Source organism: Talpa europaea (assembly GCF_964194135.1).
Source record: "Talpa europaea genome assembly, chromosome: 9".
NCBI lineage: Eukaryota > Metazoa > Chordata > Mammalia > Eulipotyphla > Talpidae > Talpa > Talpa europaea.
In genome coordinates this window covers 26514790-26656691 of record NC_140076.1, presented here as the reverse complement: position 1 = coordinate 26656691, position 141902 = coordinate 26514790, and the positions used below count along the sequence as shown (strand labels likewise).

The window sequence follows — 141902 nt, the reverse complement described above, 5'->3', positions numbered from 1 at the left end:
TTCCATTTCTCAGATGATAAATGATGTTGAGCTTTAACATCTCTTCTTTATCCGTTTACCTACCAATGGGTACTTATTGTTTCCAAGTCTTGGCTCTTGTAAATAACTCTCTCTCTCTCTGTGTGTGTGTGTGGGTGTGTTGCATCTATTTCCTGAGTGTTTTTGTATTATTTGGGTAAACGTCCAGCGGTGGGATAACTGAATGGCGTGGAATTACAATTTCTGACTTTTTGAGCAACCTCCATACTGTTTTCCATGGTGGCTGCCATCAATTTACATTCTCACCAAGAGAAGGACTTCCGGGCCTCCCTGGTGGTGCAGGGGTTAAAGACAGTGCTATCAAGCTATCGCCAGCCACTGCAGCATGAGTTCGAACTCTGGCTGGCCAGGGAGCTACCCACATGGCACAGCAGACCTCTCCTGTCTCGTCTGCTGCTCCCCTCAGCAGTGTATTTCAGTAGATCTGCCTGTTCTGCTCCCCACTCTGTCTCTGGTGAATCCTCTCACCCCCCCTGCACCTCTGGTTTACACCTCAGTTCTTGTATGCATAAATAAATCTTAAAAGAAAGAGAGAGAGAGAGAAGGATTCCCTTCTTCCCAGGGCCTCGCCAACACTTGTTGTTTCTTGTCTTTTGGATCCTAGCCGTCTCACAAGTGTGAGGTGCTAGCTCATTATGCTTTTGATTTGCATTTCACTAGTAATAAGAGATGATAAGCACCTTTTCATGTGCCTGTTGATCATCTCTATGTCTTGAAGAGTGTATTCAGATTCTCTGCCTATTTTTTAACCAGGTTGTTTGTTTTGTTGTTGCCTTGTATGAGTTCTTTATATATTTTAGATATTAACCCCTTGTCAGACACATAATTTGCAAATATTTCTCCCAGTCAGTAGGATGCCTTTCCATTTGGATGATGATTCCTTTCACTGAGAGAGCATTTTCTTGATGGGTCTTGATGGAAAACTCCCAGGGAAGAGTCAGGTTGGCCCAGTTTTAGTCACATGCCCATCCCTGGACTAATCACCATGGCTACAGAAATGGAATGATCTGCAGTCTGTGTCACAAAATCACCTTTGGGCTCAGGGGTGGGACTGAATGGGGATCAGTGCCATCTAAATCACACAAACGAAGGAAAGATGGTTCCCTAAAGGAAAGGATGCCAGGCAGACAAACATCCTTAGTCTATGACAAAAGGATGCCAGGCAGACAAACATCCTTAGTCTATGACAAAAGGATGGAAGGTGGTGTTATGTTAGGTCAACAGGGATAAGAAAAGTGTGATATCTGCTCATCAGAGTCCATTTGAGAGTGAGACCCAGCACCCCATTAACACACTAGAGTTTTTAATGCTCTGGTGGATTATCAGAATGCATTTAAGAAATACAAGCGTGGGGCACTGTTGCAGGTGTGGGCTGGACTGCCTCACTTGCCAGCAGTGAACTTGACATTAACAGCATGCTGGAGGAAGCGCCAGTGACTCCAGCATTGTTCTCATCTGTGCTGAAGGCACAGCAGCTATGTAACAAAGATCACATCCTCGGGTCACTGAGACCATCTTTAATGAGGGAGTGCAGGCCATGAGGAATGGCAAAGGGTCTGAAACAGAGCTTGAATGACAGCCTAGAGCAACCCTCTCACCTTTGAATTACAGGACCCAATCTACCTCCCACTCCTATAGAGGTGGGGCATTGGCAAAGCGCTTAACCAGGAAATATACTGTGGTTGTTGGAGGAGGGGGAGAAGTAGACACTTCTAGGCTTGGACTTGATGCTCTGAGATGACAGAGATATCCTGATCACGGGAACTGTACAAGGTCGTGTGGGCATTGTATATGGGCTGTGGCAGCAGTTGGTAGGCTGCCCTCAGCACTGAGGTCCACACATGATGATCTCAAGCCTTGGGGAGGGAACAGATGCTGAGGATAATTAGGACACAGTTCCTCTGACCCACGATGCAGAGGACATCCAATAAAATGGGGCACCTGCACCCAGTGCATTGCGTGGACAGCACTGCTCCCCAACCAGCCTCTCCGGAGGGTGGCACACCTTAGAAATGGTGTGGCTTGATTGTTGTCTTCTGAAACCAGACAGTCAAAGATGGGATGGCACGGTGCCCTCTGCCTGTGCGGGAGGCGTGGCCAGCCCCCGAGGGATCAGGAAGCATCCACGATGGCATGGATGTGGGAGAGGTACCCAGTTGGAGGGTTCCTGTTTTCACACATCCTGCCCAAGCGTTCATGAGAAGTAGAGGATTATTTCACTAACAGAATTATAATTGGCAAGACTGGGACCACTCCCCAAAGGACCCCCAACCCAAGGAACTTCACAGAACTTTATTAAATGTGTGTGAAATGCAGGAATGACGTTTCTCGCTGTCCCCCGCCCCCTCTTTTGTTACATGGGGATCATGGCCATGTATTGATCTCATTTTAGACTTGCCAAGGGGACCCACAGGGACAGTCTCTCTCCGAATGCCACCAGGCTGAAGGATAAACTGCAGGTGGCTCAGGCATGTGTCTGCATCAGCTCTGTGTGGCAACACACAGAAAACAAGCGCAGAACCTGCAGAGCAGACGTCTGTTGTTCTGGCTTGTTTGAAGCCATATCCTTTGCCTGGTGACCGCACCCTGGTGCTCACTCGGGGAGCCACACCCGAGCCTCTCTCTGGCTAGGCAGTTTAGGTACAGGCTCAGGGGAGCTCACCACAACCTTCAGCAGGAGATCAAGGTGGACTCATGACCATACTATTCAAGCCAGGGCTGGCTGAGGTTTGCTATGCAGGACCAGGGATAATTATTTTCAGCTTTGTTGAAACAGCAGTCTCTGTTGCAATCGCTCAACTCTGTGGTTGTAGAGTGAAAGCAGCAGAGACAATATGTAAACATGGTGACGTGCCAGTGGAAAGTTATTTATGAAACAGGTGGCAGGCTAGATTTGGCTCAGAGGCTGTAGTTGAGCAATGCTTTGTTTATGCACCTGGATCTAGCTGAGCCTGAAGCTAACTTCTCTCAGGACTTTTCAACTAGCCAACCCATTTTCACTTAAAACAATCGAGTTGGTGTTCTTGTCAAAACAATGGAGCGGTTTCTTACTCATTTATCCAGGTACAGAGCCACGGTTGCAGACTAGAGACTGGGTTTCACAATGGATTTGGTGACCCCAGGCAGGCAGGAGACAGCTTAACACTAAAGGAAACCCCCTGATTGATAGGAGACTGGCAGGATTCCTGACAGTTTATAACATGCAGCCAGAGGCCAGGGCTGTTGAGAAATATAGTTTTCCACCTGAGGGATACCGGAAGGGGTGGGAAGACACTCACCTTCACTTCTATGACCACCTGAATAGGAAGTGCCCGATGAGGTCAAGGTGAAGCCAGTCCTCTCTCCTGATGGTGAGTGGTGGGAAATGGACAGTGAGGAAGAGCACAGAGAGGTGGTGCCTGGTGACCTTTTGGAGTGGGAGCCCAGTAGTGCAAGTTCACTGGTTAGGATGAAGTGGGTGGCCTGGATGGCCATCTGGATGGCCACTTCCTTCTCCGTGGGGTTGCTGGGAGTTCTCTACATAATGTTTAACCACAGACGGCAGAGGATGAGGGAGAAGAGTATCATCCCAGGAGGGAGGGTGGGTGAAGAACCTGGAGCAGAAGGGCACATTTCAGCACCCTTGGGTTCAGGACATCTACCTGTCACTCAGTTGACAGGTTAGAGGGGGGTTTTGCCCAAGGTGAACACCATCATTCCTCTAGAGATCTAGAGGCTCCCTGCCCTTTGGGGCTGGTGCTGTGCCCGAGGGGCCTTTCATGTAGAAAGGATTTATACCCTGCCTTCTGTGAGGAAATAGGAAACTCCAACCTCAACAAACTTACCATTCCTTAAGAAGTTGGCTTGTCCTGGAGGAGAGGCGCTTGGAGATGTAACTGGACTGCTGTGGGGCCCAGGCCTTCTTTACCTGCTGGCTGAACAGATGGTAGGCCATGGAGTGACAAGGCACTCTGTTCCCAGAGGGGAGATGACTGAGTGGAGGCTAGAACACGCCAGAGAAGTGAGACGTGGTAGGCCTGACACTGAGTTTGCATTAAGAAGCAGTAGCTGAACTGGCAGTTCTTTGCCCATTGTCCCCTGGAGTGTTGGTTTTTGCACAGCAGCTCGTGGGGGTCTATTGCACCCAACAACCTTCACACCATCTTAGAGATTGAGCTCAGGTAAAGACTTGGAATGGATGTGTGGCCCGGGCAGCTCTCACTGGTGTTAAGGGTTCCCTGCTCCCAGGTCAGGACAAGCCTGTATGTGGCCTGCACCACCCTCAAAACCCTCTTGTGGGGTGGAGTCAGCTACCCTCCAAGGGACTTTATTCAATATTCCATTCTTAAGCAGCTCCTGGAAGGTCTGGAAGAAGAATTGAGGGCCTCTACTGAAGCCCCTTTCTCCCCTTCCCCCACTGCTTTCCTGGGGACTCTTAAATCCGCCTGCATGTAAGTCCTTTCAGGGTTCTCTTCTGGGGAGGCAACACAAGTCAGAGTCGCAGCTGCCCAAGCCGTCACCTCTGCAGCTGTGTGAGCAGATGGCTCTGCCAGCGCAGAGCAAGGAGCCAGGCACCCAGTTCCAGCATTGAGCTGGTAACCCCAGATTGCCAGGAGTGGAAGGACAGCCTGTGTGCATGGCTCCAGAAACATTTGGGGTGAGCTGTTTGACAAGGTACACAAGCACATCTTTGAGAATTAGAAGCGACTGAAGCCACTCGGTGTGGGAACTATTTAGCCAGGTTTTCCTGAACAATCTCAGACCCTCTAGAATCTGGATGGCCACTTGCATTCCAGATCTTAGTGAGGGGGCAGGGGAGGAATGGGAGGTTGGGATCGGGGCCGGGATCAGAGGGGAAAAGGCAGGGCAGTGCAGGTGATGTAGCTCAAGTTCTCGGCAGATGGGGCCTCAGGTGGACCCCTCGATAGCCCTGGATCTGTTTGGTGCCACACCCTTGTTTGTCTTTGGGATGATCTATTGGGATTACTGGGTTTCTTGGCACCCCATAGGCCTCAGCAAAGGCCAGACAGCCTCAGGGACAAGTTATGAGGCCCACCACCCCCTCTGCCCTGAGTGTAAGGTTTGTGAAAATGCAGGCACCTTGTAGCAGACAGGCCCAGGAGAAAAGAGCTTGGCAGGTGCCCTCCTGGGGTGCGAGGACTGAAGTGGGCAGAACAGCTGCCTAGGCTCCTCTTTTTGGAGTGAGGGAGTGAGAAACATGGAGTGGTGGGCCGAGGAGAATGGGTACTAGGAGGCCCGGCAGGAAGTCCAGCTGGCTGGCTCAGTTCCCAGTGAATGCCAGGACCTGTGGGTTTCCTCCATGTGAGTCACTCATTCCTTAACTCCAGGGCATCTCCAATGGCTTTGGTGACCACTGAGGGCCCTGTGCGGGCCAGCCTGGGCCTGAGGAGGGGCCCTGGGGCGAGAGTAGCTGAAGAGCCAGGTTGGGGCTGGCAGTCACATCCCCTGGGCTTCAGAGATAAAGACAAGGATGGGGGGCAGTGGGCTGGAGTGGAGCCAGAACAGAAGACACGCCAGGACACAAGCAAATAGCACACTCTGTCTCTTTGCTAAGACCAGAAGCATTTCCCCAGCAGGAGAGTGTGGAGGGATGAGCCACGCCCCCAGGGGATGCTGGGTGAACAGCCGGGGGCCTCTGGTTGAGGACGCTGGGGTTTTTACACGCTGATTTCAAGAGTGTAGAGAGGAGGTTGGAGCCACATGGGAATGAGAGACTGGGAGAAAAGTGGGAGAGGGGAGGGGTGCTGTGGGCAGAAGGACTTGGGGAAGGAACTTGTGGGGAACATTATGACTATCGCCATAATGCTCTTCAGAAAATCCATCTTATCCATTGCCACTTTACAGCTGGAATTCTGTTTATCTAGGATGCAGGAACATGTGGGGTCTGACAAGGTTGTCCGAGGGAGAGCCTCTGTGTGGCCCCCTCACACGCAGGCTACATGATAAGCCAGCAAAATCCAGAGAAGGTTCAAGTGGAGGCGTGAAAGAGGCCCCTGTGCTCAGAATCCAAATGAAGCCCTCCTGTTTCTGCTCCTCCATTTTCCAAGACAAACACGACTCCATGCAGCCCAAGAGAGAGCAGTGAGTGGAAGAATGGCTTCCGGACTCCGAGGAGGCGCCCTGTGCACCCCTCCTCTGGCAGGATGGAGAGGGAAGGTTTGGTGACTCTGCAGACCAGCTGCAGACCAGCTGCAGCCGGTCAGCAGTCAGTGATCTGGCCTGGGGTATTTCAGGGGACACATACCTGGGGAGATGGTGAGGGGCCCACAGTGGCTGCCTTGAATTTGATCCTAGGCCCATGAAGCGTGAGTCCCTCAGAACTACAGGGGCTTCCTGGGAAAACTGAGGTCTTGGTGAGAGCCTAGGAATAACAGTCAGCCTGAGTGACAGGCCATTGTGGAGAGAGATGGGCCCTCTCTCCAAGCCTGTGTGAGGGGTCACTGCTGGCCATCTCTGTCACTGTCACTCCCTATATCCAGGGCTGGGCATAAGGGGAGCTGGTGGACAAGTCTGAGTTACAGCTGCTCTGAAGACCCAGTAGTATGAAAGGCTGGTAAGCCTGGGGAAAGAGAGGTTATATAGATCCTTTACTATGGGTCTGTCATTAAGGAAAATAAGATAGTTCTGATCAGAAAATGACTCCTTCTTGTTAACATCTGCAAATCTTCCTGACCTGTCATTCTGAACTCCATTACACCCAACACATATTTATAATGATTATTTTTGTAGCATCTCTTTTACTCTTCTGAAATAAATGCACAGGTAATATTATCTACCCTCTACAGTTTCAAATGTCCAAAATGCTCACATAAAGCCCCAACAGCAGCATAAAGGAGAGATCAAGGAAGGATGCTGCAGGATGCGTTGTTGGTGGTTCAGGATGTGAGGGCTGGGGGCAGGGCTGCGCGCCGGCTGCTTGTATGTGAACATGGTATCGCTGTGCATGACACAGGCACTGTGTTGGGCATGAGGAGACCCGGAGGCACTTGCTGTCAGTGTTTTTTCAAAATGGAGAGCAGTTTTTGGAAAAGTTCTCTGCAAAACAAGTCAAACTTCCCTCCTGCTCTGGGGTTGCTGCCCTCCGGGAGGGGTTCCCTGTGAGGGTAGGGAGTCACTCAGGAGGCTGGTAGAACTTGGGGATGTAGGGAGCAGGCAAGCCATGAATCAAGTCTTCAAAAGAGGAGGAACATGTGGAAAGTCACCAAAGAGGTGTTTAGAAAATCAGGGGGCACTGTTTGATTGCACTAGTGACCAAGGGGTATCCTTGGCATTTAGTGGTCAGGGACTTAGGATGCTGAATGTGTTGAGAATTCTGGATAGTCCCACATGGAGAAAATTGTTCTATACCACTGGATGGTAGTGCCAGGTATAACTGATTTACAATGATCTGAACTCAGGCCCTAACTCTGTCATGACAAGAAGGCATGCGTGCTCGACCAATGGTGTGTCCCTGTGAGTTGTAGGCTCTAAACTTTTGCAGCAAATGCTCAGGGATGTGCACATGCACAAAGGGGAACTTAGTTCTGGGTCTGGTCCTTGAACTTGGCCATGGAGCTAAACTTCTAGGCAGCCTGACCATAAATGAATATCAAGCTCCCCAGCACATGCAATCAGACTGGGACTTCTCTTAATCTGGTCTTCAGAACTGGTCTGCAGAGGTGCAAAATGATTTGGCTAAGGTCATGTGGCACTTCTCCAATAAAACATTACAATGGAGCTACCCAAAGTACAAGAGAGCCATCTGAAGTCACTGTCCTCAAAAGGCAGTTTGGTGCACAGAAGACACAAGGTTCCCTAGACATCTCCATCACCTACCTTGACATGAGGCCAACATCTTCAGGATATAGCTGATGACAAGCCAAAAGGAACAGGATGAGAGGGATATAGAAAGCACTGGCTGCAGAAAGTAGAGAATTCTAGAAAAACCTAACCTCCAATAATGAGACAATCATTGTAGTTAGGCAAGGTCTTCTTTTCCTGTTAGAGACACCTGTTATTCCTTTGGGGAATACTTCCCAAGCTCAGATATTCTGGTATGAAGGGAATAGTGTCCTATCCACCTGACTGCCCCCAGCCCCTTGGAGAGAGGCATCTAGCCAGTCCTGGCTGTCAGAATGCCCTTTCTCTTGGATGCAGTGATGGGTCTGGGGGCCCTTGTGATCTCAGCTGGACCAGTCAGCAGTTGTCTGCACCCTGCAAACATACAGATGCTGAGAGAAACAAATGCTTTTTCTCCTGGTGTTGCTAGGCTGAGAAGATGTGAATTTGCCCATCTCCCCTGGCAACATGGAGGAAATCCATCTAGAGCTGAGAGGATAAGATCAGAACGCGGTGGTGAGCAGAGGGAACCTTGTTGGCAGCAAGCAAGATTCTGGACCCAGCTGTTCACAGAGCTGGAGTTGCTCGTGGACTTCTCATTGGAGTGAGTGCACACCCCTGCCCTGTCTTTTATTGCTGTAGCTGGTTTGAGGTGGATTGTGACCGAAGAGTCCCGATTACTACAGATAGCATTCATCCATGAAGCAAACACGTATTGTCTATGCTATGCCAGCCAACGCTTGGAATTGCAAGAATAAACAAGTGGATCTGAGCCCTGCCCTCAGGGAATAAAAACAACTCCACAGTCACTTATATGATCATTCTAGAAGGATCGCCTTATAGCATTAGGCTTCACGAGGGCAGGGGTCTTTGTCTCTTTTGTTTACACATGTGCCTGCTCTAGAATAGTATCTGGGGCCTCCCCGGTGGCGCAGCGGTTGAGCGCTGGGTTGCGAAACTGCGCGCGGCCTCTGCGGCGCCGGTTCGATCCCCGGCTGCTCCCCGGCCACCAGAGGAGGGTCCCACATGGCGTGCAGACCTCTCCTGCCGCCCGCTGCTCCCCTCAGCAGTGTACTTCGGACCTTCTGCCTGCTCTGCTCCCCGCTCTGGCTCTGGTGAATTCTCTCACCCTCCCGCGCTTCTGACTGTACCCAGTGCATGTAAAAACAAACAAACAAACAAACCAGCAAACAAATAAATAAAAAAAGCATGCCTCTATAAAAAAAAAAAAAAAATAGAATAGTATCTGGCACGTAATGGATGCTCAAGAAATACTTATGGGGCCTCTCTGGTGGTGCAGGAGGTTGAGCGCTGTGCTGTGAAGCTGTTCACAGCCTCTGCGGTGCGGGTTTGATCCCGGCTGGCCAGTGAGGGTCCCACATGGCGAGGCAGACCTCTCCTGTCTCGCCCGCTGCTCCCCTCAGCAGTGTATTTCATCAGTCTGCCTGTTCTGTTCCCCGCTCTGTCTCTGGTGGGTCCTCTCGCCCTCCCGCACATCTGGCCTGTACCCCGGTTTTTGTATACATGAATAAGTCTTTAAATAAAAAAAAAATACTTATAGAAAAAAAAAAGAATGAACAGAAGACAAAGTTCAGATATAACAAAATGGGGATAAGAAAATTCGGGAGAGTTTCTCTAAAGAAGCAAAATAAAAGCTAAGATCTAAAGAACATGGAGTTTGGCCAGGCCACGGGTAGAGGGGAAGGAAAGTGTGAAGGTAGGTTGGAGAAGCAGACAGAGCCAGTGTGGCTGGAGCACTCGGAGCGAGGGGGTGTGTCCTGGGAGAGGAGGAAGGGTTGAGGAGCACTCCCAGGGTGTTGGCCACACTTAGGACTCAGGTGGTATTAGGAGAGCAGCAAGGTGCTGGTGTCCACAGCAGTGAGCAAAGCCGGCAGGGTCCTCTTCTCATGCTGAAAGGTGGCAAATGGAAGTAGAAAATGGTAAGGAAATAGGGGCTGAGTGAAAGCAGAGAGACTTGTTTGACAGTTGTTGTATCCACCCTGGTGAGAGATGATGGAGAGGAGGGCAGAGCCAAGAGACATTTATAATCATTACCATCAAATGAATGGAAGTAATATCCACATACCCAATAGAAAATGACTTCCTGAACTGAAAAATGATTAGATAAATAAATCAATGAGTTCCAGGGAAAGTTAATAAAGAATTATATACCAGAACATATCATGGCAATGAAAAAATAACCTTTTTTTCCTAAGGTGAAAGAAAATTATTACATGGTTATATACATTAAATCGCATTACAAAGAGGCACATTTAGGCTAGTCCTAGGCATGCCCTCCGCATTTCTAAATGCTAAAAGATAGGGAGAAATGGTTATAGTTTTGAGTGAAAAAGATTGTGACACAAGCACTCTGTACCCAGCAAATTATCATTCATGTGTGAAAACAACAGAAATATATTCCACATTTACAAAGAAGGATGTAGAAAATGCACCACTCATGTGGTCTCCTAAGTAAACAACCTGAAGACGTACTCAGCTGTTCGACAGATGAATTAAAATGAAGACCTTGAAAATGGGAACATTATAATATAAAAGATTTGGTTGCAAACATTAAAACCAACTAAATATGTCATAAGAATTGAGCAAAAAAATCTATTCTCAAATAAAAAGATATATATGGTTGAAATACAAGTTGGATTTATTTATTTATTTATGCATACAGGAGCTGGGGTGTAGGCCAGAGGTGTGAGGGGTGAGAGGATTCACCACAGACAGAGTGGGGAGCAAAACAGGCAGATTGACAGTAATACACTGCTGAGGGGAGCAGCAGGTGAGTCAGGAGAGGTCTGTTGTGCCATGTGCCATGTGCCATGGGTGCTCCCTGTCTGGGGATTGAACTCATGCAGCAGTAGCTGCAGATAGCTTCATATTGCTGAGACTTAACCCCTTGTGCCACCAGGGAGGCCCACAAGTTGGATTTATGAACCCACCTGGGAGTAAGGGAGGTGAGTGCAAGCCAGGTTAAAGCACACTAAAATCTTCATTTGATATAAAGTAAGGAAGTTAGGAAATATTGATTGTTCCTAACTTTCCTAATCAGATAAAATAGAGGTTTAAGAATATATTTGGTAAATATAAAAGTCGATCACTAGTAAAATTAAAAACAGGATTACTACCTTTTAAATCATGGGAGGTGACAAAAGAAAACAGAACAGATGATAAAATAAAAAGCAAAAAGGAAAGAATTCCTAAGTAACAGCGATGCTATGTGAAAAAAGATGAAAAAAATCTGGTACTAAGATTTCAAATGACTTCAATAAGACGAGGACACGAGGGATGAAGAGAATATTAATGATCACCTAGGTATATTAATGATCTTATCTTGTTGGGGTAGAAGTTATTAATGATTTGATTCTTGATGTTGATAGAAACATTTGTTTTCAGATTTAACAAATATGCAAGGACAACCACTATATGTGTGGAGACAGAATGCAAAACTTCTAGACCACAAAAGAAAGAAAGAAATGCTGTCAAACCTCAAAAGGCAGGAAGGGGAAAAGGAAATTCAAAAGCATGATCAATAGAAAACATAGACTGAAAATACAGAGCTAAGTCCAAATACAGCAGTCATCACAATAAAACATTATTTGCAATGGCCAACAGGCATATGAAAAAATGTTCAACATCACTTGTCATCAGGGAAATGCAAATCAAAACTACCATGAGATACCATCTTACACCAGTGAGAATGGCACATATTAAAAAAACTAGCAACAACAAATGTTGGCGAGGGTGTGGAGAAAAAGGAACTCTTCTGCACTGTTGGTGGGAGTGCAAACTGGTCCAACCACTGCGGAAAGCTGTATGGAGATTTCTGGACCTACTAAACATAGAGCTTCCATATGATCCAGCAATTCCACTCCTAGGTATTTACCCAAAGGACACAGAAACATCAATTCCAAAGAACACCTGCACCCCTATGTTTATAGCAGCACTGTTTACAATAGCTAAGCTTTGGAAACAACCCAAATGCCCAAAAATAGATGACTGGATCAAGAAGATGTGGTACATATATACCATGGAATATTACTCAGCATTCAAAAAAGATAAACACATGCAATTTGCAGCAACATGGATGGCGCTGGAAGGGATCATGCTCAGCGAAATAAGCCAAAAAGAAAAAGAAAAATACCGGATGGTCTCACTCATAGCAGGAATCTAGAAAACTTAAATAAGGGACCAGGAAAATGAATAACTATAAGAAAGTGAAAATCAAAATCAACAAAAAACTATGAACCAGAGACACTTTTAGGGGGGCGGGGGTGGGAGGGGAGGGATTGGGGTCAGAATGGGGGGGCTGCAATTGTATGGGGAATATAACAATAAAATTTATTTAAAAAAAAAACAAAAAAACATTATTTGCAAATGATATGATGTTCTCCCTAGGAAAGAAATGACAATTGACTGTAAAACTGTTAAAATAAAGAAATGTTCAACAGGGATGCCAGAGATAAGGCCAATGTATCAAAATCAATAGCTTTTCTATTCATTTGTAGTAATCAATTAACAACAAATACTTAGGAATAAACTTAAAACAGTGTGTGCAAGATAAGGAAATGACAAACTATCCAATAGAAAAGTAATCAAAGGTTATGAACACACAGTTCACAAAGGACAATGGAAAATTAGCATAAGAACATGTTCAACCTCATTAGTAATCAGATGTGGAAATCAAAACAACATTAATATCGAAAGTGAAAAAGTGATTCTTAATATATAATGGTGGTGATGGAATGGGGAAACGCACATTCCCATAGGAATAAAAATCGATAAAGCATTTTTGTAGGGCACTTTGGAAATGTTTTAAATTTAAATGCCTATGTCTTTTGACCCAGCAATTCTGCTTTCAAGAATCTATGATACAGAAATAGCTGTACTCATGCCAAGATATGCTGCAAAATTATCTGTAATAATATAAAAGGGAGGAAACAAATATCCCAAAGTAGAGGAATGATCTATTAAATTACAATATACCCACGTGGAAGAGAATGCCAGGCAGTTGCCTCTTTCTCTGTGTAAGTACATTTAATATTTCACCTTGAAACAAACCTCCATTCACAGAGGGTAACTTTACTGGTGCTCATCACTCACGGCAGTATATGTAATATAGGCAGTGCTGCCCTTGAGAGTGGCAATATGGCCTATTCCGTGGCTTCATCAAAGCAGGGTTCTTACATGGGCCCTTGGCATGTGGAGACTTGGTCTCTGAGAAGGTAAACTGACTTGCATTAGAAGATCCTCATCCTTCTTGTCTGATATTTGCCATTAGGAAGACCTGGTCAGGTAGCACCAAAGTCCTGGTTTCCAGTGGAGAAAAGGATGCAAAGGAAGGTGGAATCTGGGCTTGAAACAAGTGTCTATGAGATCCTAGGGAAAGTTGTGCTTTAAGGCTAGAGCACCTCAACATGGTATTGCTTTGGGGAAACTACAGCTGAGTTGCAGCTCTACTAAGAAAGACCCAGGCCAGCAATTCCATCACTAGACAAGAAAAGCATTCCTTGGATTGCAGGGACCAGGTTCCTATTGTAATAGGAACACCACATGGTATTAACTGAAGAAAAAAAAATAGTAGTGACGCAAGGGGATCAAACTGACCCTTTTCTGTAGAATGCCATATAGAAATAGATAACTATAGTGATCCACAAGGCTTACCTGACCCTCAAATGATCTGACTCCATTTCTTATTATCATCCTCTCCCTTTTCTTCAGATGTTCTTTATTGTTCCCAGAACATGCTAACATGTTCCCGTGAAGTCTTTGTTCTTATTCTGCCTAGAAAGTTCTTTCCTCATATTGCCTTACTTCCCACAAGCCTGCTCAAACATCACTTATGAGTGAGGCCTTCCTCATTCATCATTTGATATTGCAAACCTCTTCCCTCTCCCCACAAATAGTCAGCACTTTGTATTGCTGTATTTCTCCACAGCACTTAACATTTTCATTTTATTATTTGTTTCCAATCCATCTTCTGCCACCCTCAGCAGAATGTAACCCCCTACGAAGGCAAGTTTTTTGTATCATGGGTTCAATGATTTGTCCCCAGTACCCAAAACAGTGCTTGATATGTAACAAGTACTTTATGACTGTTTGATGAGAGAATATGTACTCTCAGAAAAACTCTAAAATACATAGTAAGTGGGAAAAAAAAGATTGCCAAATAACATGTGCAGTATCATACCACTTATGTAAAAATAACACGTATGTGTTTGTGTGAGTTTATGGAGAGGGGAGGGGAATGGGGTGATTAAAGTGGTTTAATTTAAATGTATTTATATTTTAATTACTTTAATTTTTCTTTATATACTTATATATATTTGGCATTTTTTTAAAAGATTTATTTATTCATTTACACAAGAACCGGGGTACAGGCCAGATGTGCGGAGGGTGAGAGGATTCACCAGAGACAGAGCAGGGAACAGAACAGGCAGACTAACAAAATACACTGCTGAGGGGAGCCGCGGGCGCAACAGGAGAGGTCTGCCTCGCCATGTGGGCCCTCGCTGGCTGGCCAGGATCGAACCGGTGCTACAGAGACTGTGGACAGCTTTACAGCGCTGTGCTCAACTGTCTGCACCACCAGGGAGGTCCTATTTGGCATTTTTTACATGAGAATTTATTTTACAAAAAAAGATAATGAATACGTTTATAACTAATGTTTAGAGGTACAGTTCTGGTCCTGACTTTTGGGATTGGCACAGTAGCTTATATCAGATTAGTCCTCTTACAGATAAAAATTATAAAATTCCAAATATTAAAATAAATGACTTGAAGTTACTAAAGAATGTCAAAATGTAGGCAGAAACTTGAGGGCATTTCATTCTTGAAAGAAGAGAACCATAGTGGGTGAGATCCATATTTTATATGCTTTTTCCCAGTTCTTGCAGAACTTGTGGATGGAGAACAAAGAAAGATGCAGCTCAAAGAGTCAGAGGAAGGAGTTTGGGACTGTCTAAACTGCAGGAAATTGAGGAGGGAAAATGAGAAAGGAGAGAGCAAAAGAAGGTGGGAGCACCAAATCTATGTATACATTTTTCTCAAATCTTTGAACGACCCTTAAACTATATGAGTGGTGAGACTCTGAAGGGTTTAGGGGGAAATAACAGCTAGAAGTCTGAAAGAGATGAGCAAAGACTTCAGTAGCTGTCTACTTCAAAGGAAAATACTGGAATTTGAGGGTTATCAAGTTAGGGAATTTATAAACACCTCAATTTTCCTTTGAAATTCTAGACAAACCATGCCCACTATCAAGGAATTCTTATTAGGAATAAAGACAAAATTAAATGCATTCTAATAAATCACTAAGCTAGGTTGTAAACAAGATCAAGGTATTCTACCAGTAATTTAATTGTCTTCTAGAACAAAACTCAACCCTCTTCAGAAGAAGATAACAGAATTTAGAATCTCTACAAAGTTATATCTGTAATGTCCGGTATATAATAAAGCATTATTAGACAGTCAAAGAAACAGGAAAATGTGACTCTTAGCTAAGGAAAAACAGATAATCAGATAATCTAATGTTGGAATTAGCTGACAATATAACTGGCAAATATGTTAAAGAACTTACAAGAAAAGATAAAAATAATATGCTATGAGATGAGGAATTTTAGTAGCAATATAAAAACTGTAAAAAAGAGCTACAACTCTGTGATTATATTATTACTTTGTGAATGTAAATTAAATTGTATGTTTTAACTGGGTAAATTATATGTTATACGAATTATATTCGAATAAAATTGTTACATATATTTTAAACACCCAATGAAGATCTTTGAACTGAAAAATATACTAACTCAAATAAAAAAAAAAATGCACTGAATAGGGTTAAAAGCAGACTGGGGAAATGGCAGAGGAAGATCCTCCAAAAATTCACTCCTTCGTAAGAGCAACAACAACAAAAAAAAGGGCAAAAATTTGGGACTTCCCTGGTGGCACAAGGGTTAAGACACAGCCTATGATGTTATCTGCAGCCACTGCAACATGAGTTTGATCCCCGGCCAGGGAGCTACCCACATGGAGCAGCAGACCTCTCCTGACTCACCCGCTGCTCCCCTCAGCAGTGTATTTCAGTCAATCTGCCTGTTCTGCTCCCTGCTCTGTCTCTGGTGAATCCTCTCACCCCCCATACCTCTGACCTGTACCCCAGTTTGTGTATGTGTAAATAAATAAATCTTTTTTTAAAAAGGGAAAAATTGATAGTATTAATTTTGCATAGATCTGAATATTAACCAAAAGTTTGTAAAAACCTAGGGAGTGTATATTCAAGGAAAAAAAGTAGCTGAAGTTCAGAAAGAATAGCAGCATTTGTGACAGTATAACTGCCTTCGTCAACTCCCACTATCCAGTTCATCAGTAGCCTTAAAAAAGAACAGTTCACATTTCCTCTTGGGAAGCCTTGGTAGTCACTGGAGGGAGCAAAATGGAGTGGAGTTCATCCAAAGTCTTGTTTCCAAACAAATGTCATTGCTTTGTCTGTCTGGTGGTACCCTGAAAAACTGCAATAAAAAAAGGCTGGCTTAAAGGTAGCCCAGTATGAATAGCTTCCTCCTTAGAGAAAGAGAGGTGTTTATTGAAAACAATCACAGGCAAGTGTTTTAACTTCATGGTTACTTGAGGCAATGGATAACAATTGTTGCAGAAAAGTAGACTCACCGAAAAGCTTAAGAGGAAAAATTGGAGAATGAGATATCTTGGGGCCTTCAAAAGTTCTCTTTTTTGTGGGAATCTATAAGGCTGTACATATGTACAATTTGACCTAATTGACATTTATGAAACACTGATCCAATAATTTCAGAACATACTTTCTTTTCAAATGCACAAGGAACACTTACTTAGGTAGACCACATGCTGGACAGTAAGACAAATCTCAATTAATTTCAAAGGATTGAAACCATATCATCTGTGTTCTAATGTGTTCTGCTCTAATCTAATAATGTGTTCTAATCACCACAGAATTAAATTAGAGAGAAACAAAAATTAATTTTTAAAAGAAGAAAATCCCCCACAATTTGAATATCAAATAATCTGTGGATCAACAAGAAATTATCAGGAACATTAAAAAAATTTCTAAACTGAGTGAAATTATATCAAAATTTGGGAGATGTGGCTAAAGTGATACTTTGCAGGAAATTTATAGGTTTAAATGTTAATATTAGAAAAGAGAAATCTTTAAAATAATGATCTAAGCTTCCACCCTAAAATGCTAGAAAAATAACAGCAAATTAAACTCAAAGCAAGGAGGATAAAGGAAATGCTAAAGAGTAAACACAAATGAAAATCAGACAAATACAGAAAAACCAACAAAACCAAAATAAAGAAAACTATTGGCGCATGTGATAACATGGATTGAATGTTAAAAGCATATGAAATGAAAGAAGCCAGACCAAAAGAGGACATATCTTGTGATTCCATTTATATGGTGTTCTAGATCTTGGTCCATTGGTCAAATCTAGTCCCTTGTTTTCGTGTGACCTTGAGTTAGGATGTTGTAAAGGAGGAGAGGAAGGAGTAGGCAAGTGACAGAAATTCCATGTGGCCCGCAAAGTAAAATATTTACTGTTTGTCCCTTTATAGAAAAGTTTCCAGTATGTCTCCAGTAAGTAGAGACAATACTAAACTACAGCAATAGAGTATAGTGTCCCCTCTGGGGGTAAGTTGGGGGCATGACTGGAATAGAGCATGAAGGAACTTGTATAATGGAAATGTTTAATTTTTTGTTGTGGTGAATACTTGGATGTAAATTCTTGTCACAACTCATTAAAACATGAGCATTTTATGTATATAAAATTTTTACTTAACAAAAGAACCAGGAGGTCTTTTTTTTTTCATGAGTTATATTCACTGATAAAAATTTTAAAAATCTTAAAAAAAATGCTTATCTTATCTTTCTTCTAAGTAGGGTTGATATTTTGAATAAGGAGCTTTGTTCTAGATGTCTTCTTTGATATTTTTAGCTTGATTGAAAGCTAATCAAATAAAAAACAGTGTTTATAGGGCTTTGGAAATTATTGTTTCCTTGGGATTCTGCTTCCTAAGTGACAATTTAACATGATTGAAAATACAAATTTATGTTGTGAAAACTGCAACAGATGTTTTCTTTCTAATGTTTGTCTGTCTATATGTGAATGGGGCTGAGCTGTGTATTTGTTCCACTTACATTAAAATTTATGAAAAACACACGGTAAATTGTTTTGCGACACATCCTGTTTTTCATCCATTGGTATAAATTTGGCTGATTGAAAGTTGACTTGGTTTTGATATTACTCTCTGCTCCAGTATAATTTTTAGTTTTGAAAATCTAAAGTTATGAATTTTCCTTCTTTCAAAGTTATGAATTTTTAATGCAAAATGCTGTTGACCTGTGTTTTCTCATCTGCATGTCAGGAAAACACCTACCTCCTTTCCCTCTGATCAAATGATAAAATTGGATTGTTAGAAAAAAATTTTGTTATATAGATTTTGAGACATTTTTGATTTATTCATAAAGCAATACACAGGAGCAGAAAACCCAGAGCCATCATGGGAGCCTGTAGTGTAGTTTTTATTTTAGGGATATTTCACTGAAAAGTAGGTTTCTATGACTCTTTTAGATATACAGTTGGCAATGAGATATACAGAAGATAGGTGGTGGGGCGGGGGGAATGTTGTTCTAAAAGTTGATCTAAAGATTCCACTTTGAGGGAAAAGGAGGAATGGTTAACATGGTGGCAGGGCTCTTAGACCACTGCCTCACACCGTATATAAAAATAAATTCCAGATGGGTAAAAAATATAAATAGTCTATCTCCAGCATTAGCTGTCTGGAGAAACCCTCCCAGGATAGAGCACTTAAAATGCTGGATGAAATACAAAAAGCATCTTTCTTTTTAAAGGCACGGCAAAAATGTTGTCAGAAAGGGAAGAGAAATAATCAGAAACCAGAAGACAGCTACACCCCAGAAAAGTTCCAGATGGAGTGGGTGTTTGCCTGGGAATATCTGCCAGTCTCTCACAGCCAGTCAAGTGCAGAGGGCAGGAATTGAAGCTTGAGGCCCCGGGCACAGGGAGGTTTGGAAATCTCAGAAGCTGGGATTCCCTGAGGGTGAACTAGAAAAATGATTGAACTGGAAAAGTGCCACCAGTAGAAAAAGACAATGAGACAACCCCCTCTAAACCCTGGGGCTATGCTCACTTGAAAGCTGTACCTCATTACTTCCCCCAAGCCCTTCAAACCTAAAACTTAGTGTAGCGATGCCATACCTGTAGTGCCCCCAAGTACTTGGCAAAAGCAAACGTGGAAGGTTTTTCCATGGAAGTACACGTTTTCACCCAGGCCCAAGTCCCATAGATAAATTTGCAAAGAACATGAGTTTGCACACATTTGAAAAAAAAAAAAGCCAAACATAGGAGGTAATAAGATACTGTATGTGTGAATCAGTATTAATGACACACAGAAGAACCAGACCTGCACCTATGATAGCTATTAGAATGACCCAATACAGAATATGAACTATGTATTTATTATGTTTAGATAAACACAAAGTTTTGACAAGAAGCAACAGACCATCAAGAGGGACTAGGCAGAGATCACAAGAAGCCAAATAGGACTTGTGGAAATTAAATATAAAATAGAAAAAAATAGAAGGCTTAATGGATCGATTATACACAGGAGGAAAGAGTAGCTTAATCTAGGAAATTTGATTTAACCTAGAAAGCTTTAAGAAGAGACACAGATTGTGAGAATCTGAAAGGTTAAGGGATGAGAATGAATGAGATCTAACAGACATAACAGGAGTCCTAGAAGGAAGAGCAGCTGCAACATGCAGAGATTGTGCCTGAGAATTGCCAAAACAGATGAGAGATGTCAATTACACAAGTATGAGACTCAAAAAGACAAACAGTTCCCAAACAGGACAAATTAAAACAAATGCACATCTGTATGAGCTGAAGAAAGAGAAAAGCAGATCATCACGGGAGGACAGAATTAGACAGAAAGTTGTCTTTTCAGAAGCCACAATGGGAATAAAAGATGGGAAATATTTGCAAAGTGCTGGGAGAAATCACATGTTGTTTAATTATATGCTCAGCCATATTTTAAAATGAAGGCAAAATAGAGGTATTTCTGGACAAATGAAACAGAGTAATTTATTTTCAATTGACTAAAGAAATTGCTAAAAATAAGCACACAAAATGCTCATCTTTAGTAGTTTTTAGAGAAATGAAAATTAAAGCGATAGTGACACTGACTGGAAGGGCTAAAACTTAAAAAGACTGACCATATTAAGTGTTGGTGAGAATATGGAGACACTGACTCTCTCTGCAGTATGTAAAATGTAAATTTGTGTAACCACCTGAGAGTTTCTTAAAAAGTTAAACACACACCTACCATATAGCCCAGTCATTCCTCTCCTTGGCATTTACATAGAAGAAAACATATGTCCTTACAAAGACTTGTGCTAGTGTTTATGGCAGTTTTGATTGAAATAGCAAAAAACTGGAAATAATTCAAAGATCAAATAGTTGAATGGATAGATAATGGTGGATAGCCACATAAGGGAATACTATTTATCAATGAAAAAGAATGAACTATTGATGTACACAGGATGGAGTGCACAAAATTATTGAGATGAAAGTAACCAGACTCAAGAATACATACTTTCAGCGACAGGAAACAGATCAGTTGTTGCCTGGGGATGGTGGAGGGGGGGCAGGGAGGAACAGGAAGGAGTGATTTTTCAAGGAACATGAGGAAACTTTTGTGGGTGATGGACATGTTCATTATCTTGATTGTGATAATGATATCAGCACCTGTTAAATTGCACATTTTAAATATATATGGTTTATTGCATATCAGTTATACCTCAATAAAGCTAAAAAAATATAAAAAACCCTGAATTCAGGGGTATCCTAAACTTGTAAGATTTGACTGTCTCTTCTCACATCCACATTCAGAGAAGCTATACTGGTAGCATGGAGTATGCCATGGTGAGAATATATTTATGTCAAAAAAATTGACTACAGATGAGGGTCTCTGCACCCCCAGTCAGTTTACTGCTCACCACTGGACCTACTGGATATCCATCAGGTAGAAGGAAATTGATCCCAGAAGAAGCTTTTTAAATGCAAGAAAAAAAATGTGAAGAAAAGGAGAAATGCAAATAAATTTAAAAATAAACATTGTCAAAGTTTATTCATCTCTGGGAGGAGGGCGGTTTGAAGATGACAAGGGAGATCTAACAAACAGGACAATAGCACATACATAGGTCTGATGAGATTGGACTTCAAATGTCCCAAGATCTATGAATTAATTGGGAAGATGATACAGATAATAACAACTTTTTTAGGATAAATAAAATATTTAAAGTAACACTAAAAACATAGAAAGCAAGTGTGTACTTTCAAAACTAGTTGGGGAAAAAGTAATGAGGGAAAACCCTTAATTAATTCCAAAAGATGATAAGAAATGCTGTGCTGAAGTCCTCTTCTCCTGGAAGCTAATTGTCAAATTTTCAGGGATTCGGGCCTCCCTGGTGGCTCAAGGGGGTAAGCACAGCACTGTGAAGCTATCGCAGCCTCTGCAGCATGAGGATCCCGGGCAGGCCAGGGATCTACCCACATGGTGTAGCAGACCTCTCCTGTCTCGCCCGCTGTTCCCCTCAGCAGTATATTTCAGTCAGTCTGCCTGTTCTGCTCCTCAGTCCATCTCTAGTGAATCCGCTCACCTCCTGTACCTCTGGCCTATACCCAGTTCTTGTATGCATAAATAAATAAATCTTTAAAAAAATTTTTCAGGAATTCTGTGAACCAGTTGCTAAACATAGCCATCATTAGGTTACTCACAAACACATGAAGCATATTGAAAATAAAGGTAATCAATATTCAAAATTCTTCACTTTATTTCATAATTACTTTGCTATTATCTGTGCTCTTGAGATTATTTTCATCTATTCTATCCATCTGGTAGAAAGACTACATAAGGGTGTGCTACTGCCATTTCTTCTAAACTTCTGTGTTCAGTGATATCACATTGGTAGCTTTGAATGTGGCACATTAGGAGTAATTACACCTGGAAATTGGGAAATAATACAAATCAGAACTTGACTGTTTTGTTGATTATCTAGACTTAAAGTGATAGAGAAAAATGTTGATGCAGCAGGTTAAGCTTAGAAGTATGCTGTGTCCATAGTCACTATGTTGTGACTTGCACAAAAATATTGAGGAAATATCCTTCCCGTATTTGAAACAACTATGTAGTTCAGCAAAGAAGATGTTCTCCTTAATGTAATGAAAATATTAACAACCAACATTTGTGGCTGAACTATGCTTAGAAAGCTGGTAGTTGAATTTTAACCAGCACACCAAGGTAAGAAGAGGTGTGTGTGGGGCCTCCCCAGTGGCGCTGTGGTTGAGCGCGGGGTTGCGAGGTTGCCCGCAGCCTCTGCAATGCAAGTTTGATCCCCGGCCACCAGAGGAGGGTCCCACATGGTGCGCAGACCTCTTCTGCTGCCCGCTGCTCCCCTCAGCAGTGTATTTCGTTGGTCTGCCTGTTCTGCCTCTGGTGAATTCTCTCCCCTTCCCGTGCTTCTGACTGTACCCAGTACTTGTATAAATAAATAAATAAATCTTTAAAAAAAAAAAAAAAGAAGAAGAAGAGGGGTGTGTGTGTGTGTATGAAAAGTGAAAGTACAAGATCAGTAGAAATTATTTCAAACATTTCTGTCATCCCAATAAAAGTAAATGATTACACGATCTATATTAAGAAACAAACAAAACCCAATAAAACTCAGTTACACGCTGTTCATAAGAGACACACCTAAAACATAAGGACAAAAAGAGGCTGGAAGTTAGATGGAAAAACACATAACAAACACTAATGAAAAGAAGCTGATATAGCTAGATTAATATCAGACACAACAGACCTTAAGGCAAAAAAACATGCTAAGGATAAATACGATCAAATAAAGATAATGAAAGGTTAAAGTCACCAGAGAGAGAACTTCTCTAAATACACATGAATTTAATAACGTAACTTTAAGTTATATTAGGAAAAAATTGATAAAACTACAAGGAAGAATTGATAAATTCATGGCTGTTGTGGAGGAAAAATTTTGAAAAACATACTTTTTTTAAGAATAGTTTTAGATTCACAGAATACTTGAGAAGATAGTGTAGATTTCCCAAACACCCCCACTCAGTTTTTCCAATTATTAACATCTTATATTAGCATGATATACTTGTTGTAACTGATGACTCAATATCAATTATTTATTTTTTGTGTAGAAGATCTGGGGTATAGGCCAGAGGTGTGGGGGGTGGGGGTGAGAGGATTCACCAGAGACAGAGTGGGGAGCAGAACAGGTGGATTTACTAAAACACTGCTGAGGGGAGCAGCAGGCGAGACAGGAGAGGTCTGCTATGCTATGTGGGTAGCTCCCTGACCTGGGATCAAACTGAAGCCAAAGCAGTGATAGTGCTGAGACTTAGGCCCTAGGCCAACAGGGAGGCCCCAATACCAATTATTATAATTTTTTCCCAATACTGATTATTATTAAGTAAAGCCTATACCTCATTCAGATTTTCTTAGTTTAAAGTACTTTTTCTGTTCTGGGACCTTGTCCAGGATAGCACATTACAGTTAGCTGTGCTGTTTCTTTAGGTTCCTAGTGACTGTGAGACAGTTTCTCAGACTTTCCTTGTTTTTGATGACCTTGACAGTTTTTTTTTTTTTTAGATTTATTTATTTATACAAGCACTGGGTACAGTCAGAAGCACGGGAGGGTGAGAGAATTCACCAGAGCCAGAGGGGAGAGCAGAGCAGGCAGACTGATGAAGTACACTGCTGAGGGGAGCAGCGGGCGCAGCAGGAGAGGTCTGCACGCCATGTGGGACCCTCACCCGGTGGCTAGGGATCAAACTGGTGCTGCAGAGTCTGCGGGCAGCTTCGCAACCCAGTGCTCAACCACTGCGTCACCCCGGGAGGCCCGACCTTGATAGTTTAAAGCAGACTGATCAAGTACTTAATAGGTTGCTCCTCTTTTGGAATCTGGCTAATGTTTCCTTATGATTAGACTGGTAAGGAAGAGGGCAGAGGTGAAGTGCCATCCCCATCACATCAGGGTGTATACTACTATCATGATTTACTGTTGACCTTGATGACCTTGTTGACTTTGATCATTGAGCTGAGGTAGTGTCTTTGGGTTTCTTCACAGTAAAATTATTCTTTTCCCCTTCTTTTTATACTATAGTGTTTGGAAGGAAGTCACTTTGCACAGTCTAAGTTTAAGGACTAGGGAATTATGCTTCCCTTTCTTGAGGGGAAATTATCTGCATAAATTATTTAGAATTTGGCAAGGGAGGTTTCTCTATTCTATCCTATTTAGTCAATCACTTATTTATATCAAAGAATAAATACATATTTATTCTTTGGACTGCATAATAAAATACTACTGCATTTTGTTGTTCTCGTGAAAGATTTTTAACATGATGTTTTGAGATTTTCAAAACTGAGTAGTCAGAAAGTCAGTAAGGATATAGAAAATTTAAATCTAATAAAACTAATAGTTGGATCTTATGGACACAATTAGAATAATGCACCCAACAACTGGAAGATAAAAATGTATAAATTATTTTGAAGCATACATGTATAAAACTGGTTGATCATGTGACAAATTATAAATTAAGTCTCAATGAATTTCAGAGAATTAATACCATTCAAATCACATTCTTTGATCATAATTCAATTATACCACCAAAATATAAAAGCCCATAAACTTGCAAATTTAATGCATGTTTCTACATAATTCTTGAGCCAGAGAAGAAGTTAAAAAGTGAATAAAGAAATTCTGAGATTAAAAACAAGCAAGCAAGCAAAAAAGCACAACACCAAAACTTATGGGATGCTGCGAAAGAGAAACTGGAAGAAACATTTATAGCTTGTATAAAAAAAGAAAGAAAACTAAGAACAAATGAGCTAACCATATAACTTAGAAATTAGAAAAAGAACAACATAGGGCCTCCCCGGTGGCGCAGCGGTTGAGCGCTGGGTTGCGAAACTGCGCGCGGCCTCTGCGGCGCCGGTTCGATCCCCGGCTGCTCCCCGGCCACCGGAGGAGGGTCCCACATGGCGCGCAGACCTCTCCTGCCGCCCGCTGCTCCCCTCAGCAGTGTACTTCGGTCCTTCTGCCTGCTCTGCTCCCTGCTCTGGCTCTGGTGAATTCTCTCACCTCCCGCGCTTCTGTCTGTACCCAGTGCATGTATAAACAAAACAAACAAACAAACAAATAAATGAATAAAACATGCCTCTATTAAAAAAAATAATAATAAAAAAAAATAAAAAAAATAAAACTTAATACAAAGCTACTATAATCAAGATAGGTTAGTAGGATAAAAAAAATAGGCATATAAATCAATGGAACAGGATAGATTCTGGAAATTGACCTGCACATGTGTTCAAATTATTTTGTATAAAGATACAAATAAAAATTTGGAGAAAGGATTCTCTTTTCAATAAATAGTGCTGGAACTATTGGCAATTCTCATGTAAAAAATGAATTGACATATACCTAACATTTTACACAAAAATTATCTCAAAGTGAGCCACAGACTAAATATAAAACCTAAGGCTATAAAACTTCTTGAAGAAAACATAAAAGAAAATCATTGTCCATTGAGTAGGCACAGACATTTTATATATCATATCAAAAACATGATTTATTATTAAAAAAGATAAATTAGATTTTATCAAAATTAACATTTTCTGCTCTGAGAAATACATTACTGGAGAATGAAAACAGACAGGGATAAACATGTCTGACAAACGATATTTTTAAAAGACTCTCAAAACTCTCAAAAGTCAGTAATAAGAAAGCCCAATTTTAAAATAGGCAAACATATCTGATAGATACTTCATCCAAAAAACAGTTGAATAGGAAATAAGCACATGAAAAGATGCTCACACTGTTAAATGGTAGAGATGTACAGATTAAAATTACAATGTGACATCATTACACAGTGATTGGAATGGTCAAGCAAACAAGAACTGACAACACGAAGTGTTGATGAGGATTTGGAGCAATTGGAACTCTCCTACATGGATGGGGAGGCAAAAATGGAACAATCACTTTGGGAAATAGTTTTTCAGTTTACTATAAAGTTAAACATACACTTAAAATATGGATCCAGAAATCATACTCCTATTTACCCAAGGAAAATGAAATTTATGTTTGCACTAAAACCTATACAAATGTTTACAACAACTTCACTTGTAATTGCATAAAATTGGAAACCCAAATATCCATCTGTTGGTGAATAAACAACAGGCAATACATAATACAGTAATGAAAATGAACTAGCAACACCCATTAACAAAAATGAATCTCAAATATTAATGTTGAGAACAGAAAACAAATCACAAAAGAAAACACATATCATTTCACTTATATTAGGGTAAAACACAGGACTCACCAAACAATATATAGCATGCATGTACATGATAAAGCTAAAAGGAAAAGCAATGAAATAAACACCAACTTGGGATAGTGGTCACCCCTGGGTTCAGGGAGGAGGATGTATTTACATTTGAAGAGAGGCACATCACTTTGAAAGTTCTGTTATTCTATGATAACCTCACTATTATATTTTATTATGTATTTAAGTTGTTAAAATATTTTCCATTATTCTTAAAAAATACATATATATATTTAGGGCCTTCCTGGTGGCACAGGGGTTAAAACAGAGCCTGTGAAGCTATCCACAGCTACTGCAGCAAGAGTTCGATTCCTGGCCAGGGAGCAACACACATGGCACAGCAGACCTCTCCTGACTTGCCAGCTGCTCCCCTCAGCAGTGTATTTCAGTACATCTGCCTGTTCTGTTCCCCACTCTGTTTCTGGTGAATCCTGTCTCTGTGAATCCCCACACCTCTGGCTTGTACCCCAGTTCTTGTATGTATAAATAAATAAATCTTTAAAAAATACATATATATTTAGATACTCTTTTGAATGTATTAGCTATTCCATAATTTAACAAAGAAGAACATCTAAATGTATTACAAGGCAATGAACAGAGGGTGATTGTATTGAACTAGCTTGCCTCCTGAAAACAACTATAAAAATTGGGCAGAATATATAAAACAGCTGTTTGGCAGCATTGGAGTGCAACAAACACAGGCCCAGACTACAATCCTTGAGAAAGGGAAGCACATGAAGTTTGACCCATGTTGGGCTTCACCTGGCCTTTACCCCCACCAAGGACATGGCATAGAGCACGGAACACAGGAGAAATGGTGTCTTACCAGGTAGAGGAGATAGAATTTGGAATTTATTGAAAACAAAACAATTGACACATATGAGGCAAAATCTCACAAAGCAGGAAAGCTCAGAGAAGTAGGCTCCCCAAATCTGCATCTAATACCTCTTTTGATCTTGGCTGGCTCCTAAGTTATATACATAGTGAGATTCCAAGAAACTGAGCAGAAGAGTAGCTGATAGAGTAAAGAGCAGTTTTTCATGACCTAGGAACAAGGGCTGCGCTCCAGGGGTAAAGCCAGCCCCTGACAGGATCTAGGTATTTGTGCAGTATGCTACTGCCCAGTAGAAATTGAATCCTCTTTTTAGGAAGACCATATCATCTGAAGACTCAGCAATTTTTCATATGCAATGACAGGCATGCAATAAAAAGGATGAAATATGCTTGAAACAGAACTAAAAGCTTAAAAACCAAGAGAAAAATCGACCCCCACATGAGTCTTACTTTGACTCTCGTGTTCTTTTGACATAACCTCATCATTTTTTAAAAGTAATTCTTGGCACCACAAGGTGACAGGTTCATCTTGTATATTTTTTGTTTCAATTTTAGTCAGTCACTTCTCCAAGGAGTCCCACTTTCTTTGAGTATGGTAGTAGCAACCAAGGTTTCTATGACAGAAGGAGAAAATCTATGTATACTAGCCTGTGTACACACACACATGTATGTGCACATATATAAAAATATCTGTCTATATACATTGATTTTTTAAAAGATGTATTTATTTTTGCATATAAGAACTGGGGTACAGGCCAGAGGTGTGGGGTGTGTGTGAGAGGATTCACCAGAGACAGAATGGGGAGCAGAACAGGCAGATTGACTGAAATATGCTGCTGAGGGGAGCAGCAGTCAGGACAGGAGAGGTCTGCTGTGCCATGTGGGTCACCTCTCTGGCTGGGGATGGAAGTCGTGCTGCAGTGGCTGCAGATTGCTTCATAGTGCTGTGTCTTAACTCCTTGCGCCACCAGGGAGGCCCTATGTTGCTATTTCTATATGTAACCATCTATATATAATAAGCTAAATAGGAGTTCAAATCAATGTAAGGAGTTAGATGCAATCTCTATGGTAACCACTAATGACTAAGAAAAGAATGTAAAACTAAAGGAAATGGAGGAGAAAATGGAATAATGTAAATAATTTAGTCTCAGAGAGGAAAAATAAAGGAACAAAAAGTAGACAAGGCAAATAGAAAACAAAGATGGTAGATTGAAATGTAAAGAAAATTAACATTAAGGATATTAGAAAAAAAATGAGGGCCACTCATCATTCCAGATCCACTCTCTAGCCTTGCCTTTTGCCTCTCAGCTGACTGGTGTGGGCTCTGTCAACACACCTTCTCTGTCAAGAAACCTTCTGGTTTCTTTTTGGGTTCAGTCAACGAAGATCGCCAGCAAGACATCACCCCAGAGGTCCACTTGGTCTGGCTGTGTCCTTCGACCAAAGTCACTGCTTCTCTCCAATTAGTCCACTCCATAGGAATTTCCTTCCGGGTTCTAGAAACCATGCCCTTTCTTCATCTCATCAGGCCTACGGGTGTTAATAGTTCTGCTGTTATTAGTTTTGGATTATCACACTGTCCTGCGTGGGCCCCTATCCCCTGCCCAAACCTTAATAAATGGTCCCTTCATAATACCCTCCTTGAATTAATCTAATTTCAGTGTGCCATCTGTTTCCTATTTGGACTCGGACTGATATAGTAATTGTGGAATCAGGAAATAATCCCTCAAAATAGGATTCTGAAATTCAGTTGCTCATGTATTTGAAGAACACGGTCATAACCTTGCTGGGGAAGAATTAGGAAATGGGTAATCCATGGCATGTGGTGGCATCATCATTACCCAAGTTATCAATGTGATAATTTGTGATGTGATGAAATGCAGATGGAGGGCAAGGCGTTAAGAGTTCAAGTGGTGCTGACACTTAATTGCTATGGCAACAAGAGTGATTATAAAATAGTGAGACCAACTGGATTTTTTTTACTACCCTAAAAGGTATTATGCATAGGGAAACAGAAAATAAAAGCTATGGAAATACAATTTAAAAGATGCTTGGGAAACCAGAATACTTGCATGGTGACGTTGGAGGAACCCCTTGTTTCCAGTAACTACAGAGCAAATATGGCTAAGAACCAAGTCTAGGACCTGATTGTAAGGGTTGTAGATTTGCAACACCAATTAAATGCTTAGCCCTTGGAAGTCTCTTACATCCAGGCAAGGTTATTGGTAGGGGGAGTGGAACTCTGAGATAAGGGAAGTGGATAATGATGCCCAAAGGGCACACATGCTGAGGCTGAGAATTTGAACCTCCTTACTCCTGCAAACCTCTTCTGCTGGCTGAAGGAACTGGCTCTCCTCTGCAGAAGAACTTCACAGTAATTGCATCCAGGGCAGTTTCCTCATAAGCTGAGACCAATTCTCCTTAGATGCTATCTCCTTAACTTTCTCACCTTTGGGAGGATAAAAAGACCCAGATGGAGAGATATAATTTCTGCTCCAGAAGATGGCTCACTCAAAGAGTTCCAAATGCTTGCCAAGGAGAAGTGTCCAGAATCAAAGGAAAATGTGTGGAACTGGATTGTAAGGATGGTAGACAAGTGCTTCTCAAAGTGTGGTCCCTGGACCAGGAATATTAACATCCCTTGTGAATGTGGAGGGAAATGCAGATTCTTGGGTCCCACATCAGATCTAGATAATCACAAGCTCTGGGAGAGGACCCCAAAAATCTGTTAAAATTTTTTTCCTAAAGATTTATTTTTATTTATGCATACAAGAGCTGGGGTACAGGCCAGAGACGGGGGAGGAGGTTTGAGAGGATCCACCAGAGACAGAGCGGGGAACAGAACAGGCAGATTGACTGAAGTGCACTGCTGAGGGGAGCAGCGGGCGAGTCAGGAGAGGTCTGCATCGCCATGTGGGTTGCTCCCTGGCTGGCTGGACATCAAACTTGTGCTGTAGAGGCTGTGGATTGTTTCATAGGTTGCGTCTTAACCCCTTGTGCTACCAGGGAGGCCCTGCTAAATTTTTTTAATGATGCACCTTGAAGTTTGAGAACCACGGACGTAATAGATCCATTATATTCCCATTTCCTGAGCTTTCAGATACCCTCCTCTGTCACATTAGTGCTGAAAGCCCTGGCATCATCCAGGAGATGGTAGGGAAACATTTACTCCTGGGCCCCACCCCAGACTTACCAGAATCAGATTTTGCAGTGCACATTAAATGCACATTTTGTATCCACATTAAAGTTTGAGAAAGTCAGTTGTAGTGCTAGCAATTGGGTACAGGACGGCCAAGTGGGGGTGGGGGTGCAAGGGGAGGGGCCCTGGGAGGCAGGCAGGCAACCAAATCCCCCAACCCTGAAAGAATCTTTATGCTTTTTCTCTGGGCTTGCTCTGGTTTTCCCTCTCTTATATCATCTTGTGGTCTCATCTCTTTCGTAGTCTCGCCGCTGGTCCTCTGGGAGCCCTCCTTCTATCCCTGACCTCTACGCTCAGATATGCACACTTACGCATGCGTGGGCACCCACATGCCAGGTGTCCCCAATTAGGCACACATGCCCCAGCCCAAGTGCCTCCTGCATTAGCTCAATCAAGGCTGCGGGTGATAGCCACGGAGGCAAACGGCATAAAAAGCCGGACCAGTTTACTTACCTTACAGTCGCATAGCAGTGGGTCTCAAACTTCAGCAGGTATCAGAATCACCACTCTGAGACCTCCTGTACTGCGTAAACCTGTCCCCTTTCCCTGTCTTTGTCCTCAGGAAGGCCTGGGGGTACCCTCTGCAGTGACTGTCATCTAGAGACTACAAGTGGTTGTTGGGGATAATGCAAAGGAATTGGGTTCCTTGATCTTGTTGAAAGCAATGGGATCCCAAAGTAAAAAGGCAAGTGGCCACACTTAGCTGTGAGAGGTGAGGCAGGCTCACAGTTGGTTACAGGTGCAGGATGACAGAATGCTCTGGGGGGTGGTGACACACATTTCCAGGAATGAAGCAATTGGGCTGACGATGAAGGTGTTTCTTGACAAACACAGATAAGAATTCTCGGTTTCTGGGTAGAAACTGGAGGACTACTCATGACCTGCCACCTCATTTCCAGACCAAAACAAGTCAACTCACTGACTCAGGTCTCCTCAACTTAGGCCGTACCCTGCAGTGTGGCCACAAGTGTGTACTGCGTGTCTTCCCTAAAACCTTCGCCCCGTCTGGGCTGCCGCCATTTACAGGGTCACCGTGTACCCATGAAAGGGAAGTACTAGATCTTCCTGAGGTTAGTAGATAGTGGCTTTAAATTCACTCTGATCTCCAGATCCCCAAAGTGCCACCATGATCCCCCAGGGAGACTGGGAACTCAAAAAAGCCAGGTGACATATGGAGTCTGTCTTATGCAATGCCATGGGCAAATCCTGTTGTTTCAGAGGTTGCGTCTTAACCCTACCACCATTCCCAAAATATACTGTGAAAAGAGAAATATGTATTAACTGGAGATTTATTGGTCCTTTGACTCATGGAAGGAAGCCTACTTTATAGAGAGAAGGGCAAAGTGGGAGCTCCTAAAAATGATCCCTTACTCCTACCACACCACGAAGGAAAGTGAAAGGCACTACTTCAACCCTGGGGACATTACGGAGATTAGTGTTATGCAAGGGTGGCAGTGGTTCCCAGCAGGCTCCCACTTCACTTAGCTTCTGGCCAATGCAAAAGCCAGAAGGGGCATGGAGAAAGAGTCAATTTTTGCAAGCTTCATCAGGTAGTGATGTCAATCACAACCAGAGCACCCTGAGTGGTGTCTTACTGTAGCAATTCAACACAGCCATGGTACCTGACACTCAGTTTTTGATCTGATCAACATTTTCTTTTTTTTCTTCAGCTATTTCCAGAAATAGCTGAAGCAATTTGCCTTTACATAGCAGGGCAAATAGTACACCTTTACCATCTTGCAACATGACAATGGCTCGTTACATGGATGGCATTACACTAACTGGACCTGGTGAGTGGGAAAAGCCTAATGCTCTGGAGACCTCTGTGAGATATATGCATGTCTAGGGCTGAGGAACCTACCATACAGGTTTCTAAGAAGGCAGTTTCTAGGGACTCAGTCATCTGGGGCAACTTCTAAAATGAGAGACAAGTTGCTGCCTCTTGAATGTCATATGGCAAAGAAAGAGACATACTAGCTTGGAAAAAGCCCATCTTGGACCCCTCCATATTGGAGGGAGCAGAGCTTTGTTCTCAGGGGATAAATACACATTCTGGTTATTTGACGTCTTTGCCTGAATCCAGCATTATTTGTAGACTCATGGAATGCCCTTCCTTCACCATGGTAGGCCACACAATCTCACCTCTGACAAGAGACATATTTCATAGCCTAAGAAGTGTGGCAGTGAGCTCAAGCCCATGAAATTCGCTGGTATGTGCCTTATTGCCTAGAACCAAGCAGCCTGAGAGAACGGTGAGGTGGATTACTAAAGGCGCTGTTACAGGGCCAGCAGGAAAACCCTGGATATGCTTTATTTTTTTATTATTTTTTTTAATAGAGGCATGTTTTATTTATTTATTTGTTTGTTTGTTTGTTTTTTATACAAGCACTGGGTACAGTCAGAAGTGCGGGAGGGTGAGAGAATTCACCAGAGCCAGAGCAGGGAGCAGAGCAGGCAGAAGGACCGAAGTACACTGCTGAGGGGAGCAGCGGGCGGCAGGAGAGGTCTGCGCGCCATGTGGGACCCTCCTCTGGTGGCCGGGGAGCAGCCGGGGATCGAACGGGCGCTATAGAGGCTGCAGGCAGCTTCGCAACCCAGAGCTCAACTGCTGCGCCACCGGGGAGGCCCTGGATATGCTTTAAACTGGAGGTCAGTATATGGTACCACCTTCCCCACGGCTAGGACTCACGGGTTCGGGAACAAAGGGCTAGAGGTGGGAGTGGCCCTCTCCCTTAATCTTTCACTGGCTATTTGGCTTTCCATCCTCTCAACTATGGACTCGATGCATCTGAAGCACCTATGTTCGTAGCAGTAATTCTTCCGCTAGGAAGTACGGCCATTGTTCTCCTGAAGGAGAAGCTGGGAGTTACCCTGTCTATTTGGGATTCCATGTGCCAACAAAAGGACAGAGGGGAGGTTCTCTAGCTTGCTGGGGTCCCTGATGCTGACTCTCAGGGGAGAAGCGTGTTGTGCTCCTAATGAAGACAGGGAAGACTCGTTAGGATGCCTCGTACCCCTTTCCTGCCCTAAAGTTATCCCAAGTGGAAAATTGGCAATCCAATAATGTCAAGACCACCAAATTCAGATCCTTCAAGAAGGAAAATGGGTAGCAGGTAAAGAAATTCACCCGGTGGAGGGCCTGGATAGGGCCGAGGGAACTTGGATTGAGTGATGGGAGAAGATAGCCGGGATTGCAGTTTAGACCCATGACCAGCGATTAACACGGGGACCATAACAGCTACGGATTATGTCACTTTCCTGTTTGTCTCCTGTCTTAGCTTCTACTGCTATTTGACAAACTTTCATAAAATTAGGAACGTAAAACAAACCCACTCATCAGCTCCCCCTCCTGCAGGAGAGCAGTGCAGGCACGGCACGCATGGCGAGCTTCTCCCCTCAAGGATTAAGGTGTTGGAAAGGAGTCTCATCTAGGGTTCAGGATTCTCTTCCAAGCCCACATGGTTGTGGCAGAACTCAGTTCCCTGTGGCCAGGGCCCGAGGTCTCCATCTCTCTGTTGGGGGCTGGCCAGGGGCTGTTCTCAGCTCCCAGGGGCCCCCCATATTCCTTCTCCATCTTCAAATCCACCAATGGAGAAAACTTAATACTTGAATTTCAAATATCTTCCACAGGCAGAGCCCTGGCCCGGAGCCTTTTTTTTAAATTTTTTTTTTTTAATAGAGGCATGTTTTATTTATTTATTTATTTGTTTGTTTGTATGTTTTGTTTATACATGCCCTGGATACAGTCAGAAGCGTGGGAGGGTGAGAGAATTCACCAGAGCCAGAGCGGGGAGCAGAGCAGGCAGAAGGACCGAAGTACACTGCTGAGGGGAGCAGCGGGCGGCAGGAGAGGTCTGCGCGCCATGTGGGACCCTCCTCTGGTGGCCGGGGAGCAGCCGGGGATCGAACCGGCGTCGCAGAGGCCGCGGGCAGCTTCGCAACCCAGCGCTCAACCGCTGCGCCACCGGGGAGGCCCTGGCCCGGAGCCTTTTAAGGGCTCATCTGATTGGGTCAGGCCTGGATAATCTCCCTTTCACAAGTGACTTGGGACTTTAATTACATCAGCAAAATCCCCTCATAACAGAACATAGATTCATGTTTAAATAACTGAGAGAAGCTACAGATTCATCAGGGAAGCAGGAATTTGGGGCGGCCACCACCAAATTCTGCCTACCACACATCTTCTCGCTTTTGCTGGATTCTTTTTTTTTTTTAAGATTTATTTTTATTTATTTCTACATACAAGAGCTGGGGTACAGGCCAGAGGTGCGGGGGGTGAGAGGATTCACCAGAGACCGAGTGGGGAGCAGAACAGAAGGACTGACTGGAATACACTGCTGAGGGGAGTGCTCTGCTGCGCCATATGGGTAGCTCCCTGGCCAGTGGGGGATGGAACTCATGCTGCAGAGGCTGCAGATAGCTTCACAGTGTTGTGCTTAACCCCTTGCCACCAGGGAGGCCCATTTTTGCCTGATTCTTTGTGTGAGGAACAGTAACAACGGTGCTTTAGTCTCGGGGGGAAGTAGTTTTGAGTTTGCCTCATGATGAAGTGGTGGCCACTGGCACTCTGTGCACCCCATATTCCTGCTGGGAACATGAAATTTTCCCCTGGATGAAGGCAAGAGTGTATAATGAGGAAGGAGCGAGGTGAACCCTGCAGGGAGACCCTTCCTCTCTCCAGATGGTCCTCCCCGCTCTCTGTCCTGGTAGGGGCTCCACGCTGATGACATCAATAGCTACCTGACCCTGTGACCCTGTTGGTTTATCTGGTGGGGAGGCTTAGCCAGATATTAGAGGAGGAAGGAGCATAAGGTTAGGCCATGTAGCTCTCAGGGTGCCTCCTGGCCGCCGGCCTCAAGTTGTGAGTGTCCTTCGACCGAGGGCTTCTGCTGTCTCAGAGCAGCTGCCTCAGACACTCTCTCCTCCTGAATCCGCCTGAACCCCAGCTGCTGGCTTGCTCCCTTCACCCTTCCAAGCTCCAAGTGGTGACAGTTCTGCCCACTGCTTGCCAGCCCGGCTGCTGCACCATGCGCGGATCCGCCCTCCACCCTGCCACACCTTCATAAATGTGCTTGTATTAAATCTCCTGAATTATCCTCATTTGAATGCGCCATCTGTTTTCTGTTTGGACTCTGACTGATAAAGAACCTATTAAGAGATAGACACAGGAGTGTGACAGATGGAGATACAAATATTACTTTTATTGCCGTCAAAACGGATACTGGACAATATGGCTCAGGTCTGCCAGGCGAGCAGCCTCGCTGCAGTTCACCCGTGGGTCAGCCCCGGAGGCCTTGCCCCTGGGAGACTGAAGTGCGAGAGGGCAGAGTGGGACGTGGGCTTTTGCATGGAAGCAGCGCGGCGGGCCTGGCTTAGCAGGTTGGCTGCTGCTTTCCACCCAAGTTACCAACCAGTTGAATCACTCTCCTTCCCCTGGGGAAGGTGGAGAGGTGGGGCAAGAGGCAGGAGACTTCCACCGGGGAGGGCAGGCGGGGCGGGCAGGCTTCTGGCCACACAGGAGCGCGAGGCCTGAAGGGAAGCAGCGCTCCTCCAACACTGAACAGCAAACGGTGCTTAAACTACAGTGAATGATAAGCAAAGACAGCCACAGATTTAATATCCAGAATTTCTATAAAGAACACCTGCAAATGGATTAAAACATGAAGAACTTAATTGAGAAAAGGGCAAACGTTACAAATAAGCAATTCACAGAAGGATTATTAATTGCAAATAAGCATCTGGAAAGATGTTCAATTTCAGTAATTATCAAGGACTTGATTTTTTTTTAAAATGTTAGGGAGAACCTATATATTTCTTTTTTTTTTTTAAAGATTTATTTATTTATACAAGCACTGGGTACAGTCAGAAGCGCGGGAGGGTGAGAGAATTCACCAGAGCCAGAGCGGGGAGCAGAGCAGGCAGAAGGACCGAAGTACACTGCTGAGGGGAGCAGCGGGCGGCAGGAGAGGTCTGTGCGCTATGTGGGGCCCCACTCCGGTGGCCGGTGAGGAGCTGGGGATCGAACCGGCGCTGCAGAGGCTGCGGGCAGCTTCGCAACCCAGCGCTCAACCGCTGCGCCACCGGGGAGGCCCAAGGACTTGATTTTTTAAAAAATGTTCTTCTCCCTTCACATTGGAAGTTAAAAACTAGTACATGTTAAAGACTATACATGTTAAAGGCTGATGCTACCCAAGATTGAGCATGGCTTAGAGAAGCAGGCTCTCTCACAGGCTGCTAGGAGGGATGTAAGTTGAGATCACTTAAAGGACAATTTAACAGTGAATTAGAACTTTAAATATGCATATCGTTTGACCCAGCAAGTTTACTTCTAAGGATAAATACTAGGGAAAGGCTACTATTTATACACACACAGAAGAACATGCACATGGTTGTTATTATTTTTGTAACAGCACTGAATTGGAAGCAAGCTTGTTGTCCAGCAATGGGGGAATGATTAGATGTTGATATTTTGAAGTAAAATGCAGTTAAAAGAATGGACAAAGAAATGGAGAGAGAGAGAAGTATAGATTGAGTTTGTGTATATATTCCCCCCCTCAAGGAAATCCTTCCTTAATATTGCGAAGTGAAGAAATAACAAGTCGCCAAAAAATGCCGTGGTATCATTACTAAGGTTAAAAACTGAGCCCTGACTCCTTGCCCAGCAGGCAAGTTTGGGAGGCTTGAATGGATGAAGTGCATGGATAGGGCTGCCATGGAACTAGGCCATCGAGCCAGGAATCCAGATCCATGTCCATAATCCATAAACCATGTCCGACATGCCCAAGGCCAGGTAGTCCAGCCAATCGCTGGTACCTGGACTATAAAAAGAGTCTTGAGACCCTCTTTAGCTCAGACCACCTTTCCCTTCTCGCCTGCTGCTCCACTCAATAAATTTCAATAAATCCCCCTTTTCTATTCTCTACTCTGTCTCTGGTGAATTCTTTCACTCCTGTGCCTCTGGCCTACACATTCATTCTTTCCTGCAACAAAGAATACATATATAACACTGTGGGTAGAACCCATGAATCTAAAACTTAAAAAAGGGAAAGAAAGGATTCTGTAGTCAAGATTACCGAGATTTTTCAAAGTTGTGAACTTAAAACTTTTTGAATTTTCATAATATTGCTAAGTGGAAAAATAACAAGTCACCAAAAATGCCATGGTATCATTACTAAGGTTAAAAACTAAGCCCTGGGGCCTCCCTGGTGGCGCAGAGGTTAAGACTCAACCCATGAGAAATCTGCAGCCACTGCAGCACAAGTTCGATTCCTGGCCGACCAGGGAGAAACCCACATGGTGGGACAGATCTCTCCTGTCTCACCTGCTGCTCCCCTCAGCAGTGTACTTCGGTCCACCTGCCTTTTCTATTCCCCACTCTGTTTCGGGTGAATCCTCTCACCACCCCATGCATCTCTGGCCTGTACCCAATTCTTGTATAAAAATAAATAAATCTTTGTTAAAAACAAAACAAAACAAACAAAAAAAAACTAAGCCCTGACCCATAAATATATCATAAATATAGATTTTGAGTCTATATTGTATTTAACTAAATTTGAAGTTTGCATGTGGATTGGGTATGTAATTAGTTGATAAGCCATTAGTTAAGATTCTCGCTAATGCCATGAAGACTTAAGGGAGGGGGACAAGAAGAATTCCTGCCCGTGATCCAACCACCCAGAAATAGAATGGAAACTAAAGATAAAGGGCCAGTTAGAGGAACCTCCTTTTAAAGATAAGGGTGTATAACATGGAATAGCAAAATTATAATACTCTTCTGAGAATATAGGTAATCACTCATGCAAGCACAAATTTTGTAGAGTGATTCAATGCTGTTTTGTATAATGGTGTTATTATTCAATGTACTGTGTTTGAGAGAGATGACTATTTAAACGTGCTGACATTTTAGTTATAGAGTTCTAATGTAGCTGTACCATAGAATTCCTTCCTGATATGCTTGGCTACAATAGAAACCTATGAAAGACAAATTTAACCAAAGATTTAGTTTCCTTTTTCACAGTTACAAGCTATCTGGCATCCATGTAATATGGGCTATTACAGGTAAAATTGAGTAAAGTAAGAAGGTAAAATTCCAGAGCCATAGAAATGTAGGCTTAGTGGCTCAAAAACTAATAGTAAGAGTAAGAGTGACACTTGAATGTGGATAGTCTTACACCCAGGCAGCTGTAACGAACACATGGTTGGATGTGAAAATATATAGCACGCTATATGGAATCTGATTTGAGCGTACTATATAAAAATGGTTTTAAAATACTGGTAGCTCAAATAAGAAAGTTAAATAGATATGAAGATGCTTTTACATTAGAGCAGAGTAGGAGAGAACTTAATGAAGATTAGGTGAAATAAAGAACATTAGCATAAACTCATGATTTTGGAAGATAAAGATGGCCTCTCCTCTTAGACTCTGTGATCCCCAAGTTACTGTGGGGTCTCCAGCATGCCACTATGAGCTATATGAAATGATATAAATTCATGAAATGATAGAAATACATAGCCCCAGTGTTCAGAGTTCAAATGTTTAAATTGTTTATTTTTTTTTTCCAAGTGCTTCCTGAAATGTGCACATAGCTGGATGTCAAAAAGGGAAAAGCAGGTTATTATGAGACATCTTGTTTTCAGAGTTAAGCTGAAGCAAGAAGGCCCACCTGGTTGATTCAGCTTCTGAGTGCTGTGCACACTGCCTCTCTGTCTCTCTTCACCACTTTTCTGTACATTATTAGCTTTATTCTCTCTGGCTGACTATCTCCCTGAGACATGATTCCATCAGAAAAGAGAAAAGAAGGAACAGATGTCAGGTAGGCTACTAGAATGCCTCTAACGGATTCCATGGTTGTTCTGGCTTGTGCCCACTCGTTGGCAAGTCCCCATGGCATCGGAGGGAGGCATCCTATAAGATGGCAACTCCTCCTTACAGCTTAAGGTGAAGAAATGGTGAAATTGATATCGTTCCTCCAAACAAGACAACTGTTTCCAGAAGAAGAAAGAGATCTCTTTATGACTTATCTGCTGCTAACAAAGTTACCTCCAAACTCAGTGGCTTAAAGCAATAAACATTTACTATCAGAGTGCTTGCGTAGGTCAGGAATCCAGGTGTGGCTTAGCTGGGTGTCTCTGATTCAGGTCTTTTTCGTCACAAGACTGCAATCAAGGCGTGGGCCAGGGGACAGTTATGCTTAGGCTCCATGGAAGCACTTCTGTGTCCACGCTCACGCCGGTGGCTGTTGGAAGTCTCAGGTCACTTTCTGGCTGTTGACCAGAAACCTTGTCCCTGGCACATAGGTCCTTCCATGGGGCAACTCGTGGCAGCTGTTTTTCTGCAGAACAAGCATGTGAAAGAGTGAGAGAGGGCACCCAAGAGAGAAGCCAGTCTTTTGTAACCTAGTATCTGAGGTGACATTAGAAGTGAGTGAGCCTAGATCCAGCCCACATTCCGGGGTGTGTGTGTGTGTGTGTGTGTGCATGGAGATCACTGGGACCTTTTCACAGCCTGCCTACCCCAGGAACTGAGCAGGCTAGTACGCTGAGCCTGAACACGCTGAGTGTGATGAGAGGTGGCTACGGTCTCGACAAACAAGTTGCTGTAGAAAAACTTTGAGACGATGATGATTCTACAAGGGGGATGTTAATACAAATGTGTAGCAGGTGATAGTAATGCATACAGCAGGGTTTTAACAAATGTTTTATTAAATATGCAACAGTTGGGGCCTCCCTGGTGGCGCTGGCGGTTGAGCGCCGCACTGTGAAGCTGTATGCAGCCTCTGCAGCGTGGGTTCGATCCCTGCCACAAGAATCCCACATGGCGCAGCAGACCTCTCCTGTCACACCCGCTGCTCCCCTCAGCAGTGTATTTCGTCAGTCTGCTTGTTCTGTTCCTTGCTCTGGCTCTGGTGAATCCTCTCACCCTCCTGCGCCTCTGGCCTGTACCCTGGCTCTTGTATAAATAAATAAATCTTTAAAAAAATATGCGACAGTCAATGATATTTATGAACTCTATGTGTGATGTAAAGAATAGTGATAAGATGAAGATGCATGGCCCAGAGAAAGGGGCTGACGTGATCCTTAAGTCTGTTACTCCCTCTCCTTCCTCTCTAGAGGTCGTTTTCACCCTGAATTTTGTCAGCTTTATTCACTTGCTCTTCGCCAGTTTTACCACAGATATTTGTATCTTTCTACACGATATTGTATGCTTCAGCTTTCTATAAATGGGATCACGCTGCATGTATTTCTCTGTGATTTGCTCCTTTTGCTCAAGATTATGTTTTTCATTTGATGTGTTCACACTGATGTTTTCAATTTGACCCAAACTTTACTAAGCTCTTCATATATTATTCTAACACAAGACCACATTCAATTTTATTGTTTGAGTCACCAGCTTTCTCACTTTTATATACAACACTGTAGGAGTACGGCACAACCCAGCTTATTGATGGGTGTTTGCGTTAGTTCTGTATTTTTGCTACATAAATAGTACTGCTGTGAACCTCGCTGAGCTGTCTCCTGTTATGCTTGTGCAAATGTTTCCCTAAGCAATACACCTGGTAAAGGAACCGCTGGCTCAAAGGTATATGAACATTTGGCTTTAACAGACAACCCCAGATTGTTTTCCAAGGAGGTTGTAGTGACTTATGCTCCCAGCAGTAGTGAATAAATGATCCAGTTGCTCCAAAGTCTAGTCATTATTTCATTATTTACTATTGTCTGACTTAAATATTTTTTCTAATCTGGAAGGTATATATATATATATATATGTATATATGTTGGGTTTTTTTTTTAAAGATTTATTTATTTATTTATACAAGCACTGGGTACAGTCAGAAGGGCGGGAGGGTGAGAGAATTCACCAGAGCCAGAGCAGGGAGCAAAACAGGCAGATCTACCGAAATACACTGCTGAGGGGAGAGCGGGAGAGTCAGGAGAGGCCTGCTGCGTCATGTGGGTTGCTCCCTGGCTGGCCGGGACCTGAACTCGTGCTGCAGAGGCTGCGGACAGCTTCATAGGTTGTGTCTTAAGCCCTTGCGCCACCAGGGAGGCCCCTATTTAGTTTATATACCACCTCTGCTGCCTTAAAGGGGATCAAGCAAAAAGGCAATGGACATTGGCGGTTGGACAATTATCACTACCTGAACCTCTGCAGATGGTGGTGCTTTTAAAGTTTTAAATAGATTTTGCATACTCAGAGATTTACAGTGAGTGTTAATAAAGGAGTTACTTCGCTTAGATGTTATTCTGTATGCTCAACAGTGGATGGTAAACATGGAGGAGCTGGGGTTGTTAAAAGGTTAAACATAGTGCAGTCACATGCTGATTGGACTATACCCAAGAAACACAATTCCAGGACAAGTCAAAGTTCCAAGGTTAGTGCCAGCTGCAAATATGCAAAGAATCAGGTGATCAGCAATAGCTGGTGACAGTGTGTTCTTGGAGGCAGAGTTGAAGAAATGGAAGCTGCCAAGCATGGGACTGTGAGACCATCCTGGACCCCAGGGTGTCTGGGTGGGCCTGGTGGGGGAGGTGAAAAGTGACACAAGAGTGGAAATTGGGTGCTCCTGACATTGCACTTTAGAGCTTCCTTCCTACAAAGTGCAGACCAAGATGACTTCTGATATATTGGAAGGGTATAAACTTACAACATGAAAAACAAGCAAACAAAAAGCAATTTAGCAGTCATGAACTTAAAAATGTTCCTATATTTTTGTTCATATTTGTCCAACCTTAGAAATCTGCCTAATCAGTTGAGTTATTGTTGGATGAAATTATTTGAATTATCTCATATGGCACGAAGAAAAGAGATCCAGGAAAGTCTACACATCCCAGCCTGGGGAAATCCACAACCTGGAACATCAATGGGCTTGGCCAAACCTGAGCTAAGGGCCACCTCTGGTCTTAGTGCCCAGTGCCCGGTCACACCCCTCTTCACTCGTTTTTTTTAACCACCTTTCCTACTTACTTAGTTTTTACAGCCGCAATCATCATCTGGCCAAAGTCACCTCTTGACTCAGTATTTCCTTGCTTGAGCTCTTGAGAGAGGGAATCTGATTGGTCAGATCATCTTTCCAAACCAGGCAAGTACTGAGCCTTTGGCCAAAGTATGAATTAGCTGCCCTTGGATCAGATGTCTTTCCGTGGGCCGAGGTTAAGGTTAGCCAGCCCACCTGCAGCTGCTTATAGATGCCAGTGGTGGGAGTGGTTCTCCTTATAAAGGACTTTGTGGGCCTCCCTGGTGGCCCAAGGGGTTCAGTCTCAGCTCTGTGAAGCTATCCACAGCCTCTGCAGCACGTGTTTGATCCCCGGCCAGGGAGGTGCAGCAGACCTCTCCTGAAGCGCCCGCTGCTTCCCTCAGGAGTGTGTTTCAGTCAGTCTGCCTGTGTTCTGCTCCCCACTCTGTCTCTGGTGAATCCTCTCACCCCAGGCATATCTGGCCTGTGCCCCAGCTCTTGTATGCATAAATAAATAAATAAATAAATAAATAAATAAATATTTTAGAAAGGACTTTGGGCAGGCCAACCTATTACAGACATCTCTACAAAAGGAACTTAAGAGATTCCGAGATGGGGACCCAGAGGCGCTTTTATAAAGCGAGCACCCGCACACACATCGAAGACACTGTCCATCGACAGAGCAGTGTGATGAATTCTGGCTGTTTAGGTATGGAGCGAAGAGCAGTTGATGCAATAACTTTGAAGACTATTGAAGAACATGGGGAAATGCCCATAAAATAACATCAAGTGAAAAAGCAGGCCGTACCACCTAAGTCACAGTATAATCAGGGGCCTCTAAGAAAAGGCTGTTTATTTTTTCGTTCATAAGAGAAAGGTAACGGGCTAGTGAGGCCATGACCGGTGGTTTAAATGTTCCTGATTTGGGCACACAGCTTTCAGGTGTTCCACAGTGAAGAGAGCACGAGAGGAAACACGGAGCATGTGTTGTTAAAGTCCACATTTCTTCATCTTAACGGGGCTCTCGAGCGGGCCAGCTCTCCAGCCTCGCCCGCGCTCCGCCGCGGGGCGCCCGGCCTCCCCCAGCTGCCCGGGCCCCGGCCCCCTCTCGCTTCTCCGCGCGCGTCCACAAGCCTTTCTGGGCATTGCACGGTATTTGCAGCATCTTGCTGTTCTAACCCAAAAAGGCCGGCGCAGACAGCTCTCCGGCCAGTTCCCGGGGCCCGCGCGCCCCCCACTGGCCGGGCCGGGCCGGACCCCGCGCCTCCGGGCCGCGCCCCGCTGGGCTCCCCGCCCCCCGGCCCCGCCCGCTTCCGTCTTCCCGCCGCCCGGCCCGCCCGCCCCGCGCGCTCCCGGCGGCCATGGCTCCGCTACGCTTCTCCGCCAATGTGTCCTGGCTGTTCCCCGAGCTCCCCGGCCTCCCCGCCCGGCTCCGGGCCGCGGGCAGCTCGGGCTTCAAGGCCGCCGAGGTCGCCTGGCCGTACGCGGAGCCCCCCGAGGCGCTGGCGCGCGCGGCGAGGGAGGCCGGGCTGCAGCTCGTGCTCATCAACACGCCCCAGGGTGCGCCGCGGGCCGGGGCCGCGGCCTGGCCGGGCCGGGGCCGCCCTCGGGGCTGACACCGGTTTTCTCTGCAGGAGACCGAGAGAAGGGGGAGATGGGGCTGGGAGCCGTGCCCGGGAGGCAGGCGGCCTTCCGAGAAGGGCTGGAGCAGGCGGTGCAGTACGCCAAGGCTCTGGGCTGTCCCAGGTACCCCCCCCCCCTCGCCTCGCCCTCGTCCGCGGTCTGGGAGCACCCAGGTCCGAGGGTCAGGAGCGCGAGCGCACTGGCCCTTCACCGGCCCTCCCCTGCCCTTTGTAAAGTGCCTTTTATATTTTACCTGTCATGAGTCACGCTTAGTTTGCCTGCTTCCATACTGGAATCCCAAGCCCGGAGCTCAGTCTGACCTGGGAGGTAGCCAAGGAAACCCACACGGGGACCCGTGAGGACAGAGTAGAGTAGGCACCGAACTCTGGGGCCAGAGAAAACTTCTTAGAGGTGTAGTGATGTTGAACCGGGCCTAGAAGGAGCAGGTGTTTGCTTGATGTAAGGAGTGTTTCAGGCGAGGATGCCAGAGGCAAAAGAGCTTGGTGTTTTCAGCTCAGTTCAGGAGGCTGGTGATTAATCTGTCAGGGTTGGATGTGGCTGAAAAGGTGGAGCTCAAAGCAGGGCCCATCAAGTAAATGTCAAATCCCGCAGAGGGCAAATAGGCTGAGGAGCAGGCAACGAGGGGTCATTACTGGTGAGTGGTGGAGGCAGAAAACAGATGGGAAAAAGCTGAGAAACAGGCAAGTTTAGACAAGCGGCATGGAATGCCTAAGAAGGGTAAGAGTCAAAATAGTTTTTAAAAGTGAACTTAAGCATGTTTATAGGAAAGAGGGTGAAAATACAGGAGGGGCTAAGCGAGGGACCTGCCGCAGGATGGCTGACCCAGGAAGGTATCCTGGGGATGGCTGACATAGGGCCCGAGGGAAGTGGAAGACAGACCTGAGTATAAATCTGGGGGCGGGGCCTGGTCAGAGGGCGGCCAGGAGAGGCACACTGGCTGCTGTCATAGTGAGGCCCCTGCTTCAAGGGTGGGTTCTGCTGCCCCGTCCAGTGCCATCTTCCCCCAGGATTCACCTGATGGCTGGCCGAGTACCTCAGGGAGCTGATCGAGCAGCAATCAAGGGTGAAATGGAGACCGTTTTTCTGGAGAACTTGAGGCACGCAGCCGGGGTTTTGGCTCAGGTGAGACAGTAGAAAAAGGTAGACACCCTCACATGAATGTCTGTGTGTGTGAGGGGACACATGACGGGACAGCAAATGAGGCACAAGGCTGGGCATAGGTCAGCGGGACTGGTGAGTCCTGACCAGTGATTGGCTGATGGGGGACAAACCTGGGGATAAGCTCTATTCAGGGCTCTGACTTGGTACTAGGAGAACCTCGTGGGACTGCTGGAGCCCATTAACACCCGTGTCACGGACCCCCGGTACTTTCTGGATACCCCCCAGCAGGGTAGGACCACCGTTGCTTCCTCCTAGCCCCTTTGATTTTTGTGCTCCCCTTGAGTCTCATAGCCCCCTCCCAATTCCTCCGCAGCGGCAGCCATCTTGCAGAAAGTGGGAAGACCCAACCTCCAGCTACAAATGGTAAGTAGGAGTACTCCTCAGAAGGCCCTGTTTTCCCAATCTGGGGGAAATGGTGGGAGCTAAAGGGTCTCTGACTGGTATTCTCTGCCTCAGGACATATTCCACTGGCAGATCATGGACGGGAACCTGACAGGAAATATCCGGGAATTCCTGCCCATTGTGGGTGAGAGGGGTCCCTTTCTTTGCTCCCTCCTTGTTGGCAGTACTGCTCCCTCTGCACCCCGCCCCCCTTCAGTCCCCTGCATCTGTTCCTCCAGTCTCAGAAGGAGACCTACGTCTGTCCACATCTGTCCCTAGGGCATGTGCAGGTGGCACAGGTCCCGGGCCGGGGGGATCCTGGCAGCCCCGGAGAGCTCAACTTCCCCTATCTGTTCCAACTGCTGGAGGATGGAGGCTACAAAGGCTTTGTGGGCTGCGAGTACCAGCCTCAAGGTGAGGGGGGGACCAAGGCCCTGGGGAAAGGGAGCTCTGAAGGGAAACGCATTGGACAGGGGCTGTTTTTCTCCTCCTGAGTTGAGATGCCACTGCCTCCCTCTCCCCTCAGGAGACACTGTAGAGAGCTTGAGTTGGCTACGTTCATACTGGGATAAGCGGGGCCTCCCAGAGGCTGGCCAGTGAGGTCCTGCAAGCCACCCACGGGCAGCTCTGCACAGTGAGTTGAGCGCCCTAAATCTCCCTTCAATTAAAGACAAGCTGCTAAACATTTCCGTGTGTGTGTTATTGGTGTGTGTGGAGGGGAAGGGAGTGGGAATAGGACACACAGTGTCTAACCATTAAGTTTCTCTGGGTCACTTCCCTCCTGCTGAGAAGGGACATACAGTATGTGCTTAAGTCCTCCAGTCTGTGCCAGGGCTGCTGTGGAGCCGGGAGAGCTTTTCAGCCCACGTCCTCATTCAGAGATGAGAAACCAAGGGTCCAGCAGGGGGCCTTGCCCATGGTCACAGGTGCTTCAAAGGCAGAGCTGGGACTGAACCAAGGGGTCTTATCTCAGTGGCTATGTCCAGCAGTGATGTCTGAGGGCTCAAGATGGTAGGGAGGCAGTTGCTAGCTGATCAAGACAAGATTTGGAGGCAGGGGCCTGGCAGTGGAACTCTTAAGGGGCAAGTAAGTACTTGCCATCTGCAGTGAAGAATTCCTGGTAGTGCAAGAGTAAGCAGGAAGGAGTCTGTTCTGGAAAGGTCCAGGGGGCTGAGAGGAGTTGACCTGACCCACTCTGGAGCTAGTCAGCAGCTGTGAGGCGGAGGGCAGTCCCTGCTGCCAGCCTGGGGTTGCAGACCCCCAAGGCACATTCACAAAGCTTTTGGTGTCCTTCAGTCCTGCTTCAAGGGGGTGATCTTACAGATCGAGGATTCAAGGGACTGTGACAGTCGGTGTCCATTCCTCACAGGAGGCGGGTCCAGAGGGTGAAACAGGCTGTGTTGATGACAGACTCAAGATGGTGGTAGGTGGAGACCAGCTGGGCCGGGGGGCTGCTCTCGCTGTCCTGGGGCTGTACTGGAAAGGGTTCTCGGAAAACCACTGTCAGGGACTGTGGGGAACACGGCAGGGGTACAATGGTAAGAGAGCAGCAGGGTGGGCGCAGGGAGTAGGGTTCGAGAAAACTCAGTTTGGCTCTGGGCAGCAGCATCTGGAGTGCAGCCTCCCACTAGGCTGACAAAAACCCCTTGCCCCCTGTTCTTACCGTCTTTCCCAAGTGGGAATCCAGAAACACTAGCACAAAACAGTCGGTGAACTTCTGATTCAGCACCACCTGCAGTGAATGACAAAATGAGACGGGACTTAGGTCCGTCTCACCTGAGGAGGCAGACTCCCTTGGAGGGCATACTGGGAGCGGGGCCACTTTGAGTTAGGCCTGCTTCCATCACCATAGTGACCGCACCCTGCACTCCAATGTGACCAGCACCTCATCTCCACTCGAACCTACTCCTCATCCCGGTCAGCCTGTTGAGCCTCACCAGGGCAAAGGTGGGACCTGTCACCTGTCTGAGTCGTCTGTCTAGAGGCCCTGCACAAAGCTGGCACACTGAAGCCCATCAACCAAGGCGCATTCTCTACCTGGAATTGCCTCTCCTTGCCTCCTGTCTGGGAGTCATCCATCCTGACCTCCCTCATCTCTAAGTGAGTCCAAACCTCAGCTCTGCCATCTTTCCCTAGGTGATGTTTTCTACTCCAGGGCTTCAATTACCCTTGTTCATACAGATTCTGCCTAGATCTTTTTCCTGAACGCCAATCCCTGAGTCCATAAACCTTCTAGACTGTTCCTGAGGTGTTGTGACCTTAGACTCAATATGCCCCAAGTTCAATTCATCACCTTTCTCCCTAACCCACCCCTGTGCTCCAGCACCCCTCCCCCATAGGGGCACCCCATCTGTTCACTGCACTCACCTCTCACCTGCATTACCGCAACCACCTCCTGACTCACCTCAGCTTCTCTGGATGACTCTTCATCCACCTTGAAACTGTACTATGTTATAGGACCCCTTGCCAAGGCCCACCTCCTGCTTTATCTTCTGAAGTCTTGAACGCTTCCTCTGAATCATAACTCTAGCTGGTCCTGTCTCCTATCTCGGCAATCCCCACACACGCCCAGCATCACTGCATTCCTACTACCACTTTTCCACCAGTGCTCTCAATCAACCACCAGGCGATCTGGCTAACTTGTAGGTTCTCAGTCAGCAGGAATGGATAGGGCCCAGGAATCCACATTTTGGCAAGTCCACGTGTAGTGCTGATGCTACTGTGGAAGGGCCACACAGCATGTAACAAGGCTTTAAAGCCCCAGAAGTCCTTTCTGGGACTCCAGCCTATGAGACCAACTTCTATAGGGGTTCCGAGAGTGCCTCTCTTGTCAGTCCCAGAGGCTGGCCTTGGAATTTCCAGCCGAGGCTTGTGTTTCATGAGTCTCTGCAGTCTCTGTCCATCTAGGGCTCCCTCCAGAGCAGAACTGGCTTGGTTAGGCTGGGGGTCATCCCTCTGATGAGGATGTCTGCAGCGGCTCCCCTTTCAGAGGCAGATGCAGGGCACTTACCAGATATTGAGTGCCCAAGTCGGGGCTCTGGAAATGGCGACAGCTCTGTGGAAAGCGACTTAGGAGAACTTTGATCAAGCTCTGGTACCAGGAGACCGTCATGGATAGGAAACAGTCCTGGGGGAAGGTCCACAGGCCCCAGAGTCACCTGAGCCCCTGCAGCCTCCACCCAAACTGCTTAGAAAATTCTTACCATCTACCCCAGCCCCTTCTAGTCTCCATAGCCACTTACCAGCTGGGGGTCGATGTCCCCAATGGATTTGGCATGGACTGCTTCGAGGAGCTCCTCCAGCTCAGCCAGGGCCAGGCGCCCCCCGAGCCGCAGCCGATCAGGTCCTGCTGGCTCCAGTAAGAAGAGGCGCTTCCAGAGGGTGTCCCGACGGCAGTGTCCTCCAGCCAGTCTCACCAGCTGAGCCAGCCGTGCCCGTGCCACGCCCACCTCTGCAGCCAGTGGAGGGAACAGGGGAGCCAGACCAGGGGCCAGACCAACCCCTGAGGCCTCCCCGGGGCTACCAGTTGAGGTCCCGGGAGCCTCGGGCTCAGGGGGTGGTCTGGGGGCCTTCCGGAACCGGCGTATATCAGCAGTGAGTCTGGGGAAGAGCTCTCGTTGGCTGGTGAGCACCACGAAGAACTGCAGCCTGGGGAAGGGAGGGGAGAGGAGCGTGGTGGTCAGAAGACTCATGGGGCGAGAGCGGGAGAGGCTGGGTGACAGGCTTGTTCAAGTTGAGAGGGGCTAGCTGACCGTAGAACATGCCGCTCGGCCTCTCCTTGCTCCTCAAAGGGTGCAGCACAGTGACAGACAAGTAGAGAAACGTCAAAGTCATCCTGGTGGCGAAGTCCCTCAGAGTCCAGGTAGGAGCCAGAGCTGTGTGGTATGGGAGGGTAGGAGAGATGTCAACTCTGAGGTGCTCACCAGTCAACCCCACCCACTCTGCCTGTAGAACATGGGTTGCTACTCTCAGTCTGGGTCTGATTAAGCTCTACCTGAGCTGCCCGCTGCCCATGTTACCTGTGCCAGGCTGATACCAGGGCATATTCATTATGTTCCGGCCCCCCTGGCCGGGCCATGCGCAATGGCTTCATGTGGTAGGAGCTGGCATGGTCAGCCACGTAGTTGTACAGCTGGTGGGCAGCGATGAGTGGTGTGGGGAGCTCCAGTGTCCCTGAGGGCGAGTCACAGGAGACACTGAGCCGGGGACAGACACACTGATCTGGTGGGGCAGGGGACTGGAGTCCCTACCTTTCTGATGGACAGGCAGACCTGCTCTGCCCTTCTGGGGCGCTTATAGAGGAGGTCATAGAGGACATGAGGTGGGACAAAAGCTGCTTGGGACCGAGGGCAGGGTACCACATGACCCAGACCTCAACTTTGGCATGAAATAGATTGTGAAGAACTTAAGACAGGCACATGACAACAACAAGGGGGGCAGGGTCCAAGGTGACACAAGGCAAGTGACAACATGCAACACCAGACGGAGAGGCGAGGTCTGGCCCTTGGACGCAGCCTCACTGGTGCTGGCTTGGAGATACCTGGTAGACTGCTATTTTTCTGACTTGCCCTTGGGCACCAACCTTGGTAAATGTGATTGCGGCCAAAGTGGGGGCCGTCGGGGTGGTGGGCCAGGAAGTGTCGCAGGAAGGTGGTGAGGTGGTAGCCATGCCTCAGCACCAGATGGGTGCCCAGCACATGCTGGTGCACGAGGCGCAGGTGGAAGTCATAGCTGAACGAGTGCACGTGCATCAGGTCCCGCACCTTGTCGCACTCCTCCGTGAACAGCATGGACAGCTGCAGAGCGGGCAGTCGGGGACTGGTGAGGACAAGGTAGCACAGGCCTCCCCGTACATTCCCATTCCCTCCTCTTCTGCAGGAAGAGGAACCTTAAGATTCACCCCGTTGCCATGGGAGGCCCTCCTCATTGTGATCTCTTTTATACTGGACTGTACCTGTTTACATCAACTGACTGTTTTGAGAGATGGGCCTTTTATTCTGTATCCCAGATGCCCGTCAGGTCTGCCACAGGTTCATGGACACTTGCTGAGTGCCTACCATGTGCCTACCTCAGGCTGTTCTAGGTGCTGGGGACACACTGGGAAAGAAGACCAAACCTCTGCCCTCGAGGAGCTTACATTCTGGTCTTGGGAGATAAAACAATAAACATTAGGCCAAGCAAATGACTAAAATACATCGTACATTAGGAGACGATGTTATGGAAAATCAAGTAGTGAAGCAGCTGCAGTTTTAAACAGTGTGGTCAGGTATGTAATTATTTGCTATTAGAAAGTTTTTCTTAGAATTGCTGGAATTATATGACCACTCACCTGGGGGCACTGGGCATAGGAGTTAATAAGAAAGGAAAGGAAATAAATGACTGTCAAAGCAGCAAGAGTCCAGGAGCCAAAGGAACTGTATGATCTGGGATAAATCACAGTCTCTCTCTACTTCAGTTTCCTCACCTACCATGAAGGTAAAGTAAAGTTCTTCATACAATCAGAGGCAGTGTGATAGACTGAAATACCCAAGGGTGAGCCTCAGAGTTAAAAGACCTAGATTTCAACCCCAATAGTGCCACCAACAGTGCTACTCTCTTGCTATGTGCCCAGGGCCAATTATTTAACCTCTATGAGCCTGTTCAGAAGCAACTCTCCTCTAAGTGTGTGCACTAAGTACTTAACGAGCTATGGTACTAATGAAGCAATTTAGAAATTCAAGTAGGATTAGAGACTAGATATGTGGGGATAAATAGAACAGCTGGATGGAAATCAGGTGCAGGTAAGCCAAAAGGACTTCAGGAAGCTCAAGAGAGCAATGGGGTGGATCCTTCCCACCAACACTCTAGCAAAGTGGAAAAGAGTGCCTGCCACCCATGGCTCCCTTCTGAGCATTCCTGGCCCCGGTCACTGTGCTTTCCTGGGTCACATCATCCCATGATGATACCACAAATCCCATGGTATTTACACCCAGGTCAGAAGCAACCGCTCACGGGCTGCATATGAGCTGTTCAGATGTGATGGGGGGGGGGGTGGCGGGGGTCTGTGCTGGAGAGGGACCGACTGGGCCCAACCAGATCCCGATCTCTCAGAAACTAAATGTAATGCACAAAAAGGGCACAGGGCCCACCTGGCATGCCTCGCAACCTGAAGAGCCGAGCTAATAACTCAGGTCCAGAGGGCTTTGGTGACCTCACCTGATGCTCTGACTCATTCTGAGCACCTGGCCCTCATGGGGCACAGTGGTGCTGCCCTGGGGCAGACAGAAGTAACAACTTAGTGCCAGGGGTATGCTGTGTGATTGGGAATTCAGGCCTTCATCTTAAGTGCTAGCGGCTATACTGACGATGTCAGGCTGCTCCCAGCTCTAGATCAGGCCAAGCCTGCCCACAGCACCCACCTGTCCCTGTATCAGATACCCACTATGCTCACATGTCCTGTCTAACCCACCATCTATGGTTAAGGACCGACCACAGAGCCAGGCTGCTGTCACTGCCAGAATGACTGGAGAGTGCTGAGCTGCCTTCAGCTCCCAGGGCTACAGCTGGATGTGCCCCTGGACTCCGCAGGATCTGGTGCCAGCCCATAGCACCAGATCATCACTAGGCCAGATGGCTCATGCATCACTGTTACTGGCCACAGCATACTGGGGGTACACTGATGATACCTGAGACCCTATATTCCTCTGTCCCTACCACATACCTGAGAGTTGACAGCTTGACCCATGGGGATTCGGGAACATTCCAGGGCAAATTGTTTGACGCAGAAGTAACATCCCTGGATATAGGGTGAAGATGAGGTCAGGAGGGCAAGAGACAGGTGGGGCTGGCTCTTTCCACTCAGTGCTCCTCCTGCTCACCTGGAAAGTCAACTCTATGAGGATGATGCCCCCAGGCAGTGCTCGCTGCAGGTGGTAGGTGGTGACCGAAGAGCCAGCACTCTGAAAAGAGAAAAAGAACTGGGGTTTAGAAACAATGCCTGGGGCCTTATCAGCCTTAGCCAGCAGGGAAAAAGTTCCCTAGTCAGTGATATTAATGATGTCAAGCTGGGGCAGGACCTTAGTCATCATTCAGGGCTATTTCCCTTGGGCCAGGGAAATAACTTGGGCTCAGTGATGCTGATGTCTGGGGCAACATTTTACTGGCGGAGAAGTTACTTGAGGACACATTACCTTAGGGCTCCCATCAATCTTGTTTTTAGGGCAGGAGAAGGAACCTCGGCCCTCTGTTCCAAGGATAGCCATGGCTCTCATCCGGCTGGTGCTGCAGAAAAGGAAGAGGAACAAGAAGATGAGGCAGGCAGGCCTGTGAGGCGAGGATCACAGCGATCAGACCCATTTCTCATGGAATCCTGTTGTAGGAAAGGAAGCAGACCTAGAGAGGGGAAGGCCCTGCTGGGCCCCACAGTGAGTAATGGCAAGATTGGGACTGAAGTCCAGGTCTAGACTGGGGCAGGGCTATTGCCATAGCAGGCTAAGTGCCAGTGTACTCACGGGAAGGTGGAGACCAGGTCTCTCTGTACAGTGAGAAGATGAGAGTAGAGTCAGAGGGGAGTCTATGGACATGGGGAGACACCTGTGAGGGGATGGAGACATGTGCATACTGGGGGCAGCAGGGAGAGAGAGGGTGATGTACTTTCCTCTGAAAAGGAAAAGTTTCTTTTTTAAAAAAGATTTGTTTCATTTATTTATGCATACAAGAACAGGAGTCTAGGCCAGAGATGTGGGGGTGGTGGTGAGAGGATTTATCAGAGACAGAGTGGGGAGCAGAACAGGCAGATCTACTGAAATACACTGCTCAGGGGAGCAGCGGGTGAGACAGGAGAGGTCTGGCTGCACCATGTGGGTCAGCTCCATGGCCAGGGATTGAACTCATGCCGAAGTGGCTGGGGATAGCTTGATAGCTCTAAGACTTAACCCCTGCGCCACGAGGGAGGCCCCCAAAGGGTTCATTTTTGACTGGGAAATGGCAGTTTCAACAATGCACAGGGCTACTGGTTCTCACTCCTCAAATCAGAGGCAAGGGGAAAAGAGAAGCAGAGAAGGTACTGTGACGAACAAGGACTAAACAAAAAGGTCAGTGTGACCCCCTGGTTATACTGAGGAGCTATAAACCACCAGAACTCTCTTGCTGTGTCTGTGTCTGGGGGAGTGTCAAAGCCTCTGTTAAGAAGAAATGTCCTATTTAATCCTCAAGGAAACTGGGACAAGACTTAACTAGTGACTGGTGACTGTTAAATTGACCATAGGAACATTTTAACTTAATAATGTACTTTTTAAAAAAAAAATTTCAGATTTTGAGAAAGAATGTAACTGAATGGAAATTATGCTAGCTAAAGTCTTTCCCAGAATCTTCTACAGCTGGGATCTTGCTGTCATGGGCAGCAAGCTGGGTATCTCCTCATTGGGTTCTGTAACTGAGAAATGAAGAGGGGCGGGTGGTCCCTGGACAGGCACAAGCCTGTCCTTTCCTTCTCAGGCCTGGAAAAGAGGGAAGCCTGGAAGGTAGAGAGCTAGGTACAAATTATGCTAAGTTAGCACTGGCTTTCTGGGCCAAGGTAGTGTCCTGAGCAAGGATGTACAGTTGTGCACTATTAAATGACATTTTGATCAACAATGAACCGTGTGTGTGTGTGTGTGTGCGTGTGCACGTATATAGGTGTGTGTACTAGGCTATAACAATGCATTTCTCAGAACATATGCCCATCACTAGGCAACACACCTGCACGATTTACACTGACTTGTTTGAAAAGGCAACAACCAGCTTGAAAATGGAAAAGGAGAAAATGCCTTGATAGACTCAGAATTCTAGAGACATGAATGTGTGTAATGTGAGTATGTTTTCCCATGCTGGGAACCTAGAATCTGGAGGCTCAGATGTTGAGAGGAACACAGAGCAGGAGCCATAGACCTGGGAATTTGAGGTGTGAACAGGACAGGAAAGATGGCTGTGGAGTTTTTTCACTGAGCTCTGGGGAAGTGGCAGGTGGAGACGATGGGCCTGCCTACCTCCTGACTCAGGCCTGTTACTATGGCCAGTGAATGGACAAGACCAGGCACAGGCCTGAGGACAATGAAGCAAGTAGGCCTGGAGCAGAGTCCTTGGGAGGAAAGGCAAGTAATCTCATGAGAAAAGTAATTCCTGGGTCAGGAACTGTCTAAAATTTCAGGAGGTCAGGAGAGGGATCAGGATGGGAACCACGCAGACCCAGATCCAGCCTGTAGGCACACAAGGTGGAGCACAGCGCTGTGAGACTGTACCCACTTCTGTGTGTGATGGTGGCTGTGAATTCCTGAGATGCCCAAGGCTTCCAGGACACGTGTGAGGGCTGCACGAAAGCGTCCACGGTCCTTATGTATGTGTGCTGGCCCAGCTGAACAAGCACATGGGTCCCGTGTGAGAGGGGGGCTTACCTGCGGGCAGGCGAGGGGGGCCGCAGCGGCACCAGCGCAAAGCCCATGCTCTGCAGATACTGCACATACTGCTGCAGGAAAGCCAAGCTCAGCTCCTTCAGCCAAGGCTCCTCGCGCGCACTGGGCGGGGGCACATCTGAGGACTCGCAGCTTGAGGCAGCTTCTCGGCTCCCAGAACCTGACTCGGGGCGATGGCGCCGCTGTGGGAAAGGACATGAAGGCAGGCTCTACTTCCTCTCAACCATCCAATGGTGGTGGAGGAAGGGAGGTTACTTGGGGAAAAGGGAGATCCCATGGGAGAAATCCAGGAGTCTTGAGCCTCACCTGTCCCTCAGGGGGCCCCGAGGTCTCTGGGGGTCCATGCAGCCAGGCAGCTGGGTCAAAGAGCAGCGCTGTTGCACAGTAATGCACCAGGCGGGACGACTGCTTTAGGGTCTCCAGCTCCCCAGCCTGGGGAGACAGGGCAGTGAGCACCGGAGCAGCGGCTGGGGAAGGGTCATGAGGTACTCTCGGAGAAGGTGGGTGAGTCACTCACACTGATGGGCATGCTGGCTGGGGCAGAACGCTGCTGCCAGGTTACAAACAGGTTCTCCATCTTCATCTGTCGCTCCAGCTCTGCAGGTAGAAGGCATTTGTAGCGCCCCCCAGGAGCCGCTGCCCCCTCCCCCATGACTGCACAGATGGCCCCATCCATTGCCCAGCCCAGTGCCCTCACCTCTGCGCTCTGTCATCTTGATCTCCAGGAACTGTTGCCCGTGGTAGGTGACTGGGTCAGGGGGTCTGGGCACAGGACCGAGTGAGGAGCTGGGGCGGGCAGCGGTGATATCCCTCAGGGCCTCATCAAAGGGGAATGTGTCCAGGGGAAGGGGACCCCCACCCCGAGAGGATCCACTCAGCCGGCCCTGCTCACGGCTCAGTGGGGGGCTTGCACTCCGGATGAGGGTCTCTGCTTCCATGGTTGGTAGTAGGAATGGGTTTGGATCCTGAGAGAGATGGAGCCCCACAATGGGTTCATGGTCTTTGCCCTGATCTTCTCTCCCATCCTCTGACCTCCTCTCTGACTCTCCCTCCCCCATTGCTTCTGCTCTCAGCCTGTCCCCTCCCTCCAGCTTGCTTCTGAACTAGTACTTTCTTCAGCTGACCTTTCAGAAGCCAGAACCAGAAAAGGAAACCAGAGTAGGCACCTTTTCATCCCGTACTGGGAAATCCAACTGGCCATAATGGTGGAAGAGTCCAAGCTTCTGGCTGAGGAGGCAGAAGATGAGGTGGGCCCGCGCATTCTGCCACTGCACAAGGCGAACCAGCGCTCGGCCCAGTGCCACCCCCAGGTCTGGAGCCCAGTTGTAGGTCAGCAGCTGTAGCTGGAAGTCAGGGTCAGGGTCAGTGAGATCACAGAACCTCTTCTCCCACCCAGCCCCAGCCCCAGCCCCACATATCTACCTTCTTGTCCACGACCTCCAGCAGCAAGAACCTCTGGCGGGGAGCATTTCGCCCCAAGCTCCCGTCACCTCCTGGCTCAAAGCGCTGCACAGCTTTGGCAGCTATGGGGGAGGGGAAGAGTACAATGAAGGTCTGGGGAGAGAGCCCCTGCAGAGTTAGTCACTGAACCCACCTTCCTGGGCCATGCCCTCACCCTGTTGGGTTGGTCTCCTCCACTGCAGGAAGTTCCTTCCCAGAAGCAGCAGGTGCCGCTCAGCTGCTGGGCGTGGCATTTGGCCCACTTGTCCAAGGGAACAAGGACTGAAGATCTCTGGCTCTGAACCCCTAGAGGGAGGGAGAGATGGATATCCATGGCCCCATTCCCTGACCATCACCTCTCCTGGCCTGGCCCTCACCTCACCTAGCTTAGCCTCCCTGTGACCCCAAACTCACAAATGCTGCTCAAACACACGGACACTGGTGTCTCCAGCCATTGAGGTGACCAGAGTGGTGAACTCAGACAGGATGGATGGAAGAAGGAAGCGGGACACCATGTGGGTGGAGCTCCTGGACACTGAGGCGCAACCTGGAAGCAGGGCAGTCACAGTGGGGCTCGGGACCAAGCCACAGGTTGGGGGTGGAGAGGGTGTGTGCAGTCTCACCAATTTGGACCATAAACTCCATCCAGCGCTGAGTGACACAAGCAAACACCGGCTGCAGGGTCCCCACCTCGCCTTCCTCTAGCTGTGTGGTTCGGCGCCTGGAGACACAGCAGGAGTTAAGACCCTTGCACCCACACGTGACACACATGTCTCCACACAAACCTGTGACTCCACACCACACCTGCCCATGACACAACCCTACAACACAACACACACCTTTGTCTCTGGGCTCCAGAATCTGAGCCTGGTGCTCTCTCAGTTCCACCAGGAGTGCGAACATTTTCGGTTTTGTGACGCCTCCGGCCTCGAGTGTCTTCTGGCCGATCCAGGACAATGTCATCAGTTGTTTTGGGAGAACCCAAGTCCCCACATTCTGTTTTACTCTGGAGGCAATGCAGTGAATGAGGGACAGGAAGGGGAAATCGGGAAAGGGTGGAGAATGGAGGCAACAAGAGCCTGAGGATTTGGAGGCCTGGTTCAGGCCCTGGCTTCTGGAAGCTACTCGGCAGCGGTTGGTAGGCTGCTCCACTTTCCTGAGCCCAAGTTTCTTCAATGATGAAAGCCATACTTATTTTACAGGCTGTGAGGACCCCATAAGAAATGTGGAAACAAAGGTACTTAATGGGGGCCTCTCTACATGAATGAGAACTTCCATGATCTGCAAACTCCATTCCAAGAGAGTGGTTTCATATAAAAGGAGATGGGGGGCATGGCCGCCGGGGAGTTTTGGGGAGCTTGGAGGTGAGCAGCACAGCAGATGCCAGTTCACCACTTCCCCCCACTCTTCCATTACCAGCATATCCCAGAAGCTACGCCGGCCAGCTTTGCTGGGGGGAGTCACAGGCTCGCCAGGGCCAGGGCCAGGGCCAGGGCCAGGGCCAGGGGGGAAGGTGCTAGCCCGTCCTGCTGAGCTCTTGGTTTCCAGTGACCCGCTCCTGAGACTTCCTGTGGACACCAGATATTCCAGGCTTCCACCACTGACCACAATGCACGTTCCAGACAACCTAGCCCCAAGACTGCTAAGGTAGTGTACATGCTCTCTACCTATCAGCGAATGACAATATGTGCAACTGACAGTGCACGATGCATGTGTTTGTGTGAAGTGATCTCCTTGTGTGAAGTGGTCTCCCTCCTCAGTGGGTGACCAAGTGCATGTGTACATTTCTGCCAGATCATCCTGCTGATGCTGAAGGTAATGGACAACTGTGAATGTGTATTTCTCATGGGTCCTCTCTAATGTTTTCCCGGGCCCCCACTTTTGCACCCTCACCTGCCACACCATCTTGCCTGGATCTGTGGTATCCCCTGGACCCCACTCACCTGGAGGCGTGTCCTCTGTGCACAGTGAGGCTGGCAGCAGCCGCAGTTCCATGATGGCATCGGCCAGGGCCTGGCGAGCGGCTCCTCGGAGCTTCTCCTCCAGCTGCACAATACTGATGTTGCCCTTTTCCCACACATCCAGTCGAAGCCGTGGAGCCCCATCTGGAGCTGGAGGGCAGAATGAGGGGCATTTGAGGGTGTCCCTCACTCTACTGCATTAACTGAACATCCTCTCCTCTGACCCACCTGAAGAACTGTCTGGCATGACTGGGCAGCGAGTGACCTGGGTGAGTTGCTCAAATTCCTCCTCTTGCAGGAGGTCTGGGGGACCCGGAGGAGATGGAGGCCACGATGCCAATGAGATAGGGTGCCCTCCCTCATCCACAAAGGCTAGAGTGATGCAGGCAACCCCTAGGTAGAAATCCACAGGAAGGCTCAGACCTGGAACTTCCAGACTGTCCCCCCATTCCTACAAAGTCCCTCAGCTGCAAGGTTGGAAAGACCCTCCCAGGTTTTCCCACACCTGATAGTGCCACAGGCCTGGGCCCTGCACTGTACCTTTGCCCCCGGTGCCCTGTCCACCAGGCTTGTTATACAAGTAGATGTCCAAGTCAGGGAGGCCACCTTGTGGTGGCAGTGGATGCTGGAGAGAGAACAGCCACAGAGGACTCAGACCAGGCAAAAGGACAAAAGTCCTCACGGGATGTGTTCACAGTGGGACTCGGGGACACGCACACATAGCACTGGAGACACGCAGGTAGATAGCAAAGGTATGTGTGTGGGGGGCCAGGTCTGTGGTCAAAGGTACATTGGGCACCTTAGAAAATATTTCACAGTAAGGGGGTGTATGTGCAATGGGCGGTGTAGGAGGGCAGCCCAAGTGCAGGTGGGTGTGGAGGGAGGTGGGTGAAATCTCACCTGGAAGTGGTTCCGGCTGTTGCTGTCTGTGTACTTAGGAGAGTGCAGAAAAATGAGCAGGTTCTGCCGCAGGTACCAGGCCAGGGCAGGAAGCCAGGGCCGGCAGGATGGGGGGAGGGCCAGGTGCAGCACCTCTGAGGGGAGACTTCCCGGGGGCTGGATGAACTACAGAGAGTGGGAAGGGCAGTCAGCTGAATGTGGAGGCTCCAGCTTAGTCTGTAACCTGCACCTGAGCCTTCAGGGGGTCTCTGAGGGAGGGGCTGACCTCCACATCAGCTGGTGTCAGCTTGCAGTTCCGAACAAGCATGACTGTGATGACGTCCAGTGTGGCCTCATCCAGGCGCCGACGCAGAACCCGCACCAGCTCATCTGTGATCTCAGGACCTTGACACAGCCAGGGTGAGAGGTTGAAACACAGGCAGAGGACCCGGCTACCCCACTGCCACTCATCCTTGAGCCCAGGCTCAAACACTCCCCCTGTACCTGCAGCAGCCAGACTAGGTTCTAGTTCTGCCAAGCTACTCACTGTGGGACTGTGGCCCAGTGAGCCTTATCACTCAAAGACTTAGTGTGCTCATCCATAAAATGGGAATAATAGTAGCATTCACTTCGTACATAACAGTCTTAGACCAACACCTGGTACACATTAAGTGAACCATAAAAACTAGCTGGAAAATCCAGTGGCCTAATGAACAGCTCAGGCTCAACAGATCCCAAACTGAAGTCATCACCTTCACCCCAAAGCCACTCCTGGTATGGGGCCAGCGGAACTACCATCTCTCCACAGAGTCACCCGGGCTAGCTATTTGGGTGTCAACAAGATCGGCTTCTCTCTCTCAAGCGGCACTTCATCAGCTATAGGTCCTACCCCCTGAACACCACAGGAGCCTGTCCTTTCCCACCCAGTTCCTGCTTGAGGGAAGCCCAGGGCACAGCAAGAGTTGGACAGTAGGGAGGCTCGAGAGGCATCCTGGAAGATTTTGGAACCTCATCTGGTCACTCCCCTCCCTGCTCCTGGAAGTCCTCACCTGCCTGTCCTACGCCGTGCACCAGCAGCTGGATGTGTCTGTCCACTTGGCCCACAGGACGAGCAGCATCTGAATTGCGGCTGGCAGCCACATCCAGGGGAGAACGCGGACCCTGAAGGGAGAGACTCTGGTCAGGGCCTGGCTCTAGGGAGCAATCACTCTGAGTGGAGCACAGAGTAAGCAGGGAACGGGTGATACATGCCGAGGCTTCCTCAGAGTAGATGGGCTCCTGGCTGCGGGACAGAGCTAGGGAGGGGGGCAGAGAATCGCTTTCCCAAGGCCGCTCACTGCAGGAAGTCTCCAGGAGCCTAGGAAAGAGCAACAAAGTCTTTGGACACTGCTCTTCCCGTGCCATCCTTGACCCATCCCTTACCTCATCTTCCCGGGGCCCTCATACCGAAGATAGTACACAGCCTTTGTTGCTCGCTCCTGATAAACAAACATATTCTTCCGGTTCACCACAGAGAAGGCATTGAGCACAGAGCGCAGGGCCTGGATGGCTATGGGGGTAACATGGACTCAGAAACTCATGCTCCAGAACTCCTTTCTACCTCTACTCCACCTGCCCACTCATGCCAATCACGTACCCCGAGAAACCCCCATGCTGGGCCCCATTTTGAGGCGTGAATGGACTCGAATCACGGTTCCCCACACAACGTCACACGAGAAATGGCCAGGGACAAACTGCATTGTGGCTGCTAAGTACCCTCGGGGTGCACAGCTCTCATCAGCAGCATAATCTGGAGGAAGGGAGACAGTGGATCAGAAAGAAGACACAGCTTTGCACCCCAAACTTCTTACCTGTGAATGGGGCTGCCTGTCACTCTGGATCCCAAGAAGGAGAAGGGGCTCCTTCTTCAGGAAAAGCAAAACAGGAGAAAATCCTTACAATTATGCCAAGACAGTCTGACTCTGTCATATAATACACATCACATTATAATATTTTCCCCACCTGTGTTGGTCATGGGAATTTGCAACAATAGCCCCATTGTAAAAAGGTATGAGTGCTCACACACCCACTGCAGAGCGGGGGGAAGCTGTGTCAGTGCTTTGGAGGACAGCTGCGCCAAAGAACCCAAAGGGCAACGTGGCCATATATAAAAGCCTGTGGCTACAGTCCCATTTCCAGGATTCCAGGTTGACAAGGAATCTGGTAGGAGGTAGCAATTGGGTTTCCTGGAGAAGCTGCATTGGATATGGACAGCTTACAGGAGACTCAGGAGGCTACAGAGTTTGGTATAGAATGTTGGTTGCTAAAGGTTTCAGTGAAAGCATCTGGAAAGACTAAAATGAAGACGGCTGGTGTCTGGGTTCTGGCATGCATCTCAGGTGGCTAGAAGTCATTTTAAAGTAAAAGTGTTTGGCTATCCTAGGTCATGGTCAATTTGCAGAAGAAACCTTCCAAGCCCTGGGAAGTTCAATAATTATGGAGAGTCTGCTTTGACATGGAGGCATCCCAAGATGTGCTGAGAAATACACTCTCCACAGTTGTTAAGAACATTCATCTACAGAATGACAGAAAATGTTAAAAACAAGGAGTGACCTGATTTTACTTTTAAACCAGAAAGGAGAAAGAACTGCAAAGAAATGATATGACTAGACTTCCCTCCATGAGTAAGAAGTGACCAGGAGTATGAAGGGACTACAGATGTTGAGACTTCAATACTGTCCTGAGCAGACAGTCATTTTTCCTTACGACGAGAAAGCCCAGGAATCCCTAAAGGTGTCCTGTGCCTACCTCCTGGTGGGGCAGCCCATCAGAAGGTGAATCCTCCTACTGGGCCTCAGCCTCCTTCCCTCTCGAGCTCTCTCACTTGTGAGGGGGCACTTCACCCTTCTACTTGACCCTGTCTGTTACACTGCAGGGGAAAAATATTCATGCTAGAAAACAAGGCAGAGCCAGGCAAAGTCACGTCCTAAGGAAGACAGGACACAGCCAGGTGCCCTTCTCTCCTGCACTGGTCAACATTTTCCTCACTGCTGGCTCTGTCCTGTGTAACATAATCATGCTCATGTCTCCACCTCATTTGGAAACTCTTTCCCTGCCCCCAACTTCCTTTAGTTGTTGCCATATCTATTTAGTCTTCACTGCCAAGCTACTTGAAAGAGCCATTATTCTCTGCTCTGCCTAGCTAACATCCTTTCACTTTTCAGCCTCCTCTGGTTTCTGCTCACATCTCTGCACTGAAAGTGCTTGTACTGAAATTGCTGATGAGCTCGCAGCAGCCAGGTGTGCTAGTTCTTTCCAGTCTGCCCCTCCTTGCTCTCCCTGTGCTACCTGGCACTGATGATCAATACGCCACCCTGGGCTTCTCATCAGAGTGCTGGGTAAAGGGGAGGGCAGCAGTGCCCTTGTGAGGAAGCTCCTGGGGGAGACTCACCATCACTGGGCAATGGTGCCCGCTGACGTGAGTGGAAAGGGGTTTCGCTGCGCCATAGCTCTTCTTCACTCTCGGCGACCAATAGAGAATTACACACATGACTGTCATGAAGGTCCTGAAGAAGCAGCCGCTGAGAGGAGGAGGAGCAAGACATCAGGGAACTGGAATATTCCCTCACAGACTGATGGCAGTGGTGAGGGATGATCAAAAGCCAGAGAGATACCCATTATCACTGGGGGCCAGAGATCAGGAAGAGCATTAGTAACCACTGGAAGGTCAGAGGTGGTGCCCAATGTCCTTGGGCTGTGAGCACTGCACGCCAGTTCAGAACACTCATCCCACCTCTTTGTCAAAAGACTGTATCCACCACCCTTCAGGCCTCAGCTAAAAAAATCACTTCTTCAAGAAGCTGTCCCTGAGACGGTCAGCTCCCCATCATAGGCCCTCATAGCAGTCTCTTTTTTTCCTTTGTAGAATTGACGGGAATGTAATGGGAATAATTTGTGTGATTTTGTTGTTTAATGTCTATCTCCCTCATTCAACATATTCCAAAGTTTTGTTCACTTTTCTCTCCCTAATGCTAGCACAGCGCAACGACAGGGAGCAGCTCAGTCACTGGAAATGTATAAGAGGATGACCCGCATACCAGGGGTGGGCTAAAGAGTCTCCCATGTAGGATGCTCAGAAGGTACAGCATCCCAGGAACCAGGGTCAAAGACAACATCCAAGATGATAATAGCCTCTGAAACTCCTTCCTCATCTAGGCTGTGTCCCGTGCCCAGAGATCCCTTGCCCTGGCTGCCCCTTACCTGGTTCACCTCCCTGCAGATCTCGCCCACTCGCCTCGTCAGGAGCTGCTGCAGGTGCCGACATTCCGCACCTGGCCCCCCGTCTTCCCTAATCAGGCTTCTAGAAAGGATGGGTCAGAAACAGAATTGCAGTAGGGAGGCATCTGAGTGGGGGAAGGTTCATGGGAACTGGGGCCCAGAGGAACTATGAAAAGGAAGTAGGATTGGACAAAGGGCAGTAAACATGATGGAAAACAGGGAAAGATAAAATTCTCAAAAGCAATTCTGGAGGCCCAGGCTCCTGCTGGCCTCACCAGCTGCCACTGAGGCACCAAACCGAGGCTTCACCCTGCAGCTCACCTCTTCCTTATCCTGAGGTCTTCTTTCTCAGAATGATGGTTTTTCCTTCTCTCAACCCACCCCATCCCTGTCATTAGAGCAGTATTTAAGCAGATGCCTGGGTAGGTTTCCTGGCTCTGCCACTTACTAGCTGTGACTTTGGGTTAAGTAGTTCACTTGCTTGGGTTTCTTCATTTATACTATAAGGATAATAATACTTTGTAGGGCTGTTATCCAGATCCATATAAAACACAGGACAGCGCCTGCTACACTGTTAAGGACTTGTTAAATATTACCTGGTATTCCTTCTTTTGAACTGTAGTTGCTTTTAGTGCTCAGTTAAGAGCCAAAATTCCCATCAGTTATTCAATTCCATCAAGAAAGTACAGTGACCAACCAGCTTCCCTATAGGCTGTGGGAAGTGGTCAGGAGCTGCCAACCTCATGATACAAATTAGACCCTTATCCGAACCCTCAGTCCCAAGTTTCAGTCTTTAAGAGCATTAGAGAGGGGTGTTGTGGGAGCAGGAAAAAGAAGCCGACATCAGTGCTGGGGTGCAGGGCCCCGGCTTCCACTTACCGTGCATGACCATACACATCCACATGGTCCTGCAGTACCCGCACGATGAGCCAAAAGTCAGGCAGGCAGGGCCCAGAGTGGCCTGAGAGCAAAGGCTGGGGAGGCACTGGTCCAGGTGGGGTCCGCAATGTGAAGGGGGCCTTCTCACCCAAGGTCTCATTGGGACCCTCACTGTCTGAACCGCTGCTGCCACCATCGTAACCTGTGTCAAATGTGCCAAAGTTCAACAACATCCTTAGTGGGGCTAAGTTCACCTGAGCCTCCAAGTGCATCAGGCTGGATGGGCCCTTCCAGGCTAGTCCCTTCTGATGCCCCTACCCAGACCACCCAGACCACTCCGTATGCAGCCTTAAGTCCAGCTCCCAGCAGCTTAGAATTCCTCACCTCTTTTTTTTTTTTTTTTGGTAGGACCCTCGCCGGTGGCCAGGGAACGAACCTGCGCTGCAGAGGCTGTGCCACCAGGGGAGGCCCAGAATTCCTCACCTCTTACCCCAGCTTACCTAGGTGGTCTGAGTCCATACTGCCCTGACTGGACATGAGGCTTAGTCCCCGGCTGGGTCCAGGTTGACTCCCTGGAAAGAGAAGGGAAACACCTAGAGCTGGAGCCTCTCTCAGTCCTGCCAAGGACTACCCTCTGTAGGTGGAAGAAGAGCTGGGGATTTCTAAGTCTTTGCTGCCAAGTCCTCTCTTACCTCTCTGTGGCAGGCTGATGAGAGGGGGGCCCTCGGAATCTTCTGGGGAGCCAGGGGCTGGGGGGCTTGCTGTCAGGGCCTGAGGGGCAGAAAGACAGGATTGAGTATAGATCCCACACACACACCCACCTCCATTTCCAGGTGAGCTCAGGAGAGACTTACCTCTCCTTCGACACCTTCAGCCCTGTCATCATGGCTGTGCCAAGCCCAGGCTGCTGAAGGGGGTTCCCCATGGGACCCGCCTGGCTGTTGGCCAGCTGCCACAAAGAAGAAGCCACTGTCAGGGTCCTCAAGAAGAACATGGCCGGGGAGGTGGATGCGTCGGAACTCCTGGGGAGGAGGAGCCAAGGTCACAGTTTAGGTAGGAGTGGCCTTCCTTATACATGGCATCCCACATTCATACTACCTGGTGCAGAAACACAAGCATCCCCAATGCTAAGGTATGAAAAGGTACAGTGACATGCCTAAGGTCCAACAGGCCCAGTAGCTAGGTTGGCAGCTAGGTCTTTGCTCACCAAGTTGGGCTCCTGGCAGGGCATGAGGGACAGACATTATAGTCAGGAAGTGGGCAGGAGGAGACATTCTATGAACGCAAACCAACAGAGGGCCTCCATTTCTGGATCTGGTGTCCAGGGAAGGATACACACCAAGGTGACCAGTGAGTGTTCTGAGGGTAACATACCTCCTTGAATTGAGTGAGGGAACGCTCTGGCCCAAACACAAAACTCAGTGGCACAGTGTGGCGAAAGCAGGTGGAGCGTCCAACAGAGCTGTAGATGTGGGCTGCCGCACGGTGCAGGGCAGGGCTCTGCGGGATACCCCCTCTTCGGAGGGCCCCCACCATCTCATCCTCCAGCAGCCAGCGGATCTACAGTCAGAAAGCAATCCAGGAAGTGACACAGGGTATCTCCCTTGCTGACTGGGGCATCACCTTACATCTTAACTAGAAGATAACTAGAAATACTGTTTCACAGACTGAGGGAGGCCTCACTTAACCCCAGAACAAAGGGGTGCCTCACCTCCCACATGTGCTGAGGGCTGTCACTGTTAAGGGCTGTGGGAGACAAGGGCCTCACCTCATTCATGGTGGTCTCAATAGCTAGTCTGTGGGGTGTGGCCAAGCTGGACAGCCCTGGGTGCCTAATTGGAAGAAAGATACAAATACTAGTTTCATGAAAACAAAACTGAGGGAACAAGGAGCTCTGGGAGGGAGATAAGGAGGTACCTGTCTTCTTCCGGGGGTGGAAATGGGGGGCCCAGGCCATCATCTGACCTTAACGACGAGGGATGCCCTGGGGAACGTGGGAATGAAGCGCTGCTCTCTGACGTTGACCTGCACAGGATGGGGCAAAAGTGAAAGGTCACAGCTACGACCCTCACAAGGCCTCATGAGTGCTCCCTGCTTGCAATCCTTACGGTGCCCTGAGGTCCCCAAGGGCCTCTAATTCTTTAATGGTCCCCCTACCCCAAAAGGGCCCCAGACTCCCCACCAAACTTGCTGCACACCGGTGGTGGTGTGGGTCTGAGGTTGGGGGGAGCTCCACTTCCAGGGGCAGGGTCAGCACGAAGACGTCCAGAGTGACACTGAGGTCCCTCAGAGGAACTCGGCCTGCAGCGGGAGGGCCTTCCAGACTGCAAAGCACCTGGCCTGGGAGAGGGGGACAGTTAGGGGCTGCAGGGAGATATGGGACAAGCACAGATTCTAAGTTCTCAGTGCTAAAGAGTTGTGCCCACAGACTCTCCCCGCCCCCAGACAGGCAGGCAGGCTGTACTGGGACCTGTAGCCCTTCTTGGGCACCCCCAAACTCACCCAGGCAGGTGGGCAGGCTACACACGGGGACTGAGCTGTGTTGCCCACGCAGTCGCACAGAGCATGTGAGGTGCAGAAAGAGTGGTGGCAGGTCATGAACGAAGTTCTCAGGTCCAGTGGGCGAGTCACCGCCCAGAATACTGAAGGAATCTTCATCGGGGTTCACGGTGTCTGCATCTGACAATGAGGTGGAGTCGAGCCCTGTAGGTCCCAGGTCGGGTTCACGGGTCTCGCGGTATTCCACCTCCAGCTCGGGGTCACTCTCAGTGACCACACAGCCGGCGGATGTGTCTCCTAGGGATGCACGTCACAGTCAGTGGGAGGGGTCGGCAGTGGAGGTCCCTGAATCCTGGCATATCCCAGCCTTCCCCACCTCTAGCCGCCAGCCCCACACACCTTCTTCTCCCAAAAACTCAGCCTCTGAAAACTCCAGGTCACTGACTTTTCTGTCTACTGTGTCCCGGGGGCCCTCATCCTGGGCAAAAGAAACAGTGTGATTCAAGGCAGGACAAAAGCCACACCCAGACCTCAAGGAACTGAGAGTCAGAAGGATCCAGGTGGGCTGGATGGGGCCTCTGCGGTGCTGGTCAGGAGTAGGAGGGAGTAAGCAAGAAGACCACCCACCTCTCGCCTGCTGGATGGAGGGCAGAAGAAGAAGTAGTGGGGATTGGAGGGCACTGTACGGAAGTGGAGACCACTGATCTCCAGGAACTTCTCCTGTTTGGGGGTTAGAAGGAGGCCAGGATGTCAGTCACTGCTCAGCAGAACACCACTGCTACCCTCCAACATACATGTATGCAGCCCAGCCCAGGGGAGAGCAGTGCCCCCTGGCACAGGCAGGGCTCTACCCTTTTCAACATGCACCATATCCCTCACCTGGATGAGGCTATGCAGGGCTTCGTGTGCTTCTCCTTGGAGCTGGCAGATGTCCGTCAGACAGATCTCCAGGCCAGGGTCCAGACTGCCAGGGATGCGGGTGCTCTGAAACTCAGGCTCACTGAGGTCCTCAGTCTCTATGCTGAGTGGTGGGAGTGGAGGGGTGGGGGGGATTAAGAACCAACAAGGCCCAGAAGAGCCTGCTTCCCAACCGGGAGAGCATGTTCCCGTCTGCCTTTGTCTCTAGGGAGGGTGCTTAGCACAATGGCGTGGGCAGGGGAAGAGGCAAAGAGAACCAACCCAGACATTTTGGCCTGAACCGTAACATTTGTTAATGGCCAGGCACCTCTGATGCAGATGGAGGAGTAGAGATGACTCTCAGTTTTCTGACTTGGACCACTGGGTGGAGGGTGATAACATTCACTAAAGATGGAGAACCCAGGTTTGGTGGGAGAATGAAGGTTTGGTGGGAAGAAAATACATCCACTTTAGGGACAAGGCAGGCAGGGAGCCAGAGGTCCAAGCACAACGTGGGCTGGAGTTTGGGTCTGGCAGCCACGAGCCTACTTACCCTCTGCTTCCTCTATATGCACAGGCTGCAGATGCCAGCCAGAGTTGACTGCCTGCTTGCCTTCGCCCTCCCTTCAGCAGTAAGCTGATGGGCCCCTAAGATGAACTGGGGACTCAGCGGTGGGCAAAATACAGTTTTTGCCTCTATGAAACTCAGATGAACTCGGGGATTACTACTTTTGTATGAATGTCCTCAGAACAAGCTTCTGCTTTACCAAGGGCTATGGGGGAACTCCCTACTCTACCCTGGTTCAACACTCTATACCACAACAGGAGCCATGGGGAGAGGCAGGGAGGCAGAAGGGGAGAAAGAAGCTGAGCAGGAGGTGGGCAGCCAGCACACCCATGCCTCTGGGTAAAAGGTCCTGGCTTATGGGACTTTATGTGCCACTTTACATGTCACTCAAGGACAATCCCACCTGGACTCTGAAGCCAGAACAGCTCGTTCCCGAGGCTCGGGGCCCTCCTCAATGCTGCTGCTGAAAGGCCCGGGGCTGAGAGGACCAGGGCTCGGTGGTGCATGAGGCAAACCCTGAGTGTAGCCACATAGTGCGAGCAGAAAGGGAGTGATGTCTACTTCTTGTAGAAGCTCCTCACAGGCATCTACTGCTGTCAGCAAGTCCTGAGAGGTCACACTCTGTCCTTGCTGCAAGCTCCGGAACAGGCCTGAGGGAAGTGGAAGGGGCCACAAGGATCAAGCTCGGGAACCACCTCTCTGTTCCTCATCAGTAATCCCAGCATCTCCTCCGGCAGGGTCCCATTCCTCCCGGAAGCTCCCTCACATGGCCTCCCGCTCACCGCGGACATAGCAGCGCTGTGCGTGTTCCTGTAGCAAGGCGCAGTGGTTGGCTGCCTCCTTGTACCTGGGCTCCATCCAGACAGAGGATGGGGAGGGCTGGTCAAGGAACTGAGTCCTGGGAATGGGAGGAAAGTGAGAGCTTGGCCAACTCCCCCAAATGACACCTCAGACTTATTCTATTCTCCAATGGATTGTCCACTATTCTCCAATGGATTGTCCATAGGTCCCTACTGAATGGATTTATAGCCCACCAAAGTCAACTAATTTTTTGAAAGAAGCTCAGCAAGACTCTGGTAGCACATGGCTAAGATGAGTTCCTGCCACTGACCCTCAACCTGTCCACACGTGTGAGTGGGTACCTGAGCCTTGGCTGCGGGCCAGAGTTGAGGGATGGGGGAAGGACCTCGGTCAACTCTGAGGGCACTCACCGGAAGATGAGATCTCGGGGTGGCTGAGGGGGCTGTATGCCAATCATCTGCTCCCGCAGTGCTTCCAGGGCACAGCTATAGATGTAGACAGGACACCGGGTCCGGGGCCCATCCGCACCCTCTGCCTGTGGAGCCTGACGCCCAGTATAAGCCTGTACATCCCGACGTGAGCTCAGCTCTTCTGGATTCTGGGCACTGTCTGTGGGAAGAGGTAGCACATGGTCTTCAAGTCCTCTATTTGTTCCCATTTCTGCACCTGCATATCTGACTTTATTCGAGAGTCTTACCACTGGCTGGGGTAACACTGAGAATGGGGACCTGGGCCTTGGGAGCCTTGACCCCAGTTCCTCCTAGATCTTTTGGGCTGGGAGTCCCACTCAAGTCCCCGGACTTAGGCTTTGTCTCCTCCTGAGAAGGTCCCTCCAGGCCATAGGCGGCCAGATGCTGGACGTCTGAAGAGGAAAAGAGAGACCTAAATCAGAGTCGCCTGATGGGCGGTCAAGGGAGTTCTGAGATATGTTTCTGAGAGGCTTGTTTCTGAGTGAGGGAGCCAGCAGCTGGGTACCTGAGAAGGTTGCTGGGAGGAAAGTCAGAAATACATGCTGGGGGGTCACGAGCCTGGCATAGCAACGCCACTGAGGGGGCTGTGCAGAGATGAGAGGCTTGAGAGTTTCAGGAGGGCCTGCACTCTGTAAGAGAGAAACCACATTAGGGCGATCTCTATGGCAACATCCAACCTCCACCCCCTTCTTTCACCCTGGAGTCCAATCTTAGGTATAGCATCAAAGTTCTAGGACAAAGGGGGTGTCTTTCCTGGCAGAGGTGCTTACTATACAGGGTGATGGAAAGTTGGGGTATGAGTATGTGGTGATGTAAAGAGGTAAGTAGGAAAAGGGCTCAAGGAGATGACTCAGTGCTGACCAGGGCAGGAAGAGCAGAGTCTCCAGAGGCCTGGGCACTGCTAACTGCTGGCTCCTTCAGGATCCCATAGCCACCCACTGGTGGCTCCTCTGGACCTACAATGCAGGTAGAGATTGGGGGAGGTGGGCAGGCCCAGCAGAGAGGCAGGGCTCTGCTGTGAAGAGAGGGGAAGAGGACAAGACAGAAACCACCCTATGGGGTGGGGGAAAGAGGCTGGGCCGGTCAGGGAAGAGGTGGGAGCTCACCTGGACCATGGCAGGTCCGCCGCAGCACTTCATGGAAGAAGGTCGCCTGGTCAGCCGGGGTGAGTGGGATCTCCCGGTCACTCAGCTCCTGCCCCAGGCAGCTGTGCAGCAGGCACAGCACCATGTCGTTGGCGGGACAGGGCCCCTCGGCGAGGGGGACGCCCTCTGGCTCTGCCCGACACACACTCCGCTCAGCACCAAGAACCTCCACTGCTCAGTACCCCCGGCTCAGCCCTGACCAACAAAGCCCCTCCTTTGGCCTCTATGCCACCTCCTGACCCCATCGCTCATGTGCTCATTTGCAGACTCATCTGCTCAATATTCTCAATACTCTTAGGCTTTTGGCCTTCTGGGTGTGGGTTAAGTGGGTACAAAGTTCACCTACCTCTGGAGAGCAGGAGGAAAAACATCTGGAGCTGCTGGCACTGAGGCAACAGACCCATTAGGTCAAAGTGGAAAGGGATCTCGTGAACACAGGAGTCTCCTCCCTGGTCTAATCCTAGGAAGGAGGGACGGAAGACATGGCTACATGGAGACCCAGTACCATGATTGGGGTTGCTTCCTCTCCTCCCATTCCCCTGTTTCATCCAGGGGACCCTTCCCCACCGACCATCAGAGATCCTCATCTCTGGGGGCAGGGGGCTCCATTCCTTGCTCTGGCACAGCTGGATGAGGTATTCGAAGCTCAGCATGGAGCCTATGCAGGCCACGTCCCGAGGATGCAGCTAGGAAAAGAGCAACGGTCAGGGTCAGTCCTTCCCAGTCCAGAACACCTGGCACCTCCAGTTCTCAAAGAAGCCCACAGTCACAGATATTCAGAACACAGAGATCCAGAGGGACCAGGCAGCCCTCAGAATATAGTACTCCAGAGGAGATGACCCCCAACCTAGCAAGGGGTAGGGTGGTTCTGAGGTCACTCACTGCTCTTGGGATCTCAGCGTATGTCAAGTCCTGGAGATGCTTCCAGGTTTCAGGGCCAGGTCCCACTCGTCCATACTGTGGCTCCACCCACACCTCAGTGACCAGGTTGAGCTCTGAGTCTCCCTCTAGGGCCTCCACTTCCACATCATTGTCATCATCTGTTGAGAAACTAAAGGAGGAAGGGCCATGAGCCTGGGAGAGAGGAGAGTCCCATTCACAACTGCATGACAGGGAGTCAGTCCATAGAGGACAGGAAGGTGGTGGACACAGAGGACATCCACAAGCCACAGGTGGCCCCTCCACACCTGCGTCTGCCTGATAAAGCATCTGAAAACAGTACCTCCTGCCTCAACTCTCCCTGGTAGGGGAGAAATAACCTTCAGGGGAGCAGGGAGAATGTGGACAGACAGCTCTCAGGGAGAATGGAGGGTCTCACCTGTCTTTGGTGGAGGTAGAGTGTGGGGGGAAGAGGATGTACTGGACAACGCACGTGTGCCTCTCTTCCACAGCAGCCTGTCCCGGGGGCTCATTCTGTGGGTAGAGTGGGAGAGCTTGGACAAAGCCAGCCAAAGCAGAGAGCTGATCTGGCCCAGCTCTGACCCTCAGAATTTCAGGCCCTTGCCTCTGGCCTGGACCTGGCCTCAGATCTTGTGTCCTCTGATCACAGGGTTTCTGGGAGGCAGAATTTCCAGCAGTTCCAAACCAGCTCAGAGACCGGTATCCCTGGTGTGCTGACAGACTTTGATGGGGAGATGTTAGGAAGAACAGCACATACCTGAATTGGAAGCTCCAGGACCATGTTGATGATTCCTTCCCCGCTGCTGGCGAAGTGGAACCCTTCAGAAAGCCGGACCCTGAAGTCCCATGGAGGCAGGGGCAGGGATAGGATGAGATGGAGGAGACACTCGGAGCATGTCCTCTGCCCTCCGTACCACTTATACATCAACCTTCCAGCAGCCATCAAGGTTATCTGTTTGCTGGCTGCTGCTCAGCCTACCGGTCCCTCGGGTATTAACAGTTCATTAGGACCAGAAGCAAAATAAAATAGGGGGGTTGGGGAGCACTACCAGCAGTGGCAGTAGAGACTGGTGTTTAGAGAGGGCAGCGCCTGGCTTAGGTTTTCTGCAGAGCCCAAACCCAGAGCCCAAACCCGCTCTCCCCCACCCCATGTTGCCCGGCAGGCTTGGCTGACGTACTCAGTTAGCACAGAGAGGAGCTGGGCGATGGCACTGAGTGGCAGTGCGGGGGCCAGTCCTGAGGGCACACTCCAGAGCCAGCGCTGATGATACAGGTAGCGGGAGAGTGACGCTAGGCTGGAAGATGCAGAGCGGCCTGACACCAAGGGCAGTGGCCCTGGTGGCTCCAATGTCAGCAGGAAGGGGGCCCTGTAGTCCAGAGGTAGCTTCTCATACCTGGGAAACCACACCCAGCTAAGCCACAGCCTGCAATATGCTCCTGGCCCCTTCTCCACCCTCCATACCTACCTGATGAGGAGCTTGTCCAGTGGTTTATGCAGGACCACTAGGCAGGGCCGGTCAGAGAGGGCCTGCTGTGGCCCCAGTGTGGGGGGAGACTTGGAGGGAGAGCTGCCTCCTGCAAGACCCCCCAGTCCTTTCCGTTTCACTTTGGGTGTTGGTTCCTTGCTTTGCACCCGGTGCGGGAAACGCAGCCGTAGGATCTCTTCCTGTAAGCCCGACACGATCTGAGGGAAAATGGGATCTCCCTGAAGCTCTGGAAGGAGAGACCCACAGACAAGAAGAGGTTCTCTCGCTTTCTAGGGCCCCAGCCCTGTGGGGTCTGGAAGGAGGCAGTCTCCACTCCCAGGCTCCTTGGCCAGGCAGTCAGGCAGGGCCCAGCTCACCTCGTGCCGGGCCTGTGCCGGGGTGCCGATGGGAAAACCCAGGCGAAGAACCATGCAAGGGGCCTTGGAAATGATGCGGACCATGTAGAAGGAGGAGGGGGGCTGGTCTGGCGCGCTGGAGAGAAATGGGAGTCAACGAGCAGCCCCAGGTTAGGAGTAAGTGGGTTCAGGAGGAAGTAGGGAGAAACTGGGGGGTAGGAAGAGACATGGAAGGGGTGCAAGGGGAGAGTGAAGGGATGCTGCTTGGCCCACCTGGAGAGCAGCTTCACATAGGAATAGCCCTCAACCAGCACGAAGCTGCTCCAGTCGCGAAGCAGAGAGGTCAGCGAGGAGTGGGAGATCCTGCACTGGACGGTGCTGTAGCGCCCGTTGCTGCCCGGGGTGTGCAAGTGCTTGGGGATTGGTCTGAGAAGAGGGGCACACAGTGAAGTCAGATCTAGCCCCAATTTGGGGGAAAAAAGTAGACGGCTACCTCTCTCTTCTGGGTGCTAAGGATTGGGGGGCTGGTGAGCATGAAGACTAGGAAAGGGAGAGTCTTTCCCTGGCGGAGGCTGGTAAGGGCTCATTCACTGCTCCCCTTCTCCACCCCTCCCTCCCCTCTCCCAACTGCTCCTCCACTCTAACTACGGTCCTGAGGAGGGTACGCACGTGTCATGCTCCAGGATTAGTACCAGGCGGTGCATATGCAGCCAACGCTGCCATGAGTTCGCATCCATGGACAGCACTGGCTTCCAGTAGGCAGCAAACTGGGCATGGGATGAGTCGGAACCACTGTGCTGAAGGGAGAGCACCTGGGGACAGGAAGGAGCCCTATAGGAACATTTGTGGGAGCCAGGGTATAACCTCCAAATGGAAATGGGACTACAGCACTCAGGGGGCAGAGATGGCCGTAGTTTAAAGTTACGGAAACCTATGGCCCAGCCTGGGACAGAGGCAAAACCACTTCCAATACGAATGCTAGCTCAGGAGGTATGAGCCCAGGGACAGATGTAATTTGCGAGGTGAAGGATGTAATTTGCCGTACTCCAGCAGTGACTCTGGAGGAGATGCTGGGTAAAGGCAGGACTGCAGGATAAGGCCACTCTACACCAGTATGCGCCTCCTGTACATCAGTGCTAGGCTGGCAGCCTTGAGTCAAGTGTGGACTATGCACAGAACAGAGGAAGCTCTGTTTGGAAATTTTTGGTGGTTGGCTGTGGTGGGAAAAGGGAGGCCAAAGTATGCCACATGGAGAAGGGGCAAGGGAGCTGCAGTCTGCAGGGGCATTACCACCTAGCATTCTATACATCTTTACCTCTGACATCCATGGCCTGCTGAAGATAGCCACAGCCTCTCTCTCTACAGATCCTCTCCACAACTCCCACTGCCCAATGCCCCAGGGCTTGAAAGGAAGGAGAACTTTTCTGAAGCTTAAAGTTTAGGGTGCTGGTTTGGGAAGGAAAAAGGTGGTCTGGCTTCAGGTGCTGTGACAGGATTTAAGAAGCATCAGAGTCACTTACCGGGGTGGTGGAGCCAGGAGGGATGTAGAAGAGGGGCACGCCGCTCTTGGTGCTGTCTGGAAGCGTGAAGTGTTCAGGGACTGAAGAGAAGGACTGGAGGTGGGCTAGCATCTGGTCCGTTTGGTTAATGCTGTAGGACAAGGGCCAACCCTGAGCTACACCTGACTGGTGGCCGTAGAGGAGGGGAATCTGGGGGAGGGACCCTAAACAGAGGTCTGGTGCTCAGTGTGACTCTCCAGCCCCCAGCTTCACCAGTCTGCCCCTCCACACAACAAATGGGATGTCACTCTCCAAGTGGTTATCTCATTCACCTCTGCAGCGTGTTCCAGAACCGCCGGATAACATGGGTCCGATACAGAGAGCGAATGGGCTGCCTTAGTGCACAGGACACATCATGCAGAATGTCATAGCCGCCTTCCATTGTCACTTCCACCCGTGTTCCTCGAGGGCCCTCAGGCTCCAGGGGCCAGGGTGCCACAGCCACATACTCGATGCGCATGTTGTGTTTCCACAGCAGTACCAGTTTCACCTCCAGCTGGGAGCCTCCTTCAGGGGAAGCAGGCGGGTCAGTTAGGGGAAGAAGGCATAGGACTCCAAGCATGCGACCGAGTCCCACCCCAAGCCCCTACTATCCGTGTGGAACTCTACCCTGGCCAAAGGTTCCAAGCATCGGTCCACACATTCAGGCTCAGAGCCTGTCAACTGACATGTACAGAAGTTTACGGGAGTGAAGCAAACTGAACCAAACAAGCACAGGACCCTCAGCTGACTTGCCTTGGGCAAGGGGAGATAAGATTGGGAAGCTAAATACTCAGAGAATAAGCCCTGAAGACAACTCAAAACCCACTTGTCTCAAGTGACAAGCAGAATCTTTCATTGAGACACTTTCATGCACAAAACATGTGTCCTCCACCCTGCTCAGGAGGTCCTACCCCAGGCAAGGCCTGAGAGCAGTGGGCAACAGGAGGGTTAGTGACCATTACCTTTGGCCAGTGTGACCTCTCGGACACTGTAGCCTTCTCGAAGTCGTACAGAGACGGTGCTGACCAAGTCAGCCAGCACCTCCTTCTCAGTGTGCTTCTTCCGGCGCAGGGCCAAGGCAGGGTTGCTGCTGGCGGAGACCAGGTGCTCGTTAAAGAGGCGGTGCTGAGAGCCTAGGGGCCAGAGAGAATGGGGAAGAAAAAGTGGTTCCCTGTCAACTGGCAGAGCTCCAGGGGGAAGAAGAACAGTGTCAGGGTTGTCCCAGAGGGCCCCACACCCTAGACTGATTCCTGTATCATCTCTGGGTCCATTCTACACTCCCTGTTCCTCACCCCCATCCCAGTCTGCCTCTCACCACAGTAATATTCAGGGTTCAGGGCTTCCCCGCTGCGCAGGAATGAGTAGAGGAGAAAAGCCCGGTGGTAGACAGTCAGACCCTGGTTGCCTGCCTCGGGTTCAGGACAAGTGGACAGGTAGGAGCCAAATGTTGCCATCGCGATGAACTTCATCAATTCCACATTGGGCACATGGCCGAAACTGCAGTCATAAGAGTAAACTCCTCCCACCTGCAGAAAGTGAGCAACTGGAGATCTAGCTTCAAAACAGGCACCAGGAAAGGAAGGACAACACGGGAGGAAGAGACTGGGTGGGTGGCTACTCCCAACCCTGAGACCACAGAGTAGTAAGTGGGCTAGTGTTCTCCCAGGAGACAGACTACTGCTCTGCAACTTTTCTTCCCTGGGTCTTCCTGTCTGAAGTTCCTGACATCTGGCTATACCCTCTTTCTCAACATTAGATACTGGTCTGCCCCCCACAACCCCAATTTACTAAAAATGCTGGCAACTGGTTCATTGGCTTTTCAGTATCATCTTGAGAAACTTCAATGTCTCTCTATCAGAGTGCTTCCCAAATTTTAGGATGCATACAACACTCCTAAGGATTTTGCTAAAACGCAGTAGTCAAATTTGATGTTTTTAACATGCTGGTGATGCTAATGCTGCTGATCCGTGGACCATAGCTGGAATATTGAGACTGCAGATCAGAGATCAGCAAACATGACACTTCGGTCTAATCTAGCCCATCGTCTATCTTTTTTTTTAAAGATTCATTCATTTATGCACACATGAGCTGGGGTACAGGCCAGAGATGCGGGCGGTGAGAGGATTCACCAGAGACAGAGTGGGGAACAGAACAAGCAGACTGACTGAAACACAGCGCTGAGGGGAGCCGCAGGTGAGACAGGAGAGGTCTGCTACGCCATGTGGGTTGCTCCCTGGCTGGCCGAGGATCGAACTTGTGCTGCAGAGGCTGCGGACCACTTCATAGTGCAGTGCTTAACCCCTTGCGCCACCAGGAAGGCCCCCCATCATCTATTTTTATAAATAAAGTTTTATTGGAACAGTCACACCCATTTTTTGGTTATTTATGTCTGCATTTATGCTATAAGAGGAAAGGCTCAGTATAGACAGTCCTGACTCAAGAGGATCAGATTTATAATCTTTTAACATTACAATAGTTTGACAATGACACACATTCAGTACAAACCACACGATGAGTTTTGGCATTCTATTTTCATTTTCAGTATATATTTCAATAAATTACATGGAATAGTCAACATTTTATTATAAACTAGGTTTTGTGTTAGATGATCTTGCCTTACTGTAGGCAGGCTAGTGTAAGTGTTCTGAACATGTTTAAAATAGTGAGGCTAGGAAGCATAGCTAGGCTAAGTTACGATGTTTGGTAGGTTAGGTTTATTAAATACATTTTCAACGTACAATATTTTCAGCTTATGATGAGTTTATCGGAATGAAACCCCATTTTAAATCAAGGAAGAGCTGCAGGTGTGACCAGCAAAGTTTAAAATATTTACCAGCTGGCCTTTTGGAGAAAATGATCGCAGATCTTTCTAGATGGCTCATTCAATTCCTGAACTGTTTCTGAACCCTAATCTCCAGGACTTTTCTCTATTCCACATACCTCACCACTGGCTATACCCAGGAATTACTTACCAGGAATTACTTCATCTTACCAGGAATTACTTCATCTCTGCAATTTCAATTGCTATATCCCACTGATCGTACACAACCTTATCCTTTAAGTTCCTTCCACCCTCCTTATCCTACTGCTTTTTGGGCTTACTGAGACAGCCAGGCCTTGGACCTCTGCTCTCCCCAAGTCTATCCACATCCTCCTGATCTGCCAACCAAGGCTGAAATTTGTGTTCAAGCAAATTCATAAGTGTCATTCCCAACTCCCTGGTCTCCTTCACTATTTTCTGCTTGCATGTCAAAAACACAAGGGTCACAGCCTCTATGCCTTAATCCCCAATGGAAAAAACCACACAGGTGTGTAGGCTGGTGCCACATCAAAACATACACCACCCAACCCAGCTGTTGTCAATACCATTCCAGCTCTGGCCTTCCTATCTCACAGCACTCATCTTCACTTTTGACTTCGGAGAAATTAGGGATCCCTGGCCGAATTTATCTACATTTTTTATCCTTCTAGTCTCAAAGAAAAGACATCACTCTCTTGTTCCAAAAGAGTCATTTTTTACCTCAAGGTGACCTCAAGGTCACTTTTATACCATCTGGCTTCCTTTTCTTTCCCTTATTTTCAAACTATGCTTCACCATGGAGCCTCAGAAACATGCCATAGTTTCTAGTTTTAAAAAAAAAAACAAATCAAAAAACAGAATGAAACTACTCTCTCCTTCCATCCTACACTTCCCTCTGGGCTACCATTCTCACACTCATCCCCACTTGATGTGAACAGCCAGGCATTTTTAAAAAAAATTTTTAAAAAGATTTATTTATTTATGCATACCAGAACTGGGGGACAGGCTAAAGGTGTGGGGGGTGAGAGGATTTACCAGAGACCAAGTGGGGAACGAACAGGCAGATTGACTGAAGTACACTGCTGAGGGGAGTAGTCAGGAGAGGTCTGTTGCGCCATGTGGGTAGCTCCCTGCCCGGGGATTGAACCCCTGCTGCAGTGGCTGCGGAGAGCTAGCTTCATAGGTTGCGTCTTAACCCCTTGCACCACCAGGGAAGCCCCAGCCAGGCATTTATTAAGAAATTATACAATGTGCTAAGCACTTTAAATTATGCACTGCCTCATCCAATGATTCCAACCAAGAAGTGAATATTACACAAAATGGGGCATAGCGTCAGGTCAGGCACGCCTAACTTCAAAGACTGTTTTTAATTGCTATTTGGTTGACCTACAGGCACAACGTGCACAAACATGGATTTATAACTTGTCTTCCTCTACCCCAAATGCTCCTCTTCTTGTCAGCTCTACTGCCTCTATGTAGTCATCGCTGAGATCAGAAACTTGGAGATCTTCTTAACTCCCTTCTCCCTCACTCCTCCCACAGCTCGCTAATCATGTCTGTTGATTCTGCCTCATCATATTCTCAATCCTAGCCCCTTCTTTCATACCCTTTATTCCCCTTATTTAAGTCCCAATTCTCTCTCACCTGCCTGGTACAATTAATAGCTGCCATTCTTACCCTTCACCCAGTAGTACAAGTGATTTTATGAAATGTAAACACAACTAGTGACTTTTCTCCTCTATATCTACACTATGCAGAATGATACTGCAACTCATTGACACGGCAGGTCTGTGCCTGCATTCCAGATTTGTTTGCCATGCTTTTTTGCCTCCTGCTCTGTAGTCCTTCGATTCAAATTGGCTGAGGATATACTCAGGTGGCCCTATTCCCTGTTTCTTAGAATAAGAGATCAGCTCCTGCAAAAAAGTTACCATCTTTGTGAGATACCACGCTTCTCTCTCTTTACCTAGAAAGTCCTCACCTGCACAAAGGAACAGGCCACCGTGCCACTGCGAAGCTGGTTCAGCAAGGTTTCACAGACAGCAACATCAGGGACGCTGGTCACCCCATCTGTGATCACAATGATGCCTGGAGCAGGAAACAGCAGACTCAGGATGCTAAAGGAATAACAGTAACAGGGAGGCCAACTGATAGGCCCCTGAGGACCTCAAAGTATGTCAACCAGTGTGCTTTATAATTCTCAAACACCTTTCCTTCTCTCCTTCTCTGAGCCTCCTCCTCTCAATGTTGGAGGTCAGTCTCCTCCTAAGTGATGTCCTTGGAGCTCTGCTCCTTCCCACTAGGGTCCTGAGGTTCTGATGATTATCAGAGGTGGGGGTAACTGTGATATATATTAAAATATGCACTTACCTTTACAAACCATGAAAAAGATCCTCTGCCCTGGGCCCAATGATCTCCTGGAACCTCTATCTTTGCAGATAATGCTCCCCCCCCCTTCCTGAATGCTATTTCCCCAATTCCACCGACATTATTTCTACTGACCTGCACTAGAGTTTGAGGGCAGCAACTGCAATGCCAAGATGCCCTGACGAATCATACTGACCAGTCCAAGATCAGCTGTCACCATGGAGACTCCCACCTTCCGGCCTGGGGGCTCCACAGAGTCTGGGGACTGGTCCTCTGCCTGGCACAAGTTATACAACAGAACGGGACACATGACATTGCTGCCCCATCCACAGTAAAGTCAGAATTTAAAACCTGGCACTGCCATAGCCTATTCCTGTAAGGACTCCAACCCCTATTATGCAACAGAGACCAAACTGTGCTCCCCGCCAATGTATGCTCATATTGTGACCCTCAGAGGAACACAATGAGTTCAACACCAGAATGTACTTGAACAGGGCTTTTTACCTTTTGCCAATAAGGTCCCTTTTCTATATTTCTGCATCATCTTTATGAGATATTTAATATACCAATCTACTTAAAACCTTCAGACATGAGGAACTGCCATTTCCCTGGATATCTGAGGATATCCAAAAGAATGAGTCAATGCCTTCAAGTGAGCCCATGGGCTGTATCCCTGATTGTACAAAATATAAACCAGGGATCAGAGGCACCCAGGATCACCTTCTTGGATCCACTGGGGAAGAAGACCCAGGACTGACTGAAAAAAACACAAGCACCAGCCTTCCCATTTTCTGCCGGCAGGAATGTGTGTCTTAGGGAATGTATCTGTGCCCTCCTCCAACAGGAAGCCTGTTCATTTGCACTCACTCTGCTCCTGGCTCTTCACCCTTTTGTCTGCCCTCTTTCCCTCGGGGTTCAGCTTGTCCCTCCTCACTCCCCTTGAGTCACAACAGTTCCTCTTTCTATGTGGCCTCCACCCAGGCTCTCTCCTACATACCTGGCTCTGGGGGTCATACTGCTGCTGCAACATGGTGGCCACCTTATCCTCGAAGAGGCAGAGCTGCTCATATACCTGCTGCAGGAACATGTCCCGCTGGGAAGGGTCCAAAAGGCAGCCCTGTACCAGCACCTGAGAAGCACAAGGGAAAGACTGAGACATTAAGATTAAGGAGACATGAAAGTCAAGGACCCCGGACACTGTCCCAGTTTACTTTCCATAGCTTCTTCCAGGCAATCCTAATTCCCACCCAACTAGGACCAAAGGCTGGCTAACTTTACATCCAGTTTCTTCTTTATTGATCACCTACTCCCTAAATCCTTAGCTTAGGGTTTACCCTATCACTGCTTGGCGCACTCTTATCCCTACCACTATCTAAATCTGGTTGACAATTTTCCTCTGCTTAGTCCTCCACATTTGGATTCCATAGTTTCGAAATCAGGGTGTCATAAGATCTTCTAACTCCTTCCACCTTACCAGACATTGTCTATAAGCTGCTCAACCTCAGCCTGGCAGTCTGTTCATTCTGACTCACACTTTTTTTATTCTTGTTTAACTTCTAAGCATGCACACACAGGCTGTTCTGGACCTTTCCTTTCTTCTAAAGCTCAAAATCTTCTTATCCCACTAATGGCTTCTTCCTTCTCTGTACTCTCAGCAGACACCACTGACAGAGACAGGATTCCAGTCAACAGTTATATCCCACTTATCCTAACCCTGAGAGTATACTATTCTCCAACCCACTGAAAATATCCACATTGTATGCTAGATATTTGTTTAAGATTTATTTATACATACAAGAACTGGGGTATAGGCCAGAGATGTGGAGGTGAAAGGATTCACCAGAGAGAGTGGGGAGCAGAATAGGCAGATCTACTGAAATACAGTGCTGAGGGGAGCAGTGGGCAAAACAGGAGAGGTCTGCTGTGCCATGTGGGTTGCTCCCTGGCTGGCCAAACTCCTGCTGCAATGGCTGGCAACTGCTTGAGAGCACTGTGTCTTTAACCCCTGCGCCACCAGGGAGGCCCTGCTAGATATTTAAATCTGTCTGTGCTCCTATTTTTCCTTTTAGGTACTACTGAAAATTCCTCTTTTTCCATAGGGTTTCTTCCTTTCTACTTTTTTTTTTGAAGATTTATTTATTTATGCATACCAGAACTGGGGTACAGGCCAGAGGTGTGGGGAGTAAGAGGAGTCACCAAAGACAGAGTGGGGAGCAGAACAGGCAGACTGACTGAAATACACTGCTGAGGGGAGCAGTGGGCAAGTCAGGAAAGGTCTACTGCAGCTCTTCCTTTCTACTTTTAATAGAAGTAAGTAAGTGCCCTGTCAGAAAAATGTAATACAGGCCTGCTGGCCCCTGGGGTGGCCCTAAGGATTGCTCTTCCCTTTCTCCACCAGACTCCTATACCTGTCTCACATGCCCACTCTGTCTCCTAAAACCTTGCCCTCCTGTGCAACAATACTTCTTCACTCCTTCCTCAGACCTGGGTAAGTGCTTGATAATAGCCGGAGAGGGAAGAGGGGGGCTCTATACCACTCAGCAGGACTGATTGTGAGAGGAAAAGCAGAATCAGAGGAAGAGTAGGAACTGGGCTATAAAAAAGTGAGAAAATGGGTCTTCCCTGGTGGCGCAGGGGGTTAAGACACAACCTATGAAGCTATCTGCAACCTCTGCAGCATGAGTTTGATCCCCAGCCAGCCAGGGAGCAACCCACATAGCGATGCAGACCTCTCTTGACTGACTCGCTGCTCCCCTCAGCAGTGTACTTCGGTTAATCTGCCTGCTCTGTTCCCCACTTGTCTCTGGTAAATCCTCTCACCCCCCCCCCCATCTCTGGCCTGTACCCCAGCTCTTGTATGCATAAATAAATAATTTTTTTTAAAAGATTTATTTATTTATTTACACAAGCACTGGGTACAGTCAGAAGCGCGGAAGGGTGAGAGAATTCACCAGAGCCAGAGCGGGGACCAAAACAGGTAGACTGATGAAATACACTGCTGAGGGGAGCAGTAGGCATGCAGGAGAGGTCTGTCGCACCATGTGGGACCCTCGCCGGTGGCCGGGGATCGAACCGGTGCTGCAGAAGCCGTGGGCAGCTTTGCAGCCCAGCGCTCAACCGCTGCGCCACCAGGGGAGGTCCAAAAAATAAATCTTTAAAAACAAAAAAAGTGAGAAAGATGCTCACAGCTGTATTGTTTCACTCTTCCAGAGTGAAAATTAGGACAACCCTAGTGTCCAACAACAAAGGTCTGGTTAAGTATATAATAAAAGATGATACAATCACATTTTCAAAGAATATTTAGTGACACAGAAAAATGCTCACATGATACATTTTATTTTTTTTTCTTTTTTATTTTTTTTTAAAGGTATTTATTTATTTATTTTTTTATAGAGGCATTTTTATTTATTTATTTGTTTGTTTTGTTTATACATGCACTGGGTACAGTCAGAAACGCGGGAGGGTGAGAGGATTCACCAGAGCCAGAGCGGGGAGCAGAGCAGGCAGAAGGACCGAAGGACACTGCTGAGGGGAGCAGCGGGCGGCAGGAGAGTCTGCGCGCCATGCGGGATCCTCCTCCGGTGACCAGGGAGCAGCCGGGGATTGAACCGGCGCTGCAGAGGCTGCGGGCAGCTTTGCAACCCAGCGCTCAACCGCTGCGCCACTGGGGAGGCCCACATGATACATTTTAAAAAGCAGGATGTAAAATTGAGTGTTTGAAATGATTCTGATGTGTCTCCTCTCTTTGGAAGGAGGGTGGTGATGAGGGAGAACGACTATAGACTCACAAACAAGAAGGAGATTCTATAAAATGTTAATAGTAATTATCTTTGGAGAGTATATTAGGGATGACTTTTGTTTTTTCTTAACATTTTATGTATTTTTCAAATTTCCTTCAATGGCCAGTTATATAAAAGTGATTTATTTATTTATTTATTTATTTATTTATTTATTTATTTATTTATTTTTAAAGAGCAGTAGGATATAGCTTGAGGGATTTGAGAGATGATGAAGAAGCTGTCTTGGGGTTGACAAGTGGCCCTAGGGCTCAACTAAGTCCTTTCCTTCTCCACAGCTGCCATCCTTGTTCAGGCCTCATCTCTTCTCCCATCCTGCAATAATCTTCAGCCTGTTCTTCCCACATCCACACTTCGTCCCCCAATCCATTCTCCACTCTGGCCGCAAAAAAGTGTCATCTCCCTAATGTACAAATCTGATCCTGTTACTGTCCATTAAAACCTTCAATGGTTTCCTACTATCTATGGCTAATAGTTTTAATGGCTAATAGTTTTAATAGCTAACATTTGCACATTTTCTATGTGGCAGATATTGTTTTAAGTGCTTGATATGTATGAATTCAATCACCATAAGTACTATTAATATGTCCATTTTGGAAAACAGTAGAGGGTAAGTAACTTGCTTAAAGGCACAAAGTCTATTGACTTTGTGGTTCAGTCAGAAAGCAAATATATGCAATATGATTCCAGATCCAGCGTTCTTAATCACACTAAACTCCCTTAAAAAATAAAGTACAAGTCTTTAGTCATTATATTCAAGGTCTTTCATAATCTGGCCCCAATCTACCTCTCCAGTCTCACTACCTCCACACAAATTCCCACATTTAAATGCTACTGTGTCACATGGAATAACATGTAGTTTCCTAAAGCACCTGTGGTTGAGAACACAGCCTCACTGCTTTATGTGTTTGCTTTTGCTGGCCCCTCTGCCTGGAAAGCCCACGTCCCCTTCTTTATTTTATTTTATTTTTTTTTAAAGATTTATTTATATATGCATACAAGAGCTGGGGTGCAGGTCAGAGATGTGGGGGTGAGAGGATTCACCAGAGACAAGTGGGGAACAGAACAGGCAGACAGACTGAAATACACTGCTGAGGGGAGCAGCAGACGAGATAGCAGATGTCTACCTCGCTATGTGTGTTGCTCCCTGGAGGGCCGGGGATCGAAACTCATGCTGCCAAGGCTGTGGATTGCTTCATAGTGCGGTGCTTTAACCCCCTGTGCCAACAGGGAGGCCCCTCACGTCCCCTTCTTTAAATGGTTAACCTCAATTCTCCCTTGAAGACTCAATTTAAATGTCTTTGTCCAAAAATCATCCCTGTTGCTGCCCTGGGTTTGCCTGGGTGTTTCCATATCACTGGATTCATAACTTAATAGTGCCCTTACTGCACTCAACTGAAAACTAGCTCCTTAATATCTGTCTCCCCCACTAAATTCTCAACTCCTCTCATGAGGATAGGGATAGTATCTGATGCATCTGTCTTCTGGACCTAGTCTAGGCTTAGGATAGACAGGCTTCAGGAAGTATTTCCTGAATGGAACCAAGTATTGAGTAATTGCCTAACAGCCATGCTTTCTCTGTGTGGCCATCAGTGCCTACAAAGCCTCTGTCAATGAGTAGCTCATAACCAATAGTTTTAACAGCTGCACTAAGACAGCACTTAAACCAGGCTGAAGGGCTGGGATCCAAGCAAGCGCCAAATTTGAGACCCTAGGATGCTGTTTCATGTATCCCTGTCTCTCAATGCCAGTTTGATAGCTAAGGTAATGATGCAGCCATTGGGGATAGTTTCACCCCTACCAATGAGTTAAGGGTGGTTAAGAGCAGATGAGGGGAAACTGGGCCAATGTTTATCTAAGCCAAAAACAGATATTCTAGTAACAGACTTGGATGTTCTCCAAAAGGATGTCTCATGATAGCCTGCTGGATGCTGGATAAGGCCTGTCATTATCTGTATGGTCCTCATTACACCCAAAAGTTCTTAGGGCCTTCAGAAAAAATAACCTTTCTCTGTCCTTGGAAGAAATTATGTTTCTGGGTATATTTAAAAATCACAAAACTATTGCAAAAGACCATCTCCTGGGGGTATAGCCAGGTCAGGAAAATAGCAAACCTTTTGATGAAACTAAAGTAGGGGAGAAGAGGGTGATAAACATACAGTGGCCAGAACCAGACTTAGAGGAGAAAGGCCCATGTCCAACTGATGCTAACTGACCTAAAGTCTATGGGAAGGTTCTTTAAGACCAGAGAAACTGATTCTTCTCAAGAGGAGAGGCCCAAGAAGTTGGCAGAGCTAGGGACTTTGGGCATGAAAAGTCAATGGATTATCAGAAATTAGGTCAAAGGTCAAACCTGGAGAAAGGATGCAGTACCTGGTGGGACTGTAGGCCAATAATAGAGGAGTAGGCTTGGATAGTTACGTAGATCTCAGGTTGGAAGTCAATGCAAGATCCAGGCACTCGGAAAGGCCGAAGCAACCCGCCTAGGCAGCGGGAGAGGGCATGGAAAACTTCATCAAACAAGATCTCCCCTGTGGAATCATCCTGAGGGCAATACAAGAAAAGATCTCAAGGGAAATCAACGGCAGCTCTGACAGCGCAGAAACAAGCAGCTTCCATGGGTTGACAGGACTCTGATCTTAAAGTTGGTAGTACCGCCAAACACAGTGCCACGGATGTAATGGGATCTGTCTTCAAACACTGGCCATTCCTTTACAGGTCTATCTCCTTTCTACACTGGTAGGTTTGGATTATTTTTTACTTCCTCCAGGCCTCCCCATCTCCTTTTCAACCCCCACACCATCTTTTATTCTTACTATATCCCAACCCCTTACCACAATGCCAGTAGACGGGCTAAGATCCAGCTCAATTACAAATCGATACTGCCAAGCCAGGAAGGTGACTCGGGTGGAAGGTACGAGGAGGAATGGCCTTGGGATCACCGGTTCATCTGGCTGCCACCCGGGAGGTAGGACACTGAGGACTTCCAATTCCTGTTCAGACTGAAGCTGGCAAGGAGGGTAGAGAGAAAAGGAGAGGGTTAGGGAGGATTTACCCTTTCTTTCCAGGACCTGACTTTCATATCCAAAAACCACATACCATTAGCTCTATCTCTTGCAACCCAACCATACATTCTTCCTTCCACTACCTGGAAAAATTATCAAGCAAAATTTCCCCTGTGGAATCATCATGTGAGCATAACTTGGAGAAATAACTTGCCCCTTTTAGAATGAGATTCCTCAAGAGTTGAGTCTCTCATCCTAAGGGTGTTCCAGCACTCTCTTAAAAAAAAAAAAATTAAAAAAAAACAGAGATCCTCTGGACGAGCCCTCATATTCTATTGTGCTTTGGGGGCTCACCAGCATCTCCTGAGGTGTGGCCTGCACAGTCTGATGCAGGTGATTGAGAAACCAAGCCAGGCGGACATTCCGGGAGATACGATAATCCTTTTTCATCAACAGGAACACCTGCCCAGCTTCTTCCACCTGCAGACAAGGAGACATTAGTAAAAGTCTAAAAATTCACTCCTAGTAAGCAAAGATCACTGTGCAAGTAACTTATCCAAGGGCTCACGATCCAATAGTGAGAAGCAAAGTCACTCCCACCTCTGTGCAAGGTACCCCCAAGGATTTGGTTCTCAGCTCTGCTCCCAGTCCCCTCTATAGACCACTATACAGAGGAAGTGACCTTTCCACATTGTCAAAGCTCTAGTTCCTTCCTTCCATTCACTCATAGGAAGTCAGTTCAATAATATTCCTAATAAGCATCAGTTCCCTTGTTCAAGTTTGTGTCCATCTATCATACAAGTCCTGCCAAATACTGATTTAGGACAGACTAACACTCTCCTTTGGACCTGGCAGCTGCACTTTGACAGAAAGAACTCATCACTTTGCCAATGGGCCAAATCTAGCAGGTCTTTACCAATCCTTTATTTACCCTTGGCCAGCAGCCTCGCCTATTCTACCCAGAACTGCCAGTCTCTCAACCCTCTCAGTCCTAGCAGACAAAAGTGCTAGGACACAACAGAGAAAACAAGGGTCAACTAACCTGAACTCCTTCAATGTCTCTTTCAGAGTAAACCTTCTTGCAACACTCCTTTGTTTCCTTGCTATTGCCTTAAAGATTACTCTGTTCCTGTTTTAGATGAATTACAAATAACTTACCTGTGTTCCTGACTAATGGAGTATGGGGCGATGCCCAGTTGGAGGACTGGAGAGAGTGGTAGAAGGGAAATGAATAGAAGTCAATGCCTGCATGTTGAGAAATGTGGTGCCAAAAGAAAGTGAATTTTTCCCCTCCCCCGTGGGGACATATGCATGGACAAGAGATCAAAACAGCCCCGGGGCCTTCCTGGTGGTGCAAAGGGTTAAACACAGCAATGTGAAGCTAACCACAGCCAGCATGAGTGAGATCACTGGCCGGCCAGGGAGCCTCCCGCATGGCGCAGCAGACCTCTCCTGTCTCACCTGCTACAGTCAGTCAGCCTCTTCTGTTCCCCACTCTGTCTCTGGTAAATCCTCTCACCCCCTGCACCTCTGGCCTGTACCCCAGTTCTTGCATGCACAAATAAATCTATCTTAAAAAAAAAAAAAAACAAAAACCAGCCCCGGAATAGCAATAAAGAAGGGGGCCTGATGTTAGAAGAGTATGGAGAGATGTAATGACTAAAGATGAATAAAGTCTGCTCCAAGACAGAAAGCAAGGATAAAAGACATACAGACACAGATATTGGAAAATGGCAGAGATGAAAGTAGAAGGCAAGAAGAGGGAAGGGACTCATATTTATTGAGCGCAGAAAATATATTTAGTGGCACACTGCAGAGGCTAAGTGCAAGAGTATCAGAATCAGACAGCATGGATCTGAACCCCAATTTGGCCACTTAGCAGCCTGTGATCTGTAAGATCCTTGGAAAAGGTACTTAACCTCTTCAAGCCTCATTGTCCTCATTTGGTTTTTTGTTTTTTTTTTTAAAGATTTATTTATTTATTTATAGAAGTACTGGGTACAGTCAGAAGCGCGGGAGGGTGAGAGAATTCACCAGAGCCAGAGCGGGGAGCAGAGCAGGCAGAAGGACCAAAGTACACTGCTGAGGGGAGCAGCGGGCGGCAGGAGAGGTCTGCGCGCCATGTGGGACCCTCCTCTGGTGGCCTGGGAGCAGCCGGGGATTGAACCCGCACTGCAGAGGCTGCGGGCAGCTTTGCAACCCAGCTCTCAACCGCTGCGCCACTGGGGAGGCCTCATTGTCCTCATTTGTAAAATGAGATTATCTTATGTAAAGCAACATAAAATAATTCTAATACCAATCTAACAGTGCTGTTATGTGGAGTAAGGGAATATGTGCACATGAAGTATTCAGCACAGTGCCTGGCACTCAGCAAGAATATATAAGAAAAGTTAACTATTACAGGTTATTACCAGGCACAATAGTAGGCTCCTTATATAAGTGAACTCATTCAATCTTCACACAAAGTATTTGACAAAAGAAAACTGGGGTCCAAAAAAGTTAAGTGACTTAACATAACTAGTAGGTGTAAGGTCATAAGTTAAACACAGGCCCCTCTAATGAGAGTGACAAATGGATAAAACTGGGGAATTGAGAGCAGAGAAGATTTAAAGTGGGAACAAGAAGGAACAGGATGGGCTTTACAAGCAGAAAGGATACCTTGACCTAATGGGAAAAATAAAGACAAAGTAACCAGAAGTTGTGGTTCAATATCATTTGATGTTATGTCTCCATACTACCTGAAATTATACTTTGGGGGAATTACCATTCCTTATTACACTGCTTTCTTACACTGTGCTGAGGTCAGCACTGGCTAGGATTTTGGCTTTTATCCCAAGAATTAGGTCAAGACGTGAGAATCTTTTTTTTGGCAGGGCAATATTATATCTGCATTTAAAAAATTCCTCTGGTTACTGTATGATTTAGAAAGTTCCTTAGTGACCAGAAAGCTCCTTAGCGACCACAGAACAGTGGCCTAGACCAGAGTTACTCAAAGCAGCCATTGTGTGAACAGTTTTTGTTTTTTTTTTTTTCTTTTCTTTTCTTAAGATTTATTATTTATCTATACAAGCACTGGGTACAGTCAAAAGCGCGGGAGGGTGAGAGAATTCACCAGAGCCAGAGTGGGCAACAGAACAGGCAGAGTGAGGAAGAACACTGCTGAGAGGAGCAGTGGGTGCAGCAGGAGAGGTCTGTCGCGCCATGTGGGACCCTTGCTGGTGGCTGGGGATCGAACTGGCGCTGCAGAGGCTGCAGGCAGCTTCGCAGCCCAGCGCTCAACCGCTGCGCCACCAGGGGAGGCCCAGTTTGCGACGGGTCCCTGATGACAAGGAGTTGAGTTAGAATGCAAAACTACAACTGCTTTCATGGATAAAGCCATGTTATAAGCATCAAATAAATAAATAAATAAATAAATAAATAAATAAATAAAGGTCAGCTGAACTAACTTTTGAGCAAGTGAGCTTAGTTGCATTTTAAGGAATCTTTAGAATAAGACAGACAAGAACTGGTGATTAATTGTAAGTAGGGAGGAAAGTAACAAAAAGAAAGGTGTCAAAGATGACTACTAACGTAGCTTCAGAAAACAGTAAGTTGCAGAAAAATCTCCAAGCCAGTTAGGCAAAGTAGATAAAGTTATCTACCATCACTTCTAACTACCAGCCCTCTCAAAAGAGCCCATCAAATTGTACTGGCAAGTTCCTGAAAACAGAAAAGGGGTCTAGTGGCAAAGAAGGAAACTGTAGCAATGATTTCTCTGACCACTGGTCTCAGGGAGGAATACTCTCAGAAACTGAGCAAGCTCTCCCTCAGGACCGGCTAAGCTGGTGCTGGCAGTTAGTAACTGCTTTTATCTATGAGCTAACTATGCTGGATGCTGGTTAAGATTATCTAAAAAAGGATGGGTTGGGGCTCAGGATTATCAGAATGGAAAGGATATCCCAAATCAGCAGTCCTTTCTGTTTATCACTCTGGCCCCAGGGCCCACTGCGGTACCTGGAATGTCAGATACTCAATGAAACTTGGTGGATTAAGTGAATTCATTAGTATGTTTTAAGCAAAGCAAATGTAACATTTAAAACTAATCACAATCAACACATTATTCTCCTCACTACACTAGTCTCAACCACACTAGTTCCATTTGTTTTAGAACAGTGTTACAGAAAGAAAATACGATTTAATAGGGGAGACTCAGGGCTTGAAGGTTAATGGCCTTCTCTATAAAATACCACCACCTATCCCAATGATGGATGAAAGCACTTTATAAGCTCAAAGTGCTTGTATAAACACACATACGAATAATAGCAAGGTATTACTTGTTATTAGGAACTCCTAACTCTACTAGTCTCTAATCACACTCGTCTGGAAACTGTTCCTTTAGTTCCTCTTTGGTAGTCAGTAAAAACTTTTCCCCCAAATGCCAGCCAGCCTGTTTCAGCTGTGCAAGTAAACACCAAGAAAAGTTCTGGCCCATACTGAGCCCAGGTTAAAGTGGGGAGAGCCTATATCCAAGAATCCTGATCACCATAAGAACAGTTGGAGAAATTTGGTCACTCCCTCCTTGAGATTGAAATCTTGGCAACTCTGGGTTTAATAAAAGATTTTTCCATGACCCCTGGCACTAACCTCTGTCAGGCATATACAAAGCAGGCTGTACTTCCTCACAGAACCCAGCAGTTTAGAATGAAGTATTTGTCTACTTCTTAATGTTTGTTTCTCCCAGTCTAAAAGCTCTGGGGAGGTAGGTGCTGCGTCTATATAATTTCTTTGCTGGATTCCTAGCAATTAGCCAAGACACACTAAGTGTTCAAATACTATTTGGTGAATGAATGTATGGATAAAGGAAATTGCACTCACAAGCTATATTTATTCTCTTCCGTTTCAAGCTATGTTCATTTTACCCATGATTCCTAATTTTTCACTTTGGTCAACATCTGCTTTTTTGGTGTTAACGAGTTCCTATCCTGTCTCATCCATTTTACAGAAAACTAGGAGCCTCCCTTGTGATGCAAGGGGTTAAGCATCAGCACTATGAAGCTATTTGAGTTTGATCCCGGCCAACGAGGTGACCCACATGGTGCAGCAGACCTCTCCTGACTCGCCCACTGCTCCCCCTGGCAGTGTATTTCAGCCAACCTGCCTGTTCTGCTCCCATTCTGTCTCTGGTGAATCCTCTCACTCCCCGCACCTCTGGCCTGTACCCCAGTTCTTGTATGTATAAACAAATAAATTAAAAAAACAACTAGGTGGTTCTATTATCCCTTTGCTTCCATGAAAATTATTTCCCTCTCATGTTCTTTTCTGGTACTATCTTCTTTCTACTGTTTCTGGAATCTGGGGAGACGGGTTCTGGTGTGAATTCTAATAGATTTGTTTTAAAAGGAAGAACAGTGTTATGAAAAGAAATTTGATCTGATAGAGGAAGACTCTGGGCTTGAAAATTAATTTCCTCCTCTATTTAAAATACTACCACATATCCCAATGATGTCTGAAAGCACTTTATATGCTAAAAGTGTTTGTATAAACACACATATGAATAATATGTGTGTTTTGGAGACTGGAAGAAGTCCTGCAGGGTCATTCACTTCAATTTTTTTTTTTGTGTTCCTCCCCATTTAATGACATACTTGGAAGTTTCTTCACATTGAGCCAGAATCTGTCTACTGGATATTCTCTTGGCCCATTATTAAAATATTTTTCTGGGAAATATTTAATCCACTATTGGTTTTACCTCCTAAGTTTACACAAGGAAAGTATGACCCTTTGGTAAAGAAGATCTAGCAGACATTTATTAACAGTCCTGAGTCTTTGCTTCTCCCTAATAAATATCTCCTAGCTCTTTAAGTATGTTTCAAATGGCATGGTTTCATTTCCTAAATATTTTCTATCTTAGATCACATGCCTATGAATGAATTCTGGCTGGTCTGCTTTTCAACATTACTCGTGGAGGCCAGAATGAAGCACAATACCTGGGTGAGGTCACAGATTCAGTCTCCTACTTTCTATTTACTTTTTGAAAAGCTTTATCATACTGTGGACTCAGGAAACTTCCATGACTTTCTCACTTGTGCGGCTACTAAGACACATCCCCCATTCTGTCCTCATGCAGCTGGCTTTTTTAAAGATACATACAATTATTCAATTAATACTATTACATTGGATAAATTCAGCCTGCTATTCTGTTTTGAGGCTTAAAGTGCTGTTCTGTCTTGTAGTAAATCCCTTTCCAGTTTAATTTCCCTAATTTGATCAGAATGCCATCAAGTCCAAAGAGAACAAAAGAAAGTGGACGTGCACTCATTCATCAGCCAACACATTTGTGGACAGCCTAAGACATGCTGGGCACTCTGCTAGGCTCAAAGGATATGAATGGTAAGCAAAAATTGGCATTCTTTGCTGTCACAAAATTTACCCTGTCGTGGAGGGAAAAAAACCCATGAATCAATCACTCTGATTATTTTATTATTATAAACTGAGTAAAGATAAGAATGTGGTCCTGCCAAAAGATAAGAATGTGGTTCTGTGACAGAATATAATAATCTGACCCAAGCGAGGGTTTTAGGAGAAAATGACAGTGAAGGCTGCGTAGGATATGCTAAGTAAGGAGGGAAAGTGGGATAAACAAGATGGAGGGTACAGCTGAGCACTGTACTATTAGGAAAGTCTCTTCAGATCCCTAGTAGGTTGCTTAATTCTACTACTGCTCAGCTTCATTGTCTCAAAGGATTAATCTGAATGATAAACTCACGGTCAGTTCAAACTGACACCTGGAACATATGCCTCAACTCAGGACATACCTCCTTATACACGAGCCTTCAAAGTCAACTATTATGTTTCAAAACATTGTCTCTAATTTCTCTTCACATTCAAGATGGAATTTATCAGAACCAGAAGACTTAAGAATTAATGTAAGCAGCTAAAACAGTATTTTTCAAAGTGTGAGCCAAGGACCAGCTGCATCAGAATCATCTGAGGTGCTTATTGTAATGCAGGTTCCTGGGCACCTCCTCAGACCAACTGAATTGTAATGGGGCTCAGGAATCTACCTCTAAATAGTTCCAAGGGATTTTTCCACGTTAATGTTCAAGACTCCCTGAATTAGTTATGTTCTCACAGGATTCATACTTGTAAGTTGCTCAAGTTCCCAGTGTTTAGGCCCCAAACCTGAAGTGCACTACCCTTGGAGTAGCCTGGCCGAGACAAAGCAAAGCTATGGAGTCAGAGACTTGAATTCAAATCTGGTTCTACTACATGCTATCTGGGTGAGCTTGGGCAAGTTTTTCATGCCTCAAATTTCATTGATAATGTATGGATAAGAAAATCTGCTTCATAAGGATGTTACTGCAACTAATAAGGAGTCAGCATAATGATAAAAGCAGCTTATCATTCTTTGGAACATTTATTGAGGCCTACAGATCATTTACAACCAGATGAATAAAACATTATAGGCATTCTGTTACATACTGTGTATACCAGATGAAAGAAACATGGCCTAGATATTTTTTTTTTTGGCACCTGTCTCTTTGTGGTTAAGGTACAAATTATTCTTTTAGTTTTTTCAAACTCTTGTGCTGTTTCCTATTAACAGACTCCTATGAAATAATGTATTTGCCCCCCCGGACTGTCTGAAGCCTCCTTACCACTGCACTTAGGCCAAAATCTTGTCTCCAGGATGGCCTCAACCTGAATCTTCTTTCCCGGCCTCATTGCTCACCTATCCCTCCCATCAAGAGCAAGCACTCTATTGTTATAGCACCTAGGGTCAAATGCTGGTTCTGCTGATTGTTGGTTCCAAGCCCGCAGTCAGTGAAGTCACATAAACTCTGTGCCTCAGTTTCCTCATTTGTGAAATAGGGTTAATATTAGTGTCTGTTTCATGGAGACTTTTAATTAAAAGTCTCAAGCACCCCACATTAGCTATTCCTCATCCACATCAGCAGCTGCTTCCTGTCAGCTCCCTGATGGCTCTGAGTTCCTTCTCACCTCAGGATTTTCACTATTCCCTTGGCCTGGAATTAGCTCTCATGGCCAACTTCTCACTCTTCAGGCTTAAATGTCATTCCTCTAACAAACTGCCAGATTCATAAGCCACCCAACCCCACTTCCTTAACAAAGTAGGTTAAAAACCTCTGTTAGACACTCATTCACTCCATATTTTTCCTTTGCAGCACTTATCATAATTCAACGCTTGTTGATGCCACAAAAAAACAGGGTACAATGTCTTACAGTGCTCATATCCACCCTGATACTTAGCACAAGTCTGAGTCCTTAGCAGCACTCAGAAAATATTTTAAGTATTTGATGAATGAATGATTTCTTAAATCTGACCGCACCCAATCTTTCTCTCTGGATTATATCAATAACAACCGCACTTTCTTATGCTTAGGGGCAGAACTCTTCTGAGATAAAGTTTCCAGAAATGCAAAACAAGAACATAAGGAATCCTTAATTTTGGGCTAAATGAGACTCCCAGGAGGTATGTCTCAACTACAAGTTACTTTAGATCTGCACTGTTCCATGTGGTAACCACCACGATATGAGGCTACTGGGCACTTGAAATGTTGCTAGTCCAAATGAGATGTACTATAAGTGGAAAATACAGACTGGATTTTAAAGACTTGATACAAAAACAAGTTGAATAGCTCTTAATTTTTATTACACGTTGAAACAACATTTTGGAAATATGGGGTTAACTACATTATTAAAGTTGATTTCACTTGTTTCCTTTTACCTTCTCAAATGTGACTACTAGAAGATTTACTGTGTACCTTGTATTAGATTTTTACTGGACTGTGTGCTGTTTTCAACATTTGCTTAAAATGTATGCTGTATTTCCCCTCCATTTCTCTCATTTTAATCCATAATGAAACATATTTCACTTTCATGTTTGTCCTCAGTATTGCTATTTCTGAGACAAGTGCTATTCTAGCTACCCCTGTCATCATGTCTGCTTCTTTTAAATAGGGCATAGTTTCCCACAACCATATTCAATCTTCATCACACCAAATTCCAATGAGCTGGAGATTTACCATCCTGAGGTTACTTTATTATTTATACTATAAATATATGGTTCAGAATAGACCTGAACAGACCTGAAGCCAGACCACCTACTTAACAGCTGTATAACTCTGTTATTCTTTTCTCAGTTTCTTCAACTTAAAAATGGGGCTAAGAGAGTCTAATTCACAGGGTTGAGAGCATTAATTAAAGGTGCTGAGAATGGCCCCTGGCATGCAGTAAGCACTGAGTAATGACTACTACTTGTGTGACATACAATTCAAATATCTTTTTATAATAAATCCTCCTTTATCACTTGCCACCTACTCATATGTCCTCTTATGATACTGGACACCTCTCCTAGTGATATTCTTCTAAATCTGAGATTGTATACTCACTTCTAACTCCAAAATTCTGCTATACCTCAGTCCAGTAGCACTTGAGTTAAGATAGTTAACCTCTCACCTTTTAGTTCCTTTCTAGGTACATCAGAATAGATAGTGTTAAAGTGTAACAAAATGCAAAGTTTGCACAGCCCTTAGCACCTAATGGACGCCGAACATGCACTTTCTGATTTAACATATGCGATGCTCAAACCATCCTATGAAATAGCTATTTTATAAAGGAGACAGGATCTGGGGAAGTCTGGACTTGCCTGAAGTTTCGGATAGCTAAATTACAGCGCCAGTAGTGGGACGAGGTTTCACTCTGAATCAAATGTTTTGACTTGTTTCAAAAAACCAAAGCTACTCTCCAAATGCATGAGCACTAATACTAATCTATGCTGTCTATGGCATTCCAAATGTTTGAGAAAAGCAGAAACCGGCAAAGTCAGTCTACTGCCGGGTGGCCCAGTGAAACTGCAACAGAAAAGCAATACAGATTTTGTTAATACCATTGTTTGGTCAAAGAGCCCGAGAAAACGGGAGCCTGTCGAGCGGATGAAATTTCAGTAAACAAAACGAGTTTCTCTTTTTGCTCACCCCTCCCAATCCCGAGGAATCAGCGGACGGCGGTCCGGCAGCCCCCAGACCCGGGAAGGCCACAGCCGCCCCTGGACGCCGGGGCCTCTCCCTCAGATGCCGGAGCCCAGCAGCGCGCCCGCCCGCCCCTCACCTCCGGCTCCGGGCGCTCCGAGGCCATCACACAGCCCTCCCGCGCCGGCCCGGGCCAGGGGAGATGCTCCACTCGTGACCCCTGACCCGGCTACCGCGCACCCGGCAGGAACCGGAAGTGTGTGGGAGGGCCAAGTTCTGAGTCTCTGATTGGTGGACGAGGTCCTTACCCTGTGACTCGCTGACTTGGAAACCGGAAGAGGAAGTCGCTGCCGCAGCAATGCAGGTAAGAACTGGCTCAGGGCTGCTGGCCGCTAGCTATCTTCGGGTAGCGGGACTAAGTGTGGCTGGCCCAGGAATGAGTGAGGAGTTGGGGTTTGGGGGAAGCCGCAGAGTCCGCGGCTGACGGTTTAGGGAACGCGGGATGCGGGATGAGGCCAACTGGAGAGGGATCGAGGCCAACTGGAGAGTTGGGGCGGAGCCTGGCTGACAGGAGACAGAAGCTAAGGCTACGAGACAGAAGCTAAGGCTACGTCTGGAGGAAGGAGGCAGCACAGATTTTCTGGGGGTTGGGAAAGGATCTGGTTGTAATGTGAGAAGGATAAGATGCAACCCAAGGAAGATGACTCAAGAAAGTGGTGGATTGGCCGGTGCATCGGCCAAGGCTGTTGGGTAGAGGCCATCGGATACAGTCCAAGCGGGTCTATAATTGGAGAGACATCAGAGGGTTGAAGGAATTCCCGGACGCGGTGAAGAAAATCTTAGCTAATTATAATCTGAGGCCAATAGTGGATCAAGGCTTCTCTCATGCACATTGGAGACTCTGCAAGACGGTTTTGCATCATTTTTATGAGCCTGTGCTTGAAAGTTGTTAAAAACGACATGAAGTAAAACGGGAGACCGTATATGGTCTTCCTGTATATGGCCCCCCAAGCATAAGACAAATTCTAGGACAAAGAAAGCTGGAGCAGGCTGCAACAGTGCACCAAAGATAATTAACCCTCAGATATTATGTCTGGTCACATTCTCAATGAGAGGATGTGCCAGGCATGGATTAGAAGGTGAGGAGAGAAAGGAAGCAGTAGGTAGGGTGAATGGGTTGAAAGGTCTAAGGGTTGATGCTGTGTATAACCCAGATACCAAAGGTAGTTAACCATCTGCCTGTCCTGTGCCAGTGAGCACCTGTGTCCCTTGACTAGTGTTGTGCACTGTCTCCCTGACTTTTCAGCCTTCTCTGTATGTGTCATATTCACACCCATTTGAGTAACCAACCTGTTACTATTGGTGCAGAGGGAGGAGAAACAGCTTGAGGCGTCATTAGATGCACTGCTGAATCAAGTGGGTGATCTGAAGAACTCATTGGGGAGTTTCATTTACAAGTTGGAAAACGAGTATGACCGGCTGACCTGGTAAGGATTGCCAGGGCAATCTGGGGAGGGCACCAAGGGTGGGGGGGATGAACCTCAGGTGGCTAGGGCAACTCCAGTGATGTAACTATTTATCACTTTGGCATTATCTTTTGATTTGGAAAGAACTGGGTTTCCTAACAGGTGAAGTTTGGCTTAGGGCCTCTGGCAAAGATGTAGGGAAATGCCTACTTTCCCAACTCAGATTGCTTTTAGCTTTTGGTTCTCACTCTTTGACTTCTCTGGGATGAGGTCCTTCACTTCAGTAGGAATGTGGTGTTCATACTGGGTCTCGTCACAGATGTTGCAGATCAAACCTACTCTGGAAGTGTGACTTCTATTTCCAGAGTGGAAAGGAGGCTTTTACCTAGTTTCTGAATTTTTAGTGATACCAGGGTCGCTATGGTTCCTATTTTGCCACTGTTCTCATCCCCATCCACCTCCCCCTTTTTTCTACATCTACATCTGTGACGAAACTGAGCATGTGTCCCCTCTTTACTAACTCCACAATCCTCATGAACTAGCCCGTTTCCCATCTAGTCCAGCCATAGAGTTGTGGTTCTGGGAGGGGGTGGGGGAAGTGAGGGGTGGGGTGGGTGTCTGGATGGTCCTAGTCTGAAGAACCCCTTAGTAACTATTTTACCAGGAACATTCTGACACTTTCTTGCTACCACCAGGCCCTCTGTCCTGGACAGCTTTGCCTTGCTCTCTGGACAGTTGAACACACTGAACAAGGTCTTGAAGCATGAAAAGACACCACTGTTCCGTAATCAGGTCATAATCCCTCTGGTGTTATCTCCAGACCGAGATGAAGATCTCATGGTAAGAGAAGGGTACAACTTGGAGAATTAAGTTTTTAGATGAGGACCTAGAGCACAGTTGTTGGTTGGTTATTCCAGACATTCTGAATGTGGAGTGGTGTATGGCAGTAAGAAGTGAGGACTGCATTTTAGAGACCTAGATTTGTGTCCTGGAATTGAGGAACCACTCACAAAGAGTACTGAATTAACCTGAGGCCTATCCCAAGACCTCCTCCAATTATCTCTCTCAAACAGGAAGTATGTTCTTTTATGATTTTGTCTATCCCAGCCTTTGATTAAAATATGACAGAGAGTTGTCCCTGGGTCTCACAGAGATAGGATTGTGAGGAGAGAGAAAGGAAGGCTAGAGTGTGGGAAATAGTGATGCTAGATAATCTAAATCTCAGGTTGTGTTTTCCCTGAAAATGTACTGTTTGCCTGTGGAAGGAACTATGCATCAGGCCAGATTGAATTTTCTTGGAGTACATAGTAAGATCTATAAAATCTGTGTTACAGAGGCAGACGGAAGGACGAGTCCCTGTTTTCAGCCATGAAGTGGTCCCTGACCATCTGAGAACCAAGCCTGACCCTGAGGTGGAAGAGCAAGAGAAGCAACTGACGACGGATGCCGCCCGCATTGGCACCGATGTAGCTCAGGTTGGACTGTCACTGTCCTGCTGCCCCTCCATCTTCCAAGTCCCATCATGAGAAGCTAGGCATTACCATTCCTATGTGGTAGGGATGGGCAGCTGATTAGACCTAAGTTTTCCCTGGAAAAGCACAGTCTTCCCCATAATCATTTCTTGCTTGCTCTAATCACTACACAAATTTATGTGTTACAGAAGCAGATTCAGAGCTTGAATAAGATGTGCTCAAATCTTCTGGAGAAAATCAGCAAAGAGGAACGAGAATCAGAGAGTGGAGGTATGAAGGATGGGTGGCAAAATAGAGCAGGAAAGAGGGATATGATTGTGGGAACAGGAATGGTAGTTTTGGTAGTGGTGAAATGAGGATGTAGCATGAGTTGCTTTAGGAAAGAGTGTGCATCCATTCTGTTAGCCTTTTGTAGTAAAGGTTGGGCCTGGCATAGGTGGAAGAAATGGCGAGATGAGAAGGATGAATTCTGAGATAGTCATGGGGATCCTTTGGCTTTCCTTCTGGGCCACCAGGGGCTCTAGATGCTGCTGAAGTCATAATTCCAAACCCTGGAACTCATACCTATCTTCCTGCTGCTGGGACTAGTGTATACTTAAAGGTCCTCTCTTACTTTTTCTTCAGGTCTCCGGCCAAACAAGCAGACCTTTAACCCTGCAGATACCAATGCCTTGGTGGCAGCTGTTGCCTTTGGGAAGGGGCTCTCTAACTGGAGACCCTCGGGCACCAGTGGTCCTGGCCAGCCAGGTCAACCAGGAGCTGGGACCATCCTTGGGGGAGCCTCAGGATTACAGCAGGTACAGATGGCAGGAACTCCAAGCCAGCAGCAGCCGATGCTCAGTGGAGTGCAAATGGCCCAAGCAGGTCAACCAGGTAATGTGTCACACCATGAGCAGGGAGGGGAAATAAGCTGGATTCTCTGGGTCCCCAGCATCCCAAGAACTGGACTTTTTTCCTTTTCTTCCTTGGATTGGGGCCTAGAAAATTTTTAGGAAAAAATATTTCACTTTGGAATTCTATAACAAGCCCCAGAGAATGAAGAACTTTGATTAACAGAAACTTCTCTCGTTTCCCAATCTCATTTCAGACCTCTCTCTCAGCTACCCTTCTCTCCCATTTACTCTGGGTACTAGGTGTGTTATCACTGTCTTTTCTTATGTAAAGAAACAGTTCTAAGACCTTAATTAAGATCATTTGGTAATGCATTGGGAATTGACAAAGAGGCAAGTTTCCCGGTGCTACCTGTATTCTTTTCTCTCTGTTCTCTCTCACCTGCTCACATCCGTAAGTATGAGCATAGTCAGGAGGAGTTCAGGTGTAAGTCAAGCTACCTAGGAAAAGGGACAATTAAAGTAAGGGAACGTATTGCTTCTTTTGTCTGTGGCAGGAAATGGTAGTCACACTGATTTAGCTATCTTTTTCAAGAGCAGATGAGCAGGACCCTGCTGGGGTGTGTTCTTCTCTCCACCCCCCCACCCCCCACTCTCCCCCTCTCTCAGGGAGAGAGCTAGGTGAGGAACCACACCTCTGATCTGTGCCACCCAGGGGCAGATGCCAAAGAGGTTCTGTGATGATAAAGAAGGTGGCAGAAGGGAATCTGAGAAACCACATTTATGATTTATCATGACAGTTACTGTGCTTCAGGTGTCTTTCTTTATGTTCCTTTTAGGGAAAATGCCAAGTGGGATAAAAACCAACATCAAGTCGGCTTCAATGCATCCCTACCAGCGGTGAGTGTGGCCAGCTACTTCCACTCCCATGTGTTCTTTGCAGAGTTGGGGAGTGAAATTGCCTATGCCCAAGCCAACCTAGATGGGTACTACAAAAAATAAAACCCTGGCCTCTTAGTGTCAGACAAATTACAGCCTCATTGCTGACTAGCTCTGTGATCTTGAGCAAGTGACCTAATTTTTCTGAACCTGTTTTCTCATTTGTAAGTGGTGATAGTAATACCTACCTCATAGGGTTGTTGTGAAGATGAAAATGAGCAAATGAATGTGAAACATTTAGCACAGTTATATGAAATAATGGGTTTTATAATATATAATATGAAATATAGGATAGTTTCTATAGCCACATCTCCCCCACTGACCTCCTTAACTCTCAATCCAGAACTTACCCTGATGTGATACTGCTTTGTGTCAGTCATGTGCTGATGGGCACACGATTATGGAGAACTCAGCACTGTTTGAAAACCAGTGTTACCTTGAGCTGCTAGAAACAGCAGCCTCTATGGCCATTGAGCATACTGGTGTGTGCCCTCCCGTCCAGGTGCCATCCTGGCTGTTTCTCTAATCTGCAGGTGACAAGGCTTCTGGACCGGGACAAACTGTCCACCTGCAGCTCTGGTGAAGCTCGGGCCTGCTGTACTCTCCATCCTCTGAGAAGCTCTTACCCAGGAAATAGCCACAAAGTCCTCTGTCCTTTACCCCACCCTGTACACATGCAGGAAGATGTTGAGGGGCCGGAGATGAGGGCTTCCTAGGAAGTGACACTACTGGGCAGGACTGTGTGAGAAAGGGTTTTGCTTTGCACATGCAAAAGCTCCTTCTTCTCTGGACTTAGTTTTCTTATTTTGGAGGGAAGAGGGACTTGCATGTCACACCATCTTTCATCAGGGTTTCGTTGTCCTCATACAAGGGCCTCATTCCTGCCCTTAGCCAGGAGATTTTCTTCCAGTCCACTGAGTTTGTGACCCAAATAAGAGCCAGATGAATGGAGCTGCCCACATGGCCTTTGTCTGCTTTAATAAAGCTGAGTGAGTTTGGGTCTCCAACCTAAGTTGCCTTTCTTAGTACTCCTTTGTGGGCTAGGGCTGATGTGAGTCAGGAGAAGTGGACCAAAGGGTTACTCTGAGTATAAAGATTTTTAAGTTGATGGCCACTGTGTCTGCTGACACAGGCTTATCTGCTGACAATCTACAAGAGCTACGTGGGGATCAGAGACTGTAATGTCAGAGGCTTTCAAGGGTGCTGCGAAACAATTCTAATTTGTGCTCCATGAAAAGTTTTCTTATCTTTGATTACTTTGATCTAAAAGCCCTAAGAGAAGAACCTGCTCATATCTTCCAGCTGCCTTTTTTTGTTTTCTTCTGTCACACATCAGTACTTGGGCATTTGTTCATTGCCAGGCAGAATTCTGCCAGGCTGTGGCAGCAGAGGACTGGAAAAGTGGTCTCAGATCTCACATGCATTCATGTTCCATCAAGATGGTGTCCATAAAGTTCACTGACCATGGCACACAACACGTGGGGAGACATTTCCTTGGCTCTGAGGTAATGCCTCACCTTTCCCTCCTCACATCAGCAGTACTGCCTTCATCTGCCAGCCCACTCAGTTGTTCATTGTCTTTACCTTTTCCCACTGAATGGCAAAGCTAACTGTCATATTGAACAGAATTGAAGCTGTGGTTCCCTAACTTCCCTGGGGCAAATTTTGGTGCCTGCCGACCTTTACTCCACCAAAAGGTTGCCTCCTGTTGAAAGGTGCCAACCCAACCTCCTTATTATTCCAGGCTGATACTGATTTCATTCCCACCATATTATTTGAAAAGTCTTCTTGCCCCAACAAGAATATACACTGGACCTTACCTACATCTGTGCCCTTGAATAAAAAAGTTCCTTGCGCTGGAGACACACACATCTCCATATTTTTCGTTCTGGGAACATGTGTTATCACTGCCCACACTCCATCGCCCACAGCTGTGGAGTACAAAAACCTATGAAGCATCACTAACATTGGGGCCCATCCAACCCAGTAAAGGTGTCAGTGGAGAGCCTCTCCCACCCCTAACATGGGTATTCCCTCAGGAGGGGAAACTATGGTGTGTTCTTCAAAGAAGAGGGCATGACCTCTTTGCTCAGAGAGGACTTGCCAAAGATGGCTTTCTTGTTGCACTCTGGTAGTATTCCTCGGTTTCTCACTGCTCTGTTTTACCTGAGCACTGTGCTATCCCCTACTTTGGAGGCTTCCAGAGAATGAAATTAGATCCTTGCCTGTCAGGCTTATGTCTAGGTTGGAGAAAAAAGCAGCTGCTGTCAACCCTGAGATGTTACCACAGCACAGAGTTCATGCTGCAGATGGAAGCTTCATGAATCAATGTCAGCTTTACACCGTTGCCTAAGACCACTCCTTCTCCAACTCTGCCCTGGTGCAGGGATTCAGTGACTGTTGAACTTCCCTTTTACTCACTGCCCTGGTCACCCTATTCTCTTCTTCCTCTCATGTCTTTTGCCACCCTACCTATTTGGCTCACTGTACCTTATACTTCCTTGAGAAACAACCAAGATAAAAAGATGTAACTGAGTGTTCCTTCTAACTCCATACTGGGTCCTGGCATTAGAACTGAACTGGAGCGGGTGTATTCCACCCCTGTCCTACTGCTGAAGGAAAGAAACTGAGCTCTACAGGAATGCCCTAGTGCAAGGCTGGTTCCTTTTCACACCCCCTCCTCACCTCCCCCAGGCAGCTGGAAACAACCTCTCCCTTTGTGTGAGCTTCTTGTACAGAATAATCCTCCTTATGGACAATGTATTCTCTGTACCCCGTGGACACAGGAGCCGTGTGAGCTGATCCCAGCACCAGGCAGGACGGAGGCTGAATCCTTCCAAACGCCCACCCTGGGTCAACTCCTGATTTCTGTCCAGAGAAACTACTAGGGGTTGTGCATTTTCTTCCATCTGCTCCAGATTTGGGGGCATGGCCTATTGAAGTTTAGCAGTGGGCCAGGAATAGTGCCACGGCCTGTGGTCCCTTTTTGGTTCAGTCCTGAGAGTTTACCATGTCAAATTATAGAAGTTCAATATGACTCTGGCCTGACAGCCTTGAAGGCACAGGGGCTTAACACTTGGAAAAGATCTGTCATCCTGCAGATTGGACTTCCTAATTGGAACAGAAGACAGATTTTCCAGCCATCCTACAGCAACATAGCACCCTCAACAGATGTTATCCCACAGGACAACAGTTCTTTTTCCCTTTTCCCTTTCTTTTTTGTTCTTGAGCTCTGTGTCACTGAGGCAGAACCTGGATCTCATGTGGTCCCAGGATGTCACCTACTATTTGGCATCTTCTCCAGGTGCAGCCTGGATAAGGCACCTGAGCCTTAAGTTTTCTCACCTGAGTGATCTTCCTAGTTCTATAATCTCTGGCAGTGATTCTCAAGCACATTTGTTCCAGTTATTTTTTTCATTATATAGCTGTGTTATATAAAATAACCCTAAATTTTCCTAAGTGACCCTCCAAAGCCCTCCAAAGCCCTCAACCCCCTATAGAGGGCTCCTAAAGTTCCCTCTTGGTCACATGCAATTTAACATTTCCTCTAGACTACTTCCCTCTAATTAATTTCTGGCTTTATTCTCTAATGAAAACTTGCCAAAAAGATGGTGAATTACCACAGAGATTCATGTATTCAGAAAAATCATCTTCCCACTTTCTCCTGTGGGCAAGATACATGTATTAGTGCTTCCTCGATGCCAGGTATTTCTAAGTTTTACCTCTCATCACTTTAATCCCCCAAATAAAACCCTTTTGCTAGTTTTCTGGGGCCCACATACCTGGCAGATTGGTGGATGCAGTATCCTATGCAGACTGAAGCAATAGATAAAATCAAAAATTAGAATGCCCATTTTACTCGAGGGTAAGTAGTTTTAATTGGAGAATGCCAAATCATCTCATATGCATTATTAGAGAAAATAAACTAGAGAATTCCTACTAGTCTGAAGGGCTGCAGACTTAGCTGCTAGATTCCTTGATGATATTTAGGTTTTTTACTTTTTCATTACTTTTACTACATTGGAAAAATTTGAAAAATTTCAGATCTCCTGGAAGACAAGTAAGATTCTGTGTGATCTAGCCCGCGACTTCTGACAAATTTTCAATATTATCCTGCCACCCACTCTCTTCCCAGGCCTTAGAAATTGCTTGACACTCCTGAGCGTAACAGACTCCAGCCTTTATTTCCACTGTTCCCTTTATATTGAATTTTCTGGTGAATATGCGATATTTCAAGATTTAGTTCACAAGTCACTCTGTGAAGTTTTCCAACAATTCAGTCTATCTAAAACCCCATGCCACTAGGTAAAGCCAGTTACCTTCTCTCTGATGTCACACACTTAAACTTTATTCTAGCTCCTGCTGCCCTTTATTGTCCCCCAAATACAAGCACCCTGAACTGTCAGCATTTGAATTCTAGTTCACCCACTTGAGAACTTTGTGGTCTTTGGCAAGAAAAGTGTATGTCTTACATACTATAGCATCTGGCCCAACATAAACATTGCGGGTGGCAGCTGCTGCTGTTACTATCGCTGATGTTATCTCGTTAACTTTGGATATAGTCTGATATAGTATTATTGGTTACAAAAGCAGTTTCTAGTGCCAGAATGCCTGTGTTCAAATCCTAGCTTTGCTACTTACTGGCTGTGTGACCTTGAGTAAATTTACCTCTGTGCTTCTGTGTCTATCCTTAGGAAGGATAATAATAGTCGCTATGTCACAGGGTTGCTCGAGGTTTGAGTTAATAGATACAGCGCTTAGAATAATGACTGACAATAGCAGCCCAATAAATATTAGCCATCCTCAGGGTGTCTAGAAATCTGCTCTTAGTAACTACTACTTAAATCAATGATTGACCAGTCTTTCCATGAGGACGTAACCTCTCCCTCTGCAGCTTGTCTGCTCGCTGCTCAGGAGCTTAGCCTCTGTGCAGATTTCATCCCCACCTAGTATGATCCATGCACCAGGATATTTTTACTTTGGATTGCCTGGTACAAATGATGTCATTTTTAAATCTAGTTTTATGATTTTCTCTCTCCCTCTTAGTTGTCATTATACTCTTGGATTTAAGCCCAGTTTAGTCTCTTAAATTGTGTCCTTTTCATTTGAGACCAAATGACAATCTGGTCCCTCACCTGAAATGTTCTTTTTTATCCCTTCTAAATGATATCTCTTCCCTGTCTAAATCAGCTCTACCCAGTTCTATAGTCTGCCCACATTTTGTCCCTAAAGGAAGCCTTTCTCCCTCAGAGACTTTTCTCTGTGCAGGTGTGATGTCTGTGCTCACAAGGTCTGGACTCATGTCTTGGGTGGTGTATGTCACTCTGTGTGTAATCATAAACCAGAGCCCCATGCTTGCCTCTCTTCCATTCACACCTTGTTTTTCATGGCACACACCATTGTTCTTACCACCAAGCTAGAAGTTTCCTCAGCTATAGCCATAAGGAAATCCCTGGGGGTCAGGTCCTGCCTCACACCTCCATGGCTTATACCTGCCCTGCCCTCTACATAGAATGTCTGTTCTCTTTTTCCTGCTCCAGCCCCCTTACTCATCTAGTGAGCCAATCATCCTTCTGGTTCGAGTGTCACCTATTCTTGGAAAGGCTTCACCACCTTCTCCCTGTATACTTGACTATTTGTAAACAATATCTCTCCATCCACTTCATTATAGTACCTACAATTCCACTGCAGTTTATTTACAAGTTCAAATCTTGACCTGGACATTTTAAGTACTGTGTGATCTTAGGCAAGTATTTCACTCCCACAACCTGAGTTTGCACCTGTGTGCAATGGGGTGATAGCACCAACCTCAAAGGGTAACTTTAACCGAGCATATTGTAAAGTTAAACTTAAACCTTTAAGCAACTCTTCATTTCTACAGGATAAAGTCTGAGTTTCTCAGATGGGTATACAAGGTGCTTTGGGCACAAAGTCAGCACTCAGAAGCGATCATTCCCCTCTTCCAGATGCTACAATGAATGTTTACATGCGCTTTCTCCCTCCTGCTAGCAGGTGTCTCCCCAGCCCCTGCTGTTTCAGCCAAGGTCCCAGCATTAGGAGGAAGACACTAGCTAGCTGGCTAAAGCCCAGAGACATACAGAACGATTAACTGACAAACACTTCACCCTCATCTCTCCTGTCCTCACTGACTCAGCTTTCCCCAACTCCTCTGTGTGGGACTGTTTAGAAAGTGCCCTTTGTCCTCTACAGGATGGGAAAGGGAGAAACTTACATTGCCCTTAGGGGGCTGTTTCCATCTCTACCCTCCCACGCCAGTTGTCCCTCACTCCTGCTGTTTTTAACAGATTCTATCCACTGTTGCACCTGTTGCTCACTAACTCATTCATCCAGGTGTAGCTCTTTCCATTTTTTTCTTCATTGCCATTCTACTTCTTTGATCCCTTTAATTTTTAATTTTTTTTTTTTCTGAAACATAAAGCCTCAGAAATAGAGTCATTAGAGCTGATACAGTCAGTGGTTCTATGACTGCCCCCTTGGAGACAGTAAGTCAGTAGTGGTTTATCTCTTGGGGAAAGAGGATGAAAAATGACCGTAGAGAGCAGTGAACGAGTGAGGAATGAGTCAGACAGTCAGGGTGGGACCCAAAGGAAGTTGTCACCTCACTTCCCATTAGTCAGGAAGGCTCCAGGAAAGGGGAAATTTTTACCGCCGCACTACACATTCTGTCCCACCCACACCTGACCTTCATCCTTATTGAAGACTGAGTTCCTAGACTCCATTAGTTTCCTCACTTTCTCAGTCTGTCCCTGGTGTCATGGCCTTCACTGAATACTCTTTCCTCCAAAGCCTTCCTTCCACCTAATTTTCTGCAGGCCTGGAACTGTGTCATTCCTCCCAATCCACTGACAAACTTATTCTTTTTTTCTATCTATTTCAGTGTGTGAAGTGCACTCCTTAGCCTCTTTCCATTTAAAACAACCATCAGGGCCTCCCTGGTGGCCTAGGGGTTAAGTCTCAGCTCCATCATTGCTTCGGCCTGAGTTCAATCCCCGGCCAGGGAGCTGACCCACATATGGTGAAGCAGACCTCTCCTGTCTCGCCTACTGCTCCCCTCAGCAGTGTATTTCAGTAAATCTGCCTGTTCTGCTCCCCACTTTGTCCCAGGTGAATCCTCTCATGCCCCTGTACCTCTGGCCTACACATCAGTTCTACACAAAAATAATGAAATAAAATAAAAACAATCATCAGGCAGATTTGATTGATCAGAATCAATCTAGAGACAGCCAGGCACTGGTATTTTGAAAGTTCACCCTAGTGATTCTAACATGCCAACTGGGGCTGAAAAAGAGAAATAATAAAATCCAAACTCCTTACTGAGTATATAGGACACTTCCTAAATTGACTCCTGTCCTTGCCTGTGTGCCTTCTGAGTAGGAACTCCCTAAACCACCTAGAGTGCCCCAAACCTGCCACACTTCTTGCTTCTGTCTTATCACACACACTTTTCCCTCTGCCTGCAGTGCCTTTTCCTGCCTTCTAGAGTGTTCTTTAATGCTTAGCTTAGGTGTCATTTCTGTGAAGTCTTTAAGAACTAACCCCCACCTGGGTAAGGTACTCCCTGAGTGCTTCACAACCCTCTGGGTTTACCTCTGGGAATACTCACCACAATAATTGTTCATTTATGTGTTTGTCTTCTCCATGAGACTATGGATGTCATGAAGGAAACCTAGGGCCATGGAGATGTTATTTGGTAGGACTTGGGGCTAAGTGGTCTATAGCAGATATTTGAAGATACTTGCTCCCAGGACCAAGAACTGAATGAAGTGAGTCTTTGGACACATTCATTCATGTGGTCAATCAGCATTTATCAAGAGCTTGCTACAATCATTACCATTGGTGGGCCAACTAAAGAAATGGATAGATGAAGTTCCCTATCATCACTACGTTTGATACCTGGCACAGTTTCATCACCTAGAGACACCTGTCTCTAGATAGACAATCCAAGCCTTAACCCATTCTCATTGTCTGATTCACTCAGCAGGTGCTCTCAGAATAGTGCTTTGCACACAGTGAACATTTAAGAAATTGTTAATGCATATGAGTTTACATACAAGTATATACCTTCTTGATCTATTAGTCGCTTTCCACCTTGTCTATTAAATGTTGAGATAGAAAGAGTGCTAGGGCCTCCCCTCGTGGTGCAGCGGTTGAGCGCTGGGTTGCGAGGCTGCCTGCAGCCTCTGCAGCGCCAGTCTGCAGCGCGAGTTTGATCCCTGGCCACCGGCAAGGGTCCCACAAAAAAAAAAAAAAATGCTAAATGCTTTATATGTGTTATCTCCCTCACCTTCACAACCAACCTATGAAATAGGTACTATCATTGTTCCCATTTTATAGCTGTTCAGTAACTCACATAAGCTCACAAAAACTAGAAGATTGAAACCCAGACCTTTGGAGTCAGGTGTGACTCCAAAGTCACAAAAGTATGCCTAAAATACATTTGGCTTTCAATAAAAGTGTATTGATGCAGTGATTCAATCTATACCCCCAGGAAGTAAAAGGCTTTTGAATTCCTCCCTACTTGACTCTGGGTCCCTCAACTTCTCTTACCATTCTCACATTGTCTCATTTGTTCAACAAACATTATTGAGGGTCCAATGAGCCAGACAGTGAGCCAGATGTTAGAGATACAGAGACAGCTAAAACATGGCTCCTGCTGAGAGGAGTGTACAGTGAGGGGGATGCAGATAATTACATTGCAGAATGATGTGGGAGCAAGGGGAAGGAATGCTTTATGTCTGGGAGAGCTGACTCTACCTTATGTTGAACCAGGGAACAAGGCTTGGAGGGGTGGAGCTGAGAGGGTATGAAAGCTGCTGACACCCTTGGGGAATGATTAAAGCATAGGATGTGGCCCAGGAGACTAGCACTGGTAGAAAGGAAGAGTGAGGGCCAGATCATGTAGGACCTTAGTACATACAATGCTAAGACCTTTGAACCTGTTCAATAGTTGAATTATTTTTCCATTTCAAGGATAGGTGCTTATGGGCTCTGTTGTAGCTGTACTTCGGCCCTGGCCTCTTACCTCTAAGACTAAACTCACATAGTTACATCCCACCATTTATGAACTTAGCCATTCTCCCAAGTCACTGCATCTTCTTAATTCCTCAAATCTGTTCATATTTATATCATCCAATCCTATAAGCAGTTATTGGATCATTTTATGCAAAGCACTCTTCTAGGAGCTGCTGGAGGTCAGATTTCATTTCACTAAAACTTAGTCCTCACCTGCAACCCAATCAGTCTCCAAGCCTTAAATTAGGCTGTTATATCGCACCTGGTTTCCCTCCAACATCCCCATCACACTGGCTATTAGGGTGAAGTGAAGCGATCCCACTACAGCGCAAACCCCTTGTAGGGACAGCGACCGCCATTTTCATTGATGTGTCACCAGCACTTAACACTGTTGCACGTGCTAGGTGGACAATAAATATGTGATGCTACAAACCAGATTTGTAGCTACCTCAAAAATTTTCATTATTTCACTGCAGCTTCTGAAATAAAATCAAATTGCCCCCGTTTGGCCTCCAAAACTACTACAATCAGCCACAGCCAACTTCACTTTCCCCCTTTCAAAACCTTGAAGGCCAGTTTAGCCAGTGATTTACTCACTGTTCTTGCCTCAGGCCACTTGCATTCGCCCACCTCTTCCACCTGAATCCTTGAGCTCCTCCAAGTTTATAGGCTCATAGAGCAGGCTTCCCCACCCAGTTGCTCCCTCGGGCTGAGACCTCCCTGCTACCCCAAGTCCTGCTGCCCCAGAGCACATAGAGTCTCCCTCCTGCTCACCCCTCGGGTCACCCTCTAGAGAGGCAAGTCTTTGAGGGTAGGGCTGAGTCCTCAACTTTTCCCAGAGTCCTAAGTCGGGCCTGATACAAACAGATGTGTTGGTCCAGTAGGTGGATTCACCCCCGGAGAGCCCACAATGAGGTCTCCCGGGGCTGCCTGCAGGGAGAAGCAGGGAGAACTCCGGCGGCGGCTGGGCCAGGCCGCTGTGCCGGGCGGGAGGCGGGCTGCGGCGCGAGGAAAGGGTGGGGAGCCGGGGCTGGGCGTGCTTCCTGCCCCGGCATCTGGCGGCCCGCCCCTGCGCCCGCCCCCCGGGCCCCGCGGAGTGGAGCGGAGCCGGGGCTGCACAGCCCCTCCTGCCTCGGCGGCGGCCCAATCAGCAGGCGCCCCCCAGCCGGCCCGCCCCCTCCCCCTCTGGTGACAGAAAGTCGGCCCAGCAGATGAGGAAGTGGCAGGCAGGCTGGCCCTGGCACTTCTCTCTGGCCCTGCTCCCTCCGATCCCTCCACTGCTGCCCGCCTGGCCCCCCACTGGTGAGTCTGGACCTTCCGCGGGCTCTCCACGTGCCGGGCCCCTCTCCTGGCGGCCCAGCCCAGTCCTGCCCAGCCCTGCCCTGCCCAGGCTGTGGGCGAGGCTGTTCCTGGGGAGAGTGGGTGGGAGGTCCCAGCTTTCTGGGGCTGGGCCTCCCCAGCAATCTCCTTCCCGCCCCCGGCCCCCATTTGCTTAAACCTTAGCCAGCCCCCACCATCTCCAGGTCTCCCCTTCCACCCCATTACCCCCTCCCCCCTCTGCCTTCTCCTCCTCCCTCCCCCTCCCCCTTCCTTTGCCTATTTTCTCTTCCATCCATCTTGAAGGAAGGGACAGGCTGAGTTCCCCTACTGGGACCACACCCAGATTCCCCTAAACTTGGGGAGACGTCCTTTCCAGAAACTTTAAGCTACTGCTGACATCCTGGGGGGCATGTGTGTGGGGGGGGGAGGGTGGGGGTGAAGTAGGGGCAGGAGTGGATGAGAGGGGAAGGAGAGATAATAACACGCTGGCAAACTCACACGGGACAGGGAAGCGCTGCTGTCCTCACACTGCAAGGGACAAAAATCGGATAGTGAATGAATGAATGATGATTGTCACCTGTGAAAGGAGATCTGTAGGCAGCTGTGTCTGCACACACCGCATGGGCGATTTTATGTTCATTCACCCCGAAGTGAATTTTATGAGTTTATGTACTTGACATTTATGTGCGATTCCTGAATGTGTGAGTAAACCTGCAGGCAGACCTGAGTGTGTGAGCACTCACACCTGGTAGTGTGGGGCCAGTGAAGGTGGGTGTGTGAGTACTTGGGGTGTGTTTGTCAGTGTGACTGTAGTTAGGCACAGGTCTAAGTATGTCAAAGTTCATGCGGGCGTGTTGGAATGGTGTGTCAGAGGAGGGCAGCCGTCACTAGCAGAAATTTTGCGGGCTCTGTGCCTACCTGAGTACTAGCCATTGGGTAAGTTTGTTATGGGGGTGAGGAGAGGACTTTGAGAGAGTGTGTTGGGAGAACTTGGGCCCTGACCCCAAAGGCAGGGGATTGGGAGGAGCTGAGACAGTTGTGGGTCTGAAGCACTGTGGGATGTTATAAAAGTTGAGGGGCGTATCTGCGAGGTGTGTGACCCGTGAGGGTGTGCGAGCTGCTGTGCCACCTCTGACACCTGTGTCAGAAGATGTGTTCTTCATGCAGTACCTGTGCAGGTGTTCGCTGATAGAGGGAACTGGGCACACTAGGGCGCCCGAAGCTCACAGAGCATCTGCTGCCCTTGCCGTTTGGGAAATACCTTGTTGCTCTGGGACTATCTCTGAGTCCCAGGCTCTCTGGGGCTCTGTGTCCCTGTGAGCCCTCCCCCGGCATTCCTTCAGGCTCTGAGGGGGAGAGGGCTCCTCTCATTAGGACCCCTCCCTCAGGGAGGGGAAGATTCCTGAGACCTCCCCCACTCCCCGCCTCCTCACATGCCGCTGGCTTCCCTGCCTCTCCCTGGGAGAGAAGGAATTTCTACCCATTCTGAAGTAGGGCAAACTGAGAACTGATGTCTAGTTTCAGAGAAGATTCCAGATATGGGTTTTTAGCACTTTTCTTGGCCCAGCTAGGGCTGGGGCTGTAGCCTGGTAGGTTTCTGGCTTAGGACGTAGATCCTTAGCTCTTCTGGCGGGTCTGGGCTGGGTAGCTGGTGAGTCCCTGGCTTTACTTGGCTTTCTCAATCCTGGTGGGTCCTGCTCCTCCAGGCACTGACCTGTGGCCTGGACCCACCCTCCACCCCAAGCGCAGCTCAGCGGGGGCGGGCAGAGGGCGGGGCTGCTGCCAGATCTAGTCAGACAGGTGGAGCCACCAGGACGGAGTCTCAAAGGGCCTGGCTCCTGCAGAGGAAGGCTAGAGGAGATCGCCGAGAGGAGAGAGGCTGACGTGAGAGCCCGGGAAGGCAGAGGCCAGCCCTAGGGAGTATCCTGGCAGAAAAGAGGAGGAATTCTGGGTGGGTAAGCTTCCCAGTAGGGGCAGGTGGGACTGGGAGGGGAGAGTCCCCAGGGGACCGGAGGAAGTCCCAGGAGCATCCAGAAAGGGGGACTAGCAGGCAGGAGAAGGGAGGTGGAAGGGGAGGATCTCCGGAGAGACAAAAAGGACCCAGAACTGGAGAGGGGAGAGATGGTGAGGAAGGGAGAGGCAGTGCATTCTGAGATGAGTTGGTGAGCGGGAAGACTCTGGAAAGAGAGCAGGACTTCAGAGATCTCTTGAGGAAGAGGGGCAGGGAGGTCCAGAAATACAGATCTCTGGAGAGGGGCAGAGTGAGAGGAGAGTAAGGTGTGGAGAGGAAGGGCGGAACAGCCCTTCCCAGACAGGCAGGATGTTCGGGAAGCAGATGCCCGCTGCCAAACTGCCTCCTCCTACCCCTACTCCCCAACAGTTCCTTCCTCTGTTTGAGGCTTGTGAGTTCTCATCTGGTCTGTCTTATCTGTGGGTCAAGGATGGGATGGGGTGGGGGCTGCTGCCTGACACCCACCCTCCATGTGTCCCCAGAGTCCTTAGCCAGGATGGAGGCTGTTGTGAACTTGTACCAGGTATTGATGAAGCATGCAGGTAAGATGCTGTTCACTGCCCTTTCCCCCTTCCTACCCTGGGGTCCCTGGATCTAGAATTATCTCCTAATGGAGTGTCCCTAGGAACTGCATCACCTTTTGTGACCTCACGTCTGTCAGTACATCTGGTGGGGACCCTTTGGACCCAGTGACCCTTTCTGACTCCTTTGACCCTTATTCACAGATCCCCGGATCCAGGGCTACCCTCTGATGGGGTCTCCCTTGCTCATGACCTCCATCCTCCTGACCTACGTGTACTTCGTTCTCTCACTTGGGCCTCGAATCATGGCCAATCGGAAGCCCTTCCAGCTCCGCGGCTTCATGATTGTCTACAACTTCTCACTGGTGGCACTCTCCCTCTACATTGTCTATGAGGTGGGCCCCTGGATGCCTAGCTTTAATTCTTGCCTTCGGACCAGTGCATGACATCTCCTTTCTGGGGAGGCTCAGATTCCCTTCTTCAGCTAAAGGGAGGGAGGGACTGGGGGCAGAGAGGGAACTCAGTGGTCTAATCCACACCCTTCCTAGTTCCTGATGTCTGGCTGGCTGAGTACCTATACCTGGCGCTGTGACCCTGTGGACTTTTCCAACAGCCCAGAGGCATTGAGGGTAAGTTAGGGGGCTGGGGGGGGGGGGGGCTGTGCAGGGAAAGAGGGATCAGAGCTGCCAGGGATGGGAGCACTTTGGGTGTGTGCTCATGGTCCAGGTTAGGGAAGCTCTTGGAGTAAGTATTGGGGGGGTGAGGGTTTCTAAGTATGCCCTGACTTCTTGCAGATGGTTCGAGTGGCCTGGCTCTTCCTCTTCTCCAAGTTCATTGAGCTAATGGACACAGTGAGTATGAGATGTGAGAACTTGGCCGGAGAAGAAAGTGAGAGACCCTGGCTCTGAACTCCCTTTTTCCACTTCTCTCAGGTGATCTTTATTCTCCGGAAAAAAGACGGACAGGTGACCTTCTTACATGTTTTTCACCACTCAGTGCTGCCCTGGAGCTGGTGGTGGGGAGTAAATGTTGCCCCAGGTGAGTGGTGAAGGCCACCAGGTTTAGGAGGGTGGCACTGGGGACCAGAGATTCAACTTACCCAACCCTGTTCACTGTCTGCTCACAGGAGGAATGGGCTCTTTCCACGCCATGATCAACTCCTCTGTGCATGTCGTCATGTACCTGTACTATGGATTGTCTGCCCTTGGCCCTGCGGCTCAGCCCTACCTTTGGTGGAAAAAGCACATGACAGCCATCCAACTGGTGAGGAAGCTGGGCCTGATCTGTCACATCCCCCCAACATTCCTAGTCTGGAGCCTACCTTTATGCAACCTACACCTCACCTTTGACCCTTCCCTCCCACTCAACCTTCAGTCTCTCTCCCACCACCCGGTCCTCACTGTCCCCTCTGGCTCTTCCTTTCTCTCTCCCCTAGATCCAGTTCGTCCTGGTGTCCCTGCACATCTCCCAGTACTACTTCATACCCAGCTGTGGCTACCAGTACCCGGTCATCATCCACCTCATCTGGATGTACGGCACCATCTTCTTCATCCTCTTCTCCAATTTCTGGTATCACTCCTACACCAAAGGCAAGCGGCTGCCCCGCGCACTTCAGCAGAATGGAGCTCCGGGTACTGCCAAGGCCAAGGCCAATTGAATACTGTGGCTTAGCTGGGCGCCCACCTAAGTGCCTCGGGACTGCACCTTGGGCAGCATCTGTCAGCATCTTTTCCACCTACACCTGCGACCAGGGCTTATGTGGTCAGGACTGGGCAGGGGATAGGCCAGCCCCTCCCACAGCTGGTACACAGGGACCACTGCTTCCGTTCCTCACCCACTTCCTCCGGTCAGCCCCAGGGACGTGGCCTCAATGCCCTCTGCCACTTGAACTGGGGGCTGGACACTTACTCCCCCCTCCCTGCCTTAAACTTGGGAGAGGAGCACTCAGGGCTGGCCCCCACCAGGGTCTTGTGGCCTTTTGCCTCACACTTAAGAGGTCAGCAATAATCTGTCGCTGTGGACTCAGCCTCCCTCCTCCATCCCACACTAAAGCAGGAGCTTCTTGGCCAAAGGTCAGGGTAGGTGGGGGGCCTGGGAATACAGCCTGTGGAGGCTGCTCACTCACTTTGTCTTCATTAAAAGTGACAGAGGAAACGATTGAGGCTGTGTGTGTACATATGTCAACAAAGGAGTGGGGCACACAAAACCTGCTAGCTTTGTTTACAAGCAGGGGGATGATCACGGCACCCACAGCACACATGCCTAGCTGTCTGATCACAGTAGAGAGGACTCTGGGAAGACTGCTGACACCAAGATCATGCAAAGAGAAGACAGGGAGGAGACGTGACTTTATTAGGAAAAACAAAACAAAACAAAACAAAAAACACTGAAGGTGTTGAGTTGGTCCTCAGCGGATGCCTTGGTGGATGAGGCTGCTTTTGGCTGCACTGGCCTTTTCCCGCTCCCGCCGGCGAGCAGGATCCAACTCAAAGCAGCGCCATAGCCGCAGGGTCTCATCTGCTGCGGCTGATGCCACCGTGGCCCCATCTGGACTCATGGTCAGACTCAGGACCCGGGCTGTGTGACCTAAGGTATGAACAGGAAAAAGTGGAGCAGTACAGATGAATGTAGACACACTGCTGCCTTCCAATTTGTAGGGTTACCAACCTTTTTTGGGTTTTGTTTTTTGTAACAGCTTATTGAGATTTTTTAAAGTGTACAAGTCATTGCTTTTTAGCATACTCACAAAGTTGTACAAACATCACAGCTGTCTAATTCCAGAACATTTTCATCACCTCATAAAGTCACTTCTCTACCCTCTTCCCTTAAGTCCCTGGCAACCTATTTAATCTGTTTTATTTCTCTGCAACTGCCTTGTCTGGGACATTTCATATAGTCATACATTATGTGGTCTTTGTGTCCATTTCATTCAGCACCTACCTTTGAGCTCAGCCACCTTGGCCATGGTTGGGTACTTCCAAATAACCAGCTGGTTCTGGGCAAAGCCATGGCCTGATATGAGCTCCTTGTAGTGGGGAGACCAGAGGATGGAGCACACCTGTGGAAAGGGACTAGCATGAGAATGACGGAACTAATGCTACTAAAATCAGAACTAAGACCATTCTAATGTTGGGCCTCCCTAGTGGCGCAGGGGTTAAGACCCAAACTATGAAGCTGTCTGCAGCCACTGTGGCACGAGTTTGATCCCAGGCCAGGGAGCTACCCACATGGTGCAGCAGACCTCTCCTGTCTCACTCACTGCTCCCCTCAGCAGTGTATTTCAGGCAGTCTGCCTGTTCTGTTCCCCACTCTGTCTCTGGTGAATCCTCTCACCCCCACCACACCTCTGGCCTGTACCCCAGTTCTTGTATGCATAAATAAATAAATCTTAAAAAAAAAAAGACCATTCTAATGTTCGGCACCCTGACAGGTGCTACAAACTGGACTTACAGGCTGTATTCCTTACAAAAGCCCTTGGAGAACAATTGCTCTTCTTTTTATTTATTTATCCATTTATTTATTTTTAAGGTTTATTTATTTATACAAGCACTGGGTACAGTCAGAAGTGCGGGAGGGTGAAAGGATTCACCAGAGCCAGAGCAGGGAACAGAACAGGCAGATGGACCTAAGCACACTGCTGAGGGGAGCAGTGGGCGGCAGGAGAGGTCTGCGCGCCATGTGGGACCCTGGCCGGCGGCCCGGGATCAAACCAGCACTGCAGAGGCTGCGGACAGCTTCACAGCCCAGCGCTCAACCGCTGCGCCACCAGGGGAGGCCCTTCTTTTTTATTTACGTTTTTAATTATTTTAAAATTTATTTTTGCATAGAAGAACTGGGGTGTAAGCCAGAGGTGGGGGGTGAGAGGATTCACCAGAGACAGAGTGGGGAGCAGCACAGGCAGATCTACTGAAATACATTGCTAAGGGGAGCAGTGGGCAAAACAGAAGAGGTCTGCTGTGCCATGTTGGTTAGCTACCCAGACAGGGACTGAACTCAGGATGTTGCAGTGGAAGCACCAAGACTTAACCCCTAGGCCACTCGGAAGGCCCCCTGCTCTCCATTTACTTTTTTTTTTTTTTTTTAAGATTTATTTACTTATGCATACAGCCAGAGGTGAGGGGTTGGGGGTGAGAGGATTCACCAGAGATAGAGTGGGGAAGAGAACAGGCAGATCTTCTGAAATACACTGCTTAGGGGAGCAGCAGGTGAGACAGGAGAGGTCTGCTGCACCACGTGGGTAGCACCCTGGCCAGCCGGTGATTGAACTCATGATGCAGAGGCTGCGGATAGCTTCACAAGTGCTGTGTTTAACCCCTTGCACCATCAGGGAGGCCCCATGCCCTCCATTTTTAAAGATTCAGAATCAAAAGCAGAAGGAAGCTCAGCACATTTGCCTAAGGTCAAATGCAAGTTAAGTTAGTAGGTGACAGAGCCTGAATTTGAACTCTGGCTCCATAGCCCTCTCTAGAATGAAGGCTGGATGTGTCGGAAGGGAAGCTGGAGTGGATGCAGGGAGATATACCAGCAAGGAAGGGCCTCAAGGATCACTTCTAGTGGGTTTAGATCATATTCTATAGTTGATGGGGATAACACTACCAGACCACCCAGACCAATACAAATGACAGACTCAAAGAGATGAGAACACTGGGAGACCAATGCAGTGGCCCTTGGCTGGGAAGAAGGGTGAGGCTGAGAGGACAGATATTCTGAGGTAAAAATGACCAGTCTTGATGAGTAGGTGAGGAGGATGAAATTCTAGGTTTTTCAGATTTCTGAATAGATTCTGCCTCTCTCAAACAATATAAGAGGAGGAGGGAAACATTTAAAGGAGGCAAGGGAAAGTGACAAGTTTAATTTGGGACATATTGGGGTGTCCTTATAGGACACAGGGATAGAGATAAGCCACAAATTATTGGAACTATGTATGGGTCTGAGTTAGAAGTTCGGGAATCATCAGGATATAGACTTGGCAAAATTATTGAAATGGACATGGCTTCTTAGGAAGTATATATAATAGAGAGTAAGAACACATCCGCAAGTGGGAAGCTGAAATAAGACTACCTGAGAATGAGCATCCACAGCACTCAGACAGGCCCCAGAGCAGACATTCCAGATGCGAATGTGTCGATCACTGGTGCCCCCTCCGGTTGCAAGGACATTGGACTGCCAGGGACACCAAGCTACAGCCTAGATGAAACAGAGGTGAGGTCAGATTAAAATTAGAGTGAGGTGAACTGCGGGGATCACAGATTAAGCCAGTTCAATCCCACCATCCCATCTCCCCTTAATAGTCCCCAGGTTCTGGCTGAGGGTCTGCAAAAGCTCCAGCCCAGCCACACTCACCTTGACAGCCCCTTGATGCTGGGTGAATGTCTGCAGGGGAACCCAGCCACCTTCTCCAGGAGCACTGGGCCACACATTGACCAAGTTATCATTGCCACCACTGGCCAAATGTCGTCCGTCTGGGGCCCAGCGCAATCCACATACTTCCTGGCTGTGGCCACTCAGTGTGGCCACATGGTGTTCTGCTACACGAACATCATGGTGGTGGATATGGCCGGAGCGTGAGCCACTATGGAAGAGAAGGGGATCAGGTTCTGTGCCAGTGTCAAACACAACCAGCAGGCCAGTGCTGCTTCAGTGTAGTGGTATATAGTTGAGGGAGAGTAGACAAAAGTCATAAACTGATTTTGTCACAGATTAGCAAGAACCACTGACCTGGACAGGATATAGCTATTCCAACACAGGGAGCCCACTCGTGCAGAGTGACTGGTCATGTTTCGAAGCCGTTTCTGCTGTTGCACATCCCACAGCTAGAGATCAGAGATTGGGACTCAGAATTAATGTCCAGCTGGGCAAACTCCCTGGGTCTGGGAGGCAATAAAGCTGCAGCACAAGGACAAGTCTCACCTGCACCTCAGCACTGCTGGTACCCACAGCCAGGTAGTTGCCCTCTTTGATCCAGGCTACAGAAGATACATACTCCCCAGGCTGTTCCATTTGGAGCAGCTGCAGGATGTCACCAGAGCTAGCATTCCACAAGTACACACTGTTGTCCAGTGCCACGGCTAGGACATTTCCAGAGCTCCAATCCACAAGATTCAGGTCTGCCAGGGCGGGAAAGGGGAGAGCATGCTTTTTACTTGTTTGTCTCATCCCCGGGCCCTTTCTTCATCCACTGGGCAAAGAGAAGGCTGCACTTACAGTAGTCATTCCGGATTTCAGGGGCATCCAGGATGCGGTCTGGCAGGGAAGGAATGTAACGGCATGTCTTCCGGCTGGAGCCAGGTGTGGCCTTTTGGCTATAGAGCACTTTCAGTCTGTTCTGGTAACCTGTGGCAACAGAGTGGGTTTAGACACTGGGAATACTGACTCGGTCACCTGCCCCTCCCCCTTGGCCTGGCCCTAGCCTGGAAAGCTGGATAAGCACTTCCCCTTCCCATGGGAAGGAGCAACAGATGGGCATCTCCCTCGCAGGCCTGGGGAGGAGCTGACACCTCCTAAGAACTTCAGTTCTTACCCTCTGGGGCATTCTGTGGTTTTCCACTGAGCCGAAGGATCTTGGCTTCCTCCACATCGAAACCGTTCAAGTTCAAAGCCCAGGCTTTCTGATGTTCCTAGCACATAAAGCGGGAGGTGGAATGGCATTATCCAAAGGACACTGACAGGTCCGCTACCCTAAGCCCCTCTGAGACACATACCTTCTTGGTGGGCGTCTGGCTGTTTTCTGGCTGGTTCTCCTTGCTCAGGAGGAAGCTGGCCACCTCCATCTGGGAAGCACTGCGATGGGGGATATAGCGGTCACCGCCAGGCTTGCTAGGAGTGGTCTGACTCTTAGAGCTGGATTTACCTGGGGCGGGGAGAGGGAGGCCAGTCTGACCAGGCTGCTCTCAGCCGTCCCCTCTCCCGCCCCGCGTCCCGCCGCACCCTACCAACCTGGGGTTCGCCCCGGGGTCCTGCCGGCGCTGTGGGACCGGTTGGCAGCCCGCATGGGCGAGGGGACGGGCCCCGCCGCGTCCTTAGCTTTGCGCTGCCAGCGGGCGGGCGGTGCATTGGGGATGGGTGCGTCCAGCTGGAGCAGCGAGTGCAGGTCACTCTCGAACACGAACTGCGCCATGGGGGCGTCTGGAGGGGAGGGCCCGAGGAAGGGAAGGCAGCCGAAGCAGCAGCGACCGTGCTCTGGGGCGCAGGGCGTGCCGGCCGCGGCCCGTCCTCGGCTCCGGCCAGCAGACTCCCACCGCCCGCTCTCAGGCAGGTTCCAATTCCAGGCGGCCCCCTGACGACGCCCGACGCACGCGACTTAAACTCTCCGCTTCGAGCGCTCATTGGCTCCTTCAAAACCCAACCGTCTCAACCGCTGCCCTCGCCCATTGGCCTCGACGGCGCAGGGGGCGGGACTTCCGGGTCACAGATCTCACGAGAATCGGACCGCGGAGCGTGATTTGAGGAATAAGAGAGAAAGGCGTAGGCGGGGCCCTGGGAACCCGCGTCTGAAAACCTGGGGGGCGGGGCCGGCCGCGTCGGGGGGCCCGGGCCCCGCGGGCTCTGCATTCCGGAATCGCTTCCATTCATTCCTCAGCTTCCCCTCACCCGCTCCTCACTCTTCAAGTCTGAGCGTGGGCCATTATTTATGACACATAAATACAGAGCTCGGCGGAGTGACCTAGAGCCGTGGCGCCTTTCGGAGAAGGGAAAGGCTGCGGGCGCACAGCCCCGGGCAGGGGCATGGGGGGCGGGGGGGGCGGAGAAGCCTTGGAAGTCAAAAGAAGGCCAGAGACGGGTTAGAATGTATGGGCTGTTTGCTTAGTGCCGGGAAGAACGCTGCTCGGGAGGGAGTAGCACGTGTGTTTAGGGGGAAATGAAAGGCGTGAATTCCTTAAGGTCAAGGAAAAGGATCATGCTTCAGACCTGCCTCTCTGGAAGCTAAAATTGGGCTGCCCTGTGGAGACCTCTGTGGCTTCCCTCCGCCGGGCTTTGGAGCTGTCGGGGATCAGAGAGATGAGGCTAGTCTGTGCATAAGTCCTGCTCACGCTGGCAACATACCCGTAGTTTACAGATGAAGAAACAGGAGGCGAGGGAAGTGATTTGACCCAGGTCACGTTGTTATAGAGCAGCCCCGATATTAAACGGGTTCCTGGCTGTGGGTCCTCACCCGCGCGCTTTAAAGGGACTTATGAATACTCTACTACAGACACACACAAAAGGGTTAATAAAAGGTTTATTTACAAGAGAAAAGGAAATAAGGAAAATGTACAACTCAGGGAGAAAATAGGGAAATAAAGTCTTTAATGCGTCCTACCCGATCCGACGACCTGGAAACCCAAAGTCACTCTCAGAGCTGACCAACGCTGTAAGCTGGCTGAGAGCCCAAAAATGGAGAGACCCCAAAGCCCACGTGTCTGCCTTTTGTATCCACCTGGCTGCTTAACCCCACCCTCAGGTCCCAGCCACCTTCCCTTTGGTGGTGATGGGATTTGGAGTTCCCAGTGTCTGGCTTTGACCTGGGGTGGGGGTGGAGTCCACAAAGCCTATATGGAATTTGCTTTGGGACATCCTTTTCCCCCTAACAACGTCATTTGGTGGGGAATCCTGGTCTGATTCCTGTTTAATTCAGTGCCCTAATAATGACCTGGATGAACTGTTTGAATAATCTTAGAGGTGAAGCTGAAATCATAAAAATAATAGTGGGTGCCATTTATTGGCCATCTGCTAAATACTGTTTATGCACATTTATTGAGTTTACTCCTACTCCCTAAGGCAGGCACTCTTAATTCCTTTTTACAGAAGGGGAAACTGGGTGAGAAAGATCCAGGCTTGGGTTAGAAATGTGGCCAAAGCCAATAATAGTAAGCAATGGTGCCAAACTGTCTAACCCCTGTACTCCTAACTATCCGGCGTACTGTCCTAGAGAGAGGCTGGCAAAATCACATTTTCAATCGTTAACCTAAGATCAGCCCTGACGACGGAAAAATCTGGGTTTCATAGTCCAAGCTTAATTTTTTTTTTTTTTTTTTTTAACTTTGAAACAGCCATGTTCTCTGTTTCCATTCACTTTAGAAAACAAGGTGTTGAGTGTCCTGGAATTGGAAATGTGGTGCCCTTGAATCCCAGATAACATTGAAAAGATAGTATAGAGTCAAGCTGGTAAGGGCCTTAAATGTTGAACTAAGGAATTTGAATTTTACCTGCCAGGTATTGTGGCATCAGGAGGGTTTCCATATAGGGAAGAGTCTTACAAAACTGTATCTGAGGGTATGATTAGCAATTTGCAATTTTTGGAGCAAGGGTAACTGTAGAGGAAAAGGACAGAGTAAATAAGTGTACAGCCTCAGGGGTTTTTTGCTTTGTAAAACAGAGGAATGAAAGAAGCCAGTGGAGGTTATATTGACATGAAATGGGGTGAGTTCTAATATAATGCAAAGTGGTCAAGCAGAATGATGACAGAAAAAGTCATATTTAGCTACTGAGAAATCAGTGACCTTGGAGAGAGTAGGACAAGAGAGTGGGTGCTAGGGTTCCATTTGAAAGAGGTTGCAGGAAGAAGAGTGGGGAGCAAGCACAGGCCACTTGTGTAAGAAACTTGGGAGTGAAAAGGGTAGTGTTTAGAGCTTGAGGAAACACCAACACCAAGAGGCCTATGCATGCTTGAAGGTGAAGACAAAAGGGCAGGGATGATGAAAGGGACCAGGCAGGGCCAGCAGATAGAACAAGGAAACTGTATCCCTTCCCTAGGAAGATATGGAGAGAAAATACAGGGAGCTTTTCCAACCTAAGAAAGATCACTTTTACTTAGGTTGGACAGAAGGAAAATAAGGCTTTAGAGACAGATAGAGAGCAGATAGCAACTGGTTAGATGGGAGAAACTCCCACCAGAAGTGGGAGATCATTAGACTTGAATTTAGTAAAGCAAAAGACATGGAAGGAATAAAATGTAGGTGATTTTCAGGTGCTGAAACAGCCCATTTGGCAGAGTATTTACTCTGTGCTTTGCATCATTGTGTTAATACTTTTAATCCTTATGTAGGGAAATGGAAAAGAAACAGTTCATATTCTGAAGAGTCAAGCTAAAGACTTAGAGGTTAGGAGTAAGATGAATAGGAAGCAACGTACAGGTTGGATTTAAGGAGAGACCGGAGGTTGCAGTAATAGCTCAGTGAATACGGAGAAGAGGAGATGGAATTTAGGAAGTAAAAGTGGTCAGGACACAAGGAATGGGAGGGTATCATGGGTTGAATTGTGTTCCCCACAAAATGCATATGTTGAATTCCTAACCCCAGAACTTCCAAGTGTGACTGTTATTAGGAAACAGGGTCACTGCAGATGTAATACATCAAGATGAAGTCATTGGACCATAATCTAATATGGCTGGTGTCCATATAAGATGGGAAATTTGGACACAGATTCACGGAGAATGAAATATGAAGAATATCCCAGAGAGATTTTATGAGCTGAGGAACAATGAAGATTTCCAGGAAAATTCCAGAAATTGGGGGAGAGGCATAGAGCAGATTCTTTCACACAGGTTTCAGAAAGAACTAATGCTGCTCACTGATACCTTGAACTTCTAGCCTCCAGAACTGTGAGACAAAAAATATTTGTTTTTCAAACCACCAAGTTTGTGGTACTTTCTTATAACAGTGCTACCAAATAACACAGAGGAAATCAGAGGGTGAAAGGAAGGTGCATTCCTCCACCCCCATCCCTGCATCCGAAGGATTAACTGTATCTCTCTACAAATGGCCAGCTCCTGCCAGGAAGCTCTCTTATAGCTACTCTCTCCAGATTGAGTAACCACTCTTTTTGATGCCTCGGGTGGTATCAGTTTCCAGGTGTTGTTAGCCCTGGGGTACTTTTCTTAAATGCTGCCTCATCTTTATAAATATGCCCTTTATTAAACTCTTGTCAAGTTACCCACTTTGAGTGTGCCATCCATTTCTGCAAAGAGAATTGAATGGGTCAAGGGAACCCATACCAGAATGGCATAAGCACATACATTTACTACTGCTATGAATGACTTGGAGGATGAGGGAAGCTGACATGGGGTTACAGTGGCAGAGTACAAAAAGACTCCATTCACTTAGAGATGTTTATTGAAGGCCTACTAGTGCACCAAGCACTACTCTAGGTACTGGCAGGCGTTGGTGGGTGGGTGTGGGGACAAAGAAATTGTAGCCCTTGCCCTCCAGGAACTCACAATCTAGTAGCAGAAAACAGCCTTGTAAACAGTTACTGCATAAGACATTACAGGTCCTGTAGGAGGGGTCTGGGTTGGAGCTAAGAACTTTGGAGTAGCCAGCACAGTGTGAAGACCATGCAAATGGATGGGATTGGAGACTGTTACGAGTGGGCTCTCGCATGGCTGCCGGGGTGCAGCGCTCCCCTCAGTGCTTGTGCTTGCACTGGACATGGAGGCACCAAGCATGCCCTCACCATGCAGAACACTGGTGAGTTCATGGACCTGTACCTGCAGGGGAAATGCTCTGCCAGAAACTACATCAATGGTACCAAGGACCATGTGTCCATTGAGATGAACATGGCAGAAGTTGACAAGGTGACTGGCAGGTTCAAAGGCCAGGTTCAAAGGCCAATTTAAAACTTATACTATCTGTGAGGCCATTGGCAGGCTGAGCCTTTCTCCTTCTGGCCATTCTCTTTCTGGCCAGATGGGCAGCAACGTGTCTGAGAACTTCTGATAGGGAGAGTCATGGGTGTGGAATATTTGTCATAAATGAACAGTAAGAAGCAAAACAAAACAAAAACCAAAAACCAAAAAAACAACAAAAAAGAACTCTTGAGGGAGGGATGCAATAATTATGGGGTGGACAGATGCTAGGATAAAATTAGGAAACAGTACTTCAGATACATTAAACACTATGTCCTAGGCACTGTGCTTTACTTAGACTATCTCACTTAATCCTTTTCACAATTGTATGGTGTTCTGTTATTACTCCCACTTTATGCATAAGGAAATTAAGGCTCAAAGGCTCAAAGTTACTTGTTCAAAGTTGCTCATGGAGCAAGAGGGAAAAACAAGAATTGAGCACAGTTCTGACACCACGTTTATACTTTTAACTCACATACTCAGAGAGGTAGGAGCAGAACCAGGAGAGGTGGTGATGTCATACAAACCAAGGTAGGAAAGAATTTAAAGGAGAAATGAACAGTCACCATGACAAATGCCACCAAGAGATAAAAAAAAAATTGAGGGTTAACAAGATCCAGTTTAACAAGATCTTACTGGGTAAGGCAATTAGGAGGCTTGAGGTGAACCTTACCATGAGCCACATGAAAGTAGGGGAACTAATTAGTTTGAAAAACAAATGGGAAATGGGAAGGTAGAGACTTTTTTTTTTGGAAGGAGTTTGGCAATAAAGAAGAGAGAGAAAGAAGGTAAAAGAGGAGCTTAGTCAAATGATCCTTGCCCAAGCAAAGAAGGACTTGGATGGCTGTCAGCAGCGGGACTGAAAGCTCAGTGTTATGAAGCCCAATTAGTAGAGTACAGAAGTGAGGGAATGGAAATGACGTCTAAGATGCATGTGTTGGGGGGTGGGCTGGGTAGGGAGATTTGGAAGAGAGGACTAGAGGGTTTGGATCTGTCCAGGGTACTGGGGGTGAGGAGCCTGCCAACAGCTTAATGGTAAGTAGGAATGGTTGGCAATGTGAGTGGTGCAGTAGGATCCAGACTCAGCCGTGAGTGGGCACACAGTCAGGGACATGGTCCCCAGGCAAGAAGGCTGCACTCCTCGGTAGTCCCTCTGGGTCTGGGAGGAACACAGAGGCAAGGAGGTCTTCTCTTTGGACCTAGGTAGAATTTCAAGGAGGCTGGGTTCCACTTCCTCATAGACATCTGAGACTGCAGCCTTGGGTTGGGAGAGCTGGGGGGAGAGGGGTCTGGGTTAGAGCAGATCCTATGGGAGAGGGACCTCGATTGTGTAGAAAGAAGAGTCTGGTTGGGGTTAGGACTTGGGAAGGTATACTGGTGGGCGAAGATCTTAGAAAAGTTGTGTTGAGGTGGTGAGGATGCAGCTCCAGGCAAGAATGGTGGAGAGGAGAGTGCACTCACCGAGCTAAGGGCTGCAGCATCCCTGAGGTACTGGCCGAGGACCCGGTGCAGGTCTGGAAGTGAAGGCCACAGGGCATGCCTCAGGCTCCTTGGGGAGAAGGAAGAGAAGACCCAGTCAGGGGAGTGACCCAGGAGGGAGGAGTAGAGCACCGGGATGGGGATGAGGAGCGGTAAGGTGGGGAACAGTCATAGAGAAGTAAGAGTGGAGGCAAGGGAATAAAACGAGGTAGGAGAGCATGGGTGAAAAGGAAAGCTTAGGTGGAGGAGGGAAATCAGTGATAGGGAGGTTCAAAATGGGCTGTCCTCAAACATTCCTGCTTCGGGGTCTTTGTATTTTTTGTTCTTCCAGCCTGGAATATTCATTTGTTCCCATGTTTCATTTAGGTTTCTGCTCATTCCTGTATCACCATAGTAGGTGCTCAAGAAATTAGCTAAATGAATGAATGATTTAAGAGAATGAATGGGGCTTAATATTGTTACTGAGGAGAGTGGTCTCTCTGGAAAGCCTATGGATTAAGGCATGGTGGGGAACCTCCGATTCTTTACTCATATTTCCACACAGAGAGACTTTAGTTAAATGACATTTTGGGTCTCTTCAATGACCTCACGTTTCTCCAGGAAGGAAGGAATGATGCATTTGGTAAATTGGGGGAAAAGGAGCTGAGTATGCTTGGTTCAGCAGCACCACCTCCCATTCCAGCATAAGCCACCTCTCCTCCCCCCAACCCCACCAGCTTTTTTGCTGGGTCTGGTTACCAACAAGAGGCTACATTCCAGTCTGCTCATACAGATGAGTGGATTAAAAGTTCAGAGAAGCATGTGTTCTAGGAGAGATGGGAGCTGAATCTTTGAGACTCAAGAGATGTTACCATTGAAGGACTGAGGTGGTGTGGATCCTACTCCTTGTAACTTCCGGAAACATTTCTCCTCAGCCTAGTCTATATAAATATGTATTATTCATTAATCACATTTATTTAAGGGCCTGCTGTTTGTCAGGCACCGTGTTGAGGATTTAAAGGTGACCAAATAAGGTATAGGGAAGACATATATAGAAATAAATGCAGTAAAGAGTTACTGGTATTATGAAGTCTGTACTGGGCATAAAGAGAGCAGCCAGTAGGGGAGGGTTAGGAAACATTCCTAGCAGTTGGTGAAGACAGTTAGTTATTTAAAAATAAATGGGTAGTAGTCACCCAGGGAGGATATTCTTGGCAGCAAGGACATTGTGCAAAGGCACTGAGAAGTAAAACTGCCTGACTTGTGGAAGAAGTCACCAACAGTTTGGCAAGGCAGATGTGTTGCGGTAAAAGCAGACAGGGGCCAGGTCTGACTTGCCATTCTAGAATCTGGACTGTCTTGGGGTTCTAATGAGATGTAAGAAGGGAAATGATAAGTTCATGTGTGCATTTTAGAAAGATTATTCTGGTGGCTGTGTGAGGCTAGATTGGAGAGAGAAGAGGCTGTTTTCTTGAGCCAGGTAGTGTTTGGAGGGCTAGAGAAAGAGGACCATTGTTTGAGCAAGGTTTAGGAGGTGAAATGACTAGATCAGACCAGACTGGCCAAGGGGGTGGAGGGCCTAACCGTTCTGGCTTGGGTGAGGGGTGGAGAGTAACCACCCCTGAGGTGAGGAGCCAGAAGGTGGGGCTGTTTGAGGTGTCCAGAACAGAGGGATGTTAGAGCGTAAGGAGGTGGTGCGACACCCTGGGAGAACATGCAGGCAGCAGCTGGTGGACTTGGGGTTGTCCAGAGAGGAGGTGTCACAGAGACCCCGGGTTACTTGTTTAGAGATCTCTGGTCCACCCCGTCTCCCGCTTGACCGGGACGGTACCTGTAGTGCGCAGGAAACTGCCACCTCAGTAGCAGCAGGCCCAGGAGCGCGCTGAGGCCCAGCACCAGCAGCAGAGCGGTCACTAGGGAGATCCAGGCTACCGAAGCAAAAAAAAGTCAGATCCCCGCCACCAAGGCCAGAGCCCGGCCCTCAAGCCCGCCGGCCCCGCCCTCGCCGCCCTGGGGCGCCGCGGAGGTCTGCGCAGCCGCCCTCGGTGCGGTCGGAGCGCCGCCCCCCGCTGCACCCTCCCACCCGCTCCCCGGCAGACCGCCTTGCCCCCGGCCGGGCCCTCACCGGTCTCGGAGGCGGTCTCCACCCTCACTGGGTCGGACCAGGCGCTCCAGGGGCCTTGGTAGGTGGGGCCGTGGAGCCTGGCGCGCAGCTGCAGGTGGTAGCGGGAGCGCGGGCGCAGCTCCAGGCTCTCGCCCTGGGCGCCGAGGGGCGGCTCCAGCACCTGGGGACCGGGGAGCCGGTGGTCGGGCAGGCTCTGGCATCCGGTGGCCCTGCGTCCCGGGCTTCGAGAGCCCAGCATCTGTTTGACTAAAATCCTACTGCTTTGAATTCCCGGTGATTCCTCCGCCCCGCCCTGGCCTCTCCCTACTCTCCACCCCCGCTCACCGCCGCCAGCCCCACGGACCAAACACGCGTCCCAGGCGCTAGCTCGCCAGGAACACCCCGCAGACAGCCTCTCCCTGACCACCACCTCACCCTGCCCGAGAGAAACGCGCCCGACACACTCTGACACGCAGACCTCATCTGCAGAGATCCACTCCTGACACAGACACACGCGCCACTCCGACAGAGACCCTGGGGCGCACACGCTGGCCAGGAGACATGGAGCCTACAGGAGCGAGCACCAGCACTCCAGGTGGGGCACGTAGACCATGCCACAAACAACATGCATTCAGCAGAGGATGCCAGCTTTATGCTAGGCGCTGGGAGCACAAGGACAGATCAAAGCAGAGGGGATAGGTGTCGTGTGTACGAGGAAGGAGACTATTAATCATTTAGCAAATATTTACAAATGGCTTGTGATATGCCAAGTACTGGTAGAAAAGAGACATGGTCCCTCACATGTCTCTGAGGAAAGCATCCACACAAGTATGATAGGTAATTAGTGCTACAATGACTGCGAATAAGACACAACGGAAGCACAAAGCATTTCACGCTACACAGTTGCTTGGTTGGGCTTACAGGGTGGTTTTGTGTGGATGGGCACGCTGAATGCTGAAAAGGTAGGCAAAGGCAATGGAGTAGGGATTTGTGGGCTGTTAGTACAATAAACCGAACTTATCTGTTGATAAATAGAGGCAAGAGAAAGAGAAAAAGAAGAGTCAAGGATGATTCCAGGTTTAGGCAACTGGGTAAGTAAGTGGTGGTGCTGTTGTCAGAAACAGGGAACAGAGGAAATGTAAGATTGAGGAGGAACTACTGGTATGGTTCCTCTCTATGAAGTTCAGCAACAGCCCAAATTTAGTGGTGGTGTTGTCAGAATATGGTTACCTTGGAGAAGAGGCATGAAGAGCTTCCAGGGGACTAGAAATAATCGATATCTTGAACCATTATAGATAATTGTTATATGGTTGTATATTCAGGATTTGTGTGATTTATGTAATTCAATAAAAGTGGAATAAATTTGGGGGGAAAGATGAATTCAGTTTTGAATATGTTGAGTCTGACATGGTGGGGGGGTACTTTTAGGTAGAGCTATCTGTTCAGTTGCTAAATGAGACTAAAGATAGAGAAAGAAACTAACAATTAACATATATATTGAGTGTCTTCTAGATGCCTGGCAGTACGTTCAATATTTATATATTTAATGTTTACTATAACTCCATAGGGTAGAGAGCTTTATTTACATTTCACCAATAAGCAAACTGAGGCTTCAGAAGTTTAGATAGTTTGCCTATTGTATATAAATTCCTTTCTCTCTGGGTACTGGAGTGGTAAGTTTGGGATTGTCAGTATTTAGTTGTTAAAACCAAGTTGTTGAAGAGCTCACTCAGGAAAGTATGTATCTTGAGGGGAAACGTGCCTGAGATTGGACTCTGGGATGCATAACCTAATAAAACAAGGTGGGAAAGAAGGGTAGAGGTTTCAGTCAAAGTATGAGAATCACAAGAGGCTGATATCCCAAAGACAGAGTGGAGGACATTTTTGGTGGGAATAGTCAACAGTGTCAGATGCCAAAGAGGGATTAAAATACCAGTTGAATCACATAAACCTAGACAAGCCCAGACATGGATCCATGGACACCTTCCTTCCCAATAACAGACATGGTGAAACTCAGGATACCCTGCATAGTGAGGTCTGTGGACATTTGTTCCTTGACTTGTACCTTCCAGTCATGTTGGCCTTCTCCTGTGTAGCGAAGCTGATAGCAGGTCTCTTGGGGTGCCCAGGATGAGGGGTGCTGCCACTCCAAAGCCAGCTGCCCACTGGAAACCTCCTTCCAGTGCAGGTTGGGAGTGGGGACACGCACTGCAGGAACAATAGGCGATAGCTTAAGCTATTTTATGTACCGGGCACCATGTCACCAGGGCTATAGGTAAGGGGTGTCAGATTCGGGGATCCTAGGCATGGGGTCAGATATGGTAGGGGCAGAAACTGTGTCAGCAGAGAAGGGAAAAAATTCTTACCAGCCTGGTGGATCCAGAAAGGGGAGCCCAGGTAGCTGTGAACAGCACCCTGCAGTGTGGTCACCTCCACCAGGATGTGAATAGCACTGTCATTTTGTGACTTGAAGTGGCAGCGGGAGAACTGGGAGGGCTGTAATCCTGGATTTGTTATCGCCTCCTCTTCACAATTCTGCCAGATGGGGTCCCTAAGAATCGATCCCATAAAGTCATTGAATCAGACTTGCCCCAGAGGCTAGTCCTACATTCCCTATCCCACAGGGGCAACAGCCTGCATGGATTATAATCTAGCTCCTCCCTTTGGGTGGACCTTCCGGCTTTGTCTGTCTTCATGCCATAATGTTTTGTTTTCCAAAGTTTCCTTTGGTGTCCACTCCCTTCCCCCTAAGGAAATGATACATGAAAGCATGATATATGAAAATGACATGGGCTATAGAGTTAAGGTCTTGGTTTTTTGGCAAATAACTTGATTGATTTCCGCTCCAGTTTCTTCATTTGTTACATGGCTTAATAATACCTACTTCTTGGCATTGTCTCAAACATCAAAGAGCCGTCCTTTTTCAGAAGGAAACCATCCTTAGGTTTTTAATCTGTTCTCTTACAACAGGCCTCTTAGTCACCTCTGTGTGCTGTGCTGCTATTAGATTATTACAACAGCTTCCTAACTTGCTTTTTCTGCCTCCACCCCTGCCACTCCCTTCAATTTGTTCTCCATATGGCTACCAGAATTTGCTTCCAAAATATTGATCTGATAATGTTCAGCACCTAGGAAAAATCTGTCCATTTATTTTGGTCTTTATCATTGCCACATTAAATTGAACCACCATTATTTTTGCCTGGATTCTTTTTTTTTTTTTAAAGATTTATTTATTTATGCATACAAGAACTAGGGTACAGGCCAGAGGTTTCGGGGGGCGAGAGGATTCACCAGAGACGGAGCGGGAAACAGAACAGGCAGATTGACTGAAATACACTGCTGAGAGGAGCAGCGGGTGAGTCAGGGGAGGTCTGCTGTGCCATGTGGGTAGCTCCCTGGCCGGGGATCGAACTCATGCTGCAGTGGTTGCTGACAGCCTCATAGGTTGCATCTCAACCCCTTGCGCCACCAAGGAGGTCCTGTTTTTGTCTGGTTAAGGCAAATTTCTAATGTGTGATTCTGCTTCTATTCTTTATAATTTCACAGAGAAACACATCTTTTAAAAGTATAAATCGTATCATGTCATTCTTCTGCTTTAAACCCTTCAGTGACTCCTCATTGCTCTGGGAATAAAATCCAAACTCTATTTCAGGCCCTACAGCATTGTTCTTGTCTCCTGTGATTCTTGTACCATTTTACTATTCTTTACCTTCTTTCTGTGATACAAATATGTTGAATGCACACTCTTTGCACTTTACCTTTGCCCTAGATTGCTCTCACTCTAGATCTTCACGTTTCTCACTCCCCCTTGTCACTCACTTTGGTCTCAGCTTACCTGTCACCTCCTTGGTGAGGCTTTCCCTTCCTGTACAGTGTACATTAGCATCCCTTCTCCCCAGTCTTCCACTTAATCTCTGTCATATAACCTAATTCCTTTATTTCTTTTTAAAAAAATTTTATATTTTTGTGTGTAGAAGAATCCAGGGGGTAGGCCAGAGGTGCGGAGGGTGAGAGGATTCACCAGAGACAGAATGGGGAGCAGAATAGGTAGATCTACTGAAATATACTGTTAAGGAGAGCAGCGGTTGAGACAGGAGAGGTCTGCTGCACCATATGTGCTTTAGCTCCCTGGCCGGGGATAGAACTCATGCCATAGTGGTGATAGCGCCGAGACTTAACCCCTAGGCCACCAGGGAGACTCCCTCCTTGTTTCTTTACTTGCTTGACTCTCTTCTCCCTCACTAAAATGTGAGCCCCCCAAATACTGGAAACTTTTCTGTTTTGTCACTCTACCCCCAGTGCCTGATGTATAGTCACCCTCAATTATTATTTTTTTTAAGATTTATTTATTTATTTATTTATTTGTTTGTTTGTTTATTTATTTATTTATTTATACAAGCACAGGGTACAGTCAGAAGCGTGGGAGGGTAAGAGAATTCACCAGAGCCAGAGCGGGGAGCAGAACAGGCAGACTGAGGAAGCACACTGCTGAGGGGAGCAGCGGGCGCGGCAGGAGAGGTCTGCGCGCCATGTGAGACCCTCGCCAGCGGCCAGGGATGGAACCAGCACTGCAGAGGCTGCGGGCAGCTTTGCAGTCCAGCGCTTAGCCGCTGTGCCACTGGGGAGGCCCCAACCTCAATTATTTAATTGAACAAATGTATCCGGTCTCCTTTCTGATTATAACTCCTAAGCGACTTGCTGTTACTAAAATTGTTAATCCTTTTTTTGTATTTATGCATTTATTCATTTATTCAACAAATAATTGATACTATGTGCCATTCACTGTGCTAGGCTCTGTAAGTACATAGAAAAATAATCTTCGAGGAGCTCTCATTTCAGTGGAAAAGAGAGAAAAACAAACATGGTACTTTCTGTGATGTGCACAGGCAGGTAGGGAGTATCAAGGAGGATCATCTAACCCAGACGGGGAAGGTTAGGGAACACTCCGTGGTCAAGGCTTAGACTGAGTTTTGGGCTATAAATAGGACAGGCAAAGGGGACAAGCAGGCACCCCAGGCACATGCTTGTGCACAGATAAGAGATATGGTGCTTTGGGGGAAATTCTGAGTGGCACAGAATGCTTCCAGCGTAAAGGGCCTGATGGAATTGTAAGTGTGAGTGGGCAGAGCATGGATGGCCTTGTGGCCCTTCTAAAAAGCTTGAACTTAGCTTTGTAGTAATTATGGAGACATTTGATGCTATTAAACAGGGGATTGTCATAATTAGCTTTGTACTTAAGGAACATAGCTGTAAGGCTTTTGTAGAAAGAATCTGTGAGGGAGAACTAGAAACAGGGAGATCCTTAGGACACTGTTATGGTTTTCCGTGTGCAAAGGATGAGGAGCTGAACACAGGGTTGCACTATTGGGGATAGATAGATTCAAGAGCTACTAAAGAGGGGCAAATGATAGGAATAGTTCTGATTGGACCGTAAGGGTATAGGAACGGCACAAGTCCAGGGTGATTTATATGTTTTGGAAAACTGAATTGACAGTAGGATGGAGGACAACAAGAGGAACAGATTTTGGTAGAGGACATGGTGACTTCAGTTTTGCCACTCTTTAATCTATATGCCACCCCTATACTATGGAAATCTATGCAGTTATTAAAAAGAATAATTTATGTCTTTTTGTAATGACCTCTAAGCATATTTTTAAGTAAAAAAGTTAACAAATCAAATATATGTGATCTAATTTATGTTAAACATTAAATATCATGTATAGATATGTAAATGCATAGAACAACTGGAGGGATGCATTAAAACAGTTAATAGCGGTTTTCTATTATTTTGTTTTCTTTTTTTACCAGTTTTGTTTTCTTTTTTTTTTTTAAAGATTTATTTATTTATTTATTTATACAAGCACGGGGTACAGTCAGAAGCGCAGGAGGGTGAGAGAATTCACCAGAGCCAGAACAGGGAGCAGAGCAGGCAGAAGGACCGAAGTACACTGCTGAGGGGAGCAGCAGGCGGCAGGAGAGGTCTGCGCGCCATGTGGGACCCTCACCCGGTGCCGGGGATCGAACCGGCGCTGCAGAGGCTGCGGGCAGCTTCGCAGCCCAGTGCTCAACCGCTGCGCCACCGGAGAGACCCCAGTTTTGTTTTCTTTTAACTGAGCACCTATTATGTTCCATGCATGGCGGTAGGTGAGAATACATTGGTGAGTGAAAACAGACACTGATTTTCCCTCGTGGATCACAAATAGTCAAGATCAGCCTCTCTCAACTGGAGTTCCAAGAACTTTATTACCAATGAAGTGATCATATAAAGTATAAGTGTAAAATCATAACTATGGTCATAATCACTAAGGGAGAGGTACACGGTACAGCAAAGCTGTGTAGTAGTGCTGTTGGATCCAATGAGGGTGAGGGGAGGTTTCCCTGAGGAAGTGCCATTTGAGTTGAAACCTGAAGGTTAAATAAAAGTTAAGTAAAGACAGGTGTGCTGAATAAACAGTACGTGCAAAGACCCAGAGGCAGGAGGGAATATGGAGGAAAACAAGGAGGCCAGTCCTGGGACATTGAGAGCAAAAGGCATATAGTATAAGATGAAGCTAAAGGCGTAGGCATGCACTGAGGCTTTTGAACTTTATAAGGCCATGATAGAGTTCTTTTCTTTCTTTTTTTTAAATTTATTTAATTTTTTAAAAAGATTTTATTTATTTATATAAGAACCGGGGTACAGGCCAGATGTGCGGGAGGGTGAGAGGATTCACCAGAGACAGAGCAGGGAACAGAACAGGCAGACTGACGAAATACACTGCTGAGGGGAGCAAGACAGGCAAGGTCTGGCGCGCCATGTGGGTTTCTCCCTAGCCGGCCAGGATCAAACCCGCATTGCAGAGGCTGCGGACAGCTTCACAGTGCGGCGCCCAACTGCCTGCACCACCAGGGAGGCCCTTAAAAGATTTTAAAAGATCACTCCAGTGCCTATGGTGGAGAATGATCTGGAAGATTCAAGTGTTAGTAAGTCTTCTCACTAGCCCAAGTAAGAGATGATGATGTCTTGTACTAGGGTTATGGGCTTGACAAACAAAAGTGGAAAGATTCCAGAAATATTTAATAGATAACAGCAAGAAGACTTGGCTATAGGTAGGATATAGGGGTGACAGACCAACGAGGTGTTTAGTGGCAATTCTAGAAGTCCAGACAAAATTTTGATTGGATTTGATGGATAGTGGAAAGTTGCAGTAAATGTTTGAGTTGGGGAAGTTCACACAAAGATTGAGTTTAACAAAGGTCACTCTGTCAGCAGCAAATTAGAGGGGACAAACTTGTCAGGGACAAATTAGAGGGGAATGAGACTGTGGGCTGTTGCACTAGTCCAGGTAATATGATTAAGGCTGAACTAAGCCAAGGCCTTCCCAGTAGAAATAGGGAGGTAGAGAAGAGAAAATACTCATTGGAGGATGAGACCATGGAGGTCATTTAGTTTCGCACAAAACATTTTTTCCCTGTAAAATTCTCTCTCCAGTAGTATCAAGCATAGTCATCAGTTTAACTCACCAGTTGGTGGGGCAGCACTGTGCCCTGCTGTGATAGAAGAAGCCTTGGGAGCCAGCATGGTCCTGTTGCTGCCACTGACAGGTAACATTCTTCAGGTCCAACGTAAAGCATTGGAGTCCAATTTCCACTGAGGTCAAAGAAGGAATTCTTATCAGGACCCACGCTTGTTACTCTACAGGGTATCAACAAGGTCTTTTTTTTTTCAATGACTGTTTTTTTTTTTTTTTTTTTTTAATACAGCACTGGGTATAGTCAGAAGCGCAGGAGAGTGAGAGAATTCACCAGAGCCAGAGTGGGGAGCAGAGCAGGCAGAAGGACCAAAGTACACTGCTGAGGGGAGCAGCGGGCGGCAGGAGAGGTCTGCGCGTCATGTGGGACCCTCCTCTGGTGGCCGGGGAGCAGCCGGGAATCGAACCAGTGTTGCAGAGGCTGCGGGCAGCTTCGCAACCCAGCGCTCAACCGCTGTGCCACTGGGGAGGCCCCACAAGGTCTTTACACACGACTTGGAACATTTACTCCCCTTCTTTGCTCCCTGAACATAGGTCACTTTGTTTAGCGGCAAGTTTGAGATGATAAGGAAGAAGCTTCCATATGCAGCCCAAACCTCCCTAGAAGAGATTATTTCTTTCTCTTCCCATCCCCCCATTCCACTGTTGACTCACCTGCATCCCTAGGCAGGTCCACGGTCACAGGGAGGGACCAGGATCCCCAGGAGCCACGAAGGGAGACCCCATCAGGTTGGCTGCGCAGCTGGAGCCGGTAGGAGTTACCAGGCTGGAGCCCCGAGATGAGGCAGCTTCCACCCTTCATTGTCAGAGATGGAGCCTCGGGAGAAGAATCCCAGCCTCAGAATCTAGCTCTGCCTCTCAGCCAATGGCCTCCATCTCTTTGATTTGAAGCCCCATGGCATGCCTGTGGAGAGTGCTCAGCTCCTCACTGCACAGATGTTCACACAAACTGGGGACCAGGTTAGGTTTCACTGGTGGTCAGAGCTTTTTAGGGAAATTTCCATTAATTTCAAAGCCTGAAACACTTCATTGATATGAATGACTCCAAATGGGAACTCCATCAATAGACATGACTGACTCTTGAGGGCCAATCAGAGCTTACACTAACGTCCCAAACCCAACCCATCAGAAATCTCCAAAATATCCCTGTTCTTTCTTGGGGCAAAATTGGGGGTAGGATGTAGGAGGATGAGTGGAAGAAGGCCAGAATACTTCTCTAGTTGGGGAGGTCAGCTCCAGTCCTTCCTGTTGGGGCATCAGGTGCGGAGCACAGGGAGGCTGGTTCAGGGCCAGGGCCGGGTTTGGTCTCCGTGGAGCCGGGCAGCAGGTTTCTGTGGACAGCAGCTGCATGACTGTGGGACTCGTGGAGTTCCCGGGATCCTTGGGGCTGTAGCGCAGTTCGTGCCTCAAGAAATCACTGATTTCAGGTGCTGGGGCCTCCCAGCCGAGCTGAAGTTCCCCTGGCTGGCTCCCACCCATGGCCTTGATGATATTGGGGGGAGCTGGCAGGCCTGGGGGTGGAACAGGGCACATGAGAACTCCGGGTACTGCAGGGCATGGACTGTAGAGAGGGGTCCTGGAGGCTGTCTTGGGGCGGCTTCTGGGTTCTGAAAGACCATGATGCTCTTGCAGGGTGGGGCAGGACAGGGAGGCTCCTTATCTTGTGACCTCACTGCAGGCTTGTTAGACCAAGTGCTCCTCAAGAGCAGGGAGCACTTTTTGTATCAGTTTCCTTGTCACCCAGCACAGTGCCTGGTGCCCCACTAGGTGACGTGTAACTATTGAACAGGTGAGCGAATGAACAGACTAATGATGGGAGGAACGGAGTGTCTCTGGTGTGAAATGAAATCTAACTCTGATGGCAAGGCTGCAGGGAATGGTCAAGGGGTCTTGAGGCACTATTGGGGTCTGGCGGAGGATGCCGTGCATGGGGTCCAGAAAGAGCACAGACCAGGGTGATTCTAGGAACTGACCTGGGGGAGCAGATAGACCAGGGCAACAGGAGAAGGGCTCTTACCCACACTGTCCACAAACAGCACCCGCTGGGTCAGAGTCTGGTTCAAAAACACATTCTTCACCCAGAGGTGCAATGGAAAGAAAAGACGTACTTCATCCTGGGCCAGAAGCTGGCACGTGTATCGGATTCCAGAGGGGAGCACACTCTGGGAGCTCAGGGGACAAGCACGGGGCTTCTCCCTGTGGACACAGGAGATGTCCATCCACCTACATGGCCAGCATGCCCAGGCTGGGCCCAAGCACATCTTCTATGTCCACACTTTTCCTTCTCAGTACCTGGGATAGGTGGGATTAGGACATAAGAAGGGTTTGGGCTGGGCCTACCTATGCCCAAAGCACATCTGTTTGTGAAATGGTCACTGAGGACATGTAGTTGAGTAGTCCTCGGACGGGGCCTGAGGGAGGCGAGCAGAGGGCAGGCAACTGCAGCGAGTAAAGGACGGATGCAGGGGAGTGGGGTGCAGTCCAGCACATACCCTGGGTAGGCATACAGCAGCTGGTATGTTCCATTGGGTGCTGCCTCTTCCTCCTCCCAGAAGCAAGTGAGGTCCTCGAATGTTCGAGAGAAACAGTTGAGGGGCTCTGAGTCCAAGGCCAGCAAGGAGGCATCTGAGGAACAACTGGTGAGTGGAGGTGTGGGTCCTCCCAGGCTTGTTTATGGGCAAGTGTAGGGGACCAGTGGGAGCTGCCTACCTTGCACCCCTCCCAGGGCTCCCATTTTCTGGGTCTAGGTGATCTCCACCCTCCATACACCTCACCTTGGCTGGTGACTTGTGCCAGGTTTGGGGGGGCCAGGAGGAGGCAGGAGGTGACCAGGAGGAGGCAGGAGGTGACCACCAAGAGGGCCCAGGAGGGCATCTTCTCCGGCACTGTGTGCCTGCCTTGGCCCATCCTCCCTTCAGGAAGCCGGGCCCCAATCCCCTCCCGGGCCAACCCCTCAGGTTCCTGTCAGATACAGCCCCACGTCCTGTCCTTGTGCCTGCCCCTGCGGGGCCCGTCCAGACCACACTGGGGCCAGGGGCCAGGGGAAGGGGAGTGGGACTGGGCAGGAGGGTAGGAGGAAATTGAGATGACAGGCCTTTTGGAGGGAGGGAGATGGGGTTTCGATTTTTTTGACCAAGGCTCTGTGTGTGTCTATGTTAACTATTATAGATGGGCGAATTAGCAACAAGAACAGCAGCATTTACTGAGCCCTTACCATGTGCTGCCATTTGTTAAGAACTTCACATCTGTTGTCTCAGCTAGTCCTCACAATGGTCTTGTTTTTATTATAAAGATGACGAAACCAAGATGCAGAGAAATTTGCCCAAGATTGCAATACCTACTTTGGGGTAAAGCTCAGGAGGTCAAGCTTCAGAACCAAGTGTGAAACAATGGCACCATGCTAATAGAGGTGCTCTCTGCCGGGGCACGACTGTCACCTCCCAGCCATGACAACATGGCGACTATTTCTACTTTGACAGGTCCTAGGACTCAAGGCACAAATAAACACATCCTTCCTGCAACTGAACATGCCCTCTCTGTTGCAGGCGACTTCCCCAGCTACCTCTAGTCTTCTGCTACTTTAAGCATGGTCTGTAGACCAACAGCAATATTACCTAGGAACTCCTTAGAAATGCAGAATCTGGCCTTGCCCCAGAGCTACTCAAAGAGAACCGGCTCTCTACCAAAATCCCCAGATGATTTGAATACACATTAAGGTTTGAGAAGCACCGGCTTTCCATGCTTTTATGTGGCTGGCTCAGAGCCAAGGGATGGGTGGTCTCAATTCTTCAGCTCAAGCTCAGCTCCTTCACATTGTAGCAAATAGTGGGCGTGACCCCACTTTTCTGAAGCCCTGGTCTCCTGAGCTGTAATGTGGGTGTCTTATGCCAGCCCTCTGGAGTTTTGACTCTTGCAGGGCCTTGGGGACAGGGAGGGGAAGAGGGGGGAGTGCAGATCAGGTTAACTCCCATGTTTAGCCCCTCCCATTCCAGCTGGGGCTCCCATTGTTGACTCTACAGATGAAGTGTTCTTAGCATCACCTTTGTCTCTTCCTTGGGAATTCATGTTATTGAAGAATTATGGGAGTGTGGGTGAGAGGAAGAGATAGATGGAATCCTTCATGCCTCCCATGGAGTCTCAGCTTCTCTGGCACCATGTCTCTGCAAGTCATCCTGATTCCTGTCCATTTCTCAGGTGACAAGGATCAAGGATCAACTTCTTCTGTCCAATGGTAATGAATTTGGATGCCTTTGCTGGCCCCCGATCAAGGGTCACTCAGCCTCCTGTCAGGTCAAGTGAGACAGAAAATACACCTTTAATGTTCCTGTGACTTCAATGTGCTCTATTGTGTTGATGACTTCAAAACAGATATCTGCAGCTGTGACTTAGCCCCAAGCTCCAGATTTGGATTTCCAGCTACCTACTTGGCATCTCCACTTGCATGTCTAGTGGGTATCTTATGCTTAAGATGGTCAAAATAAAACTCTCAACTCTGGTTGTATCCCTAAACCTTTTGTCTTGCCCACCTCTGTAAATGGCACCACCATCTACTCGGTTGACCAAACCCAAACTGTCAGTATTCCTTGATCCTCTCTTATTCTTAGCCTACATTCAATTCACTAGCAAGTCTTTCCAGATATTCTTTCAAAATATGCTCTGAATCACTTCACTTTTTACTACGTCCACTCCTAGCATCCTAGCCCAAGCTTGGGTTATA

General features: G+C 47.8%; 6 protein-coding genes across 8 annotated transcripts; 3 read left to right on the top strand and 3 right to left on the bottom strand.

Moving 5' to 3' along the window:
- Positions 1-43666: 43666 nt before the first annotated feature.
- Positions 43667-46257, top strand: HYI (hydroxypyruvate isomerase (putative); the record flags this gene model as incomplete). Of its 2 annotated transcripts, none has more annotated exons than XM_084244262.1 (8): positions 43667-43865; positions 43940-44051; positions 44957-45071; positions 45261-45339; positions 45424-45473; positions 45567-45636; positions 45771-45905; positions 46018-46257. In XM_084244262.1, 8 exons carry the CDS (start codon positions 43667-43669, stop codon positions 46089-46091), a joined length of 834 nt encoding a protein of 277 aa, XP_084100388.1. In that variant the 3' UTR covers positions 46092-46257. The 2 variants fall into 2 exon arrangements, with proteins under 2 accessions (XP_084100388.1, XP_084100387.1); XM_084244261.1 differs by having other exon boundaries at positions 44873-45071.
- Positions 46258-46854: 597 nt separating this feature from the next.
- On the bottom strand, positions 46855-97084 carry SZT2 (SZT2 subunit of KICSTOR complex; the record flags this gene model as incomplete). The annotated part of the gene is made up of 72 exons (XM_084242290.1): positions 46855-47001; positions 47155-47223; positions 48502-48618; positions 48734-49139; positions 49244-49366; positions 49511-49664; positions 50074-50287; positions 52192-52266; positions 52349-52429; positions 52661-52751; positions 54902-55101; positions 55226-55351; positions 55437-55516; positions 55617-55884; positions 56086-56262; positions 56342-56442; positions 56535-56665; positions 56774-56906; positions 56983-57080; positions 57199-57365; positions 57776-57927; positions 58303-58470; positions 58549-58713; positions 58861-58945; positions 59221-59385; positions 59486-59604; positions 60249-60360; positions 60451-60556; positions 60646-60748; positions 60836-60988; positions 62630-62759; positions 63439-63538; positions 64336-64537; positions 64836-64934; positions 65028-65106; positions 65190-65357; positions 65710-65895; positions 66104-66167; positions 66253-66360; positions 66534-66675; positions 66838-67131; positions 67234-67312; positions 67462-67554; positions 67714-67855; positions 68703-68949; positions 69082-69197; positions 69511-69709; positions 69798-69962; positions 70076-70199; positions 70432-70526; positions 70677-70847; positions 71062-71175; positions 71287-71401; positions 71598-71766; positions 72034-72128; positions 72373-72451; positions 72794-73009; positions 73082-73299; positions 73459-73573; positions 73711-73863; positions 74107-74249; positions 74958-75087; positions 75269-75503; positions 75941-76111; positions 76294-76504; positions 79760-79866; positions 80281-80422; positions 81143-81274; positions 86316-86486; positions 86777-86950; positions 87302-87427; positions 97058-97084. The coding sequence occupies 72 exons, from the start codon at positions 97082-97084 to the stop codon at positions 46855-46857; spliced, it is 10332 nt and encodes a 3443-aa protein (XP_084098416.1).
- A 1150-nt stretch (positions 97085-98234) lies between these two features.
- On the top strand, positions 98235-101590 carry MED8 (mediator complex subunit 8; the record flags this gene model as incomplete). The annotated part of the gene is given in 7 exon segments (XM_084241697.1): positions 98235-98257; positions 98259-98405; positions 99080-99224; positions 99719-99859; positions 100045-100126; positions 100481-100729; positions 101526-101590. Coding segments are annotated over 7 exon segments (852 nt in total).
- A 12881-nt stretch (positions 101591-114471) lies between these two features.
- On the top strand, positions 114472-116259 carry ELOVL1 (ELOVL fatty acid elongase 1; the record flags this gene model as incomplete). Of its 2 annotated transcripts, XM_084242036.1 has the most annotated exons (7): positions 114472-114531; positions 114715-114905; positions 115059-115139; positions 115305-115361; positions 115443-115548; positions 115637-115773; positions 115946-116259. In XM_084242036.1, 7 exons carry the CDS (start codon positions 114486-114488, stop codon positions 116165-116167), a joined length of 840 nt encoding a protein of 279 aa, XP_084098162.1. In that variant the 3' UTR covers positions 116168-116259. The 2 variants fall into 2 exon arrangements, with proteins under 2 accessions (XP_084098162.1, XP_084098163.1); XM_084242037.1 differs by lacking the exon at positions 115059-115139 and having other exon boundaries at positions 114486-114531.
- Positions 116260-116832: 573 nt separating this feature from the next.
- Positions 116833-121633, bottom strand: CDC20 (cell division cycle 20). The gene is made up of 10 exons (XM_084241883.1): positions 121447-121633; positions 121212-121360; positions 121031-121127; positions 120715-120843; positions 120421-120617; positions 120229-120323; positions 119854-120082; positions 119572-119697; positions 117451-117568; positions 116833-117096 (listed from the first exon to the last, which is right to left on the bottom strand). Exons 1-10 carry the CDS (start codon positions 121625-121627, stop codon positions 116918-116920), a joined length of 1500 nt encoding a protein of 499 aa, XP_084098009.1. The 5' UTR covers positions 121628-121633; the 3' UTR covers positions 116833-116917.
- Positions 121634-127088: 5455 nt separating this feature from the next.
- MPL (MPL proto-oncogene, thrombopoietin receptor) lies at positions 127089-140059 on the bottom strand (the record flags this gene model as incomplete). Its single annotated transcript, XM_084242906.1, has 12 exons — positions 127089-127385; positions 127583-127661; positions 129402-129498; positions 129696-129855; positions 131740-131882; positions 132041-132225; positions 137178-137304; positions 137840-138002; positions 138398-138696; positions 139203-139381; positions 139678-139810; positions 139960-140059. 12 exons carry the CDS (start codon positions 140057-140059, stop codon positions 127089-127091), a joined length of 1962 nt encoding a protein of 653 aa, XP_084099032.1.
- Between the last annotated feature and the right edge of the window lie 1843 nt (positions 140060-141902).

What these genes read in the sequence shown, in the direction of transcription:
- CDC20 (XM_084241883.1), bottom strand. Translation starts at nt 121,627, where the DNA reads ATGGCGCAGTTCGTGTTCGAGAGTGACCTGCACTCGCTGCTCCAGCTG. An exon ending in CCAGCAGTGCTGAGGTGCAG is followed by an intron (nt 120,324 to 120,420) that starts GTGAGACTTGTC and finishes TCTGATCTCTAG; the next exon opens with CTGTGGGATGTGCAACAGCA. An exon ending in CAAGGTGGCTGAGCTCAAAG is followed by an intron (nt 117,097 to 117,450) that starts GTAGGTGCTGAA and finishes TTCATACCTTAG; the next exon opens with GTCACACAGCCCGGGTCCTG.